This window comes from Aptenodytes patagonicus, chromosome 26, assembly GCF_965638725.1.
Source record: "Aptenodytes patagonicus chromosome 26, bAptPat1.pri.cur, whole genome shotgun sequence".
Lineage (NCBI taxonomy): Eukaryota > Metazoa > Chordata > Aves > Sphenisciformes > Spheniscidae > Aptenodytes > Aptenodytes patagonicus.
This window is the reverse complement of record NC_134974.1, coordinates 112618-238204: the sequence shown is the minus strand read 5'-3', so window position 1 is coordinate 238204 and position 125587 is coordinate 112618. Positions and strand designations below refer to the sequence as shown.

Below are 125587 nucleotides of genomic sequence, written 5' to 3'. Positions count from 1 at the left end.
ACATAGAATTTAGAATTTCTGTTCAAGATCTGAACTAATCCACACTATGACTGTGCTTCCCCCCCCTCTTTTTTTAAAAGAAGGGCATAATATTTTGTGTCAGTATCTAAGTGCTAAGAAAGAAAAAGCCATGGATTCACAAACAGATTCAGAAGATATGGCAGAAGAGTTACAACAAAGACCTTACAGCTTTTTCTACGTATAGAGAGTTAGATAGTACATCCTTCTAAAAATTCTGAAATGCTTTTGGGGACATAAACATAAAACAAGACTCTATAAAAAGAGAACCTTCCAGTAACATCCAAAGGTATCCATCCGCTCTCATAAATATCACATGAGGCACGGCACTTGCATGAGAGCCAGAAGGCAGCTATGGAGGGACATAAGTCTAATGCATTGTACATGCATTCTATTTTTCCATTCCTTCCACACTTTAAAAAAAAAAAAAAGTACATTCGTTAACCTGCAGGGTCCTTAATTTCCATTCGCTCACAATCTGAAGTGCCATCATAGTTAACTACTCTGAAAACGTCATCACTGAACATTTCCTAACAAAAGCAACATATGCAATAAAAAAAAAATCCCAGTAGCAAATTAATTGGTTAAGTAGTTCCCACAGCAATACAATTTGTCACAGGATGCCGGAATGCCACCAGAGCTTATGGAGAAAACATAGATGGAAGAATGAGGCGTCGCAGTATCTTCCAATTTTTAGGTGTCTCAAACTGCCAGTCAGCAAATAGACTTTACTTCCATCTGGTGTGACTGCGGAGGCTACCTGAAGCCACGCGTTCTTCAATGCTGAAAATCTCACATCCTCAGGTGGATGTTAAGTATTTAGAAGCAGACATCGCTGTGCAGCAAACAATGTGTAAAACCACTTGGATTGCTAATAGCAATGATCAAAGAAACACTCACTACTAAACCTCACATATTAAAAGGCTGTAACGATCATTTCAGATACAGAACTTACAGAGAACAACTACAGTGAATACGTGGCAGGGCAGATTTGCCACTCTTTCTTATACTGTCTGTGAACAAATCCAATGACAAAATGAATACTCATTTTGATGTTGCCTCACAAGGCAAATCCTTAGAACATAACTGGCAGTCCCACCAACACTACGCATGTGAAAAAGAAGATACAATACACTGTGAAAACATACTCTTCCTGTTAACTTTATATTTGAACAAGTTTGGAAGGAAACTTGAAACAGCCTTCTAAACTTGGCTCTAGCATAGGCTTGTACCACGCAGAACACCAAGACTGTTCCTGTTACTGAAATTGGAAAACAGGTTCAGGCTTTAAGTTACACTTGCTTTAGAATAGAAGAGTTTAGTTGGAAGGAACCTGCAACGATCATCTAGTCCAACTGCCTGACCACTTCAGGGTTACCGAGGCTCAGGTCAGGGCTGACCAGGCGCTGACCCAAGTTTTTTAGAACTTGGACATATAGCTCCTACTGATAACTTGCTTAAGCGTGAAAAAAATTTGGCCTTATGTTTTTAAAAGGCTGTTTTATACAGCAGTTTTTACATCAGCTGTACTGCTTAGAAAATACTCCAGAAAAAAAGTTTATCACCTTCCTACAGATCACTTTGGTTAAGCCTTACAGAAGAGCGGCAGGACTGACTTTACAGCTATACCACTGTTTTCTGTTATTCTGAAAAAATTTTTAAAAAGGTTTTCCGATTGTTTTTTTGTTACATCCTATTTTACGAAGCAAACCTCCATCATTTCCCGTCTCACCGAGAGCCGTTCCGAAAAATAACGGCCGCAGGTCTCCAGAAAACAGACGTGACACCCACCCTCGCCCACCACCCCCGGGCCTGGCCGTCCCACCGGCACGGCACGGCTCCTGCCGCCCCTCCGGGCACCCACCTTGTCCGCCGTGCTGGGCGCCGGCTTCAGCTTCCCTTTGGCCATTAACATCGCGTTGATTTTCGCGGCCACGGCCGCGGCCGCATCCAGCGCTCCCGAGGGGGCTGCGGAGCTCTCGGAGCCCGCCACAGCGGAGCCGCCATCGCCGCCGCCGGGAAAGGGGCGCCCGGGCAGCGGCGCCGTGCCGGGGAGAAGGAAGGCGGGGGACGGGCCGGGCTGGTCCCACTTACTGCGGCGCCTGGAAAAGAGAGGCCTCAGTCCCGGCCGCCTCCCAGCCCGCTGCCTCGCGGGAGCTCCAGGACCTGCCGCGCCTCGGAACCGCCGCGCCTCGGCCCTTCTCCAGGGGCGCCCGAGGACCCGCCGCGCCCGCGGCCCAGCCTCACCCGCCAGCGGTCCCAGCGTCGCGCTGCCCTCCGCCACCCGCTGACATGGCTCCGGCCCGGCTCCACCGCCTCCGCGCCAGCCGCAGCGTCATTTCCGGCCTCGAGGCCGCCCCGAAACGCCCCTTCCGGGCGTTGCCACGGAGACGGCGCGGCCCGCGGGCGGCGTCCCCTCGGGCGGGGAGCCGGGAACCGACACCGGACAGGCGAGGAGGCGCGGGACGGGGCGCGGTACCTGCCCCCGCTCTCCTAGCGGAGGGCCCGCTCAGCGGCCAACCGCGGGAAACCGCCCACCGACCGCGCAGCACCGTGGCAAAAGCGGGGCGGGGCGGGACGGGCCGGGGAGCGCCCGCACCGCGGGGCTGCCGGCGATGACGTCACGGGAGACGGCGGCGGCAGTGGAGCACGCGCGCTCCGGGCGCTGCAGGCAGGGACCTCACGCGTGCGCACTGTTGCCCCTAGCGGGCTGCCCGCCGGTACGGCCGCCGGGCCGCTGACGCATGCGCACCGCTGCCTGTCCCATACTGCCGCCGTCGGCGCTTTACACGCCGGTGCTGCCGCCGGGCGGCTGACGCATGCGCAGTGCCGCCCGGGCGCGGGCACACGCCGCGCGGCCCCCTCCCTGGCGCATGCGCGTTGCCCCCCGCCGTGCTGGCGCCCCCTAAGCCGCGGCCGGGGGAGGGGAAGCTGCCGCCATGTTGAGCCCGAGGGCGGCTGAACTCCCGCCTAAACTCTGTGCCAGGTTCCCCAAGACGCCCCGGGCCTGCCCCTGGCCGGGTGTCCAGGTGGCGTGGAGAAGAGGGGGTGCTGGAGGGGCTGCGTGGGTGCCTGCTCTCTCCCTCTCTCTCTTCAGCTTCACCTCCATAGAAAGAGTCCCCAGGAGTCATGAGGAGCAGATCTGTTTTGGACCTTCTGGGCTGTACTGAGAGGCTTTTGGAGGGTATTGGGGGGCACTTGGAGGGTCTCTGGGCTCGCTCTTTCCGAGTAAAACTCATTTCCTGCCCTAAAGGGCGCCCCATTTTCCTCCCTCCAGTTCAGTACCGAGTATTGCAACCATGAAACGGATACCACTTTATCTCTCTACAACATGGATGGAATTGCACTTTCTTTGAAAGATCAGATTCAGATCAGCCTGAAAATCCTGTATGTGGCGTCTGATGTTCAAATTTTCCTGCTTGCTGTCCCTGGCAGCTACGCCATCGTTTGCTTGCCCTTGGCACGGTGAATCCTTCTTGTTCAAAAAGCAGGACGGAAACGTTTTCTTGGGAAGAGGATGGCATTTCAAGGGCTCCCCCAGGAGGGAAACCTCTCACAAGGCATGTTCCCCTCCAAATTATTATCCTATTTCCTGAAGGAAAAAGCGGGGAAGAAGTCAGTTGGGGGCTTGCCATGTCAAGAGCGGCAGCAGGAGCTGGCCCTACCCCATGATGAGACTGATGAATGCTGGCCCAGTAATGACTCCTCAGGTGTCACAAGGGAAGGGGACCGTTGTGGCACTGAGTGCTGTGGCAGGCTCCTGCCGAGGGGTCATTCATCTGCATTAACTAATTAACGATTGCTTTGTTCTTTGCACTTGCAACTGGGGTTCCTGCAATCTTTCTCCAGGATCCACCAGTCTGATCTTCTCTCCTGGGACTGAACTAGAGGCTCAGCAACTTGGTGACCATCTGAGCCCTGCCACACATGTTTTGCAGATGGCTGCTCCACGGAGCCCCCAGCGTCCCCCTGTCACCAGACAGGGTCAGACTTCTGGAACTGGCAGCGCCAGGTGCCACCCGGGAAAGGGTCGGATCCTGGTGGCTGGATGTCGAGCAGGGTGTCCCTCCACCACACGCTGCCCACACACATACTTCAGCTATAGCTCTTGGGCTTGGGAAGCGTGGTGTTCGCTACCCATCACAAAATGCCGAGGCCTTTTGTTACCAGGCAAGCAGAGAAGCTCCCAGTTGAGAAGTGTATTTTGTGGTCAGTCCAGCTCCCACACCTTCAGCTTGAGTATACGCTCTTTATTTAATACATTTACTTTATCCAGAAGCGGGGCCCAGATCTCCTGAGCTGACTGTGGGGTCACAGAGCCGTGCACACATCTCCTGCTGCTTGGAGAAGAGCTTCAGGTGGAACGGGTCTTCCTGAAGGCAGTGTCTCCGGAGGCCACGTGTCCTGGCTCGCTGAGGAGCTAGCTGCAGTCAGGGCTTTAGAAGCCACGGTAGACGGGCTTGGTTGGATGAACATAGCTGAACAAGGCGTGTGCCCTGTCATGCTGCTTTTCGGGAAAGTAGAGGCATAGCTTGTCCAGGAGATGACCTGGCCAGAAGTTATTGTCGTTTGACTTTTGCATCTTATTCCTCTGAAGACGCCTGTGAAAAAAAGGGGGGGGAAAAAGGGAAGGAAGAAAAAAATATAAGAGAGAACAGCATGCTTTACAGAAATAAAATCCTGGGCAGTTCACTGCTTCTCTTAGTAAGGGCAAAAGTGAGCCGGACAGGAACCAGCTATCTGGGCTTCCAGGCCCCGGGAAGCTCTGCCAGACCTGTGCAGACCGTGTCGGTTCTTATTAGACGTGACTGACACTGGAAATGCCAGCTTGTGAAGCTATCTTAAGAGCTGGTATGTTGCCCATCACTGTACTATCTAAACACTTTAACTGAGGTAAACAAAGAAGATTGTGCTCTGCTTTGCAACGTTTTTTTCTCTCCAAAAGCTTCTCCAGCCATCCAAAGCTTGGCTCTTCAGGATTGTCTTTCCTCCACAAGAATAAACATTCTCTGAGGGGATTTCAGACAAGCATTGGGTCGGTCTGAGAAGTTTTGTCACCTCTGTAGTTCAGAGCACAGAGCTAGTCCCAACTAGTCTGCAAGGCTCCTGCCAGGTGCTACAAACTGTTCACCGCCACCACTGCAACCCAATGACTTGGCTAAAACACAAGAGTTGCCGTGTAGCTGAGAAGAGGATCTGCCTCTTTCCTGTCACTCGCTGCTCCCTTGCAGCATCCTAATGGTTCACTCCAGTACCTCGATACTGCCTCTGACGCCATGGGGACTGAGCACAGCGGGGTGATACACAGCGGGGCAGCAGGAGGGGGCTGATCTTAAGCCCTCTTTGAACAAACCTATTTTCCGCCTCCTCGTCCTGGCTCCCAGGTGATGCAGCATCAGCACGTCCTGTGCTGTAGTATCCTCCGGGCTGCCTGATCTTCCTTATGTCTTCTCCCTCCTTGATGATCTTGTCTCCTGGATGCAGCAGGGCTGTTGGCAAAGTGCACAGAGAAAAGAGTCATGCCTTGCCCTGGGATCAGGAGCCCCATTTCAGCTGTGATTTGCTGTAGGCGTAGCAGTCTTCAGCTGAGCCACAGCCATGTCTGTTCCTGGCTATGGACCTGCTGATCCTGACTATGGTCTGACTTCCCGGCTTGACTTTGGACCTGCCCCATCACCACGAACTTGCTTCGTGAGCTGTGCTCTTGGTTGAACCAGACTACCATCCCTGGGGCAATGGGACAGGGCCCTGGCTGATCTGCAGCACCCTTTGATATCTCAGCTCTGCTCTGGCCCTGCCGCTGATATTGCTGATCCTAACCGGCAACGTCTGCCATGGCTCTCTGAGGGCTGCAAACATGCTCCATCAGCACCGCCCCCTGACATGAGTAATGCTTCTGGGCTTGGGAAGAGACATGAACTTTCAGATTTAGTGCATTCACATCAGGCCCTTGGTCTTTGCTTTACCTCTCTGCAGTGTTGGCTCGGTGATGTGAACATTGCGGTCTTTGCACAGCTGGGAGCTCTTCAGATAGCTCATGACGGCATTCTGGCGATACCGGTCAACCAGTTCTCCCAAGTCAGCCTCTACAGTTGACGGCAGGCAGTGCTCATCAACGGGGCCATCCCCAGATCTCACCATCCGGCACTTTTCTTTCCATTCTATTGGGCTGTCTTTATTCTGCAAGTAAAGGTCAGGTCCCGATTAGCATTCGGTTGAGGCCCTGGAGTTGCTGCATTCCCTTCAGAGAAGCTACAGGCAGGGATTCACCTCAGGCATGTGCAAACAGGAGTCAGCACCCTGCAATGGGATCGCAGGGACAGGCACTCCTCTGGGAGTGCAATTCCCATCCAGAGCTGGGTCCTCAGACAGGTACTCCCTGGAGGGCTTAGCAGAAGAGCAGCACACCGGGCACAGGTGCCTCAGGTGAAAAAAGTCTTGCAGTCACCTTCTTGTTTCTGATTGTGCCAGGGAGCCAGAGGCTCTCCCCGTAGCCGGTGACTGTGGGGCAGCATGCTGGCAAGAGGAGGTAGCCCTGGATTCTGCCAGAGTTCATCCAGCCCAAGATGAGTGAGTCACTGTTTTATATTTCCATTGGACCGTCTTGCACTGAGCCCCACAACTGAACAGGACAAAGTGCTTATCAGCACCTTAAGGGACAAATCACAGTCTGGTGGATAGGCTGACAAAACGATCAGAAGACGACTCCGTCCCCAGACACAGAAACTGGTTCAACTTCTCCTCCTTCTTCTTCTTGCCAGTTACCCAGAAAAAGCGTTTATCTCACCAGAGTGTCCAGAAGCCAAACAAATTGCTTGAGACAGCTTGTAGCACCTCAGCTGCAAGGCACCATGTGGTCAAGGGACTACTGAGAAGCTAATACGCACAATAACCCCTTGCCCTTTCCTTTACTGCTGCACTGTCCTCCAAACCACCCCACATTCGCCAAGGCACGCAGGTGCGCTTGTTATCGTGCCACATACGCCGTACCTTCTCCCACCGTCTCCTCTCTCTTACGAGTTTTCCAATCTCTTCCATTTCATCGTAGCTCAGATGTCGTCGTTCTGGCTCGGTGTTGACTGGTGGAACTTCCAAGTGTATTAACTTTCTTTCAGGCTTGGTAGGAGCATGAGGCTTCATCTGTCTGGCTGCGTCCCCAGCAGAAGGTGGGCAAGTGGCAGTTTTCCAGGTGTCTTTCTGGAACTGAGCTTCTACACCTAGGATAGATTGAAAAACAAACAAACAAAAAGCCCAGAGAAGCCACGTTAGAGCATAGCAGAGAGGAACATCTGATCCGTGCTTAAGACACAGGGGTTTGGCATGTTGTGCTGATTAGAACTCCCAACAGAGCTTACTAAAGAGTAAGGTCTTCTGAATCGGTCTTTTCCAGCTGCCACCAACAGCTGGAGAAAGGGTCTGCTTTGGATGGGCTGGATGATGAATGCTAACAAACAAAATCCAGTCCAGGATGTTAAACCACAGGGTTTGGACTTTGCTCCCAACCTGAAAGATTGGATAACCTGTCTCCTGCAATTGGGCTGACTATGGTATTGCACATCCCACAGATCCTTCAGCTTTTCCCTAGAAGTCTCCTTCTGGCCACTTTGCTCTAGGACAGTGGTCTCAAGAAGCCATCTTCTGGACCCACATTGGCATTTCCTGTCTGTCTAGAGATGCTTTCCCAACCCAGCGCTCTCCTCTCACCTGTTTTGGTCTCCTGGGATTGTCCTTTCCTCATTTCCAGCCACTGCTTTTGACAGCCAATCAGATCTTCAGGGCTTATAAAATTCCCCGGTTTTGAGGAAGTCAGGAAGATGACCACGTCTTCCAGGTCCTTGTCGCTGATGGGAACTTTGGTCTGGCAACCAAAACAGAAAATGACAGTGGGATCACCAAAAGATCAAGGTTTGCCCCAGAGTGGGAGGGGCGAGCTTTGCTGTTGTTCCAGATGCTTTTGCAGGGAAGCATGACACAAAGGCAACCTGCTGAGGTTTCCTTGGGTTTATCCAGCATTCACAACTTGACTCCTGCTGCCCCCTGCAGAGCTCTCGGCTTTTACTGTGCCAAACTTCCCAGCCCTCTGGGTTTCAGGAAGATATTTTGGCTTGGACTAGAATATCAGTGAACATCTGAACTCCTAAACTGTAATAAACCTGAATGTGCTCTTCACAGCTCTGTAATGCTGTGGCCTGTGGAAAGTGAGGCCCAGTGTGAGCTGTGCTGTGCAAACGTACTGAAAGGCAGTGTGCAGTGGGGAGAGGTAGGAGCCTGGCTGGGGAAGGACCAAGTATCAACACTGGGAAACTCGATGCCAGTTCAGGGTCTACAGCAGGATCCTGACAGCCCCGTTACTGAGCAGTGACTGTCTTCCAAGTCTGTGAGGCAACGGGCTTCTTCAGTCCCTCCTAGGACTCGCTCTAGGTGCATCTCTGCAGCTTTCCCTTCCCTTTGCCCTTCAGCTTTTCACAGGCTGTGGGAGCCATTCTCTGAGAGTAAGGCAAGCGAAAAAGCCCCTTGCTGAAGCTCTTCCATTTGCTCTGGGTTGGCACGCAGGAAAATAGGGCAGAGTTGCAGCTGCTCATTATTTTTCTGTTCCCTACGTACCTCCTTGATGACTCTGATGAAGTCTGCTCTCGTGATCTTCCTCCTGTCCATACCAGCCTTCTTGAATACGTCCACCATCCTCAGCTTTTGTTTTTGCAGGAGGTTATGTAGCGTGACAAGAGCCTGGGGGTATGGTGCACAAACAAGGGGAACGATACCCTTCTTCCTGGGCTGCCTGCTCTTTGGTGGTGAGTGCTGAAAAGGATTAGAAAATACCCTGAGATCACTATTATTCAGGATCACCATGCCCGTCAATGTGGCATCAGCTGGGGTAAAGCAGTGTTGCTCTACTGATTTCACAGCAAACGCTATTTCCCATGCACTTCCCTACTTACGTCCGGGCTGTCGGTCACGGCTGATTTGACAGCAGCCTTCCTGTCTGCTCTCTGTGCCTTTATTCTTTGCCAGCATCTTTTTTCTTGATAGCTGAGGGAAGGTTTTTGAGTCAGCCATTTTTCAATGTCCCCTAAGCTTTCCAGCTCAGTTCGAAACTGCCTCCTCGCCTGAATCCAAGCCTCCATTGTTTGTAGACCCTCTTCTGTATCAGAGGTGGTCTCTGGGGAGCTGAGGCTATCTTCTTCCTCCTGGGGCAGCTGCAAGACAGACAAATGACAGAAATCTGTGGCCCAAGTTGGTTTCAAAAAGGGAGAAGCTGGTCTTGCCACAGGTGGAGCAAAAATAATGTGACGCCTGGATTTGGATGGCCCACACCTACTTGCTTTCGGTTTAAAGGCAAAAGTTGATACATATTTCTCCAACGGTGTCATTGGAAACCATGCTCCAAGGCCACTTCTGGCCTGGCATTAGTCAAACCCTTGACCACATCCTCGCTGCTCACGCTGGTACTTTACGCCACAACAGATGCGCTTCTTGCAGAATCGAGAGTTGGGGTCAGGTGGGTATGGTGGTTTCCAAAACCAGCAGCAAGCCCATCACAGGACAGTATGGAAACAAGCATAGTAGGACGTGGTCAAAAGTGGCGGCCTCCGTGCACGTAGTGGGCAGGGGCCTCTGCTTCTGACGTGCTTCTGTCTGAACCGGGAGGGGTGGAGACAGGGCCATCAGCAAACCATAGAGCGGCACGAAAACAGGTAGGTCCTGCCATTGCAGAAAATGCTGGCTCCCTGCCACCAAGGAGCAGCTGAAATAACATGTCGGCCATTTTGTTTATGAAGAACGGCCAGAGTGCTCTCCATGCTACTCGGAGAGACGGCTCTCCCCCTCCCTGCTACCAGCTGGAGCTGGCTCAAGCCACGTGACTGGGAGAGCTCCTGCTCGAGCTCCAGAGCCGGCGCCTGGGCTGAGGTGGCCTCCTTTCCAGGGACGGAGCAGGCCCACCGATGACCTCACCCTGGCCGGCTGCTCGTTTTGCCCCTTGGCCTCTACCAGCAGTTCCTCCCTCACAGCAGTGAGCAGGCGAGAATCAAAACCACAGCCACCCACCCTGCTCTTTGGAGGGAACGATGCTGCTGGGACTTGGAGACCTTCCAAACTCAGTGCCACCCAAACCAGAAAAAGGCTGCTCTGTTGATACTCCCATACCTGGGCCCTCCACACCTTGTCGCTTTCTCTCCCCGCTTGCTGTTGAGGCAATTTTGGCAAGGTGACCCTTCCTGCTTTTCTGTTCTCTTCTTTCTCCTGCCTTTTGGCCATGGATGCCTCCAGTTTTCTTCTACTGTTCAGCCCAAATACAGGCTGTCCTTTCTACAGGAACCCAGAAATGCAATAGCAGTGGTTAGTCTCATCTGTCTTTTTTTTTTTTTTTAAATAATGCTCTTCTCTCTCTCATCTTCCCTTTTTTCCAGTTTCTGTCGATAGACAGTTCTTAAGATGCAACCAGAAGGCCCTTCTGTTATGACCAATGAACTAAGTCATCCAAGAGCTACTTTTTGAAAAGGGCTACAGTTCCTTTTCTGAGATGAACAATACCCAAAATAGGTAATTGAATGGGAAAATGAGCCACAGTAAGAGACCTACTCAGAATCGGTATCTGCGTATTTTTTTATGTACCTATTTCTCCTAAGATATCCCCACTTGATTTTCTACAATCAGGTGACACAACAATTGCCTCAATCCATGTTACGTACCTGTCCCGTCTGCCCGTGTTCTTCAGAAGTAGGCAATGGCAATTCAGGGCTCTCAGAAGGAGTTTCTTCGTGCTGCCTTCCTTCTGTGCCTGCACTTTGTGGCAACAGTCTGAAAAGACACACCAGGGGGTGAGTTGGTATGAGTGCAGGAAGAGTTTCTTCTCCATCCTGTGCTCACGCTGCTCACCCGCTTCGGCAGCAGAGCAAGCTCTCTTCACCCAGTTGTCTTCCCCTCCACAGAGACAGGGATAACCCTGAGCTGAACGCTCAGATGTGCCACCAAGGAAATCAAGGAGATGAGCTTTTTCCATAAGGAGGGCTCCGGGACACGCAGCCTGATGCGGCCCTCTTGATGGAACGACGAGAATATTTGCATTCTGTGCAATGACAGGCACCTGGAGATACTGGTATCCCCCTCCTGGCCATTACACTGACCACTGCAAAGCAGTCCCAAATACTGTGGGACTGTGTGGTGACGTGTGTTAACAGCCCTTCTGAGTTAAATACAAACACTGGGTCCAAAGGAAACGGGGGAACAGGTTTCTCAGAGAGCTCGGGCAGTCTCCGTTCCTGAAGGCTTTGAAGACAAGACTGGATAAAGTCCTGAGCAATCTGGTCTGACCTCAGCTGACTCTGCTTGGAGCAGCTGGTTGGACTAGGACCTCCCGAGAGCCCTTCCAACCTCCATTATTGTATGAGCCTATAAAACATGCCGCACAAGCGCTAGAGCACAAGGCCACTCTAATCGAGTCCTTTCAGAGTCTCACCTGCCATGAGGCCCTTTTCCCTCCATTTTCTCCTCTGCTTCTTCCTCCATCTCAGCTCTGGCTAAGTGGTCTCGAGGAAGGCCCCTTCGCAGAAGGCATAACGTGCGACGAACAGCCGCTGCAAGCATGAAAGGAGAAAACCTCTCACAACAGGCAGGAGGAGGCACAGATCTGCTCTGCAATGTTAGAAGCTGTTTGAGGCCTCAGTGGGATTCCTTCTGAGACCTGTTTTCTCGGAGGGAAACCTTAAGCCCTTCCTGGCACCAGCCCTCGATCCTGTTCAGCCCTTGATAGCCACATTATTCTCTTCGGTGTGAGTTTTCTCCTGCTGTGGCTAGTCCTTCCTCTGCACAGCAGCTTTCAGGGGGAGACAGATCTTGGCGCTTAACAGTCTCTTTTGGGGGAACAATTTCTTGGCGTTGCATATGTGTTCAGTATACAAAAATTTGCTATAATGGCGCATTCAACTCAAACACATTGTAGCTCTGATGTTCCTGAGGAATTAAGGTCGAGGAGCTAGACTTCCCAGCTTCAAAAGAGAAGTGAGGTCTCGGCACAGCTTAGCAACCTTTGCACAGTTGTTGTCTACGTGATTTTTCTCATCGAGTCACGCCGCGGTGATTCCGAGAGATAGGCCAACCCTCCCGTCTCCCACAACTCAAGGCAGAGTTTGTGATTCACAGTGCTGACGGACTTCCCCAAACATTTACTCCCTCCTGCACAAACTCCTAAAATGGAAGAGGTATACTCCAGGGCATGGAGTGCAGGGGCAAAAAGTACTTCAGCACCATCAACTGCAGTTGGTGGTGCTGAGCCTTCCTGGGATCCCGCTCCAAAACGAGTCACTTGAGATTACCAGGAGGGGTAAACAGAGGCACACAGGGTGTCTCTACCATCCCAGGCATCTGTTGTAGCCTGGTCCCTAAACACCCACCAGTAATGAAGACAGGCAAAGGCACAGACCTCTGCCAGGAATCACTCACTAACGTTACCTCTTATTCCCATGCTGCTCAAACCGCTCTCGAATTCTGCAAGTATCTCTTTGTCTGTGAGAGAAGCTCTTCGAGGCACTGCCCTAATCTCAAACCTGGAAATAGGAAGAAGGCACCATTCTGAGAAAAGGGCTTCTTTGCCAGATGACTGTCAAGGTATCTCTACAGAGTCAACCCCACATCCTAGGTCATTAAGGGAACCACAGAGCAGTGCTGGCCTCAGGAACGGCTCAGTAGCCCCTCGCTAGACAGAGGTTTTGGTTTTTTGCCTCAGTCCTCCTGTGCCATCTTGACCCAAGAAGGTGTTTTGGAGATACTTCCATTCACGTGAGTTTCACAGAAGGCACGGAAACATCACCGAGGACTTGCATGCATCTGGTCTTTGATCCACCCTCTAAGAGAACCTTTCCATGTTACATTCAAAACAATGGAAATACTAGGATCTTATTTCTGTTAAATGTTTGGGCAGTCCCTACCAATGGAAAGAGAATGAGCAGATGAAACGTTAGTAGGGTTGCCTAAATTCCTCTGCCTAGCAAACCAGTTCCCTCCGATGGGAGAAATGGTAAAATGCAAACCACAGTCAGTAACAGAGGGTGCATAACTCCAGATTAAGTGAAAACAAGGATGAAATTAACTGCAAACCAGTAATTTGACAGAGTGCTACCAAACATGAGCTGAGCACGTTTGCGTTTGGTCAGACAAGGGCTGCAGAAACAAATATACTCACTGTGGAAGCTGGTAGACACGGCCAAAACGGCTCGGAAAGAGAGCAACTTCTTTGTCCGATATGACCCATTTCTTCTGCAACAAGAACAGAAACACCTGACGTGACTCCAGGGAAATGCTCACAACAGCCTTTCCATAGCTCCAAGAATTAGCGGCCTCTCAGCAAGCTTCTGGCCAAGTGCTTCAGCCCCCTTGCCTAAAACAAGCTGCACAGCATACCATCTGCTAGGGCGAGGAACGCCGCCAGCCTTTTTGCAAGGACAAGAGTTGACGGCGTCAGGCAGGAGACTCCTTGTTTACCACGGAAGAAGCCAATGGAGGCAAACACAAGGGAAGGCCCATTACGAGCCTGGGTTCCTGGCTGCTGGTTGCAGTGAGATGGCTTGCTTTAACTATTGCTGAACCAAGAGCAAATGGTTCCGAGCTGGTTTTATCCCCCGAATCCTTCCAAAGACTTCCAAAGAGTCTGCATGCCTCTGCAGCGTGGAGGAACCCAGCCACTGGCTCCTTCTCTTCCCTCAGGCCAGGAGAACTACACCAGTAGCGTGCCAGTAGCCACGAGGGGCTGGTCTCAGGGAGGCCTTGGTGTCTCTGCACCTCAGCCTCGTGTCCAGAGCGTGGAGTGAACATCATCACCCCTGCCATTGCTTTGGCCTTTTTCCTATTTATGGCAAGGCCCTTCTAGGGCTTTCCCTTGCCCAGCAAAAGTAGTACTGCATACCTTCCCAGCACCCTTGAGCCACAGCAAATAAAAGAAAGAAAGTACAGAAAGCTTCCACTGCTACAGACCATGCCTAGCCCAAGTGACCCAGCAGGTTACAGCTGGCCAGCAGGGCTCAGTCCCCCAGTCCTTTGATGGGATGTCAAACCCAGTCTAAGTAGCACTGGAAAAACAATGAACTTACAGTGAGCAGCTTCTCTACCACGTATGTGGACTTGTTGAGGCTTAGTAAAAAGTCTTCGCAAAATGCCATTGTCACTTCCGTTCCCCGGATAGCAAGAGTGCCAACATCCTTTAAAATTAAGTCCGTGTCTTGTCTGTTTTTTAGGATGAAGTAGAAAAAGTTCAGGGTCTCCTGCATACAGTTCTGCACGACTTCCTCAGAATAGGGGACGTCCGAGTGGATGTTCTTGTAGCTCACTGGCACTTTCTTTATCTTGTCTGGAAAAGAGTAGGAAGACTGTAACTCAGGCAGCAGTAGAGCAAATAAAGTGCCAGTAACTCTCAGGTGAAATACATTGCTATAGCACTGTCTGGTCTAACCACCTGGTACAGCTCCTTAAAGGGACTGATGTAGGCCCCTCCTCAAGTTAAGGTCAAATCACTCCATTAACAGATGTGCGAAGCCGCAGCCATGATTCCCTAAACGGAAACAGGAACCAAGGACCTCGGCCGTCTGTGTCCAAGGACCTCGGCCATCTGTGTCTACACTGTGCAGGAAGGCAGGACAAAGGTGGGAAGAATGGGGCTGGTTCCCGTGGGAAGAGCGGAGGGTGCCGGGCCATGGAGCTGAGCCCACACGTAGCGCAGTCCTGGTCTGGGGAGACTTGGATATAAACACAAATAAACCACCAAGCTCTTAGTGCTGCCCAAGGCCCCATCGATGGCACACTGCAGATACAGCCACGGCAGCAATGGTCAGAAATGGCAGCGAATCTGGCCATCGGCAGGTTTCTGTGCTAGCTATCATTTCCATCTCTCATTCAAAGCTCTCTACAGCTGACTTTGGCCCACTTTTCTGCATAAAAGTAGCTCTAAGGGCCTGTGGGCATTTGCCTCAACAAGGTCCGGTGCGGTGCAAGAACAAAATATCGGCATCATCTCAACAGCTTTATGGTAAACAGTTCCAATAAACGACCATCAGCCAGCAGGCATCCTGCAAATCAAGAAATGTGGCTGGCACGAAGCCAGTTGCTAAAGCAGATCATGGAGAGATGGTCTAACTTTGTACAGCCTTAATAAAAACTAGTCCAAAAGAAATGGCCCCTTTCTAGGCGTTGCTACTTGGTGGGCTGTTTGCGTCATCCCACAAAGGTTGTTCTCGGGGCCTTCTGAAGGCCTCTGACGTGTCCATCATTGCTTCTGAACAGCAACCAGCATAAACCCCAAATATATGGACGCAGGGGAAAACAAAGACTTGAATTGCTTTTCTTACCAGGAACAGGTACAAAAGCACGTCGCAGCTCACGGATCTGTGCAACAGTCCTGGACAGTGAAAACAGAGGTCTCCGAAACGTGACCACCTCGTCATTTTCAAAAGAGAGCCATTTTTGAATATGAAATGTCCCCAGTCCTTGTACACTGACAGCCTGAGGCTGGAAAAATAAAAGAAGGGCAAGCATTTGTAGGTTGAAAAACAGAGTGAGGACTTGTGAGAGCTTGCAAGGGGGGTGCCTTGTGCCCTGCCAACTCCTGGCGCAGAACACTTTTGCACACCTCAACCAGATTTTTATTTCTGCATTTATATATTGCATATCTACAAAATATATTTTTTATGTTACTTTTTTTTAAAAAAATATTTTATGTCTCTCAATTTACGGAGAAGCTGGTCTTTGGCACATTTGTGGCAAATCTGTAAATCGCCACGCAGTTCTGGGAAGAACAGCACTTGCTGGCACAGGGCTGCTGGGACCCCTGAAGCCATCTGGGCGAGGGGAGAGGTAGGGTAGGATCCCACCTTTATCTGCAGGAGCTGTTGCCGAACATGCTTAGACACACTGCTCCAAATAGTAGCGACATCTGGAAAGCAAGGGAAAGACACGTCAAGCTCTACGTCAGCCAGCTCACAGCCCGTCAGCACATCTGTAGACAAGGAGATGGCAGATGCGAGTGCGCTCCAACACGCTTCACAGGATAAATCCACCTGTGACACGGGGCGAATCTGTCTGGCCGCAGCCTTCTTCCAGCAGGACATCTTTCCCTTCAGAGCCAGATCCCTGAGTGTGACCCGCTGCTGAGGGAAACCCATCCATGGGACTTCCATCATGGCAAGGGGAGGGATGCTGCGTGCACCGGACTCTGCGGAGCTCAGGGTGTCCGTAGGGGCCTCCCCCGCAGGGACGAACCCCACTTCCCACAACGATTCATGCCGTTCATCTTGTCGGCAGTGATGCTCGTCAGAGAGCTCCCAAAGGCCTTACCATTGACGGAAAGCTGCTTGAGGGTGGGAAATGTGACAGTGCTGTAGCCGTCAGCCTTGCTGCAGAGCTCAATGTTGGTGATCAGCGCTTCCAGGTTTGTCATGTTCTTGCTTTGGATCAGCACGTGAGGGTGCCGGGAGAAGGATTTTGATGTCTCCTACTGGGAAACACCCCCTCTCCGATGTCCTCGCCTGTGCTTCACCAGCCGGCTGTCCCACCGCCTCCCTGTGTCCTCTGTGTCTCTGAGGTACAGGAGAGACTTCTCGCGTCCCCTGGACCCGAGAGCTCGCCGAGGCCTCGCAGGGAAGTGAAGGGAGGGCCTGGGGCGTGGGGTTATGATGAGGAGGGGCTTTGTGACATGGGCTGGGGCCACAAAGGGACACTCCCACATCACCCCCACGCCCGCTGACCCGGCCAGGTTTGGTCCTGCAGTGAAAGCGGAGCTGCTCCCTAAAACACACCCCCAATCCTCAGTCCCCGAGGAGCACGTGGGGCAGAGAGAGCTTCCAAGATGTGACCAAATGACGGAAACGGGGACACAGAATCACACCATCACACGCTGGTTGGGGTCGGAAGGGACCTCTGGAGGTCATCTGGTCCAACTCCCCTGCTCAAGGAGTGCCACCTCTTTTTTTCCGAGTAAAACCGTGGTGCCTACAGTCATAAAGGACATGCCATTGTCCTCCCTCCAGTTCAGTACCAAGTATTGCAACCATGACACAGATACCACTTTATCTCTGTGCATTGCTGATACAATTGTAGACTTTCTTGGAAGAATTAAAGGTCAGTTTCACTGTCTGAAAATCCTGTATGTGGTATCTGGAGGCAGGAATAGGTGGCAGAGGGAATTCCAGCTCTAGCTGGTAGTTTTGTCATCTGGCGGTGCTCCCCCAAGAAGGTACCTCTCACAAAATGCTTCAGCTCCCTTCTCCTACAGCAGAGCTGTTTGATGCTCAAATTTGCCCGTTTGCTGTCCCTGGCAGCTACGCCATCGTTTGCTTGCCCATGGTGTGGTGAATCCTTCTTGTTCAAAAAGCAGGACAAAAACATTTCCTTGGGAAAGGGATGGTGTTTCAAGGGCTCTCCCAGGTGGGAAACCTCTCACAAGGCATGTTCCCCTCCCACACCTTCAGCGTGAGTATACGCTCTGTATTTAATACATGTATTTTACCCAGAAGCGGGGCCCAGACCCCCTGAGCTGGCTGAGGGATCACAGAGCCGTGCACGCATCTCCTGCTGCTTGGAGAAGAGCTTCAGGTGGAGCTGGTCTCCTGGAAGGCAGTGTCTCCGGAGGCCACGTGTCCTGGCCTCCCATCCTCCCACTGAGGCCCATGCCCTGGCCAGCTGCTCTTTATTTTTCTTGATTTGGGAATGGAGGAGATGGACCATCCCACTGCTGCCAAAAGCGTGGGGAGGGAAAGTAGCCGCTGTCAGCGGTTTCACGTTGACCGAAGTTTTCGTGATAATGACGCCGAAATACAGACACTGCCACTGGCACTTTCAGCCGCTATCGCACCCACACAACACAACCTGGGATCAAGCACAGCGCTTGCGTCGAACAGGGAGGTAAAAACAATTCTGAAGGAAAAAGGTCTTTGTGTATAAAGTGTTGGTTGAGACTGCGATCTCACTAGAACCTTTTCTTTACAGTTAAGCATAAATTACATTGACATAAGGCCTACACGCTGGCTTAAAAAACGTTTTAGTGGACATCAGCTGCTGTGACTCGCTTCTGCATTGTCAGCAGTCCTGGTTAACGGGGGAGGTCCCGGGCGACTGGAGGCTTGCCAATGTGACGCCCATCTACAAGAAGGGCCGGAAGGAGGATCCGGGGAACTACAGGCCTGTCAGCCTGACCTCGGTGCCGGGGAAGATGATGGAGCGGTTCATCTTGAGGGCGCTCACAAGGCGTGAGCGGGACAACCAGGGGATCCGGCCCAGCCAGCACGGGTTCATGAGAGGCAGGTCCTGCTTGACCAACCTGATCTCCTTCTATGACCAGGTGACCCGCCTAGTGGACGAGGGAAAGGCTGTGGATGTGGTCTGCCTGGACTTCAGCAAGGCCTTTGACACCGTCTCCCACAGCATTCTCCTAGAGAAGCTGGCGGCTCACGGCTTAGACAGGTGGACTCTGCGCTGGGTCAAAAACCGGCTGGACGGCCGGGCCCAGAGAGTTGTGGTGAATGGAGTTACATCCAGTTGGCGGCCGGTCACAAGCGGTGTTCCCCAGGGCTCAGTTTTGGGGCTGGTCTTGTTTAATATCTTTATCGATGATCTGGATGAGGGGATCGAGTGCACCCTCAGTAAGTTTGCAGACGACACCAAGTTGGGCGGGAGTGTTGATCTGCTGGAGGGTAGGAAGGCTCTGCAGAGGGACCTGGACAGGCTGGATCGATGGGCCGAGGCCAACTGTATGAGGTTCAACAAGGCCAAGTGCCGGGTCCTGCACTTCGGCCACAACAACCCCATGCAGCGCTACAGGCTTGGGGAAGAGTGGCTGGAAAGCTGCCTGGCGGAAAAGGACCTGGGGGTGTTGGTCGACAGCCGGCTGAACATGAGCCGGCAGTGTGCCCAGGCGGCCAAGAAGGCCAATGGCATCCTGGCCTGTATCAGAAATGGTGTGGCCAGCAGGAGTAGGGAAGTGATCGTGCCCCTGTACTCGGCCCTGGTGAGGCCGCACCTCGAACACTGTGTTCAGTTTTGGGCCCCTCACTACAAGAAGGACGTCGAGGTGCTGGAGCGTGTCCAGAGAAGGGCAACGAGGCTGGTGAGGGGTCTGGAGAACAAGTCTGATGAGGAGCGGCTGAGGGAACTGGGGTTGTTTAGTCTGGAGAAAAGGAGGCTGAGGGGAGACCTCATCGCTCTCTACAACTACCTGACAGGAGGTTGTAGCGAGGTGGGGGTCGGTCTCTTCTCCCAGGGAACAAGCGATAGGACAAGAGGAAACGGCCTCAAGTTGTGCCAGGGGAGGTTTAGATTGGACGTGAGGAAAAATGTCTTTACTGAAAGAGTGGTGAAACCTTGGAAGAGGCTGCCCAGGGAAGCGGTGGAGTCCCCATCCCTGGAGGTATTTAAAAGACGAGTAGATGAGGCGCTGAGGGACATGGTTTAGTGGGTGTGGGGGTGTTGGGTCGATGGTTGGACTCGATGATCTTGGAGGTCTTTTCCAACCTCAGTGATTCTATGATTCTGTGATTCTATGCATTGCTGGGCCGAAGCGCCAAGAGCGCGGCCCCGGCCCCGGCCCCGGCCCCGGCCCCCACCCGCCGGTCACCCCCCGCGCCGCCCGGGCGCGGAATCCGCCGCCCTTCCGCTGGGGTGGGGGCGGGGCGCTTGGCGCGGCGGCGCTGCGCACGGCCCGCAGCGGCGCGTGCCGGGAGGGCGAGCCCCGCCCCTCCGCTTGCACACGGCCCCTTGCCTTATAAAAGCGTCGGGTGGCGGGAGCGTCGGGTGGCGCGTGTGGGTGTGGGGGGGCCGCCCCGCCCCGCCCCGCCCCGCCGGCATCCCCGGGCCCGGGGGCTGTGTGCGGTTCCTCCCCTCCTGCGGGGCTCTGACGCGCCTCCCCCCGCTCGGCCCGTGCTGTTCTTGCCTTCCAGCTCGGCTTGTGGGTGGCGTGTGTTCCTTGGCGAGGCAGGTTGTCCTTTCTCGGGGTGACAGTGCTGGGAAGGGGCTCCTCTGTTTCTGCATCTCTCACAGAAGTGCGGAGTTTAGCCAGGTCCCAAGATCAGATGGGTTTGTGGGGGCTCAGCTAAGGGGGAGCTCAGTTCCCTGCATTGTCCAGGGGCAGCCTCCTCCTTGGGAAAGGCATTTTCCATGTCCTTGGCTGTGGGTGCCTCTCGCTTTTGGAGATGGTGGGGAAGGCTTGTCTTGAGGAGTCGGGCTCGGTGCTGAGGGTTAAAGGCTTAAATCAAAATGTGGGTGAACAAAACGAACAGCTGGAGAGGGGTCTCTTTTCTACAATACTTGTTTAAATTACGGAGGGAAACAACCCAAGCTTGGAGGTGTTTTCCGAAGGTGCTGGCTCAACTTGGCTGGAGGTGACATAGATGTGAAGAGCCTCAGGGTCCTTTGAAAATCCGTTAGGCTGGCTGCCAGTTAGCACTTCAGAGCATCACTTTCAAGGGCTCATGTTCCCTATAAATAGGCACGCAATGTTTAAACTACTGCATGCTGCAGCCTTGGGGGAGGTCTGTGCTGGTGTAAAGTCAGAAATCTAATATTGGTGATTATTAGATGAACCGTTCTGTTTCCTTGAAGTTACGGGGTTTGTTTAAACTGATGCAGATTAATTGTGTAGGAAGTGTTTGGAGGTTCAGGTACTGACTAGTTAAAGCTGAATAGCTGAGGTCTGGGCTTGCATGCGCTTGTGAATGGTGGTCATACATGTGTTAATGCGGATGTTTTATTAACAGACGGAAGAATATCTGTAAAATGGCAATGGCTCAGAAGCAAAGAAATTGTGTGGTATGATTTTCTTGTGTATTTTAGCACAGTATATTATTTGAATTGGAAAAATTAGTGGATATTAGCTGAAATAGTGCGCCCAGGTGCTCTTTAACGTTTCTTCACTTGCAAAGTACAGGCTAATTCAATCTTTTAGCTATGTATAAAGATGCTTAGTAGTGAGTCTGAGCTTTGTGGTCATACACTTGGTAGAAACCAGCCATGTCCTAAAAACATAGTAAAGCCAAGTGTTAAGAATATGCTTAACTTCATAAATAATGCTGAAAGTCATACTTTTCAATTAAATTGAAAAGTTAAGCAGGCATTGGACCAGACTGTAGACTGTACAGGTTTGTTGTCGTGGACAGAGATTAATTCTTTTCTTTCTCTAACTTTCAGAGTGCAGTTGTATTTCCTAACAAAATATCTACTGAACAGCAATCCCTGATGCTAGTGAAGAGGCTCCTGGCGGTAGCAGTATCCTGCATTACCTATCTGAGAGGAATCTTTCCTGAAAGTGCCTATGGAACAAGATATATGGATGGTAACAGGCCGTTTCCATGATTCTTTGCAAAATCTATTGTCGTAGGATTGTTGTGAAGTTAATGAGTGGTTTTAAAGCCACTTGGTCTTCTCGATTAAAGCTAATAGCCATTTTCAATGACTGTAATGGAAACTTCACTAATACAGTGGTCGCTGAATTTTGTTACAGTGGTGATGCGTGATGCTAACTCAGCAATTAAATCCATGCTGACACCTGTCAATAACGTTAATTTTAGTCTGCTTTTGATAGTACTTTTAGGGAATGAACTTCACTTTCTTAGCAGTGTAGTTGCATTTTGTCCTAAGTAAATATGCGTGTATATATTCTTTTTTTGAGATGTCTGTGTCAAAATTCTGAGGGAAGACAAAAACTGTCCTGGCTCTACTCAGCTGGTGAAATGGTATGTTAATTACATATAACACTTCCATAGATAACACTTCCATAGCGTGTCAATTCTGAAAGATAGCTTTCTGGTTGTTTGCAAATACGAGGAAAAAATCTCCCTTGCTGTGAGTGAACAACTGCCCAGGCAGTGCTTTTAGTGTGTGGTATTTACTATGTTGACAAATTTTTTAATGGAAAATCAAACTCTGTGTTTTGGTAAAGGTGTAATTGACTTGTACACTTGTGTTTCTAGAAAGGCTTACAACTTGGTGCTTAATAGAGCACAAATCTTTGTTTACAGAGTGATTATACTTTACATTTAGTTTCCATGGGTGTATGTGAGTGCTCGAGGTGCACATAAACACAAAAATCTAAGCAGTAGTTCCTCTCTAGTTGAATAGGAGACGCGGTGTTACCATTTTGCATCTTGTATTTAAAGGTCTTGCTCTCAGACTTGTATAAGAAAGTGGTACTGTTGGCCTTTACATTCAAAGGCAGAATTGTATCTGTGAACGAAAGTCCGTCCACTTGTACATTCACACAGGTGAGCCTGAGTATGTCACTGGGGACTGAGGTATTTATTTTGATTTTCTTTCTGCTCACAATAACTGTGAGATTTGTTCATGACTGCTCTCCTTGCTTTTTGTTACCTCTGTAAAGGCCATTTTTGTTCTCTTCACGTTTTTACCAGTTGTAGTACAAGGTAAGGCATCGGAAATGATGCTGCTTTCAGCAGCGGGGGTTTGCAGCTGCCATCAGTGTTGAGGTGTTCAGAAATGTAGGTCTGAGTTCTGATGTTAAGGGTGTAATTAGTCATCTGCTCTTTGTCCGTGTGCCGTCACAGAGAGGGAGAGAAAAGGCTTCCTCGCTGTAACCTGGGATTTCTTAATTGATCTTCTGTGGTAGAGCAAACTCAAGTGGCGCCGAGTGCATTTCACCTTACCCTCACGCATGAAACACTAGTGAGGGCAGTGGTGTGGCAGCCTGTGGATGCTGACGAGGAAAAGCTCCCTGTTTTTTGTGTGAAGGGTGTATGCTGCCTGTCTGGAGTTTACAGTAGCCTTTCTTAACTCGGTGTCATGTACACACCAAAAACAATTTTTGCTTGTTGACTATATTCAAAAGAAATGTTAGAAAAAAAAAATTAGAGTAAGTTTTGGTTCACTGTTTGACTGTTGTTTGCCTGTTACATAAAAAGCAGATTGCAACATCTAAATAAAGGCAATAACATAACTCCTCTGTGCTTCAGAGATGTCGGTGTTCAGCTGAGTGCTTATTTATAAGCTGATTAATGAATACATGTGTTAGAAGGTGTTTGAAAATGGTAGCCGTACAATTGCATTACGTTTTTACTTACAAATTACTTACAGATTATATTTTTTACTTCTTCTGCAAAGAGGTTAGGATGATTTGGGGTGTTACAAAGATAGGCATTGCTTGTCTCACTACTAGTAAAAAGAATAACCCAATAAGTATTCTTTATTGCTCTAATCCAACATTAAGAAAGCTAAACACAAGAATTCCATTTTTTGGGACTATTTTATTTATTTAGTCAGAAGCAAAGCAAATGGAAATTAGCAGTAGATGGACAATATTTTATTTTTGCAGGATGTTAGGATGCTATGATGCCTTGCAGAAGAAATATGTAAGTCTTCCAGTATCATTCAGCTATTTTAAATGTATTTAAACACTCCTTTATAGAAGTCCATTAGCTGCCAGCACAGTTCTATTATAACCATCTATATTCTGGTTAGGGAATAGCGGTGCCTTAATATGTTAAAACAGTTAGCTACAAAGTGGGATGCACAGACATTTGAGGATAATATTCTTTGTAAACAGAAACGCTTAAAGGCAGGGATAGTTAGGAATTTTCTTCTGCCAGTTGAGTAAGTCCTTAAACAGATAAGGAGTTAAGCGTATGAAGAGGTTTCTCTTCAAACAGGCCCATAGTTGTCTATATTGGTTTCCAGAGCTAGAGAATCAAAACAGCTTGTTAAGCAGAAATGGGCCATGGAATACATTTAATGTTCTTTTTTTCTTTAATTACACTTGACAGCTAAGAATGATTGTCCTAGCAGTAAGTATCTTTGAAAGGTAAGGTACACATTTTTTAAAGTAGGTGCTTAGAGTTATGTACAGTTCTTACTGTTTCCTCTCTTTACTTTAAAAATACAGGTCTATACCCATCCAGAAGATCCTCAGGTAAATCTGCTAGAATATTTTACTGGCTGATTAATGATAGTATGGATATAGTGAAATGTGTATACAAGCAACAGCACTTAACGTTCACGTTAATGCACGTTAAAAAAAAAGGCAAAACACCAAACAAGAATCACTAGAGCTAATCAGAATTTCCACATAGTGAATTGCCTTTCAATATCTAGTGTCTGGTTATTCTCAGGCCAGTACAAGAAACCCAAAGTGTCGTTGCAGAGTTAAATGCCCGTAAAGATGCAGCGTCCTAAATCTGCATAACACATTTATGGGACTTCTTTGGGGAAAACACAGTATGTTTTAACTAACCACTGGGTGTCACCATGTCTCTGTTACGTGTGTGAAACATTTTCATAGTGATTAGAAGTTGAATGAATATTTCATTCTAAAAACTTAGGCTGATGTTTCAAAATACTTTGTCACGGTGATTCCTGGAAAATAATGTAGATCTTCATTTTTATTTGATGACAATTCTATACATTAATACCATTAATTGTTACAGCATTAGAAAGCTGTATTCAATGTGTATGAGTGCATCAGACAGGAGTTGGACTACCATTATTTTCTTTAAATGCAAGGTTAATGGATTACTAGACGAAGCAGCAGCAGTAGTAGTTTGCTTGACAGCTGATAGTAGTTTAAAAATTACTGGATTTGTTTGCAGACAATTACAGAATGTTACCACTTCAAATTCAAGTACACTCACAATGGGCCACTTCTGGATTTCAGCAGGTACTGTCACTGTGACTTTATTCTGCTCTGTGGTTTTACAGTCTATTGCATACACCTGAATGTAAAAACTTTGGATTTTATCTGTGTGGTGTTTCCTTTTTTAATTCTGGATCTTAAGAGTAATTTTATCAATGTATACTATTAGCTTAGACTTATTCTTAAAATACATTGAATAATTTTGTCAGATTATGGTCATATTTTTAAATAGCCACTCAAAAGGTGATTCTTAGTGTTGGAGTCCAATACTCTCTGACCAGGTTCTGGAAGATATTCCACGCCTGGAGGGTGATGTGTAATATCAGATTTACTTACCTGAAGATACTTGATGGTGCGTGGGATTCCTCATTTAGCAGAGATGATACAAAATACACTGAAAATGCAATACAAATGTAAGCTACGCTTAGCAAAGCATAGCTATTGCAGTACACAGTTCAATCACAATACCAGCGTGATTCCCATTCGCCTTCATGACGCTGGGCATCCCCAGCCACGGGGAAGGAATATGTGGGCTGAAGCCAGCTCCAGCCCGTTGCTCTCTTTGGAATTCTTTTGTTAGTTGTTTAGTTTTTACACTCTTTGGGCTGAGCCATGTATAGTGAATACGGTCTTGCTAACTCAAGGAGACATTCAGACACTTTTAATGAACTGGGGGAAACATTTACACCACCAGTTGATCCCCTCAACTGTGATAATAGTTGATCCACTCAACTGACACAGCTATTTATCTAAAATGAAAGCCAGACTCAGGTCCCCTGTGTGTTGAGATGAAGTCAGCTTTCTTTGCAACAGCTGTGGTCAGTGACACCCTGCATCTTTCCCTGAGCTTCATGGGCACATCACCCTTGCCCATCTCCACTGAGCCTTCTTCCATTGTAGGGCTTTATTGGTTACTCACAGCTGCAGGGAAATGGCTTATTTTAAGACAGGTAATTGAAATGTAGCAAGTTCATACCCAACAAATTTCTCCTAGGTTTCCTCCTGTGCAAAATGCTTTTTAAATTTAAAAAAAAGGCAAAAAAAAAAAAAAAGGCTGCAGTGCTGCAGACCTGGGTCCTTTGGGCTGAGTTTAGTTACTTACCTCTGAAAGAGGTTGCAAGTCATGTAAAAAACACTGGTGGAAGGGGTGTGACTCTGTCTCAGCCATGCCAAGTTGCCTTAGTGTATTAGCATAAATTAACGCCGGACTAATTTGAAAATATAAGACGTGGACCTGCTTCTCTGTCACCTTGCGGGGAACAAGATAACCATCTGCAGAGGGGTGAGCCATTTGAAACCATTGCAGATAAGGGTGTGCTTCCAAAAGACAGGGTTACCCAATCAAATAACTCGCGGCTGCTTGCCTTGTGTTGGCTGTTCAGGTCCTCAGGTGCCTCTCTAAGCTGTGTGGCTGTGAGGAGAAGGGGAGCGGAGGGGAAGCATTTTTAGTGGCAGTAAGGTAGGCTTTGGGTCAGCTGCTGTTAGAACAGGAGCATGGAAGTGTCGGGCTGGATGCCAAGAGTCACTTAGGCATGCATTTTCTAATCAGTAACCGTTCTTGTCGAAGTCAATAGTGTTACTTTTTTTATTTAAGGGAAAGCAAGTATGTAAGACTTTGCAGAATTGGGGCTTTCAAAAGTACCTACTTCTTTTTTTCAGATTGGGTATTTTTTTAAGCACTGTGTAATGCAAAACACAGTAGTTGGTCCCAGCTGCTGAACCATAATGATTTCATGATGTCCCTGGCTCAGGATTTGATCTTCCAAGGGGCAGAGAACATGCAGGTCACTTAGTATTAGGAATTGTAGTGCTTGTAATCTCGGAGCTTGGGCAATAAATGTGATGTCTGCTTCTGACATTCATAGAGTCTGTTAAACAGTCGTGTATCCTAATACTAGAAACAGCTTACTCTGTATTAAAAAACTCTGAATACTTTGTCCATTTTTAGTAAGAATAAAAGGAATGATTCCACAATCACCTGTGCAGACACCAAGAAAGCAAGTATCCTCCTCATTCGCAAGATTTATGTTCTGATGCAAAACCTGAGTCCTTTACCAAATGATGTTTGCCTGACTATGAAGCTGTTTTATTATGATGAAGGTAGTATTTCCAGATTACCTTGACTTATCAACTGTGTTTCAGACATTGGAAAACAATTCAACGAAATATTTTAATATGTAATCTTTATGGTTGCTGGGACTTGTTAAATGGTGCTATTTTGCATGTGTCTGTTTCTCATGACAATTTGTAAAATCCAAGGAGGACGGATTTGATCTCGCTGTAGGAACATAGTCTTGTCACTGACTTCATTGGAGCAAGGATTTCAGTGTGTCTTAAAAACAAATTGAGTTTTCCTGAGTATGTTAGGATGTAACATTTTTGCCAGACTAGTTCTAGTTTGGATGACTATTTAAATGTCTGACACTAGCTCTGCTTTCAGAATGTATTACTGCTTTGTAAGGAAAAATCAGAGCATCTAGCTCATCTCTCTGCATATATAAACTGTTTCAAATAGCTTTAATTGGGTTTTGCCTGTTGTGAAGGGGAAAAGGAACTTCATTTAGTACAACTTGAATATTGATTGTTCCCTTCCCCCCCACACACAATTTTTTTGGAGTAGCTCTTTGTATTAAAGGGGAAAAGAGTCTTTTAGCCACACAAGTTAAAATCAATTTTACAAGAACGTGTTTCATTCTGACTCATGTAATGAATTCTTTTCTGCAGTTACACCATCTGATTACCAACCTCCTGGTTTTAAGGAGGGTGAATGTGAGGGGATGATATTTGAGGGGGAGCCTATGTATCTTAATGTGGGTGAAGTGCCAACGCCTTTTCATATGCTGAAAGTTAAAGTTACAACTGAAAAACAACGAATGGAAAATGTTGATAAAAGCATCCTAAAGCATGGAGAGACTAATGTGCCTCTCCGGGTGCTCAGAGTGGACAGAGATAATCCAGAAGAGGAGAATCAGGACATGAATGTAAGAGCGCAAATGTTTTGTGTGGCTTCTTGAATTTTTTTGTGACTTGTAGTCTAGAAAATGGCCATTAATTGATTTACTGTGTGTCTTACCATAAGATTAATCGAGACCATCGAGGCTTGTGTACACCGAAGAGTTTTTACGTTGACTGAATGATACCTATGTAAAAATACCTGTCCGTATGATGCGTGTTCTTCTGTACAAAGGAAGTTGTTTATTACTGTGGTTTGCTATTCCTGATACAATCAGTAACTTCACCTCAAAATATGTTTTGTTTTATGAATGATTGTATGATTATGTCTGTGCCGCTGGCTATTTTAGTGCCTTTTCTAGCTGCTTGCTTTCACAGCTTACTCTGGACCTGTGTGCCCTCTTCTCTTACTGCGTACGTGGAGCATTTTGATAATTGCAAGTGAACTTTTTTAAGAGGTACAAGTTCTAGCAGAGCACTCTTGTTAGTATGAATCTTAGCAAACTGAGTTTCCTCAAGTAAAATCCTAACACTGTAAAATCTGTCAATGTAAAACTATGCAAACGATGTGAGCGGCAGCAGCAAAAAGCAAATTCCAGCTGGAAGCCTGTAAGGCAGCACTTCTCAAGGAGGTACCAAAACCATTTACTTCTGTTTTGGTTTTTTTAAAAGTTTCATATAACAACTTCAATAAGCAATTGAACTGAGAATTCTGCAGAGAATATAAATGAAATCTTCCGTTTTGGAAGCACTCTGAGGACTCTTAACGCTGCATGGCAAAGCTGCCTTCTCCCGTGTTATCAAATAAACGATTATGTCCTTCCTGCTGTGCAGGACATCAGGAAGTACCTGTTCATCCTTTCTGATGAAAAACAGCAGCACCTGTCTTGTTGGATTTTTTCTTAACCTTAATAAATAGATAGTTTCTGTGCTGTTTGCTTACAGTCATATAAATGTCCTCCACTGTAAGCTCTGAATGCAGAAGTGCCAATAAAACAACTGTCCTGGCTACACCAGCCTGACAGCAGCTGCTGCCAGAAACAGGCCCTGGAAGCATTCCACTGTCTTGGGTTTTTTTTTTTTACTTTAAATGAGTGCTCCAAGATGTGGCCCCAGATGGTCTCCAAGTCAAAACATGAGACAGCAAACTCTGTCCTCAGGGATCTCTGTGAGCAGAAGCTTCCCTTTAAGATTTGAGAGAAACTAGGAGGAAAAGTAGAAGATGATTTATCTTCAGATTCCCCAAGATAGCCCAGGGGCTCAAAGACTGGACTTTGCTACCAAACTGAAGCAGGAATTGCTGCTCACCGAGAGCCGTTCCGAAAAATAACGGCCGCAGGTCTCCAGAAAACAGACGTGACACCCACCCTCGCCCACCACCCCCGGGCCTGGCCGTCCCACCGGCACGGCACGGCTCCTGCCGCCCCTCCGGGCACCCACCTTGTCCGCCGTGCTGGGCGCCGGCTTCAGCTTCCCTTTGGCCATTAACATCGCGTTGATTTTCGCGGCCACGGCCGCGGCCGCATCCAGCGCTCCCGAGGGGGCTGCGGAGCTCTCGGAGCCCGCCACAGCGGAGCCGCCATCGCCGCCGCCGGGAAAGGGGCGCCCGGGCAGCGGCGCCGTGCCGGGGAGAAGGAAGGCGGGGGACGGGCCGGGCTGGTCCCACTTACTGCGGCGCCTGGAAAAGAGAGGCCTCAGTCCCGGCCGCCTCCCAGCCCGCTGCCTCGCGGGAGCTCCAGGACCTGCCGCGCCTCGGAACCGCCGCGCCTCGGCCCTTCTCCAGGGGCGCCCGAGGACCCGCCGCGCCCGCGGCCCAGCCTCACCCGCCAGCGGTCCCAGCGTCGCGCTGCCCTCCGCCACCCGCTGACATGGCTCCGGCCCGGCTCCACCGCCTCCGCGCCAGCCGCAGCGTCATTTCCGGCCTCGAGGCCGCCCCGAAACGCCCCTTCCGGGCGTTGCCACGGAGACGGCGCGGCCCGCGGGCGGCGTCCCCTCGGGCGGGGAGCCGGGAACCGACACCGGACAGGCGAGGAGGCGCGGGACGGGGCGCGGTACCTGCCCCCGCTCTCCTAGCGGAGGGCCCGCTCAGCGGCCAACCGCGGGAAACCGCCCACCGACCGCGCAGCACCGTGGCAAAAGCGGGGCGGGGCGGGACGGGCCGGGGAGCGCCCGCACCGCGGGGCTGCCGGCGATGACGTCACGGGAGACGGCGGCGGCAGTGGAGCACGCGCGCTCCGGGCGCTGCAGGCAGGGACCTCACGCGTGCGCACTGTTGCCCCTAGCGGGCTGCCCGCCGGTACGGCCGCCGGGCCGCTGACGCATGCGCACCGCTGCCTGTCCCATACTGCCGCCGTCGGCGCTTTACACGCCGGTGCTGCCGCCGGGCGGCTGACGCATGCGCAGTGCCGCCCGGGCGCGGGCACACGCCGCGCGGCCCCCTCCCTGGCGCATGCGCGTTGCCCCCCGCCGTGCTGGCGCCCCCTAAGCCGCGGCCGGGGGAGGGGAAGCTGCCGCCATGTTGAGCCCGAGGGCGGCTGAACTCCCGCCTAAACTCTGTGCCAGGTTCCCCAAGACGCCCCGGGCCTGCCCCTGGCCGGGTGTCCAGGTGGCGTGGAGAAGAGGGGGTGCTGGAGGGGCTGCGTGGGTGCCTGCTCTCTCCCTCTCTCTCTTCAGCTTCACCTCCATAGAAAGAGTCCCCAGGAGTCATGAGGAGCAGATCTGTTTTGGACCTTCTGGGCTGTACTGAGAGGCTTTTGGAGGGTATTGGGGGGCACTTGGAGGGTCTTTGGGCTCGCTCTTTCCGAGTAAAACTCATTTCCTGCCCTAAAGGGCGCCCCATTTTCCTCCCTCCAGTTCAGTACCGAGTATTGCGACCATGAAACGGATACCACTTTATCTCTCTACAACATGGATGGAATTGTACTTTCTTTGAAAGATCAGATTCAGATCAGCCTGAAAATCCTGTATGTGGCGTCTGATGTTCAAATTTTCCTGCTTGCTGTCCCTGGCAGCTACGCCATCGTTTGCTTGCCCTTGGCACGGTGAATCCTTCTTGTTCAAAAAGCAGGACGGAAACGTTTTCTTGGGAAGAGGATGGCATTTCAAGGGCTCCCCCAGGAGGGAAACCTCTCACAAGGCATGTTCCCCTCCAAATTATTATCCTATTTCCTGAAGGAAAAAGCGGGGAAGAAGTCAGTTGGGGGCTTGCCATGTCAAGAGCGGCAGCAGGAGCTGGCCCTACCCCATGATGAGACTGATGAATGCTGGCCCAGTAATGACTCTTCAGGTGTCACAAGGGAAGGGGACCATTGTGGCACTGAGTGCTGTGGCAGGCTCCTGCCGAGGGGTCATTCATCTGCATTAACTAATTAACGATTGCTTTGTTCTTTGCACTTGCAACTGGGGTTCCTGCAATCTTTCTCCAGGATCCACCAGTCTGATCTTCTCTCCTGGGACTGAACTAGAGGCTCAGCAACTTGGTGACCATCTGAGCCCTGCCACACATGTTTTGCAGATGGCTGCTCCACGGAGCCCCCAGCGTCCCCCTGTCACCAGACAGGGTCAGACTTCTGGAACTGGCAGCGCCAGGTGCCACCCGGGAAAGGGTCGGATCCTGGTGGCTGGATGTCGAGCAGGGTGTCCCTCCACCACACGCTGCCCACACACATACTTCAGCTATAGCTCTTGGGCTTGGGAAGCGTGGTGTTCGCTACCCATCACAAAATGCCGAGGCCTTTTGTTACCAGGCAAGCAGAGAAGCTCCCAGTTGAGAAGTGTATTTTGTGGTCAGTCCAGCTCCCACACCTTCAGCTTGAGTAGACGCTCTTTATTTAATACATTTACTTTATCCAGAAGCGGGGCCCAGATCTCCTGAGCTGACTGTGGGGTCACAAAGCTGTGCACACATCTCCTGCTGCTTGGAGAAGAGCTTCAGGTGGAACGGGTCTTCCTGAAGGCAGTGTCTCCGGAGGCCACGTGTCCTGGCTCGCTGAGGAGCTAGCTGCAGTCAGGGCTTTAGAAGCCACGGTAGACGGGCTTGGTTGGATGAACGTAGCTGAACAAGGCGTGTGCCCTGTCATGCTGCTTTTCGGGAAAGTAGAGGCATAGCTTGTCCAGGAGATGACCTGGCCAGAAGTTATTGTCGTTTGACTTTTGCATCTTATTCCTCTGAAGACGCCTGTGAGAAAAAGGGGGGGGGGAAAGGGAAGGAAGAAAAAAATATAAGAGAGAACAGCATGCTTTACAGAAATAAAATCCTGGGCAGTTCACTGCTTCTCTTAGTAAGGGCAAAAGTGAGCCGGACAGGAACCAGCTATCTGGGCTTCCAGGCCCCGGGAAGCTCTGCCAGACCTGTGCAGACCGTGTCGGTTCTTATTAGACGTGACTGACACTGGAAATGCCAGCTTGTGAAGCTAACTTAAGAGCTGGTATGTTGCCCATCACTGTACTATCTAAACACTTCAACTGAGGTAAACAAAGAAGATTGTGCTCTGCTTTGCAACGTTTTTTTCTCTCCAAAAGCTTCTCCAGCCATCCAAAGCTTGGCTCTTCAGGATTGTCTTTCCTCCACAAGAATAAACATTCTCTGAGGGGATTTCAGACAAGCATTGGGTCGGTCTGAGAAGTTTTGTCACCTCTGTAGTTCAGAGCACAGAGCTAGTCCCAACTAGTCTGCAAGGCTCCTGCCAGGTGCTACAAACTGTTCACCGCCACCACTGCAACCCAATGACTTGGCTAAAACACAAGAGTTGCCGTGTAGCTGAGAAGAGGATCTGCCTCTTTCCTGTCACTCGCTGCTCCCTTGCAGCATCCTAATGGTTCACTCCAGTACCTCGATACTGCCTCTGACGCCATGGGGACTGAGCACAGCGGGGTGATACACAGCGGGGCAGCAGGAGGGGGCTGATCTTAAGCCCTCTTTGAACAAACCTATTTTCCGCCTCCTCGTCCTGGCTCCCAGGTGATGCAGCATCAGCACGTCCTGTGCTGTAGTATCCTCCGGGCTGCCTGATCTTCCTTATGTCTTCTCCCTCCTTGATGATCTTGTCTCCTGGATGCAGCAGGGCTGTTGGCAAAGTGCACAGAGAAAAGAGTCATGCCTTGCCCTGGGATCAGGAGCCCCATTTCAGCTGTGATTTGCTGTAGGCGTAGCAGTCTTCAGCTGAGCCACAGCCATGTCTGTTCCTGGCTATGGACCTGCTGATCCTGACTATGGTCTGACTTCCCGGCTTGACTTTGGACCTGCCCCATCACCACGAACTTGCTTCGTGAGCTGCGCTCTTGGTTGAACCAGACTACCATCCCTGGGGCAATGGGACAGGGCCCTGGCTGATCTGCAGCACCCTTTGATATCTCAGCTCTGCTCTGGCCCTGCCGCTGATATTGCTGATCCTAACCGGCAACGTCTGCCATGGCTCTCTGAGGGCTGCAAACATGCTCCATCAGCACCGCCCCCTGACATGAGTAATGCTTCTGGGCTTGGGAAGAGACATGAACTTTCAGATTTAGTGCATTCACATCAGGCCCTTGGTCTTTGCTTTACCTCTCTGCAGTGTTGGCTCGGTGATGTGAACATTGCGGTCTTTGCACAGCTGGGAGCTCTTCAGATAGCTCATGACGGCATTCTGGCGATACCGGTCAACCAGTTCTCCCAAGTCAGCCTCTACAGTTGACGGCAGGCAGTGCTCATCAACGGGGCCATCCCCAGATCTCACCATCCGGCACTTTTCTTTCCGTTCTATTGGGCTGTCTTTATTCTGCAAGTAAAGGTCAGGTCCCGATTAGCATTCGGTTGAGGCCCTGGAGTTGCTGCATTCCCTTCAGAGAAGCTACAGGCAGGGATTCACCTCAGGCATGTGCAAACAGGAGTCAGCACCCTGCAATGGGATCGCAGGGACAGGCACTCCTCTGGGAGTGCAATTCCCATCCAGAGCTGGGTCCTCAGACAGGTACTCCCTGGAGGGCTTAGCAGAAGAGCAGCACACCGGGCACAGGTGCCTCAGGTGAAAAAAGTCTTGCAGTCACCTTCTTGTTTCTGATTGTGCCAGGGAGCCAGAGGCTCTCCCCGTAGCCGGTGACTGTGGGGCAGCATGCTGGCAAGAGGAGGTAGCCCTGGATTCTGCCAGAGTTCATCCAGCCCAAGATGAGTGAGTCACTGTTTTATATTTCCATTGGACCGTCTTGCACTGAGCCCCACAACTGAACAGGACAAAGTGCTTATCAGCACCTTAAGGGACAAATCACAGTCTGGTGGATAGGCTGACAAAATGATCAGAAGACGACTCCGTCCCCAGACACAGAGACTGGTTCAACTTCTCCTCCTTCTTCTTCTTGCCAGTTACCCAGAAAAAGCGTTTATCTCACCAGAGTGTCCAGAAGCCAAACAAATTGCTTGAGACAGCTTGTAGCACCTCAGCTGCAAGGCACCATGTGGTCAAGGGACTACTGAGAAGCTAATACGCACAATAACCCCTTGCCCTTTCCTTTACTGCTGCACTGTCCTCTAAACCACCCCACATTCGCCAAGGCACGCAGGTGCGCTTGTTATCGTGCCACATACGCCGTACCTTCTCCCACCGTCTCCTCTCTCTTACGAGTTTTCCAATCTCTTCCATTTCATCGTAGCTCAGATGTCGTCGTTCTGGCTCGGTGTTGACTGGTGGAACTTCCAAGTGTATTAACTTTCTTTCAGGCTTGGTAGGAGCATGAGGCTTCATCTGTCTGGCTGCGTCCCCAGCAGAAGGTGGGCAAGTGGCAGTTTTCCAGGTGTCTTTCTGGAACTGAGCTTCTACACCTAGGATAGATTGAAAAACAAACAAACAAAAAGCCCAGAGAAGCCACGTTAGAGCATAGCAGAGAGGAACATCTGATCCGTGCTTAAGACACAGGGGTTTGGCATGTTGTGCTGATTAGAACTCCCAACAGAGCTTACTAAAGAGTAAGGTCTTCTGAATCGGTCTTTTCCAGCTGCCACCAACAGCTGGAGAAAGGGTCTGCTTTGGATGGGCTGGATGATGAATGCTAACAAACAAAATCCAGTCCAGGATGTTAAACCACAGGGTTTGGACTTTGCTCCCAACCTGAAAGATTGGATAACCTGTCTCCTGCAATTGGGCTGACTATGGTATTGCACATCCCACAGATCCTTCAGCTTTTCCCTAGAAGTCTCCTTCTGGCCACTTTGCTCTAGGACAGTGGTCTCAAGAAGCCATCTTCTGGACCCACATTGGCATTTCCTGTCTGTCTAGAGATGCTTTCCCAACCCAGCGCTCTCCTCTCACCTGTTTTGGTCTCCTGGGATTGTCCTTTCCTCATTTCCAGCCACTGCTTTTGACAGCCAATCAGATCTTCAGGGCTTATAAAATTCCCCGGTTTTGAGGAAGTCAGGAAGATGACCACGTCTTCCAGGTCCTTGTCGCTGATGGGAACTTTGGTCTGGCAACCAAAACAGAAAATGACAGTGGGATCACCAAAAGATCAAGGTTTGCCCCAGAGTGGGAGGGGCGAGCTTTGCTGTTGTTCCAGATGCTTTTGCAGGGAAGCATGACACAAAGGCAACCTGCTGAGGTTTCCTTGGGTTTATCCAGCATTCACAACTTGACTCCTGCTGCCCCCTGCAGAGCTCTCGGCTTTTACTGTGCCAAACTTCCCAGCCCTCTGGGTTTCAGGAAGATATTTTGGCTTGGACTAGAATATCAGTGAACATCTGAACTCCTAAACTGTAATAAACCTGAATGTGCTCTTCACAGCTCTGTAATGCTGTGGCCTGTGGAAAGTGAGGCCCAGTGTGAGCTGTGCTGTGCAAACGTACTGAAAGGCAGTGTGCAGTGGGGAGAGGTAGGAGCCTGGCTGGGGAAGGACCAAGTATCAACACTGGGAAACTCGATGCCAGTTCAGGGTCTACAGCAGGATCCTGACAGCCCCGTTACTGAGCAGTGACTGTCTTCCAAGTCTGTGAGGCAACGGGCTTCTTCAGTCCCTCCTAGGACTCGCTCTAGGTGCATCTCTGCAGCTTTCCCTTCCCTTTGCCCTTCAGCTTTTCACAGGCTGTGGGAGCCATTCTCTGAGAGTAAGGCAAGCGAAAAAGCCCCTTGCTGAAGCTCTTCCATTTGCTCTGGGTTGGCACGCAGGAAAATAGGGCAGAGTTGCAGCTGCTCATTATTTTTCTGTTCCCTACGTACCTCCTTGATGACTCTGATGAAGTCTGCTCTCGTGATCTTCCTCCTGTCCATACCAGCCTTCTTGAATACGTCCACCATCCTCAGCTTTTGTTTTTGCAGGAGGTTATGTAGCGTGACAAGAGCCTGGGGGTATGGTGCACAAACAAGGGGAACGATACCCTTCTTCCTGGGCTGCCTGCTCTTTGGTGGTGAGTGCTGAAAAGGATTAGAAAATACCCTGAGATCACTATTATTCAGGATCACCATGCCCGTCAATGTGGCATCAGCTGGGGTAAAGCAGTGTTGCTCTACTGATTTCACAGCAAACGCTATTTCCCATGCACTTCCCTACTTACGTCCGGGCTGTCGGTCACGGCTGATTTGACAGCAGCCTTCCTGTCTGCTCTCTGTGCCTTTATTCTTTGCCAGCATCTTTTTTCTTGATAGCTGAGGGAAGGTTTTTGAGTCAGCCATTTTTCAATGTCCCCTAAGCTTTCCAGCTCAGTTCGAAACTGCCTCCTCGCCTGAATCCAAGCCTCCATTGTTTGTAGACCCTCTTCTGTATCAGAGGTGGTCTCTGGGGAGCTGAGGCTATCTTCTTCCTCCTGGGGCAGCTGCAAGACAGACAAATGACAGAAATCTGTGGCCCAAGTTGGTTTCAAAAAGGGAGAAGCTGGTCTTGCCACAGGTGGAGCAAAAATAATGTGACGCCTGGATTTGGATGGCCCACACCTACTTGCTTTCGGTTTAAAGGCAAAAGTTGATACATATTTCTCCAACGGTGTCATTGGAAACCATGCTCCAAGGCCACTTCTGGCCTGGCATTAGTCAAACCCTTGACCACATCCTCGCTGCTCACGCTGGTACTTTACGCCACAACAGATGCGCTTCTTGCAGAATCGAGAGTTGGGGTCAGGTGGGTATGGTGGTTTCCAAAACCAGCAGCAAGCCCATCACAGGACAGTATGGAAACAAGCATAGTAGGACGTGGTCAAAAGTGGCGGCCTCCGTGCACGTAGTGGGCAGGGGCCTCTGCTTCTGACGTGCTTCTGTCTGAACCGGGAGGGGTGGAGACAGGGCCATCAGCAAACCATAGAGCGGCACGAAAACAGGTAGGTCCTGCCATTGCAGAAAATGCTGGCTCCCTGCCACCAAGGAGCAGCTGAAATAACATGTCGGCCATTTTGTTTATGAAGAACGGCCAGAGTGCTCTCCATGCTACTCGGAGAGACAGCTCTCCCCCTCCCTGCTACCAGCTGGAGCTGGCTCAAGCCACGTGACTGGGAGAGCTCCTGCTCGAGCTCCAGAGCCGGCGCCTGGGCTGAGGTGGCCTCCTTTCCAGGGACGGAGCAGGCCCACCGATGACCTCACCCTGGCCGGCTGCTCGTTTTGCCCCTTGGCCTCTACCAGCAGTTCCTCCCTCACAGCAGTGAGCAGGCGAGAATCAAAACCACAGCCACCCACCCTGCTCTTTGGAGGGAACGATGCTGCTGGGACTTGGAGACCTTCCAAACTCAGTGCCACCCAAACCAGAAAAAGGCTGCTCTGTTGATACTCCCATACCTGGGCCCTCCACACCTTGTCGCTTTCTCTCCCCGCTTGCTGTTGAGGCAATTTTGGCAAGGTGACCCTTCCTGCTTTTCTGTTCTCTTCTTTCTCCTGCCTTTTGGCCATGGATGCCTCCAGTTTTCTTCTACTGTTCAGCCCAAATACAGGCTGTCCTTTCTACAGGAACCCAGAAATGCAATAGCAGTGGTTAGTCTCATCTGTCTTTTTTTTTTTTTTTTAAATAATGCTCGTCTCTCTCTCATCTTCCCTTTTTTCCAGTTTCTGTCGATAGACAGTTCTTAAGATGCAACCAGAAGGCCCTTCTGTTATGACCAATGAACTAAGTCATCCAAGAGCTACTTTTTGAAAAGGGCTACAGTTCCTTTTCTGAGATGAACAATACCCAAAATAGGTAATTGAATGGGAAAATGAGCCACAGTAAGAGACCTACTCAGAATCGGTATCTGCGTATTTTTTTATGTACCTATTTCTCCTAAGATATCCCCACTTGATTTTCTACAATCAGGTGACACAACAATTGCCTCAATCCATGTTACGTACCTGTCCCGTCTGCCCGTGTTCTTCAGAAGTAGGCAATGGCAATTCAGGGCTCTCAGAAGGAGTTTCTTCGTGCTGCCTTCCTTCTGTGCCTGCACTTTGTGGCAACAGTCTGAAAAGACACACCAGGGGGTGAGTTGGTATGAGTGCAGGAAGAGTTTCTTCTCCATCCTGTGCTCACGCTGCTCACCCGCTTCGGCAGCAGAGCAAGCTCTCTTCACCCAGTTGTCTTCCCCTCCACAGAGACAGGGATAACCCTGAGCTGAACGCTCAGATGTGCCGCCAAGGAAATCAAGGAGATGAGCTTTTTCCATAAGGAGGGCTCCGGGACACGCAGCCTGATGCGGCCCTCTTGATGGAACGACGAGAATATTTGCATTCTGTGCAATGACAGGCACCTGGAGATACTGGTATCCCCCTCCTGGCCATTACACTGACCACTGCAAAGCAGTCCCAAATACTGTGGGACTGTGTGGTGACGTGTGTTAACAGCCCTTCTGAGTTAAATACAAACACTGGGTCCAAAGGAAACGGGGGAACAGGTTTCTCAGAGAGCTCGGGCAGTCTCCGTTCCTGAAGGCTTTGAAGACAAGACTGGATAAAGTCCTGAGCAATCTGGTCTGACCTCAGCTGACTCTGCTTGGAGCAGCTGGTTGGACTAGGACCTCCCGAGAGCCCTTCCAACCTCCATTATTGTATGAGCCTATAAAACATGCCGCACAAGCGCTAGAGCACAAGGCCACTCTAATCGAGTCCTTTCAGAGTCTCACCTGCCATGAGGCCCTTTTCCCTCCATTTTCTCCTCTGCTTCTTCCTCCATCTCAGCTCTGGCTAAGTGGTCTCGAGGAAGGCCCCTTCGCAGAAGGCATAACGTGTGACGAACAGCCGCTGCAAGCATGAAAGGAGAAAACCTCTCACAACAGGCAGGAGGAGGCACAGATCTGCTCTGCAATGTTAGAAGCTGTTTGAGGCCTCAGTGGGATTCCTTCTGAGACCTGTTTTCTCGGAGGGAAACCTTAAGCCCTTCCTGGCACCAGCCCTCGATCCTGTTCAGCCCTTGATAGCCACATTATTCTCTTCGGTGTGAGTTTTCTCCTGCTGTGGCTAGTCCTTCCTCTGCACAGCAGCTTTCAGGGGGAGACAGATCTTGGCGCTTAACAGTCTCTTTTGGGGGAACAATTTCTTGGCGTTGCATATGTGTTCAGTATACAAAAATTTGCTATAATGGCGCATTCAACTCAAACACATTGTAGCTCTGATGTTCCTGAGGAATTAAGGTCGAGGAGCTAGACTTCCCAGCTTCAAAAGAGAAGTGAGGTCTCGGCACAGCTTAGCAACCTTTGCACAGTTGTTGTCTACGTGATTTTTCTCATCGAGTCACGCCGCGGTGATTCCGAGAGATAGGCCAACCCTCCCGTCTCCCACAACTCAAGGCAGAGTTTGTGATTCACAGTGCTGACGGACTTCCCCAAACATTTACTCCCTCCTGCACAAACTCCTAAAATGGAAGAGGTATACTCCAGGGCATGGAGTGCAGGGGCAAAAAGTACTTCAGCACCATCAACTGCAGTTGGTGGTGCTGAGCCTTCCTGGGATCCCGCTCCAAAACGAGGCACTTGAGATTACCAGGAGGGGTAAACAGAGGCACACAGGGTGTCTCTACCATCCCAGGCATCTGTTGTAGCCTGGTCCCTAAACACCCACCAGTAATGAAGACAGGCAAAGGCACAGACCTCTGCCAGGAATCACTCACTAACGTTACCTCTTATTCCCATGCTGCTCAAACCGCTCTCGAATTCTGCAAGTATCTCTTTGTCTGTGAGAGAAGCTCTTCGAGGCACTGCCCTAATCTCAAACCTGGAAATAGGAAGAAGGCACCATTCTGAGAAAAGGGCTTCTTTGCCAGATGACTGTCAAGGTATCTCTAGAGAGTCAACCCCACATCCTAGGTCATTAAGGGAACCACAGAGCAGTGCTGGCCTCAGGAACGGCTCAGTAGCCCCTCGCTAGACAGAGGTTTTGTTTTTTTGCCTCAGTCCTCCTGTGCCATCTTGACCCAAGAAGGTGTTTTGGAGATACTTCCATTCACGTGAGTTTCACAGAAGGCACGGAAACATCACCGAGGACTTGCATGCATCTGGTCTTTGATCCACCCTCTAAGAGAACCTTTCCATGTTACATTCAAAACAATGGAAATACTAGGATCTTATTTCTGTTAAATGTTTGGGCAGTCCCTACCAATGGAAAGAGAATGAGCAGATGAAACGTTAGTAGGGTTGCCTAAATTCCTCTGCCTAGCAAACCAGTTCCCTCCGATGGGAGAAATGGTAAAATGCAAACCACAATCAGTAACAGAGGGTGCATAACTCCAGATTAAGTGAAAACAAGGATGAAATTAACTGCAAACCAGTAATTTGACAGAGTGCTACCAAACATGAGCTGAGCACGTTTGCGTTTGGTCAGACAAGGGCTGCAGAAAGAAATATACTCACTGTGGAAGCTGGTAGACACGGCCAAAACGGCTCGGAAAGAGAGCAACTTCTTTGTCCGATATGACCCATTTCTTCTGCAACAAGAACAGAAACACCTGACGTGACTCCAGGGAAATGCTCACAACAGCCTTTCCATAGCTCCAAGAATTAGCGGCCTCTCAGCAAGCTTCTGGCCAAGTGCTTCAGCCCCCTTGCCTAAAACAAGCTGCACAGCATACCATCTGCTAGGGCGAGGAACGCCGCCAGCCTTTTTGCAAGGACAAGAGTTGACGGCGTCAGGCAGGAGACTCCTTGTTTACCACGGAAGAAGCCAATGGAGGCAAACACAAGGGAAGGCCCATTACGAGCCTGGGTTCCTGGCTGCTGGTTGCAGTGAGATGGCTTGCTTTAACTATTGCTGAACCAAGAGCAAATGGTTCCGAGCTGGTTTTATCCCCCGAATCCTTCCAAAGACTTCCAAAGAGTCTGCATGCCTCTGCAGCGTGGAGGAACCCAGCCACTGGCTCCTTCTCTTCCCTCAGGCCAGGAGAACTACACCAGTAGCGTGCCAGTAGCCGCGAGGGGCTGGTCTCAGGGAGGCCTTGGTGTCTCTGCACCTCAGCCTCGTGTCCAGAGCGTGGAGTGAACATCATCACCCCTGCCATTGCTTTGGCCTTTTTCCTATTTATGGCAAGGCCCTTCTAGGGCTTTCCCTTGCCCAGCAAAAGTAGTACTGCATACCTTCCCAGCACCCTTGAGCCACAGCAAATAAAAGAAAGAAAGTACAGAAAGCTTCCACTGCTACAGACCATGCCTAGCCCAAGTGACCCAGCAGGTTACAGCTGGCCAGCAGGGCTCAGTCCCCCAGTCCTTTGATGGGATGTCAAACCCAGTCTAAGTAGCACTGGAAAAACAATGAACTTACAGTGAGCAGCTTCTCTACCACGTATGTGGACTTGTTGAGGCTTAGTAAAAAGTCTTCGCAAAATGCCATTGTCACTTCCGTTCCCCGGATAGCAAGAGTGCCAACATCCTTTAAAATTAAGTCCGTGTCTTGTCTGTTTTTTAGGATGAAGTAGAAAAAGTTCAGGGTCTCCTGCATACAGTTCTGCACGACTTCCTCAGAATAGGGGACGTCCGAGTGGATGTTCTTGTAGCTCACTGGCACTTTCTTTATCTTGTCTGGAAAAGAGTAGGAAGACTGTAACTCAGGCAGCAGTAGAGCAAATAAAGTGCCAGTAACTCTCAGGTAAAATACATTGCTATAGCACTGTCTGGTCTAACCACCTGGTACAGCTCCTTAAAGGGACTGATGTAGGCCCCTCCTCAAGTTAAGGTCAAATCACTCCATTAACAGATGTGCGAAGCCGCAGCCATGATTCCCTAAACGGAAACAGGAACCAAGGACCTCGGCCATCTGTGTCCAAGGACCTCGGCCATCTGTGTCTACACTGTGCAGGAAGGCAGGACAAAGGTGGGAAGAATGGGGCTGGTTCCCGTGGGAAGAGCGGAGGGTGCCGGGCCATGGAGCTGAGCCCACACGTAGCGCAGTCCTGGTCTGGGGAGACTTGGATATAAACACAAATAAACCACCAAGCTCTTAGTGCTGCCCAAGGCCCCATCGATGGCACACTGCAGATACAGCCACGGCAGCAATGGTCAGAAATGGCAGCGAATCTGGCCATCGGCAGGTTTCTGTGCTTAGCTATCATTTCCATCTCTCATTCAAAGCTCTCTACAGCTGACTTTGGCCCACTTTTCTGCATAAAAGTAGCTCTAAGGGCCTGTGGGCATTTGCCTCAACAAGGTCCGGTGCGGTGCAAGAACAAAATATCGGCATCATCTCAACAGCTTTATGGTAAACAGTTCCAATAAACGACCATCAGCCAGCAGGCATCCTGCAAATCAAGAAATGTGGCTGGCACGAAGCCAGTTGCTAAAGCAGATCATGGAGAGATGGTCTAACTTTGTACAGCCTTAATAAAAACTAGTCCAAAAGAAATGGCCCCTTTCTAGGCGTTGCTACTTGGTGGGCTGTTTGCGTCATCCCACAAAGGTTGTTCTTGGGGCCTTCTGAAGGCCTCTGACGTGTCCATCATTGCTTCTGAACAGCAACCAGCATAAGCCCCAAATATATGGACGCAGGGGAAAACAAAGACTTTAATTGCTTTTCTTACCAGGAACAGGTACAAAAGCACGTCGCAGCTCACGGATCTGTGCAACAGTCCTGGACAGTGAAAACAGAGGTCTCCGAAACGTGACCACCTCGTCATTTTCAAAAGAGAGCCATTTTTGAATATGAAATGTCCCCAGTCCTTGTACACTGACAGCCTGAGGCTGGAAAAATAAAAGAAGGGCAAGCATTTGTAGGTTGAAAAACAGAGTGAGGACTTGTGAGAGCTTGCAAGGGGGGTGCCTTGTGCCCTGCCAACTCCTGGCGCAGAACACTTTTGCACACCTCAACCAGATTTTTATTTCTGCATTTATATATTGCATATCTACAAAATATATTTTTTATGTTACTTTTTTTTAAAAAAATATTTTATGTCTCTCAATTTACGGAGAAGCTGGTCTTTGGCACATTTGTGGCAAATCTGTAAATCGCCACGCAGTTCTGGGAAGAACAGCACTTGCTGGCACAGGGCTGCTGGGACCCCTGAAGCCATCTGGGCGAGGGGAGAGGTAGGGTAGGATCCCACCTTTATCTGCAGGAGCTGTTGCCGAACATGCTTAGACACACTGCTCCAAATAGTAGCGACATCTGGAAAGCAAGGGAAAGACACGTCAAGCTCTACGTCAGCCAGCTCACAGCCCGTCAGCACATCTGTAGACAAGGAGATGGCAGATGCGAGTGCGCTCCAACACGCTTCACAGGATAAATCCACCTGTGACACGGGGCGAATCTGTCTGGCCGCAGCCTTCTTCCAGCAGGACATCTTTCCCTTCAGAGCCAGATCCCTGAGTGTGACCCGCTGCTGAGGGAAACCCATCCATGGGACTTCCATCATGGCAAGGGGAGGGATGCTGCGTGCACCGGACTCTGCGGAGCTCAGGGTGTCCGTAGGGGCCTCCCCCGCAGGGACGAACCCCACTTCCCACAACGATTCATGCCGTTCATCTTGTCTGCAGTGATGCTCGTCAGAGAGCTCCCAAAGGCCTTACCATTGACGGAAAGCTTCTTGAGGGTGGGAAACGTGACAGTGCTGTAGCCGTCAGCCTTGCTGCAGAGCTCAATGTTGGTGATCAGCGCTTCCAGGTTTGTCATGTTCTTGCTTTGGATCAGCACGTGAGGGTGCCGGGAGAAGGATTTTGATGTCTCCTACTGGGAAACACCCCCTCTCCGATGTCCTCGCCTGTGCTTCACCAGCCGGCTGTCCCACCGCCTCCCTGTGTCCTCTGTGTCTCTGAGGTACAGGAGAGACTTCTCGCGTCCCCTGGACCCGAGAGCTCGCCGAGGCCTCGCAGGGAAGTGAAGGGAGGGCCTGGGGCGTGGGGTTATGATGAGGAGGGGCTTTGTGACATGGGCTGGGGCCACAAAGGGACACTCCCACATCACCCCCACGCCCGCTGACCCGGCCAGGTTTGGTCCTGCAGTGAAAGCGGAGCTGCTCCCTAAAACACACCCCCAATCCTCAGTCCCCGAGGAGCACGTGGGGCAGAGAGAGCTTCCAAGATGTGACCAAATGACGGAAACGGGGACACAGAATCACACCATCACACGCTGGTTGGGGTCGGAAGGGACTTCTGGAGGTCATCTGGTCCAACTCCCCTGCTCAAGGAGTGCCACCTCTTTTTTTCCGAGTAAAACCGTGGTGCCTACAGTCATAAAGGACATGCCATTGTCCTCCCTCCAGTTCAGTACCAAGTATTGCAACCATGACACAGATACCACTTTATCTCTGTGCATTGCTGATACAATTGTAGACTTTCTTGGAAGAATTAAAGGTCAGTTTCACTGTCTGAAAATCCTGTATGTGGTATCTGGAGGCAGGAATAGGTGGCAGAGGGAATTCCAGCTCTAGCTGGTAGTTTTGTCATCTGGCGGTGCTCCCCCAAGAAGGTACCTCTCACAAAATGCTTCAGCTCCCTTCTCCTACAGCACAGCTGTTTGATGCTCAAATTTGCCCGTTTGCTGTCCCTGGCAGCTACGCCATCGTTTGCTTGCCCATGGTGTGGTGAATCCTTCTTGTTCAAAAAGCAGGACAAAAACATTTCCTTGGGAAAGGGATGGTGTTTCAAGGGCTCTCCCAGGTGGGAAACCTCTCACAAGGCATGTTCCCCTCCCACACCTTCAGCGTGAGTATACGCTCTGTATTTAATACATGTATTTTACCCAGAAGCGGGGCCCAGACCCCCTGAGCTGGCTGAGGGATCACAGAGCCGTGCACGCATCTCCTGCTGCTTGGAGAAGAGCTTCAGGTGGAGCTGGTCTCCTGGAAGGCAGTGTCTCCGGAGGCCACGTGTCCTGGCCTCCCATCCTCCCACTGAGGCCCATGCCCTGGCCAGCTGCTCTTTATTTTTCTTGATTTGGGAATGGAGGAGATGGACCATCCCACTGCTGCCAAAAGCGTGGGGAGGGAAAGTAGCCGCTGTCAGCGGTTTCACGTTGACCGAAGTTTTCGTGATAATGACGCCGAAATACAGACACTGCCACTGGCACTTTCAGCCGCTATCGCACCCACACAACACAACCTGGGATCAAGCACAGCGCTTGCGTCGAACAGGGAGGTAAAAACAATTCTGAAGGAAAAAGGTCTTCGTGTATAAAGTGTTGGTTGAGACTGCGATCTCACTAGAACCTTTTCTTTACAGTTAAGCATAAATTACATTGACATAAGGCCTACACGCTGGCTTAAAAAACGTTTTAGTGGACATCAGCTGCTGTGACTCGCTTCTGCATTGTCAGCAGTCCTGGTTAACGGGGGAGGTCCCGGGCGACTGGAGGCTTGCCAATGTGACGCCCATCTACAAGAAGGGCCGGAAGGAGGATCCGGGGAACTACAGGCCTGTCAGCCTGACCTCGGTGCCAGGGAAGATTATGGAGCGGTTCATCTTGAGGGCGCTCACAAGGCATGAGCGGGACAACCAGGGGATCCGGCCCAGCCAGCACGGGTTCATGAGAGGCAGGTCCTGCTTGACCAACCTGATCTCCTTCTATGACCAGGTGACCCGCCTAGTGGACGAGGGAAAGGCTGTGGATGTGGTCTACCTGGACTTCAGCAAGGCCTTTGACACCGTCTCCCACAGCATTCTCCTCGAGAAGCTGGCGGCTCACGGCTTAGACAGGTGGACTCTGCGCTGGGTCAAAAACTGGCTGGACAGCCGGGCCCAGAGAGTTGTGGTGAATGGAGTTCAATCCAGTTGGCGGCCGGTCACGAGCGGTGTTCCCCAGGGCTCAGTTTTGGGGCTGGTCTTGTTTAATATCTTTATCGATGATCTGGATGAGGGGATCGAGTGCACCCTCAGTAAGTTTGCAGACGACACCAAGTTGGGCGGGAGTGTTGATCTGCTGGAGGGTAGGAAGGCTCTGCAGAGGGACCTGGGCAGGCTGGATCGATGGGCCGAGGCCAACTGTATGAGGTTCAACAAGGCCAAGTGCCGGGTCCTGCACTTGGGTCACAACAACCCCATGCAGTGCTACAGGCTTGGGGAAGAGTGGCTGGAAAGCTGCCTGTCGGAAAAGGACCTGGGGGTGTTGGTCGACAGCCGGCTGAACATGAGCCGGCAGTGTGCCCAGGCGGCCAAGAAGCCCAATGGCATCCTGGCCTGTATCAGAAAGAGTGTGGCCAGCAGGAGCAGGGAAGTGATCGTGCCCCTGTACTCGGCACTGGTGAGGCCGCACCTTGAACACTGTGTTCAGTTTTGGGCCCCTCACTACAAGAAGGACGTCGAGGTGTTAGAGCGTGTCCAGAGAAGGGCAACGAGGCTGGTGAGGGGTCTGGAGAACAAGTCTTATGAGGAGCGGCTGAGGGAACTGGGACTGTTCAGCCTGGAGAAGAGGAGGCTGAGGGGAGACCTCATCGCTCTCTACAACTCCCTGACAGGAGGTTGTAGCGAGGTGGGGTCGGTCTCTTCTCCCAAGTAACAAGCGATAGGACGAGAGGAAACGGCCTCAAGTTGCGCCAGGGGAGGTTTAGATTGGACATGAGGGAAAATGTCTTTACTGAAAGAGTGGTGAAACCTTGGAACAGGCTGCCCAGGGAAGCGGTGGAGTCCCCATCCCTGGAGGTATTTAAAAGACGAGTAGATGAGGCGCTGAGGGACATGGTTTAGTGGGTGGTGGTGTTGGGTCGATGATCTTGGAGGTCTTTTCCAACCTCAGTGATTCTATGATTCTGTGATTCTATGCATTGCTGGGCCGAAGCGCCAAGAGCGCGGCCCCGGCCCCGGCCCCGGCCCCGGCCCCGGCCCCGGCCCCCACCCGCCGGTCACCCCCCGCGCCGCCCGGGCGCGGAATCCGCCGCCCTTCCGCTGGGGTGGGGGCGGGGCGCTTGGCGCGGCGGCGCTGCGCACGGCCCGCAGCGGCGCGTGCCGGGAGGGCGAGCCCCGCCCCTCCGCTTGCACACGGCCCCTTGCCTTATAAAAGCGTCGGGTGGCGGGAGCGTCGGGTGGCGCGTGTGGGTGTGGGGGGGCCGCCCCGCCCCGCCCCGCCCCGCCGGCATCCCCGGGCCCGGGGGCTGTGTGCGGTTCCTCCCCTCCTGCGGGGCTCTGACGCGCCTCCCCCCGCTCGGCCCGTGCTGTTCTTGCCTTCCAGCTCGGCTTGTGGGTGGCGTGTGTTCCTTGGCGAGGCAGGTTGTCCTTTCTCGGGGTGACAGTGCTGGGAAGGGGCTCCTCTGTTTCTGCATCTCTCACAGAAGTGCGGAGTTTAGCCAGGTCCCAAGATCAGATGGGTTTGTGGGGGCTCAGCTAAGGGGGAGCTCAGTTCCCTGCATTGTCCAGGGGCAGCCTCCTCCTTGGGAAAGGCATTTTCCATGTCCTTGGCTGTGGGTGCCTCTCGCTTTTGGAGATGGTGGGGAAGGCTTGTCTTGAGGAGTCGGGCTCGGTGCTGAGGGTTAAAGGCTTAAATCAAAACGTGGGTGAACAAAAAGAACAGCTGGAGAGGGGTCTCTTTTCTACAATACTTGTTTAAATTACGGAGGGAAACAACCCAAGCTTGGAGGTGTTTTCTGAAGGTGCTGGCTCAACTTTGGCTGGAGGTGACATAGATGTGAAGAGCCTCAGGATCCTTTGAAAATCCGTTAGGCTGGCTGCCAGTTAGCACTTCAGAGCATCACTTTCAAGGGCTCATGTTCTGTATAAATAGGCACACAATGTTTAAACTACTGCATGCTGCAGCCTTGGGGGAGGTCTGTGCTGGTGTAAAGTCAGAAATCTAATGGTGATTATTAGATGAACCATTCTGTTTCCTTGAAGTTACGGGGTTTGTTTAAACTGATGCAGATTAATTGTGTAGGAAGTGTTTGGAGGTTCAGGTACTGACTAGTTAAAGCTGAATAGCTGAGGTCTGGGCTTGCATGCGCTTGTGAATGGTGGTCATACATGTGTTAATGCGGATGTTTTATTAACAGACGGAAGAATATCTGTAAAATGGCAATGGCTCAGAAGCAAAGAAATTGTGTGGTATGATTTTCTTGTGTATTTTAGCACAGTATATTATTTGAATTGGAAAAATTAGTGGATATTAGCTGAAATAGTGCGCCCAGGTGCTCTTTAACATTTCTTCACTTGCAAAGTACAGGCTAATTCAATCTTTTAGCTATGTATAAAGATGCTTAGTAGTGAGTCTGAGCTTTGTGGTCATACACTTGGTAGAAACCAGCCATGTCCTAAAAACATAGTAAAGCCAAGTGTTAAGAATATGCTTAACTTCATAAATAATGCTGAAAGTCATACTTTTCAATTAAATTGAAAAGTTAAGCAGGCATTGGACCAGACTGTAGACTGTACAGGTTTGTTGTCGTGGACAGAGATTAATTCTTTTCTTTCTCTAACTTTCAGAGTGCAGTTGTATTTCCTAACAAAATATCTACTGAACAGCAATCCCTGATGCTAGTGAAGAGGCTCCTGGCGGTAGCAGTATCCTGCATTACCTATCTGAGAGGAATCTTTCCTGAAAGTGCCTATGGAACAAGATATATGGATGGTAACAGGCCGTTTCCATGATTCTTTGCAAAATCTATTGTCGTAGGATTGTCGTGAAGTTAATGAGTGGTTTTAAAGCCACTTGGTCTTCTCGATTAAAGCTAATAGCCATTTTCAATGACTGTAATGGAAACTTCACTAATACAGTGGTCGCTGAATTTTGTTACAGTGGTGATGCGTGATGCTAACTCAGCAATTAAAACCATGCTGACACCTGTCAATAACGTTAATTTTAGTCTGCTTTTGATAGTACTTTTAGGGAATGAACTTCACTTTCTTAGCAGTGTAGTTGCATTTTGTCCTAAGTAAATATGCGTGTATATATTCTTTTTTTGAGATGTCTGTGTCAAAATTCTGAGGGAAGACAAAAACTGTCCTGGCTCTACTCAGCTGGTGAAATGGTATGTTAATTACATATAACACTTCCATAGATAACACTTCCATAGCGTGTCAATTCTGAAAGATAGCTTTCTGGTTGTTTGCAAATACGAGGAAAAAATCTCCCTTGCTGTGAGTGAACAACTGCCCAGGCAGTGCTTTTAGTGTGTGGTATTTACTATGTTGACAAATTTTTTAATGGAAAATCAAACTCTGTGTTTTGGTAAAGGTGTAATTGACTTGTACACTTGTGTTTCTAGAAAGGCTTACAACTTGGTGCTTAATAGAGCACAAATCTTTGTTTACAGAGTGATTATACTTTACATTTAGTTTCCATGGGTGTATATGAGTGCTCGAGGTGCACATAAACACAAAAATCTAAGCAGTAGTTCCTCTCTAGTTGAATAGGAGACGTGGTGTTACCATTTTGCATCTTGTATTTAAAGGTCTTGCTCTCAGACTTGTATAAGAAAGTGGTACTGTTGGCCTTTACATTCAAAGGCAGAATTGTATCTGTGAACGAAAGTCCGTCCACTTGTACATTCACACAGTTGAGCCTGAGTATGTCACTGGGGACTGAGGTATTTATTTTGATTTTCTTTCTGCTCACAATAACTGTGAGATGTGTTCATGACTGCTCTCCTTGCTTTTTGTTACCTCTGTAAAGGCCATTTTTGTTCTCTTCACGTTTTTACCAGTTGTAGTACAAGGTAAGGCATCGGAAACGATGCTGCTTTCAGCAGCGGGGGTTTGCAGCTGCCATCAGTGTTGAGGTGTTCAGAAATGTAGGTCTGAGTTCTGATGTTAAGGGTGTAATTAGTCATCTGCTCTTTGTCCGTGTGCCGTCACAGAGAGGGAGAGAAAAGGCTTCCTCGCTGTAACCTGGGATTTCTTAATTGATCTTCTGTGGTAGAGCAAACTCAAGTGGCGCCGAGTGCATTTCACCTTACCCTCGCGCATGAAACACTAGTGAGGGCAGTGGTGTGGCAGCCTGTGGATGCTGACGAGGAAAAGCTCCCTGTTTTTTGTGTGAAGGGTGTATGCTGCCTGTCTGGAGTTTACAGTAGCCTTTCTTAACTTGGCGTCATGTACACACCAAAAACAATTTTTGCTTGTTGACTATATTCAAAAGAAATGTTAGAAAAAAAAAATTAGAGTAAGTTTTGGTTCACTGTTTGACTGTTGTTTGCCTGTTACATAAAAAGCAGATTGCAACATCTAAATAAAGGCAATAACATAACTCCTCTGTGCTTCAGAGATGTCGGTGTTCAGCTGAGTGCTTATTTATAAGCTGATTAATGAATACATGTGTTAGAAGGTGTTTGAAAATGGTAGCCGTACAATTGCATTACGTTTTTACTTACAAATTACTTACAGATTATATTTTTTACTTCTTCTGCAAAGAGGTTAGGATGATTTGGGGTGTTACAAAGATAGGCATTGCTTGTCTCACTACTAATAAAAAGAATAACCAAATAAGTATTCTTTATTGCTCTAATCCAACATTAAGAAAGCTAAACACAAGAATTCCATTTTTTGGGACTATTTTATTTATTTAGTCAGAAGCAAAGCAAATGGAAATTAGCAGTAGATGGACAATATTTTATTTTTGCAGGATGTTAGGATGCTATGATGCCTTGCAGAAGAAATATGTAAGTCTTCCAGTATCATTCAGCTATTTTAAATGTATTTAAACACTCCTTTATAGAAGTCCATTAGCTGCCAGCATAGTTCTATTATAACCATCTATATTCTGGTTAGGGAATAGCGGTGCTTTAATATGTTAAAACAGTTAGCTACAAAGTGGGATGCACAGACATTTGAGGATAATATTCTTTGTAAACAGAAACGCTTAAAGGCAGGGATAGTTAGGAATTTTCTTCTGCCAGTTGAGTAAGTCCTTAAACAGATAAGGAGTTAAGCGTATGAAGAGGTTTCTCTTCAAACAGGCCCATAGTTGTCTATATTGGTTTCCAGAGCTAGAGAATCAAAACAGCTTGTTAAGCAGAAATGGGCCATGGAATACATTTAATGTTCTTTTTTTCTTTAATTACACTTGACAGCTAAGAATGATTGTCCTAGCAGTAAGTATCTTTGAAAGGTAAGGTACGCATTTTTTAAAGTAGGTGCTTAGAGTTATGTACAGTTCTTACTGTTTCCTCTCTTTACTTTAAAAATACAGGTCTATACCCATCCAGAAGATCCTCAGGTAAATCTGCTAGAATATTTTACTGGCTGATTAATGATAGTATGGATATAGTGAAATGTGTATACAAGCAACAGCACTTAACGTTCACGTTAATGCATGTTAAAAAAAAAGGCAAAACACCAAACAAGAATCACTAGAGCTAATCAGAATTTCCACATAGTGAATTGCCTTTCAATATCTAGTGTCTGGTTATTCTCAGGCCAGTACAAGAAACCCAAAGTGTCGTTGCAGAGTTAAATGCCCGTAAAGATGCAGCGTCCTAAATCTGCATAACACATTTATGGGACTTCTTTGGGGAAAACACAGTATGTTTTAACTAACCACTGGGTGTCACCATGTCTCTGTTACATGTGTGAAACATTTTCATAGTGATTAGAAGTTGAATGAGTATTTCATTCTAAAAACTTAAAATATTTTGAAACATCAGCTTATCACAGTGATTCCTGGAAAATAATGTAGATCTTCATTTTTATTTGATGACAATTCTATACATTAATACCATTAATTGTTACAGCATTAGAAAGCTGTATTCAATGTGTATGAGTGCATCAGACAGGAGTTGGACTACCATTATTTTCTTTAAATGCAAGGTTAATGGATTACTAGACGAAGCAGCAGCAGTAGTAGTTTGCTTGGCAGCTGATAGTAGTTTAAAAATTACTGGATTTGTTTGCAGACAATTACAGAATGTTACCACTTCAAATTCAAGTACACTCACAATGGGCCACTTCTGGATTTCAGCAGGTACTGTCACTGTGACTTTATTCTGCTCTGTGGTTTTACAGTCTATTGCATACACCTGAATGTAAAAACTTTGGATTTTATCTGTTTGGTGTTTCCTTTTTTAATTCTGGATCTTAAGAGTAATTTTATCAACGTATACTATTAGCTTAGACTTATTCTTAAAATACATTGAATAATTTTGTCAGATTATGGTCATATTTTTAAATAGCCACTCAAAAGGTGATTCTTAGTGAGAATCTTACTCTCTTAGACTCAGAATCTGAGACTCTCTTAGACTTAGAATCTGACTCTCTTAGTCAGAGAGTCCAATACTCTCTGACCAGGTTCTTGAAGATATTCCACGCGTGGAGGGTGATGTGTAATATCAGATTTACTTACCTGAAGATACTTGATGGTGCGTGGGATTCCTCATTTAGCAGAGATGATACAAAATACACTGAAAATGCAATACAAATGTAAGCTACGCTTAGCAAAGCATAGCTATTGCAGTACACAGTTCAATCACAAGACCAGCGTGATTCCCATTCGCCTTCATGACGCTGGGCATCCCCAGCCACGGGGAAGGAATATGTGGGTTGAAGCCAGCTCCAGCCCGTTGCTCTCTTTGGAATTCTTTTGTTAGTTGTTTAGTTTTTACACTCTTTGGGCTGAGCCACGTATAGTGAATACGGTCTTGCTAACTCAAGGAGACGTTCAGACACTTTTAATGAACTGGGGGAAACATTTACACCACCAGTTGATCCCCTCAACTGTGATAATAGTTGATCCACTCAACTGACACAGCTATTTATCTAAAATGAAAGCCAGACTCAGGTCCCCTGTGTGTTGAGATGAAGTCAGCTTTCTTTGCAACAGCTGTGGTCAGTGACACCCTGCATCTTTCCCTGAGCTTCATGGGCACATCACCCTTGCCCATCTCCACTGAGCCTTCTTCCATTGTAGGGCTTTATTGGTTACTCACAGCTGCAGGGAAATGGCTTATTTTAAGACAGGTAATTGAAATCATAGAATCATAGAATCATTGAGGTTGGAAAAGACCTCTAAGATCATCGAGTCCAACCGTCAACCCAACACCACCATGCCCACTAAACCATGTCCCTAAGCGCCTCATCTACATGTCTTTTAAATACCCCCAGGGATGGGGACTCCACCACTTCCCTGGGCAATGTAGCAAGTTCATACCTAACAAATTTCTCCTAGGTTTCCTCCTGTGTAAAATGCTTTTTAAATTTAAAAAAAAGGCAAAAAAAAAAAAAAGGCTGCAGTGCTGCAGACCTGGGTCCTTTGGGCTGAGTTTAGTTACTTACCTCTGAAAGAGGTTGTAAGTCATGTAAAAAACACTGGTGGAAGGGGATGTGACTCTCTCAGCCACGCCAAGTTGCCTTAGCATAAATTAACGCCGGACTAATTTGAAAATATAAGACGTGGACCTGCTTCTCTGTCACCTCACTGGGAACAAGATAACCATCTGCAGAGGGGTGAGCCATTTGAAACCATTGCAGATAAGGGTGTGCTTCCAAAAGACAGGGTTACCCAATCAAATAACTCGCGGCTGCTTGCCTTGTGTTGGCTGTTCAGGTCCTCAGGTGCCTCTCTAAGCTGTGTGGCTGTGAGGAGAAGGGGAGCGGAGGGGAAGCATTTTTAGTGGCAGTAAGGTAGGCTTTGGGTCAGCTGCTGTTAGAACAGGAGCATGGAAGTGTTGGGCTGGATGCCAAGAGTCACTTAGGCATGCATTTTCTAATCAGTAACCGTTCTTGTCGAAGTCAATAGTGTTACTCCTTTTATTTAAGGGAAAGCAAGTATGTAAGACTTTGCAGAATTGGGGCTTTCAAAAGTACCTACTTCTTTTTTTTCAGATTGGGTATTTTTTTAAGCACTGTGTAATGTAAAACACAGTAGTTGGTCCCAGCTGCTGAACCATAATGATTTCATGATGTCCCTGGCTCAGGATTTGATCTTCCAAGGGGCAGAGAACATGCAGGTCACTTAGTATTAGGAACTGTAGTGCTTGTAATCTCGGAGCTTGGGCAATAAATGTGATGTCTGCTTCTGACATTCATAGAGTCTGTTAAACAGTCGTGTATCCTAATACTAGAAACAGCTTACTCTGTATTAAAAAACTCTGGATACTTTGTCCATTTTTAGTAAGAATAAAAGGAATGACTCCACAATCACCTGTGCAGACACCAAGAAAGCAAGTATCCTCCTCATTCGCAAGATTTATGTTCTGATGCAAAACCTGAGTCCTTTACCAAATGATGTTTGCCTGACTATGAAGCTGTTTTATTATGATGAAGGTAGTATTTCCAGATTACCTTGACTTATCAACTGTGTTTCAGACATTGGAAAACAATTCAACGAAATATTTTAATATGTAATCTTTATGGTTGCTGGGACTTGTTAAATGATGCTATTTTGCATGTGTCTTTCTCATGACAATTTGTAAAATCCAAGGAGGACGGATTTGATCTCGCTGTAGGAACACAGTCTTGTCACTGACTTCATTGGAGCAAGGATTTCAGTGTGTCTTAAAAACAAATTGAGTTTTCCTGAGTATGTTAGGATGTAACATTTTTGCCAGACTAGTTCTAGTTTGGATGACTATTTAAATGTCTGACACTAGCTCTGCTTTCAGAATGTATTACTGCTTTGTAAGGAAAAATCAGAGCATCTAGCTCATCTCTCTGCATATATAAACTGTTTCAAATAGCTTTAATTGGGTTTTGCCTGTTGTGTAGGGGAAAAGGAACTTCATTTAGTACAACTTGAATATTGATTGTTCCCTTCCCCCCCACACACAATTTTTTTTGGAGTAGCTCTTTGTATTTAAAGGGGAAAAGAGTCTTTTAGCCACACAAGTTAAAATCAATTTTACAAGAACGTGTTTCATTCTGACTCATGTAATGAATTCTTTTCTGCAGTTACACCATCTGATTACCAACCTCCTGGTTTTAAGGAGGGTGAATGTGAGGGGATGATATTTGAGGGGGAGCCTATGTATCTTAATGTGGGTGAAGTGCCAACGCCTTTTCATATGCTGAAAGTTAAAGTTACAACTGAAAAACAACGAATGGAAAATGTTGATAAAAGCATCCTAAAGCATGGAGAGACTAATGTGCCTCTCCGGGTGCTCAGAGTGGACAGAGATGATCCAGAAGAGGAGAATCAGGACATGAATGTAAGAGCGCAAATGTTTTGTGTAGCTCCTTGAATTTTTTTGTGACTTGTAGTCTAGAAAATGGCCATTAATTGTTTTACTGTGTGTCTTACCATAAGATTAATCGAGACCATCGAGGCTTGTGTACACCGAAGAGTTTTTACGTTGACTGAATGATACCTATGTAAAAATACCTGTCCGTATGATGCGTGTTCTTCTGTACAAAGGAAGTTGTTTATTACTGTGGTTTGCTATTCCTGATACAATCAGTAACTTCACCTCAAAATATGTTTTGTTTTATGAATGATTGTATGATTATGTCTGTGCCGCTGGCTATTTTAGTGCCTTTTCTAGCTGCTTGCTTTCACAGCTTACTCTGGACCTGTGTGCCCTCTTCTCTTACTGCGTACGTGGAGCATTTTGATAATTGCAAGTGAACTTTTTTAATAGGTACAAGTTCTAGCAGAGCACTCTTGTTAGTATGAATCTTAGCAAACTGAGTTTCCTCAAGTAAAATCCTAACACTGTAAAATCTGTCCATGTAAAACTATGCAAACGATGTGAGCGGCAGCAGCAAAAAGCAAATTCCAGCTGGAAGCCTGTAAGGCAGCACTTCTCAAGGAGGTACCAAAACCATTTACTTCTGTTTTGGTTTTTTTAAAAAGTTTCATATAACAACTTCAATAAGCAATTGAACTGAGAATTCTGCAGAGAATATAAATGAAATCTTCCGTTTTGGAAGCACTCTGAGGACTCTTAATGCTGCATGGCAAAGCTGCCTTCTCCCGTGTTATCAAATAAACGATTATGTCCTTCCTGCTGTGCAGGACATCAGGAAGTACCTGTTCATCCTTTCTGATGAAAAACAGCAGCACCTGTCTTGCTGGATTTTTTCTTAACCTTAATAAATAGATAGTTTCTGCGCTGTTTGCTTACAGTCATATAAATGTCCTCCACTGTAAGCTCTGAATGCAGAAGTGCCAATAAAACAACTGTCCTGGCTACACCAGCCTGACCGCAGCTGCTGCCAGAAACAGGCCCTGGAAGCATTCCACTGTCTTGGGTTTTTTTTTTTTACTTTAAATGAGTGCTCCAAGATGTGGCCCCAGATGGTCTCCAAGTCAAAACATGAGACAGCAAACTCTGTCCTCAGGGATCTCTGTGAGCAGAAGCTTCCCTTTAAGATTTGAGAGAAACTAGGAGGAAAAGTAGAAGATGATTTATCTTCAGATTCCCCAAGATAGCCCAGGGGCTCAAAGACTGGACTTTGCTACCAAACTGAAGCAGGAATTGCTGCTCACCGAGAGCCGTTCCGAAAAATAACGGCCGCAGGTCTCCAGAAAACAGACGTGACACCCACCCTCGCCCACCACCCCCGGGCCTGGCCGTCCCACCGGCACGGCACGGCTCCTGCCGCCCCTCCGGGCACCCACCTTGTCCGCCGTGCTGGGCGCCGGCTTCAGCTTCCCTTTGGCCATTAACATCGCGTTGATTTTCGCGGCCACGGCCGCGGCCGCATCCAGCGCTCCCGAGGGGGCTGCGGAGCTCTCGGAGCCCGCCACAGCGGAGCCGCCATCGCCGCCGCCGGGAAAGGGGCGCCCGGGCAGCGGCGCCGTGCCGGGGAGAAGGAAGGCGGGGGACGGGCCGGGCTGGTCCCACTTACTGCGGCGCCTGGAAAAGAGAGGCCTCAGTCCCGGCCGCCTCCCAGCCCGCTGCCTCGCGGGAGCTCCAGGACCTGCCGCGCCTCGGAACCGCCGCGCCTCGGCCCTTCTCCAGGGGCGCCCGAGGACCCGCCGCGCCCGCGGCCCAGCCTCACCCGCCAGCGGTCCCAGCGTCGCGCTGCCCTCCGCCACCCGCTGACATGGCTCCGGCCCGGCTCCACCGCCTCCGCGCCAGCCGCAGCGTCATTTCCGGCCTCGAGGCCGCCCCGAAACGCCCCTTCCGGGCGTTGCCACGGAGACGGCGCGGCCCGCGGGCGGCGTCCCCTCGGGCGGGGAGCCGGGAACCGACACCGGACAGGCGAGGAGGCGCGGGACGGGGCGCGGTACCTGCCCCCGCTCTCCTAGCGGAGGGCCCGCTCAGCGGCCAACCGCGGGAAACCGCCCACCGACCGCGCAGCACCGTGGCAAAAGCGGGGCGGGGCGGGACGGGCCGGGGAGCGCCCGCACCGCGGGGCTGCCGGCGATGACGTCACGGGAGACGGCGGCGGCAGTGGAGCACGCGCGCTCCGGGCGCTGCAGGCAGGGACCTCACGCGTGCGCACTGTTGCCCCTAGCGGGCTGCCCGCCGGTACGGCCGCCGGGCCGCTGACGCATGCGCACCGCTGCCTGTCCCATACTGCCGCCGTCGGCGCTTTACACGCCGGTGCTGCCGCCGGGCGGCTGACGCATGCGCAGTGCCGCCCGGGCGCGGGCACACGCCGCGCGGCCCCCTCCCTGGCGCATGCGCGTTGCCCCCCGCCGTGCTGGCGCCCCCTAAGCCGCGGCCGGGGGAGGGGAAGCTGCCGCCATGTTGAGCCCGAGGGCGGCTGAACTCCCGCCTAAACTCTGTGCCAGGTTCCCCAAGACGCCCCGGGCCTGCCCCTGGCCGGGTGTCCAGGTGGCGTGGAGAAGAGGGGGTGCTGGAGGGGCTGCGTGGGTGCCTGCTCTCTCCCTCTCTCTCTTCAGCTTCACCTCCATAGAAAGAGTCCCCAGGAGTCATGAGGAGCAGATCTGTTTTGGACCTTCTGGGCTGTACTGAGAGGCTTTTGGAGGGTATTGGGGGGCACTTGGAGGGTCTTTGGGCTCGCTCTTTCCGAGTAAAACTCATTTCCTGCCCTAAAGGGCGCCCCATTTTCCTCCCTCCAGTTCAGTACCGAGTATTGCGACCATGAAACGGATACCACTTTATCTCTCTACAACATGGATGGAATTGTACTTTCTTTGAAAGATCAGATTCAGATCAGCCTGAAAATCCTGTATGTGGCGTCTGATGTTCAAATTTTCCTGCTTGCTGTCCCTGGCAGCTACGCCATCGTTTGCTTGCCCTTGGCACGGTGAATCCTTCTTGTTCAAAAAGCAGGACGGAAACGTTTTCTTGGGAAGAGGATGGCATTTCAAGGGCTCCCCCAGGAGGGAAACCTCTCACAAGGCATGTTCCCCTCCAAATTATTATCCTATTTCCTGAAGGAAAAAGCGGGGAAGAAGTCAGTTGGGGGCTTGCCATGTCAAGAGCGGCAGCAGGAGCTGGCCCTACCCCATGATGAGACTGATGAATGCTGGCCCAGTAATGACTCCTCAGGTGTCACAAGGGAAGGGGACCGTTGTGGCACTGAGTGCTGTGGCAGGCTCCTGCCGAGGGGTCATTCATCTGCATTAACTAATTAACGATTGCTTTGTTCTTTGCACTTGCAACTGGGGTTCCTGCAATCTTTCTCCAGGATCCACCAGTCTGATCTTCTCTCCTGGGACTGAACTAGAGGCTCAGCAACTTGGTGACCATCTGAGCCCTGCCACACATGTTTTGCAGATGGCTGCTCCACGGAGCCCCCAGCACCCCCCTGTCACCAGACAGGGTCAGACTTCTGGAACTGGCAGCGCCAGGTGCCACCCGGGAAAGGGTCGGATCCTGGTGGCTGGATGTCGAGCAGGGTGTCCCTCCACCACACGCTGCCCACACACATACTTCAGCTATAGCTCTTGGGCTTGGGAAGCGTGGTGTTCACTACCCATCACAAAATGCCGAGGCCTTTTGTTACCAGGCAAGCAGAGAAGCTCCCAGTTGAGAAGTGTATTTTGTGGTCAGTCCAGCTCCCACACCTTCAGCTTGAGTAGACGCTCTTTATTTAATACATTTACTTTATCCAGAAGCGGGGCCCAGATCTCCTGAGCTGACTGTGGGGTCACAGAGCCGTGCACACATCTCCTGCTGCTTGGAGAAGAGCTTCAGGTGGAACGGGTCTTCCTGAAGGCAGTGTCTCCAGAGGCCACGTGTCCTGGCTCGCTGAGGAGCTAGCTGCAGTCAGGGCTTTAGAAGCCACGGTAGACGGGCTTGGTTGGATGAACATAGCTGAACAAGGCGTGTGCCCTGTCATGCTGCTTTTCAGGAAAGTAGAGGCATAGCTTGTCCAGGAGATGACCTGGCCAGAAGTTATTGTCGTTTGACTTTTGCATCTTATTCCTCTGAAGACGCCTGTGAAAAAAAGGGGGGGAAAAAGGGAAGGAAGAAAAAAATATAAGAGAGAACAGCATGCTTTACAGAAATAAAATCCTGGGCAGTTCACTGCTTCTCTTAGTAAGGGCAAAAGTGAGCCGGACAGGAACCAGCTATCTGGGCTTCCAGGCCCCGGGAAGCTCTGCCAGACCTGTGCAGACCGTGTCGGTTCTTATTAGACGTGACTGACACTGGAAATGCCAGCTTGTGAAGCTGTCTTAAGAGCTGGTATGTTGCCCATCACTGTACTATCTAAACACTTTAACTGAGGTAAACAAAGAAGATTGTGCTCTGCTTTGCAACGTTTTTTTCTCTCCAAAAGCTTCTCCAGCCATCCAAAGCTTGGCTCTTCAGGATTGTCTTTCCTCCACAAGAATAAACATTCTCTGAGGGGATTTCAGACAAGCATTGGGTCGGTCTGAGAAGTTTTGTCACCTCTGTAGTTCAGAGCACAGAGCTAGTCCCAACTAGTCTGCAAGGCTCCTGCCAGGTGCTACAAACTGTTCACCGCCACCACTGCAACCCAATGACTTGGCTAAAACACAAGAGTTGCCGTGTAGCTGAGAAGAGGATCTGCCTCTTTCCTGTCACTCGCTGCTCCCTTGCAGCATCCTAATGGTTCACTCCAGTACCTCGATACTGCCTCTGACGCCATGGGGACTGAGCACAGCGGGGTGATACACAGCGGGGCAGCAGGAGGGGGCTGATCTTAAGCCCTCTTTGAACAAACCTATTTTCCGCCTCCTCGTCCTGGCTCCCAGGTGATGCAGCATCAGCACGTCCTGTGCTGTAGTATCCTCCGGGCTGCCTGATCTTCCTTACGTCTTCTCCCTCCTTGATGATCTTGTCTCCTGGATGCAGCAGGGCTGTTGGCAAAGTGCACAGAGAAAAGAGTCATGCCTTGCCCTGGGATCAGGAGCCCCATTTCAGCTGTGATTTGCTGTAGGCGTAGCAGTCTTCAGCTGAGCCACAGCCATGTCTGTTCCTGGCTATGGACCTGCTGATCCTGACTATGGTCTGACTTCCCGGCTTGACTTTGGACCTGCCCCATCACCACGAACTTGCTTCGTGAGCTGCGCTCTTGGTTGAACCAGACTACCATCCCTGGGCCAATGGGACAGGGCCCTGGCTGATCTGCAGCACCCTTTGATATCTCAGCTCTGCTCTGGCCCTGCCGCTGATATTGCTGATCCTAACCGGCAACGTCTGCCATGGCTCTCTGAGGGCTGCAAACATGCTCCATCAGCACCGCCCCCTGACATGAGTAATGCTTCTGGGCTTGGGAAGAGACATGAACTTTCAGATTTAGTGCATTCACATCAGGCCCTTGGTCTTTGCTTTACCTCTCTGCAGTGTTGGCTCGGTGATGTGAACATTGCGGTCTTTGCACAGCTGGGAGCTCTTCAGATAGCTCATGACGGCATTCTGGCGATACCGGTCAACCAGTTCTCCCAAGTCAGCCTCTACAGTTGACGGCAGGCAGTGCTCATCAACGGGGCCATCCCCAGATCTCACCATCCGGCACTTTTCTTTCCGTTCTATTGGGCTGTCTTTATTCTGCAAGTAAAGGTCAGGTCCCGATTAGCATTCGGTTGAGGCCCTGGAGTTGCTGCATTCCCTTCAGAGAAGCTACAGGCAGGGATTCACCTCAGGCATGTGCAAACAGGAGTCAGCACCCTGCAATGGGATCGCAGGGACAGGCACTCCTCTGGGAGTGCAATTCCCATCCAGAGCTGGGTCCTCAGACAGGTACTCCCTGGAGGGCTTAGCAGAAGAGCAGCACACCGGGCACAGGTGCCTCAGGTGAAAAAAGTCTTGCAGTCACCTTCTTGTTTCTGATTGTGCCAGGGAGCCAGAGGCTCTCCCCGTAGCCGGTGACTGTGGGGCAGCATGCTGGCAAGAGGAGGTAGCCCTGGATTCTGCCAGAGTTCATCCAGCCCAAGATGAGTGAGTCACTGTTTTATATTTCCATTGGACCGTCTTGCACTGAGCCCCACAACTGAACAGGACAAAGTGCTTATCAGCACCTTAAGGGACAAATCACAGTCTGGTGGATAGGCTGACAAAACGATCAGAAGACGACTCCGTCCCCAGACACAGAAACTGGTTCAACTTCTCCTCCTTCTTCTTCTTGCCAGTTACCCAGAAAAAGCGTTTATCTCACCAGAGTGTCCAGAAGCCAAACAAATTGCTTGAGACAGCTTGTAGCACCTCAGCTGCAAGGCACCATGTGGTCAAGGGACTACTGAGAAGCTAATACGCACAATAACCCCTTGCCCTTTCCTTTACTGCTGCACTGTCCTCCAAACCACCCCACATTCGCCAAGGCACGCAGGTGCGCTTGTTATCGTGCCACATACGCCATACCTTCTCCCACCGTCTCCTCTCTCTTACGAGTTTTCCAATCTCTTCCATTTCATCGTAGCTCAGATGTCGTCGTTCTGGCTCGGTGTTGACTGGTGGAACTTCCAAGTGTATTAACTTTCTTTCAGGCTTGGTAGGAGCATGAGGCTTCATCTGTCTGGCTGCGTCCCCAGCAGAAGGTGGGCAAGTGGCAGTTTTCCAGGTGTCTTTCTGGAACTGAGCTTCTACACCTAGGATAGATTGAAAAACAAACAAACAAAAAGCCCAGAGAAGCCACGTTAGAGCATAGCAGAGAGGAACATCTGATCCGTGCTTAAGACACAGGGGTTTGGCATGTTGTGCTGATTAGAACTCCCAACAGAGCTTACTAAAGAGTAAGGTCTTCTGAATCGGTCTTTTCCAGCTGCCACCAACAGCTGGAGAAAGGGTCTGCTTTGGATGGGCTGGATGATGAATGCTAACAAACAAAATCCAGTCCAGGATGTTAAACCACAGGGTTTGGACTTTGCTCCCAACCTGAAAGATTGGATAACCTGTCTCCTGCAATTGGGCTGACTATGGTATTGCACATCCCACAGATCCTTCAGCTTTTCCCTAGAAGTCTCCTTCTGGCCACTTTGCTCTAGGACAGTGGTCTCAAGAAGCCATCTTCTGGACCCACATTGGCATTTCCTGTCTGTCTAGAGATGCTTTCCCAACCCAGCGCTCTCCTCTCACCTGTTTTGGTCTCCTGGGATTGTCCTTTCCTCATTTCCAGCCACTGCTTTTGACAGCCAATCAGATCTTCAGGGCTTATAAAATTCCCCGGTTTTGAGGAAGTCAGGAAGATGACCACGTCTTCCAGGTCCTTGTCGCTGATGGGAACTTTGGTCTGGCAACCAAAACAGAAAATGACAGTGGGATCACCAAAAGATCAAGGTTTGCCCCAGAGTGGGAGGGGCGAGCTTTGCTGTTGTTCCAGATGCTTTTGCAGGGAAGCATGACACAAAGGCAACCTGCTGAGGTTTCCTTGGGTTTATCCAGCATTCACAACTTGACTCCTGCTGCCCCCTGCAGAGCTCTCGGCTTTTACTGTGCCAAACTTCCCAGCCCTCTGGGTTTCAGGAAGATATTTTGGCTTGGACTAGAATATCAGTGAACATCTGAACTCCTAAACTGTAATAAACCTGAATGTGCTCTTCACAGCTCTGTAATGCTGTGGCCTGTGGAAAGTGAGGCCCAGTGTGAGCTGTGCTGTGCAAACGTACTGAAAGGCAGTGTGCAGTGGGGAGAGGTAGGAGCCTGGCTGGGGAAGGACCAAGTATCAACACTGGGAAACTCGATGCCAGTTCAGGGTCTACAGCAGGATCCTGACAGCCCCGTTACTGAGCAGTGACTGTCTTCCAAGTCTGTGAGGCAATGGGCTTCTTCAGTCCCTCCTAGGACTCACTCTAGGTGCATCTCTGCAGCTTTCCCTTCCCTTTGCCCTTCAGCTTTTCACAGGCTGTGGGAGCCATTCTCTGAGAGTAAGGCAAGCGAAAAAGCCCCTTGCTGAAGCTCTTCCATTTGCTCTGGGTTGGCACGCAGGAAAATAGGGCAGAGTTGCAGCTGCTCATTATTTTTCTGTTCCCTACGTACCTCCTTGATGACTCTGATGAAGTCTGCTCTCGTGATCTTCCTCCTGTCCATACCAGCCTTCTTGAATACGTCCACCATCCTCAGCTTTTGTTTTTGCAGGAGGTTATGTAGCGTGACAAGAGCCTGGGGGTATGGTGCACAAACAAGGGGAACGATACCCTTCTTCCTGGGCTGCCTGCTCTTTGGTGGTGAGTGCTGAAAAGGATTAGAAAATACCCTGAGATCACTATTATTCAGGATCACCATGCCCGTCAATGTGGCATCAGCTGGGGTAAAGCAGTGTTGCTCTACTGATTTCACAGCAAACGCTATTTCCCATGCACTTCCCTACTTACGTCCGGGCTGTCGGTCACGGCTGATTTGACAGCAGCCTTCCTGTCTGCTCTCTGTGCCTTTATTCTTTGCCAGCATCTTTTTTCTTGATAGCTGAGGGAAGGTTTTTGAGTCAGCCATTTTTCAATGTCCCCTAAGCTTTCCAGCTCAGTTCGAAACTGCCTCCTCGCCTGAATCCAAGCCTCCATTGTTTGTAGACCCTCTTCTGTATCAGAGGTGGTCTCTGGGGAGCTGAGGCTATCTTCTTCCTCCTGGGGCAGCTGCAAGACAGACAAATGACAGAAATCTGTGGCCCAAGTTGGTTTCAAAAAGGGAGAAGCTGGTCTTGCCACAGGTGGAGCAAAAATAATGTGACGCCTGGATTTGGATGGCCCACACCTACTTGCTTTCGGTTTAAAGGCAAAAGTTGATACATATTTCTCCAACGGTGTCATTGGAAACCATGCTCCAAGGCCACTTCTGGCCTGGCATTAGTCAAACCCTTGACCACATCCTCGCTGCTCACGCTGGTACTTTACGCCACAACAGATGCGCTTCTTGCAGAATCGAGAGTTGGGGTCAGGTGGGTATGGTGGTTTCCAAAACCAGCAGCAAGCCCATCACAGGACAGTATGGAAACAAGCATAGCAGGACGTGGTCAAAAGTGGCGGCCTCCGTGCACGTAGTGGGCAGGGGCCTCTGCTTCTGACGTGCTTCTGTCTGAACCGGGAGGGGTGGAGACAGGGCCATCAGCAAACCATAGAGCGGCACGAAAACAGGTAGGTCCTGCCATTGCACAAAATGCTGGCTCCCTGCCACCAAGGAGCAGCTGAAATAACATGTCGGCCATTTTGTTTATGAAGAACGGCCAGAGTGCTCTCCATGCTACTCGGAGAGACAGCTCTCCCCCTCCCTGCTACCAGCTGGAGCTGGCTCAAGCCACGTGACTGGGAGAGCTCCTGCTCGAGCTCCAGAGCCGGCGCCTGGGCTGAGGTGGCCTCCTTTCCAGGGACGGAGCAGGCCCACCGATGACCTCACCCTGGCCGGCTGCTCGTTTTGCCCCTTGGCCTCTACCAGCAGTTCCTCCCTCACAGCAGTGAGCAGGCGAGAATCAAAACCACAGCCACCCACCCTGCTCTTTGGAGGGAACGATGCTGCTGGGACTTGGAGACCTTCCAAACTCAGTGCCACCCAAACCAGAAAAAGGCTGCTCTGTTGATACTCCCATACCTGGGCCCTCCACACCTTGTCGCTTTCTCTCCCCGCTTGCTGTTGAGGCAATTTTGGCAAGGTGACCCTTCCTGCTTTTCTGTTCTCTTCTTTCTCCTGCCTTTTGGCCATGGATGCCTCCAGTTTTCTTCTACTGTTCAGCCCAAATACAGGCTGTCCTTTCTACAGGAACCCAGAAATGCAATAGCAGTGGTTAGTCTCATCTGTCTTTTTTTTTTTTTTTAAATAATGCTCTTCTCTCTCTCATCTTCCCTTTTTTCCAGTTTCTGTCGATAGACAGTTCTTAAGATGCAACCAGAAGGCCCTTCTGTTATGACCAATGAACTAAGTCATCCAAGAGCTACTTTTTGAAAAGGGCTACAGTTCCTTTTCTGAGATGAACAATACCCAAAATAGGTAATTGAATGGGAAAATGAGCCACAGTAAGAGACCTACTCAGAATCGGTATCTGCGTATTTTTTTATGTACCTATTTCTCCTAAGATATCCCCACTTGATTTTCTACAATCAGGTGACACAACAATTGCCTCAATCCATGTTACGTACCTGTCCCGTCTGCCCGTGTTCTTCAGAAGTAGGCAATGGCAATTCAGGGCTCTCAGAAGGAGTTTCTTCGTGCTGCCTTCCTTCTGTGCCTGCACTTTGTGGCAACAGTCTGAAAAGACACACCAGGGGGTGAGTTGGTATGAGTGCAGGAAGAGTTTCTTCTCCATCCTGTGCTCACGCTGCTCACCCGCTTCGGCAGCAGAGCAAGCTCTCTTCACCCAGTTGTCTTCCCCTCCACAGAGACAGGGATAACCCTGAGCTGAACGCTCAGATGTGCCGCCAAGGAAATCAAGGAGATGAGCTTTTTCCATAAGGAGGGCTCCGGGACACGCAGCCTGATGCGGCCCTCTTGATGGAACGACGAGAATATTTGCATTCTGTGCAATGACAGGCACCTGGAGATACTGGTATCCCCCTCCTGGCCATTACACTGACCACTGCAAAGCAGTCCCAAATACTGTGGGACTGTGTGGTGACGTGTGTTAACAGCCCTTCTGAGTTAAATACAAACACTGGGTCCAAAGGAAACGGGGGAACAGGTTTCTCAGAGAGCTCGGGCAGTCTCCGTTCCTGAAGGCTTTGAAGACAAGACTGGATAAAGTCCTGAGCAATCTGGTCTGACCTCAGCTGACTCTGCTTGGAGCAGCTGGTTGGACTAGGACCTCCCGAGAGCCCTTCCAACCTCCATTATTGTATGAGCCTATAAAACATGCCGCACAAGCGCTAGAGCACAAGGCCACTCTAATCGAGTCCTTTCAGAGTCTCACCTGCCATGAGGCCCTTTTCCCTCCATTTTCTCCTCTGCTTCTTCCTCCATCTCAGCTCTGGCTAAGTGGTCTCGAGGAAGGCCCCTTCGCAGAAGGCATAACGTGCGATGAACAGCCGCTGCAAGCATGAAAGGAGAAAACCTCTCACAACAGGCAGGAGGAGGCACAGATCTGCTCTGCAATGTTAGAAGCTGTTTGAGGCCTCAGTGGGATTCCTTCTGAGACCTGTTTTCTCGGAGGGAAACCTTAAGCCCTTCCTGGCACCAGCCCTCGATCCTGTTCAACCCTCGATAGCCACATTATTCTCTTCGGTGTGAGTTTTCTCCTGCTGTGGCTAGTCCTTCCTCTGCACAGCAGCTTTCAGGGCGAGACAGATCTTGGCGCTTAACAGTCTCTTTTGGGGGAACAATTTCTTGGCGTTGCATATGTGTTCAGTATACAAAAATTTGCTATAATGGCGCATTCAACTCAAACACATTGTAGCTCTGATGTTCCTGAGGAATTAAGGTCGAGGAGCTAGACTTCCCAGCTTTAAAAGAGAAGTGAGGTCTCGGCACAGCTTAGCAACCTTTGCACAGTTGTTGTCTACGTGATTTTTCTCATCGAGTCACGCCGCGGTGATTCCGAGAGATAGGCCAACCCTCCCGTCTCCCACAACTCAAGGCAGAGTTTGTGATTCACAGTGCTGACGGACTTCCCCAAACATTTACTCCCTCCTGCACAAACTCCTAAAATGGAAGAGGTATACTCCAGGGCATGGAGTGCAGGGGCAAAAAGTACTTCAGCACCATCAACTGCAGTTGGTGGTGCTGAGCCTTCCTGGGATCCCGCTCCAAAACGAGGCACTTGAGATTACCAGGAGGGGTAAACAGAGGCACACAGGGTGTCTCTACCATCCCAGGCATCTGTTGTAGCCTGGTCCCTAAACACCCACCAGTAATGAAGACAGGCAAAGGCACAGACCTCTGCCAGGAATCACTCACTAACGTTACCTCTTATTCCCATGCTGCTCAAACCGCTCTCGAATTCTGCAAGTATCTCTTTGTCTGTGAGAGAAGCTCTTCGAGGCACTGCCCTAATCTCAAACCTGGAAATAGGAAGAAGGCACCATTCTGAGAAAAGGGCTTCTTTGCCAGATGACTGTCAAGGTATCTCTACAGAGTCAACCCCACATCCTAGGTCATTAAGGGAACCACAGAGCAGTGCTGGCCTCAGGAACGGCTCAGTAGCCCCTCGCTAGACAGAGGTTTTGTTTTTTTGCCTCAGTCCTCCTGTGCCATCTTGACCCAAGAAGGTGTTTTGGAGATACTTCCATTCACGTGAGTTTCACAGAAGGCACGGAAACATCACCGAGGACTTGCATGCATCTGGTCTTTGATCCACCCTCTAAGAGAACCTTTCCATGTTACATTCAAAACAATGGAAATACTAGGATCTTATTTCTGTTAAATGTTTGGGCAGTCCCTACCAATGGAAAGAGAATGAGCAGATGAAACGTTAGTAGGGTTGCCTAAATTCCTCTGCCTAGCAAACCAGTTCCCTCCGATGGGAGAAATGGTAAAATGCAAACCACAGTCAGTAACAGAGGGTGCATAACTCCAGATTAAGTGAAAACAAGGATGAAATTAACTGCAAACCAGTAATTTGACAGAGTGCTACCAAACATGAGCTGAGCACGTTTGCGTTTGGTCAGACAAGGGCTGCAGAAACAAATATACTCACTGTGGAAGCTGGTAGACACGGCCAAAACGGCTCGGAAAGAGAGCAACTTCTTTGTCCGATATGACCCATTTCTTCTGCAACAAGAACAGAAACACCTGACGTGACTCCAGGGAAATGCTCACAACAGCCTTTCCATAGCTCCAAGAATTAGCGGCCTCTCAGCAAGCTTCTGGCCAAGTGCTTCAGCCCCCTTGCCTAAAACAAGCTGCACAGCATACCATCTGCTAGGGCGAGGAACGCCGCCAGCCTTTTTGCAAGGACAAGAGTTGACGGCGTCAGGCAGGAGACTCCTTGTTTACCACGGAAGAAGCCAATGGAGGCAAACACAAGGGAAGGCCCATTACGAGCCTGGGTTCCTGGCTGCTGGTTGCAGTGAGATGGCTTGCTTTAACTATTGCTGAACCAAGAGCAAATGGTTCCGAGCTGGTTTTATCCCCCGAATCCTTCCAAAGACTTCCAAAGAGTCTGCATGCCTCTGCAGCGTGGAGGAACCCAGCCACTGGCTCCTTCTCTTCCCTCAGGCCAGGAGAACTACACCAGTAGCGTGCCAGTAGCCACGAGGGGCTGGTCTCAGGGAGGCCTTGGTGTCTCTGCACCTCAGCCTCGTGTCCAGAGCGTGGAGTGAACATCATCACCCCTGCCATTGCTTTGGCCTTTTTCCTATTTATGGCAAGGCCCTTCTAGGGCTTTCCCTTGCCCAGCAAAAGTAGTACTGCATACCTTCCCAGCACCCTTGAGCCACAGCAAATAAAAGAAAGAAAGTACAGAAAGCTTCCACTGCTACAGACCATGCCTAGCCCAAGTGACCCAGCAGGTTACAGCTGGCCAGCAGGGCTCAGTCCCCCAGTCCTTTGATGGGATGTCAAACCCAGTCTAAGTAGCACTGGAAAAACAATGAACTTACAGTGAGCAGCTTCTCTACCACGTATGTGGACTTGTTGAGGCTTAGTAAAAAGTCTTCGCAAAATGCCATTGTCACTTCCGTTCCCCGGATAGCAAGAGTGCCAACATCCTTTAAAATTAAGTCCGTGTCTTGTCTGTTTTTTAGGATGAAGTAGAAAAAGTTCAGGGTCTCCTGCATACAGTTCTGCACGACTTCCTCAGAATAGGGGACGTCCGAGTGGATGTTCTTGTAGCTCACTGGCACTTTCTTTATCTTGTCTGGAAAAGAGTAGGAAGACTGTAACTCAGGCAGCAGTAGAGCAAATAAAGTGCCAGTAACTCTCAGGTGAAATACATTGCTATAGCACTGTCTGGTCTAACCACCTGGTACAGCTCCTTAAAGGGACTGATGTAGGCCCCTCCTCAAGTTAAGGTCAAATCACTCCATTAACAGATGTGCGAAGCCGCAGCCATGATTCCCTAAACGGAAACAGGAACCAAGGACCTCGGCCATCTGTGTCCAAGGACCTCGGCCATCTGTGTCTACACTGTGCAGGAAGGCAGGACAAAGGTGGGAAGAATGGGGCTGGTTCCCGTGGGAAGAGCGGAGGGTGCCGGGCCATGGAGCTGAGCCCACACGTAGCGCAGTCCTGGTCTGGGGAGACTTGGATATAAACACAAATAAACCACCAAGCTCTTAGTGCTGCCCAAGGCCCCATCGATGGCACACTGCAGATACAGCCACGGCAGCAATGGTCAGAAATGGCAGCGAATCTGGCCATCGGCAGGTTTCTGTGCTAGCTATCATTTCCATCTCTCATTCAAAGCTCTCTACAGCTGACTTTGGCCCACTTTTCTGCATAAAAGTAGCTCTAAGGGCCTGTGGGCATTTGCCTCAACAAGGTCCGGTGCGGTGCAAGAACAAAATATCGGCATCATCTCAACAGCTTTATGGTAAACAGTTCCAATAAACGACCATCAGCCAGCAGGCATCCTGCAAATCAAGAAATGTGGCTGGCACGAAGCCAGTTGCTAAAGCAGATCATGGAGAGATGGTCTAACTTTGTACAGCCTTAATAAAAACTAGTCCAAAAGAAATGGCCCCTTTCTAGGCGTTGCTACTTGGTGGGCTGTTTGCGTCATCCCACAAAGGTTGTTCTCGGGGCCTTCTGAAGGCCTCTGACGTGTCCATCATTGCTTCTGAACAGCAACCAGCATAAGCCCCAAATATATGGACGCAGGGGAAAACAAAGACTTGAATTGCTTTTCTTACCAGGAACAGGTACAAAAGCACGTCGCAGCTCACGGATCTGTGCAACAGTCCTGGACAGTGAAAACAGAGGTCTCCGAAACGTGACCACCTCGTCATTTTCAAAAGAGAGCCATTTTTGAATATGAAATGTCCCCAGTCCTTGTACACTGACAGCCTGAGGCTGGAAAAATAAAAGAAGGGCAAGCATTTGTAGGTTGAAAAACAGAGTGAGGACTTGTGAGAGCTTGCAAGGGGGGTGCCTTGTGCCCTGCCAACTCCTGGCGCAGAACACTTTTGCACACCTCAACCAGATTTTTATTTCTGCATTTATATATTGCATATCTACAAAATATATTTTTTATGTTACTTTTTTTTTAAAAAATATTTTATGTCTCTCAATTTACGGAGAAGCTGGTCTTTGGCACATTTGTGGCAAATCTGTAAATCGCCACGCAGTTCTGGGAAGAACAGCACTTGCTGGCACAGGGCTGCTGGGACCCCTGAAGCCATCTGGGCGAGGGGAGAGGTAGGGTAGGATCCCACCTTTATCTGCAGGAGCTGTTGCCGAACATGCTTCGACACACTGCTCCAAATAGTAGCGACATCTGGAAAGCAAGGGAAAGACACGTCAAGCTCTACGTCAGCCAGCTCACAGCCCGTCAGCACATCTGTAGACAAGGAGATGGCAGATGCGAGTGCGCTCCAACACGCTTCACAGGATAAATCCACCTGTGACACGGGGCGAATCTGTCTGGCCGCAGCCTTCTTCCAGCAGGACATCTTTCCCTTCAGAGCCAGATCCCTGAGTGTGACCCGCTGCTGAGGGAAACCCATCCATGGGACTTCCATCATGGCAAGGGGAGGGATGCTGCGTGCACCGGACTCTGCGGAGCTCAGGGTGTCCGTAGGGGCCTCCCCCGCAGGGACGAACCCCACTTCCCACAACGATTCATGCCGTTCATCTTGTCTGCAGTGATGCTCGTCAGAGAGCTCCCAAAGGCCTTACCATTGACGGAAAGCTTCTTGAGGGTGGGAAACGTGACAGTGCTGTAGCCGTCAGCCTTGCTGCAGAGCTCAATGTTGGTGATCAGCGCTTCCAGGTTTGTCATGTTCTTGCTTTGGATCAGCACGTGAGGGTGCCGGGAGAAGGATTTTGATGTCTCCTACTGGGAAACACCCCCTCTCCGATGTCCTCGCCTGTGCTTCACCAGCCGGCTGTCCCACCGCCTCCCTGTGTCCTCTGTGTCTCTGAGGTACAGGAGAGACTTCTCGCGTCCCCTGGACCCGAGAGCTCGCCGAGGCCTCGCAGGGAAGTGAAGGGAGGGCCTGGGGCGTGGGGTTATGATGAGGAGGGGCTTTGTGACATGGGCTGGGGCCACAAAGGGACACTCCCACATCACCCCCACGCCCGCTGACCCGGCCAGGTTTGGTCCTGCAGTGAAAGCGGAGCTGCTCCCTAAAACACCCCCCCAATCCTCAGTCCCCGAGGAGCACGTGGGGCAGAGAGAGCTTCCAAGATGTGACCAAATGACGGAAACGGGGACACAGAATCACACCATCACACGCTGGTTGGGGTCGGAAGGGACCTCTGGAGGTCATCTGGTCCAACTCCCCTGCTCAAGGAGTGCCACCTCTTTTTTTCCGAGTAAAACCGTGGTGCCTACAGTCATAAAGGACATGCCATTGTCCTCCCTCCAGTTCAGTACCAAGTATTGCAACCATGACACAGATACCACTTTATCTCTGTGCATTGCTGATACAATTGTAGACTTTCTTGGAAGAATTAAAGGTCAGTTTCACTGTCTGAAAATCCTGTATGTGGTATCTGGAGGCAGGAATAGGTGGCAGAGGGAATTCCAGCTCTAGCTGGTAGTTTTGTCATCTGGCGGTGCTCCCCCAAGAAGGTACCTCTTACAAAATGCTTCAGCTCCCTTCTCCTACAGCAGAGCTGTTTGATGCTCAGATTTGCCCGTTTGCTGTCCCTGGCAGCTACGCCATCGTTTGCTTGCCCATGGTGTGGTGAATCCTTCTTGTTCAAAAAGCAGGACAAAAACATTTCCTTGGGAAAGGGATGGTGTTTCAAGGGCTCTCCCAGGTGGGAAACCTCTCACAAGGCATGTTCCCCTCCCACACCTTCAGTGTGAGTATACGCCCTGTATTTAATGCATGTATTTTACCCAGAAGCGGGGCCCAGACCCCCTGAGCTGGCTGAGGGATCACAGAGCCGTGCACGCATCTCCTGCTGCTTGGAGAAGAGCTTCAGGTGGAGCTGGTCTCCTGGAAGGCAGTGTCTCCGGAGGCCACGTGTCCTGGCCTCCCATCCTCCCACTGAGGCCCATGCCCTGGCCAGCTGCTCTTTATTTTTCTTGATTTGGGAATGGAGGAGATGGACCATCCCACTGCTGCCAAAAGCGTGGGGAGGGAAAGTAGCCGCTGTCAGCGGTTTCACGTTGACCGAAGTTTTCGTGATAATGACGCCGAAATACAGACACTGCCACTGGCACTTTCAGCCGCTATCGCACCCACACAACACAACCTGGGATCAAGCACAGCGCTTGCGTCGAACAGGGAGGTAAAAACAATTCTGAAGGAAAAAGGTCTTTGTGTATAAAGTGTTGGTTGAGACTGCGATCTCACTAGAACCTTTTCTTTACAGTTAAGCATAAATTACATTGACATAAGGCCTACACGCTGGCTTAAAAAACGTTTTAGTGGACATCAGCTGCTGTGACTCGCTTCTGCGACTGTGGTCTACCTGGACTTCAGCAAGGCCTTTGACACCGTCTCCCACAGCATTCTCCTCGAGAAGCTGGCGGCTCACGGCTTAGACAGGTGGACTCTGCGCTGGGTCAAAAACCGGCTGGACGGCCGGGCCCAGGGTTGTGGTGAATGGAGTTCAATCCAGTTGGCGGCCGGTCACGAGCGGTGTTCCCCAGGGCTCAGTTTTGGGACTGGTCTTGTTTAATATCTTTATCGATGATCTGGACGAGGGGATCGAGTGCACCCTCAGTCAGTTTGCAGACGACACCAAGTTGGGCGGGAGTGTTGATCTGCTGGAGGGTAGGAAGGCTCTGCAGAGGGACCTGGACAGGCTGGATCGATGGGCCCAGGCCAACTGTATGAGGTTCAACAAGGCCAAGTGCCGGGTCCTGCACTTTGGCCACAACAACCCCATGCAGCGCTACAGGCTTGGGGAAGAGTGGCTGGAAAGCTGCCTGTCGGAAAAGGACCTGGGGGTGCTGGTCGACAGCCGGCTGAACATGAGCCGGCAGTGTGCCCAGGCGGCCAAGAAGGCCAAGGGCATCCTGGTCTGTATCAGAAATGGTGTGGCCAGCAGGAGCAGGGGAGCGATGGTGCCCCTGTACTCGGCCCTGGTGAGGCCGCACCTCGAACACTGTGTTCAGTTTTGGGCCCCTCACTCCAAGAAGGACGTTGAGGTGCTGGAGCGTGTCCAGAGAAGGGCAACGAGGCTGGTGAGGGGTCTGGAGAACAAGTCTGATGAGGAGCGGCTGAGGGAACTGGGGTTGTTTAGCCTGGAGAAGAGGAGGCTGAGGGGAGACCTCATCGCTCTCTACAACCACCTGAAAGGAGGTTGTAGCGAGGTGGGGGTCGGTCTCTTCTCCCAAGTAACAAGCGATAGGACGAGAGGAAACAGCCTCAAGTTGCGCCAGGGGAGGTTTAGATTGGACATGAGGGAAAATGTCTTTACTGAAAGAGTGGTTAAACCTTGGAAGAGGCTGCCCAGGGAAGCGGTGGAGTCCCCGTCCCTGGAGGTATTTAAAAGACGAGTAGATGAGGCGCTGAGGGACATGGTTTAGTGGGTGGTGGTGTTGGGTCGATGATCTTGGAGGTCTTTTCCAACCTCAGTGATTCTATGATTCTGTGATTCTATGCATTGCTGGGCCAAAGCGCCAAGAGCGCGGCCCCGGCCCCGGCCCCGGCCCCGGCCCCCACCCGCCGGTCACCCCCCGCGCCGCCCGGGCGCGGAATCCGCCGCCCTTCCGCTGGGGTGGGGGCGGGGCGCTTGGCGCGGCGGCGCTGCGCACGGCCCGCAGCGGCGCGTGCCGGGAGGGCGAGCCCCGCCCCTCCGCTTGCACACGGCCCCTTGCCTTATAAAAGCGTCGGGTGGCGGGAGCGTCGGGTGGCGCGTGTGGGTGTGGGGGGGCCGCCCCGCCCCGCCCCGCCGGCATCCCCGGGCCCGGGGGCTGTGTGCGGTTCCTCCCCTCCTGCGGGGCTCTGACGCGCCTCCCCCCGCTCGGCCCGTGCTGTTCTTGCCTTCCAGCTCGGCTTGTGGGTGGCGTGTGTTCCTTGGCGAGGCAGGTTGTCCTTTCTCGGGGTGACAGTGCTGGGAAGGGGCTCCTCTGTTTCTGCATCTCTCACAGAAGTGCGGAGTTTAGCCAGGTCCCAAGATCGGATGGGTTTGTGGGGGCTCAGCTAAGGGGGAGCTCAGTTCCCTGCATTGTCCAGGGGCAGCCTCCTCCTTGGGAAAGGCATTTTCCATGTCCTTGGCTGTGGGTGCCTCTCGCTTTTGGAGATGGTGGGGAAGGCTTGTCTTGAGGAGTCGGGCTCGGTGCTGAGGGTTAAAGGCTTAAATCAAAATGTGGGTGAACAAAAAGAACAGCTGGAGAGGGGTCTCTTTTCTACAATACTTGTTTAAATTACGGAGGGAAACAACCCAAGCTTGGAGGTGTTTTCCGAAGGTGCTGGCTCAACTTGGCTGGAGGTGACATAGATGTGAAGAGCCTCAGGGTCCTTTGAAAATCCGTTAGGCTGGCTGCCAGTTAGCACTTCAGAGCATCACTTTCAAGGGCTCATGTTCCCTATAAATAGGCACGCAATGTTTAAACTACTGCATGCTGCAGCCTTGGGGGAGGTCTGTGCTGGTGTAAAGTCAGAAATCTAATATTGGTGATTATTAGATGAACCGTTCTGTTTCCTTGAAGTTACGGGGTTTGTTTAAACTGATGCAGATTAATTGTGTAGGAAGTGTTTGGAGGTTCAGGTACTGACTAGTTAAAGCTGAATAGCTGAGGTCTGGGCTTGCATGCGCTTGTGAATGGTGGTCATACATGTGTTAATGCGGATGTTTTATTAACAGACGGAAGAATATCTGTAAAATGGCAATGGCTCAGAAGCAAAGAAATTGTGTGGTATGATTTTCTTGTGTATTTTAGCACAGTATATTATTTGAATTGGAAAAATTAGTGGATATTAGCTGAAATAGTGCGCCCAGGTGCTCTTTAACATTTCTTCACTTGCAAAGTACAGGCTAATTCAATCTTTTAGCTATGTATAAAGATGCTTAGTAGTGAGTCTGAGCTTTGTGGTCATACACTTGGTAGAAACCAGCCATGTCCTAAAAACATAGTAAAGCCAAGTGTTAAGAATATGCTTAACTTCATAAATAATGCTGAAAGTCATACTTTTCAATTAAATTAAAACGTTAAGCAGGCATTGGACCAGACTGTAGACTGTACAGGTTTGTTGTCGTGGACAGAGATTAATTCTTTTCTTTCTCTAACTTTCAGAGTGCAGTTGTATTTCCTAACAAAATATCTACTGAACAGCAATCCCTGATGCTAGTGAAGAGGCTCCTGGCGGTAGCAGTATCCTGCATTACCTATCTGAGAGGAATCTTTCCTGAAAGTGCCTATGGAACAAGATATATGGATGGTAACAGGCCGTTTCCATGATTCTTTGCAAAATCTATTGTCGTAGGATTGTCGTGAAGTTAATGAGTGGTTTTAAAGCCACTTGGTCTTCTCGATTAAAGCTAATAGCCATTTTCAATGACTGTAATGGAAACTTCACTAATACAGTGGTCGCTGAATTTTGTTACAGTGGTGATGCGTGATGCTAACTCAGCAATTAAATCCATGCTGACACCTGTCAATAACGTTAATTTTAGTCTGCTTTTGATAGTACTTTTAGGGAATGAACTTCACTTTCTTAGCAGTGTAGTTGCATTTTGTCCTAAGTAAATATGCGTGTATATATTCTTTTTTTGAGATGTCTGTGTCAAAATTCTGAGGGAAGACAAAAACTGTCCTGGCTCTACTCAGCTGGTGAAATGGTATGTTAATTACATATAACACTTCCATAGATAACACTTCCATAGCGTGTCAATTCTGAAAGATAGCTTTCTGGTTGTTTGCAAATACGAGGAAAAAATCTCCCTTGCTGTGAGTGAACAACTGCCCAGGCAGTGCTTTTAGTGTGTGGTATTTACTATGTTGACAAATTTTTTAATGGAAAATCAAACTCTGTGTTTTGGTAAAGGTGTAATTGACTTGTACACTTGTGTTTCTAGAAAGGCTTACAACTTGGTGCTTAATAGAGCACAAATCTTTGTTTACAGAGTGATTATACTTTACACTTAGTTTCCATGGGTGTATGTGAGTGCTCGAGGTGCACATAAACACAAAAATCTAAGCAGTAGTTCCTCTCTAGTTGAATAGGAGACGCGGTGTTACCATTTTGCATCTTGTATTTAAAGGTCTTGCTCTCAGACTTGTATAAGAAAGTGGTACTGTTGGCCTTTACATTCAAAGGCAGAATTGTATCTGTGAACGAAAGTCCGTCCACTTGTACATTCACACAGTTGAGCCTGAGTATGTCACTGGGGACTGAGGTATTTATTTTGATTTTCTTTCTGCTCACAATAACTGTGAGATGTGTTCATGACTGCTCTCCTTGCTTTTTGTTACCTCTGTAAAGGCCATTTTTGTTCTCTTCACGTTTTTACCAGTTGTAGTACAAGGTAAGGCATCGGAAACGATGCTGCTTTCAGCAGCGGGGGTTTGCAGCTGCCATCAGTGTTGAGGTGTTCAGAAATGTAGGTCTGAGTTCTGATGTTAAGGGTGTAATTAGTCATCTGCTCTTTGTCCGTGTGCCGTCACAGAGAGGGAGAGAAAAGGCTTCCTCGCTGTAACCTGGGATTTCTTAATTGATCTTCTGTGGTAGAGCAAACTCAAGTGGCGCCGAGTGCATTTCACCTTACCCTCACGCATGAAACACTAGTGAGGGCAGTGGTGTGGCAGCCTGTGGATGCTGACGAGGAAAAGCTCCCTGTTTTTTGTGTGAAGGGTGTATGCTGCCTGTCTGGAGTTTACAGTAGCCTTTCTTAACTCGGTGTCATGTACACACCAAAAACAATTTTTGCTTGTTGACTATATTCAAAAGAAATGTTAGAAAAAAAAAATTAGAGTAAGTTTTGGTTCACTGTTTGACTGTTGTTTGCCTGTTACATAAAAAGCAGATTGCAACATCTAAATAAAGGCAATAACATAACTCCTCTGTGCTTCAGAGATGTCGGTGTTCAGCTGAGTGCTTATTTATAAGCTGATTAATGAATACATGTGTTAGAAGGTGTTTGAAAACGGTAGCCGTACAATTGCATTATGTTTTTACTTACAAATTACTTACAGATTATATTTTTTACTTCTTCTGCAAAGAGGTTAGGATGATTTGGGGTGTTACAAAGATAGGCATTGCTTGTCTCACTACTAGTAAAAAGAATAACCCAATAAGTATTCTTTATTGCTCTAATCCAACATTAAGAAAGCTAAACACAAGAATTCCATTTTTTGGGACTATTTTATTTATTTAGTCAGAAGCAAAGCAAATGGAAATTAGCAGTAGATGGACAATATTTTATTTTTGCAGGATGTTAGGATGCTATGATGCCTTGCAGAAGAAATATGTAAGTCTTCCAGTATCATTCAGCTATTTTAAATGTATTTAAACACTCCTTTATAGAAGTCCATTAGCTGCCAGCATAGTTCTATTATAACCATCTATATTCTGGTTAGGGAATAGCGGTGCTTTAATATGTTAAAACAGTTAGCTGCAAAGTGGGATGCACAGACATTTGAGGATAATATTCTTTGTAAACAGAAACGCTTAAAGGCAGGGATAGTTAGGAATTTTCTTCTGCCAGTTGAGTAAGTCCTTAAACAGATAAGGAGTTAAGCGTATGAAGAGGTTTCTCTTCAAACAGGCCCATAGTTGTCTATATTGGTTTCCAGAGCTAGAGAATCAAAACAGCTTGTTAAGCAGAAATGGGCCATGGAATACATTAATGTTCTTTTTTTCTTTAATTACACTTGACAGCTAAGAATGATTGTCCTAGCAGTAAGTATCTTTGAAAGGTAAGGTACACATTTTTTAAAGTAGGTGCTTAGAGTTATGTACAGTTCTTACTGTTTCCTCTCTTTACTTTAAAAATACAGGTCTATACCCATCCAGAAGATCCTCAGGTAAATCTGCTAGAATATTTTACTGGCTGATTAATGATAGTATGGATATAGTGAAATGTGTATACAAGCAACAGCACTTAACGTTCACGTTAATGCACGTTAAAAAAAAAGGCAAAACACCAAACAAGAATCACTAGAGCTAATCAGAATTTCCACATAGTGAATTGCCTTTCAGTATCTAGTGTCCGGTTATTCTCAGGCCAGTACAAGAAACCCAAAGTGTCGTTGCAGAGTTAAATGCCCGTAAAGATGCAGCGTCCTAAATCTGCATAACACATTTATGGGACTTCTTTGGGGAAAACACAGTATGTTTTAGCTAACCACTGGGTGTCACCATGTCTCTGTTATGTGTGTGAAACATTTTCATAGTGATTAGAAGTTGAATGAGTATTTCATTCTAAAAACTTAAGCTGATGTTTCAAAATGTTTTGTCACGGTGATTCCTGGAAAATAATGTAGATCTTCATTTTTATTTGATGACAATTCTATACATTAATACCATTAATTGTTACAGCATTAGAAAGCTGTATTCAATGTGTATGAGTGCATCAGACAGGAGTTGGACTACCATTATTTTCTTTAAATGCAAGGTTAATAGATTACTAGACGAAGCAGCAGTAGTAGTTTGCTTGGCAGCTGATAGTAGTTTAAAAATTACTGGATTTGTTTGCAGACAATTACAGAATGTTACCACTTCAAATTCAAGTACACTCACAATGGGCCACTTCTGGATTTCAGCAGGTACTGTCACTGTGACTTTATTCTGCTCTGTGGTTTTACAGTCTATTGCATACACCTGAATGTAAAAACTTTGGATTTTATCTGTGTGGTGTTTCCTTTTTTAATTCTGGATCTTAAGAGTAATTTTATCAATGTATACTATTAGCTTAGACTTATTCTTAAAATACATTGAATAATTTTGTCAGATTATGGTCATATTTTTAAATAGCCACTCAAAAGGTGATTCTTAGTGTTGGAGTCCAATACTCTCTGACCAGGTTCTGGAAGATATTCCATGCATGGAGGGTGATGTGTAATATCAGATTTACTTACCTGAAGATACTTGATGGTGCGTGGGATTCCTCATTTAGCAGAGATGATACAAAATACACTGAAAATGCAATACAAATGTAAGCTACGCTTAGCAAAGCATAGCTATTGCAGTACACAGTTCAATCACAAGACCAGCGTGATTCCCATTCGCCTTCATGACGCTGGGCATCCCCAGCCACGGGGAAGGAATATGTGGGTTGAAGCCAGCTCCAGCCCGTTGCTCTCTTTGGAATTCTTTTGTTAGTTGTTTAGTTTTTACACTCTTTGGGCTGAGCCACGTATAGTGAATACGGTCTTGCTAACTCAAGGAGACATTCAGACACTTTTAATGAACTGGGGGAAACATTTACACCACCAGTTGATCCCCTCAACTGTGATAATAGTTGATCCACTCAACTGACACAGCTATTTATCTAAAATGAAAGCCAGACTCAGGTCCCCTGTGTGTTGAGATGAAGTCAGCTTTCTTTGCAACAGCTGTGGTCAGTGACACCCTGCATCTTTCCCTGAGCTTCATGGGCACATCACCCTTGCCCATCTCCACTGAGCCTTCTTCCATTGTAGGGCTTTATTGGTTACTCACAGCTGCAGGGAAATGGCTTATTTTAAGACAGGTAATTGAAATCATAGAATCATAGAATCATTGAGGTTGGAAAAGACCTCTAAGATCATCGAGTCCAACCGTCAACCCAACACCACCATGCCCACTAAACCATGTCCCTAAGCGCCTCATCTACACGTCTTTTAAATACCCCCAGGGATGGGGACTCCACCACTTCCCTGGGCAATGTAGCAAGTTCATACCTAACAAATTTCTCCTAGGTTTCCTCCTGTGTAAAATGCTTTTTAAATTTAAAAAAAAGGCAAAAAAAAAAAAAGGCTGCAGTGCTGCAGACCTGGGTCCTTTGGGCTGAGTTTAGTTACTTACCTCTGAAAGAGGTTGTAAGTCATGTAAAAAACACTGGTGGAAGGGGATGTGACTCTCTCAGCCACGCCAAGTTGCCTTAGCATAAATTAACGCCGGACTAATTTGAAAATACAAGACGTGGACCTGCTTCTCTGTCACCTCACGGGGAACAAGATAACCATCTGCAGAGGGGTGAGCCATTTGAAACCATTGCAGATAAGGGTGTGCTTCCAAAAGACAGGGTTACCCAATCAAATAACTCGCGGCTGCTTGCCTTGTGTTGGCTGTTCAGGTCCTCAGGTGCCTCTCTAAGCTGTGTGGCTGTGAGGAGAAGGGGAGCGGAGGGGAAGCATTTTTAGTGGCAGTAAGGTAGGCTTTGGGTCAGCTGCTGTTAGAACAGGAGCATGGAAGTGTTGGGCTGGATGCCAAGAGTCACTTAGGCATGCATTTTCTAATCAGTAACTGTTCTTGTCGAAGTCAATAGTGTTACTCCTTTTATTTAAGGGAAAGCAAGTATGTAAGACTTTGCAGAATTGGGGCTTTCAAAAGTACCTACTTCTTTTTTTCAGATTGGGTATTTTTTTTAAGCACTGTGTAATGTAAAACACAGTAGTTGGTCCCAGCTGCTGAACCATAATGATTTCATGATGTCCCTGGCTCAGGATTTGATCTTCCAAGGGGCAGAGAACATGCAGGTCACTTAGTATTAGGAACTGTAGTGCTTGTAATCTCGGAGCTTGGGCAATAAATGTGATGTCTGCTTCTGACATTCATAGAGTCTGTTAAACAGTCGTGTATCCTAATACTAGAAACAGCTTACTCTGTATTAAAAAACTCTGAATACTTTGTCCATTTTTAGTAAGAATAAAAGGAATGATTCCACAATCACCTGTGCAGACACCAAGAAAGCAAGTATCCTCCTCATTCGCAAGATTTATGTTCTGATGCAAAACCTGAGTCCTTTACCAAATGATGTTTGCCTGACTATGAAGCTGTTTTATTATGATGAAGGTAGTATTTCCAGATTACCTTGACTTATCAACTGTGTTTCAGACATTGGAAAACAATTCAACGAAATATTTTAATATGTAATCTTTATGGTTGCTGGGACTTGTTAAATGATGCTATTTTGCATGTGTCTTTCTCATGACAATTTGTAAAATCCAAGGAGGACGGATTTGATCTCGCTGTAGGAACACAGTCTTGTCACTGACTTCATTGGAGCAAGGATTTCAGTGTGTCTTAAAAACAAATTGAGTTTTCCTGAGTATGTTAGGATGTAACATTTTTGCCAGACTAGTTCTAGTTTGGATGACTATTTAAATGTCTGACACTAGCTCTGCTTTCAGAATGTATTACTGCTTTGTAAGGAAAAATCAGAGCATCTAGCTCATCTCTCTGCATATATAAACTGTTTCAAATAGCTTTAATTGGGTTTTGCCTGTTGTGAAGGGGAAAAGGAACTTCATTTAGTACAACTTGAATATTGATTGTTCCCTTCCCCCCCACACACAATTTTTTTTGGAGTAGCTCTTTGTATTTAAAGGGGAAAAGAGTCTTTTAGCCACACAAGTTAAAATCAATTTTACAAGAACGTGTTTCATTCTGACTCATGTAATGAATTCTTTTCTGCAGTTACACCATCTGATTACCAACCTCCTGGTTTTAAGGAGGGTGAATGTGAGGGGATGATATTTGAGGGGGAGCCTATGTATCTTAATGTGGGTGAAGTGCCAACGCCTTTTCATATGCTGAAAGTTAAAGTTACAACTGAAAAACAACGAATGGAAAATGTTGATAAAAGCATCCTAAAGCATGGAGAGACTAATGTGCCTCTCCGGGTGCTCAGAGTGGACAGAGATGATCCAGAAGAGGAGAATCAGGACATGAATGTAAGAGCGCAAATGTTTTGTGTGGCTTCTTGAATTTTTTTGTGACTTGTAGTCTAGAAAATGGCCATTAATTGTTTTACTGTGTGTCTTACCATAAGATTAATGAAACCTCTGTGTTTCCAGATACATTTAAGGAAGACAATATGTCTTCAATACACTTTTGCTTTAATTTTACTGCTCCAGTTAACAGTCTGTCATTGTTAAAGCTGTGTTGAGCAAGTGCATCAGCATAATGCCTGTCAGCAGCAGCACTGTTGATAGTGATCTCTCTGTGAGACTGGAGAGGAGCAGCAGGGTGGGAAGTGGAGGGGCAGCTTTGTGCTGTGGGTACAGGTGCCACTTGTTCAGCTCCAATCACAAGGTGCAGGTGAAACCTCCCTGGAGCTGCCCCATAGCAGTCCCAAGTGAGCTGCTGCAGCCAGACAGTATTGGCTGGCAATAAATTTGCTCTGGGATCCTCTTGTACAGCAATATACATACAGCTAGTGATGCCACAGCTGAAGTTAAAACAAACTTGATTCTGTATTGGGATTCTTCCCTGGGGAAATCTCCCTAGAAAAAAGCAAAACTTGCTGAAGGCACGAGTGCGTGACAGACTTGTGGATCCCGCTGCTGATGCTAGAGCGCCCGAGATGGCTCTTGGGGTTGCGCTTGTGCAGGCTGCAGCAATTGGAGCACATGGAGGAGTAAGTTGAGGCAGGCAGCAGATGCCTTTAGTTGTGTTAGAATGTGCAAATATGTGTGCTGAGCTATACTGGCCATAGGTGAGAAGGAGGCGGAGCTTCAAGGCTTCTGGCCCCTCCCCCTCAATTAGCATTGCTCAGGAGGCCTGTAGGTGAGGTGATGGAAATAAACTGCTTGGCCCTCTAAATCTGCATAGGCCTCTCCATTGCTGTTTCACAGGCAATGGGAAGGTGGTAATGCACGGATAGTATTCTTTCAATATCTATTGTAACAATTTTGGTATCTTGTACAGATGTTTTTCTTGGTAGTTGAATTAAATGTGTGCTTGCATTAATAATTAAGTAACGCTGAGCTAGCCTGTACGTTCCATGTCAGATTCAATTATTTCAATAGTTTGTTCCACTGAGAATCCATCTAATAAGCTCTGGCCCTAAGCAACTGAGTACAAACTCTTGTCCTTATTTGTCTTCAGTAAGTGATAGAAGTTTTTCTTAATCTAGGAAGATCCTGTCTTGGATAATAAAGAGGAAGATAGGAATAATGTAAACATTTCAGAAGCTCAAGGTAACATTTATGTATATTTTTCAAGTCTCTTCAGCTCGTGCCTCTCTTTCCTGATGTTACTAAAACGAAAACTCGATTTTTCTGATGTAAACCACTATATTCAAATTTACATTCTATTTTCTTCACATACATCACTATGCCTCTATTTTCTGTTGTGGCTTTGTTCCGTAAAGCACTTGGTTAGCACATGCACGTTTTCATGTTTCTATTCTGAAATTCTGATCTTCCGTTCCATTTTGTCAGATAAGCTAGATTTAATGGGTTATATATTTAGAAGTAAATTTTGTTGTGGTGGTGGTGTTATGTTTTTACTACTATATTTAATTTCCACATAAAGCTTGCAGAGGTATTGTGTTCTTGAGTTCATTATTGCAGACTTGTGCAGCAGAATTCTCTGTGCAAAAAATGGCCCAGGTCTATTTTTGTTTAAGTCACAGCTGTTTGGACTGTATCTTCACTGCTTCAGCCACTACCTAAGTTTAGCAGAAATACCACTTTTGGCCACCTTTTCTCCTTAAGTTCTGATTACAGTGGGACCGTGGTCTGATTCTGCAATCCATACATGCTTCAGTCTGTGGTTGCGGAGGAATCGAGGCCATCGAGGCTTGTGTACACCGAAGAGTTTTTACGTTGACTGAATGATACCTATGTAAAAATACCTGTCCGTATGATGCATGTTCTTCTGTACAAAGGAAGTTGTTTATTACTGTGGTTTGCTATTCCTGATACAATCAGTAACTTCACCTCAAAATATGTTTTGTTTTATGAATGATTGTATGATTATGTCTGTGCCGCTGGCTATTTTAGTGCCTTTTCTAGCTGCTTGCTTTCACAGCTTACTCTGGACCTGTGTGCCCTCTTCTCTTACTGCGTACGTGGAGCATTTTGATAATTGCAAGTGAACTTTTTTAATAGGTACAAGTTCTAGCAGAGCACTCTTGTTAGTATGAATCTTAGCAAACTGAGTTTCCTCAAGTAAAATCCTAACACTGTAAAATCTGTCAATGTAAAACTATGCAAACGATGTGAGCGGCAGCAGCAAAAAGCAAATTCCAGCTGGAAGCCTGTAAGGCAGCACTTCTCAAGGAGGTACCAAAACCATTTACTTCTGTTTTGGTTTTTTTTAAAAGTTTCATATAACAACTTCAATAAGCAATTGAACTGAGAATTCTGCAGAGAATATAAATGAAATCTTCCGTTTTGGAAGCACTCTGAGGACTCTTAACGCTGCATGGCAAAGCTGCCTTCTCCTGTGTTATCAAATAAACGATTATGTCCTTCCTGCTGTGCAGGACATCAGGAAGTACCTGTTCATCCTTTCTGATGAAAAACAGCAGCACCTGTCTTGTTGGATTTTTTCTTAACCTTAATAAATAGATAGTTTCTGCGCTGTTTGCTTACAGTCATATAAATGTCCTCCACTGTAAGCTCTGAATGCAGAAGTGCCAATAAAACAACTGTCCTGGCTACACTAGCCTGACCGCAGCTGCTGCCAGAAACAGCCCCTGGAAGCATTCCACTGTCTTGGGGTTTTTTTTTTTACTTTAAATGAGTGCTCCAAGATGTGGCCCCAGATGGTCTCCAAGTCAAAACATGAGACAGCAAACTCTGTCCTCAGGGATCTCTGTGAGCAGAAGCTTCCCTTTAAGATTTGAGAGAAACTAGGAGGAAAAGTAGAAGATGATTTATCTTCAGATTCCCCAAGATAGCCCAGGGGCTCAAAGACTGGACTTTGCTACCAAACTGAAGAAGGAATTGCTGCTTGTTGGTCTGCTCATTTTGGAGAGGCTATGTAGGAAGCATCCAGACAATACTGGTACCCATTTGGTGGGTGTACATAAAGCATTTCAAACATAGCAAAGAAAGATCAAAAGAGGAAATAAGTGCCCTTTTTTGAAGAAGATTAAGTAGAGATGATGTAGATGAGTATGCTCAGAAATGCTCTGATATGCTCATGTAAAATAGGATAGCTAAAGGAACACAGTTCTCAAGACTGTGAAGTAAAAAACCAAGCTTTATGACTGAAATCAGGGTAGGAGGAGGGGAGAACTTTATTTGGATGAGATGCCTGTGTAAAATGCTCTTTTTCTGTAGCAGAGGTAGAGGCTTCTGTGGAGATAATGAATATATGGCACTCTTGGAAGAAATGCCCATTAGTGCTGCTTGCTCTGTTCACTCTTAATGCATTTCCCTAAAGTTGCATCTGCTTTGAAATATAACTCTGGTTCTGCAGACTTCAGAAACACCGATTTTCCATAAAAACTTCGAGACGTGTTGCTTTCCACATAACTACAAAAGCGGCAACTGTGTTAGTGCTGAGGCTTTTGGTCCTCTCAACCCAAACAAGACTAGGAGCTTGTTGGGGCTACCATGGTGTCTGAGTGCTTGTGGAAGCAGTTGGAGAAAGCAAGTTGAGCCTGGATTTTAATTTTTTAAAATGGGTTAGAGTGCCCTGTCATTCAAGCCCAACACTGAACAGGCTGTGCTGTGTATTTAAATAGTGGCATTAATTTTTTTTTCAGAAATAAAACGTGCAACTTTGCAAAAACAGCTAACATTTCCATGCTGTTCAAAAATAATCATGGAAATGTGTAGGAAGCAGCATGTGTAGATTAGCATTTTTATCTTGATGATGCTAGTAGGCTGCAGAACTGGAATAACCACATAAAGCTGTCTCTGTTGCTTTTAGAAATTCATAGAAGTTCCAGAAGCATGCAAAAATGCAGCGAATTGCTTGTCTTATGGAGTTGGTACAATGTTTTATTTACTGGAACTGCAAGACACAGGAAAATGCATTTGTGGCCCTGAAATTCTTCAGTCACTTCAACAGCTGAAGCACATAATCTTTAACCAGTTCATGCTTACATTTTGTATCCTAGAAAAAAACCCAGCAGGAATTAGAAACACCACCACAAAAAAAACCTCCAGAACTGGCTGCTCATTCTTCGTGGCCTTTAGCAGTACAGTGTATAAACGAGTTTGGGGATCAAGCCCACTCTTCCAAAGATCCTGCGTGTAAATCTGTACTACCTAGCATAAGCATCTCTTAAGTGCCTGCGATAGGAAGTTGTGATAGGAAATCGCTGAATTAAAGATGTAAGAGAATGTAATGCTTGGTAGAGTTAATGACTTGCTTGCACATAGAGAATTGGAGCCCTTTGAAGCACCTGTTTGCTGCATTTATAATGTGCGGGTGTTCTTTGTGGCAAAGCATCAGTGTTAGGCTGCTAGTGTGTTGTCAATGGTGGGCTTTATTATTTAACAACTCTTTTATAGAACCAAATGTAACTTGTGAAGAGGATGAAGTTGCGAAGGCTGGAGGGAACCAGAATCTGTATGTTTCTAATCCTCAGGTATGAAAACTGCACTCTGTTGTCTTAAACTTCTACTAGAGCTTTTGTGAAGCTTCTTTCCTACTTTGAGTGATTAACAGGTAATCTGCTAAAGGTTTATTTAACACAGTATTTTCAGCAATAAAATGCATTTACGTTTTACTTTCCACTGTTTCACAAAAATGATTAATATTCTAAAGCAATCAAAAGCAGTAACAAAAGGCTGTTTTTCTGTGATACAGATTTCAAACCAAACAGATGGTCTGACTGATATTAAGATAAATGGGAATGTCATTTCCATGTTTATAAACTGCCATAACCAAACACTCTGCCTAATAGAAATTTCTCTGCTAATTCTGACAGACCAAAACTTGATTAAAGTTGATTAAAACTTAAAATGCAGGTTTATTACTCAGACTTAAAACTCAGGCTATATTCCCTGCATATAGCAAAATGGTATAATTTAAAAGTGGAGGACTACTTCAAACACAGGTCCTTAAGATTTCTTAAAACAGAATAGCCCTAGGTAACCGTGAGTGACTTACTGTATAAAAATAACTGATGCTTTGATCTGTCAGGGCTCTTTGACACATTCAGCAGTAAATAGTGGTGTTGACTTCAGTGGGTATACTCCTGTATTTAAATTTCAGCTCAGGCGCTGTGGTGAGCAGAGCCAGAGCTCTTTGCACGCTACAGCACTGAACCTTGCTGTAGCCTCTAATATATTTTTTTTTTTACTGCTGTCACAAGGCAACATCTATTTTTTGATTTTAGGTCGATCATTTGGCAAGTAAGACGTCTGAACTTAATGTGTCAGAGAGCAGGACAAGAAGTGGAAAGATATTTCAAACCAGCACTGTTAGTATAGTTTTTTCTCTAGTTCTGTTCTTCTTTAAGCCTTTTTCTGTTCCACACAGTGAATAAAACTCTAAGCTTTAATACATTCCATGTTGACAGAATGAAACTCTCATCATTTCTAAAATTCCCATTCAACACATTTGGATTCTTAGTGTCAAAAAAAAGTCTGTTCCAAAGAGTTAAAAGCTGAGTGTTGATGTAGTTAACACAGGTTGAGAAAGATTCATTAGGATTGATTTACATCTTCTTGAGAATGTGTTTAGCCAAATTCCCCGCTGGTTTAGTCCATAGTTGGTAGGAGTGTGTGCAGGAGGGATCCCCAGCCCAGTGTACCATATGCTTGCTAGTGATTTCACTTGGAAAACACAAGGCCAAAATTCTAACCTCAGATCTATGACTCACACCAAGAAAAATCTGTTATTTCTTTGCTTAATCACATTGCAGCAGATGAGTCTTGTAGTCAGTGCTACCTGTGGGGAGCCAAATTCTTCCAGCCTTGCACCAGTGGAGCAGAAGTTGTCTTCAGGGTGGAATTTGGCCTTTGGGGATGGCACTGGGGGCCCCCATCTGTCTGTTGCTGCTGCCTTTACCAACTGAGCTTGGTAGCTTCAGCTTTGTGAGGCGCTGGAAGGCCTTCACAAGACCTCAACATCTCTCCTACTTGTGAATGTTCAGGGTTACTGGTAGGTTCTTCTCAGAAAAAGCTGTGGGGCGAATACTACTGTTCTAGTAAATAAGTAAGCGCTCTTCACTTACAGTCAGGAGGGGAAATTACATGTCAGGGCCAAGGAAAATTGTACCCTTCCTGTCCCCGCTCAGGAAAGCTCTTCATTAATTTTTTGTGCAGGTTAGGGAACAGTAGTTGTGTAAGGATTCATAATGTGCAGCTCAATTGTTGCCAGTAGTTTTCTCCGAAACGAATGGTTGCCTTATTTCTATGAAGGCTGATGGAAATCAAGCTTGGGAGCATGCAAATTTCATTCCTCAGCAGAATGTTCTAAAGAAATCCAGAGAGAAATTGGTCTGTGTCTTAAAAATATCTGTGTATGAAAGCTGCATGCGAAAAGGGCTGACAGAGTTTGCAACAAATTCATGAAGTGGAGATGTTGAATTCAGAATATAGAACTAGTAGATTCAGTCTTTTGTAAAGTACTGCTTACCGCAGAACAGAATTTTTTTACTTCCATACACAGTATTTTTTTGTTATTCACTGATGTGAAGGAAAAAAAAGAACATTGTTCTGTGTGCTCACTATCACTGTATCTTTCTTATAAAAAAAGGTTTTGTTAGTGAACTCAATACTAGAATTTAAACAAAGCACAGTTGCTTTAAATGATCAAAAGCACAGCAGAGCTAAAGGCTAAATTCTCATCTTTTCACACGTGTGCAAGTGAGAAATAATTGGATTAAACTCAGTAACGTGAGCCTGTGTGGTGCTGAGCCCCCTCTCCCGTTGGTACGGGGCACTCTGCTGTTGTGCAAAGCCCTCCTGGTGCCGCCTGGCTCTGCAGTGTCTGCAGTTGGGGCCACTGCCTTGGCTCCCAGCTGCTCATGGAATTGGACTTCAGGAGTGTTGCCTCTGTGGAGGGAACAGCCTTCAGTATGTTCCCTTGAAGCTGTGACACACAGGAGGTCCTGCTGTTACAGCATAAATACATCCCAGCCCTCCTTCCCTTTGGAGGGAGGGTCAATTCTGCCAGAAAATAGTATCCAGATGTTACTCCAGGCTTCGCACCTCTGGGCAGGGACCAGGTGATAGCAAGGTCAAGCGGCATGCTCCACATGCAACTCTCAATGCATCACACAGCTGTCTTGTTCAGGGTGGGCTTTTCCCATGTAGGACTTGTAATGCCATGGAGCAGGCCACAGCCTGTGCAGTGTGGCAACCTGTAATGCAATGTTTATTTTCCCTTGGCAGGTTCATCACTTTGAACTCTCATCTAGTCAAGATGTGCTGCCAAAAAGGAGAAAGATCAGTGAACCAAAGGAGCAGTTTTAGATACTCATCTCCCTGCTGTTTGTTCAGAGTTCTTCTCCGCACCACATCCATTTTGTTGTTAATGTGAATGTTCATATTTAAATATCTTTTAGGGATCTTTTCTGTTCCATTTTTAGTCATAAATGGAGCATGTTTTAAGGGAAGAAAATCTGTCAAGAAGCCCAGCTGAAGAAATCAGAACTTACCTTTTATGGGAGGTCGTACCCCATCAGGAAAGACAGAAGGTACCTGACTGCTGATGTGACGGAGAAAATCTCTGTAACGAAGGTGATTTGGGGGGATTTGACTCCCTGCTCATAACGCGTTTAAATCCTGATGGTGACTGTGTAAGGTTCATTACCCACGACACAAGGTTTCACCAGTAACTTTGGCCTGTACTTCAAAGCTGAGGAACTCCCTGTCCAGAACCTGCCACACAGGGCACACAAGTCTTGGGTTAATTCCAGAGCTTTATGGAGCAGGTCCGGGAGGGCTGCGTTGTCAGTTACAGCAATATTACATTTTTTGCTTTTGCTGCTGGGACAGTTAGGGGCTTGAATCTTTGCATTTCTTCCAGATTGAAGGCACCAGACTCAAGTATAAAAAACAGGCATTCTTCACACCTTCAGCTTACGTATTTCATGCCAAAACACAGGAATTTCTGTACTGCTGTGGCGAGACACGTATGTAATTACAAATGAAGTATTAGTCTGTGGCAGGCATCTGTTATAATGGTGTGAGATTATTTGAAGAAACTTGTGTGTAGGTAAAATGATTAATTGCAGAAGTTGGATGTGGCGCCGTTTCTTTTTCTAACAACAAATGGTTCATTGTTCCTGTGCTGTAAATGAATTGGAGCGAAGCTGTTTCTGCCTGGCGGGGAGCTGCTGCTGTCTTTAGGTGGGGTTAGCTGAACGTTTTTTGATGCTTTTGACTTTTAAATTAGGAATGTCGTTTTATCATTCCGCAATTAAAACAACGTTAACGTTTGGTGGCTGGGCGTTTCTTTACGGCGTGGGGTGGAGGACACCTGGGGGGGCCTTGGTGAAATGCGAGGGGTGCTGGGGCGCTCCAGCTCCGAGGCTGCGGCTCCTCGCTCTTGTTCCAGCTCTGGGGTGGGGGCTGACCCTGTGCGGGATGAGCGGAGCGGAGGGCTGCGGCAGCGGGCGAGAGCAAATCTGGCACAAAAGAGAAGGGGGGGGGGGGGGAAGGTCGAAGCGGGGTTTGGCGGCCGCGGCCGCGCAGGGCAGGCGCTCGCCGAGGGCTGGGCGTTTCGCTCCGGCTCACGGCGCTGAAGCGGGTCCCCGGGGTTTGGCTGCGAGCGCACCCGGCCCCGGGCCGCTTCGGCCGGGCCGGCTGCGCGACTGGTGCCGAACGCGCGTTTGCTGCTGCAGCCGGGCGCGGCCCCGTCCTGCCCCGGGCTCCCGCCGCCGCCTCGCCCGGCTCCGCGTGGATAAGCGGGACGCGCAGGGCACCGGCACCGGGACCAGCCCCCGCTCCGCACGCACCGCCTTCCTCCCCGGGAGGAGGAGGAGGAGGAGGAGGAGAAATCCCGGCCCGGCCGCTGGCCGCGCTCATTGGAGGCTCCCGGCCGCGCGGGCTCCCATTTGCCGGCGCCGGGCCGCTCCCGCCCTCCCCCGGCCCCACCGGGAAGCCTTTCCTCTCCCCGGCCCCGAAGTTTGGTGGCGGGGGAGGTTGGGGAAGGACCCGCCGAGCAGGGGTAAGACCGGCCGAACCGGGGGAAACGCGTATTCCGGGTTTTGCTCCTCAGCCCTGAAACTCCGTGCGGGGGGGGGGGGGGCACGGCCGTGCTCCCCCTCGTTTGCTGTTTTTGCGCGTTTCGCAGGGGAAAAGTTGTCGGATCTCGTTACTGCTGCGTGGGGTCTGGGGTGCTGGCGGGAGGTTTGGGGTTGGCAGCCTAGGAGTGCGAACCTGAAGGCGCAGCTCGTTAACCTCCCCGAAGAGGTGCGTGTCGGTTGCAGGCAGGTAGGTTGCACGGGGGGAGTGTGAGAAAGAGAACCGTGCAAATGAAGGTGCTCTTTCTGCATCGCCCCGGGACGCTGCCGGGTGTCCCACGTCCTGTCTGGCTGTGGGACCTCGTCTCTGTTGTGAGTGCACGGTGGGAGGTCCCCTGGGTGGAAGGACTCGGCTGTGGCTCAGATCTCCCGTCCTCTCCCTGCGCGTGCAATCATTTCCTCAGGCACGTCCCTAGGTGACAGACGGCCGCTCCCTATCAGTGACTCTTGTACAGCCGTTCTGGGAAGGGTGAGCCGAAAATTCCTGGGTAGAAAGGGCATGCATCCCTTGTCCTTGATTATGCCTCCCTGGAGCCTGGGTTTTGGGTCTTGGGGCTTAGCACTGTTGTCTGTCGTGTTTAGAAACAGGGCAGACCTTGGTTCTCTGTGTGCCCAGCCAGAGGGGGAGATGACGACGCTAACGCACCGAGGACGGCGTGCTGAGGCGGGAAGGAACTCGGACAAGAAGCCCGACAGCGAGGAAGATGCAGCTGTGGACAGAGACCTGAATGACGATGATCCTGATGACTCCAAAGATATCCGCCTCACGCTCATGGAGGAGGTGCTGCTCCTGGGGCTGAAGGACAAGGAGGTAAGGCAGGCGTCTCCAATGGCTGCGTGTGCAGCGGTGGCAGCACTGCCTTGGTGTACCTGGGGGTGAGGTTCTCAGTGAGCAGCAGAAGGGGTCGTATGAGTTCCTCTGAGTCCTCTTCAACAAAGCCAGCCTGCTTAGCTCAAACCACCTTCATCTGTAGCTGAAACCGAGCTGTGGAGATTGCTTGCGAGTGCTGTCCCACCAGCTCTGCCAGGGACTGTAAGAAGCGGCTGGAGGCAAGGGTTATGTTATTGTGCTACTGCCATTTGCAGAGCAAAGGTGGGTTTGTTCTTTGCCAGGGTCAAAGACGTGGGGTAAAAGGAGCCTCACCTCGTGCATCAGATGGTAAATGTTCTCTTCCCTAGCCCAAGTGCACTTTCCTATCCAAAACCACCAGCTGAAACAGAGACACTCTGAGCACTGTTTCCATTTCGCTAAAAATTGATGTGAAAAATGGCAGGGGCAGGTTTTGAGAGAAGAGGGCAAGGCGAGAGAAGGCAGCTGGACCAGGAGTTGAAAGCAGGTGCAGGATGGGTCTGAACACAGCAATGGCAAAGGAGGTAGGAGCCACATCCCTGTGGCTGCTTTCAGGCTGGTCATTTCCTTAGCCGGGCAGGAATGGCATCGTGCAGCTCCAGGCTTGGAGGGAGTGGGGCTGGATGGGAATCTCTTTGCTGGGCGCTCGTCTTGCCCATGTGTGCCGGTTTAATGGCTTTCCTTGGCAGCAGTGGACAAACTTCACAGCCAGTTATTTTCAGGGGGTTGTTCCCTGCTAGAAAGGGACCCTGGTCAAACTGAATTGTTTTGTGCTTATCAGCTGGTTGGAACTCGTTTCTCAGCTCTGCCTAGAACGAGCCGTGGGGAAAGGACAAGACAGCTTGCATTGAATTCTCTGAGCTGCTTGGCTCTTATCTGCTGTGTCGGCACGCCTTGTCTTTAGTGCATGCATCATCTTGATCTCTTTGGGGGAGTCTGATGCTGCTATTGCTGTCAAGCAGATGGGGAAGTCGAGACCAGGGGAAGCTAACCAGTTGCCCAAGGTGCTTCTTGGGATGATAATGGCAGAGGAAGGCCTTAAACACAGGTTTTTCAGCTCCAGGAGCACTCTTCCTATGTGTCTGTCTCCCACCCTGAGGAAAGGAGACGCTGTGTTTGTCAAAGCTGTGGTAGATGGGCCACCTTCTCTTCATCTGTTTCTCTGGGTTGAAATTAAGCCCCTGTGAGGTGCCTGAACTTTTTTTCCATAGGGCCCTGCTGCTGCTGAGTTAGTCTGAGCTGGTGCATTGCTCTCACATAGACCTGCTCAGGCCACGGCTTCTGACGTGGACCATGTTCGCAGATCCGGCAGGGGAGAGCTGCGGGTTGTGTGACAGAGACTTGTAGCTGTCCTGTTTAACGAAGCCAGATAAAATCTAGGACTTGCTGAGCCCAATAGGAAGTAACAGGAGAGCAGGGCTATAAAGAGAACATCATGCAAATAATTTTGGAGCAGATATTTGAGAGCAGCCTAGGAGCGTGGCATGGTCTGCTTTCTTCTGGGCTACGTTTAGCATTCTTGGCTTGGTTAATGTATTCCTGGGAATGGTCCTTCAGCCACCAGGAAGTTAGGAGAGCACAATAGCTACGAAAAAAAACTTGTCATGCTTTTTTTTTTTTTTCTTTCCCCCCCATCCTGTCCTTCCACATTCCTCCATTTCAGAAGGAAGACCAGAGGCAGCAGTAGCCTGGCCGTGAGCTGGGCTCCCAGGCATTGGGTTTTCCCAGCTCTGTTGTTCACTCATGATTTGATGACTGGAAAAAAATAAGACAATTTTAGCCAAATCCAATGAGCTCACAGTGTAATTTCATTATTTTAAGTACGAGTCTGTCCATCTAGGAGAAACTGGCTGCACGCCAGCCTGGCATTTGTAACCAGTCTGATTCCAGAAGCTGAAAGTAACCCAGGAGCTTTTGACTTGTTTGATTTCAGGCCCCTTAAAATTTTCTAGGGGTAACGTGCCTTCCAGCCCAGGCAGTTGAAACTTTCTGTCACCACCACACCCTTTTCTGGAAAACTTGTTCCTAGAGGGTGCGTGCAAACAACAGTGCATCTCCCATGGACGTAAATCAGCAGGGCAGGGATAACAGGTTGCTTTGTTTTTCCTCATAAGGAAATGAAGAAAGCAAATAAAGATTTTAATTTCTTTTATGGTTCTCTATGCTACGTAAGCTGAGCAACCCAGTGTCCAGATGCACTGTATAAACAGACACGCTGGGGACAAGAGTTTACCCATATGGACTGTAAAAACTTCCATGTTGGCGGGCTGCATGTTCTCAGCCTTTTTTCCTTTGGAAAGGGGCTTGTTAGGTTGCTTTGTCTGCAGTCTCCTGGTAGCTTTTAGACCTACCCTTTCTCTCCTCCCCCCCCCCATTCCCTCCAGAGAAAAAGAGCAACAAAAAGGGAGTTACGAGCGGGCCATAGCATTCCTGGTGTTTCGGCATCCCCCTGCAAATAAGCGTGTCGTGACTTTGCATCCAGCTTGGCTCACCCTTCCCTTGGGCCCATCTCAAACACCAGCGCCTGCCCGGTTCCCAGCCCCGCTGCCTGCCTGGATGAGCCTCTCCCTGCAGCCCTGCCTGCTGTCCGCTTGCCCTGAAATCCAAGGACTGCTGCCCTGCATCTGTGCCATGAGGCAGCAGACATCAGGCTGGAACAGCCGGGCTTTGTTCCCAGTCCTGAGTGGAAGAAGGGAACGGAGAGGTCGCCTAGGCTGTCCTGTTGCTTCAAAGCAGGGTCAGCTCTCTCCTGAAAAGCATCAGTTGAATGTTCTTAAACCTCAAGGGACAGAGACTTCCCTTCCCTGCCCCCTCCCTCCGGGGGTGAACTGTTCCTCAGCTTTCTTGTCCGGATGGTTATTTCTTCCTGGTGCCAGCTCCAATCTCTCTGGCTACGATTTTAGCCCAGGACTCTGTCCCATGCACAGTGGAAGTGGGAACTGGCCATTCCCTTCCTTTTTGCTGCTGCCTTTTATGTGTCTGACACCCCCCCCCCCCCCCTTATCCTATTCTCCCTCTGTCTTCCTTTCCCCGCACTGAAAACCCCGATTCAATTGCTGGTTCCTTGTGGGTTGTATTTTCCAGACCTCTGCACCTTCTTGTTGCTTTGCCAAATGCCTTAACAATTTTGGAGCTTCCACTTCTCAGGATGGGGACCCCGTCCCGTGGCGGGCTCAGAGAACAGGGCTTGGGGCCAGGTGTGGAACGTGCCGAGTCCGAGCAGATCTGGTCAGCAGCAGCCCCAGCGCTGCCCCACTGCTGGGACCCAAACTGCTGCACCCCAGCCCCAAGGTGCCCGCTCTGGGGGGAGAGGTGGGATCTATTTTCCCATCCTTCATCCCTGGCTGGAAATCTTCTCTTCCCTCACAGAAGTTTGCGGGTGGATTTGAGCAAGGGGGGCGTGATGAGGGTGGGATGGGCGAGGGGCTGGGGAAGCTCTTGTGCCCTGTGGTGGGAGCTGGGGCTTGCTGTAGCCTGCGCCCTGTGGGACAGTGCTGTGGGTAGTGGGGAAACTCTTCTTCGCGGGCCTGACAAGGGATTTCTTTGTACAGCTAATTACTCTCAGGGCATACCTGGAGCTGGTGGGGGCTTCCTTCAAGGAGAAGGGCAGATTTCGCCTCCCATTTCCCCCAGGCATGTCCGCAGCAGGCGCTGAGGCAGGACAGAGCAGAGCTCGTGTCACTGGTTGCAGCCCCACAGCAGCAGCAATGTCCTTCTGTGGCCAGGGGCTTGCCAGGGGAAAGGGCCCCGCTTTTCTCATTCTTGCTCGGATTTTTTACAATCTGGGGTTGGGCGCAGCTGCCTGGCCAGCGCTGGGGTGTGCCAGGTGGTTGTGGGTGCAGTGGGAAGGGCACGGCCTGAATTACTCAATGTTTGCAGGGAGGGGGTTAGTTGGAGCTGGCGAGCACTTTTCATGTGGTGGGGAAAGTGCCTTTTTCCCTTTGGCCCGGGAGGCAGAGCTGTCAATGGGAGTTGGGAGAGTTGCCTGGGCAGGGGCCGAGCAGGCCAGGAGGGGTGGGGGGCTCGGCAGAGCTCCCCTTCCTGTCTCTCTTCTCCCCTTTCCGTCCATCCTCCCTCTCCCAGGGGTACACCTCCTTCTGGAACGAGTGCATCTCTTCAGGCCTGCGGGGCGGCATCCTCATCGAGCTGGCTCTGCGCGGCCGGATCCGCCTGGAGCCGCGCTGCATCAGGAAGAGGAGGCTACTGGACAGGAAGGTGAAGGTGCCACAGGAGCTGGGCTGGGGGCCCGACAGGCTTCGGGGCTCTGTCCACCCCAGCTGAGCCTGCTGACCGCGAGCTTTGCCGAAGCAGTGCTGCACGCCAGGGCTGGCGCCATTCCTTCAGGAAAGGAGCGGCAGGTCTGCATCCAGCCTTACACTGTGTTTCCGCTTTGTCCTTCCAGGTGCTCTTGAAGTCAGACGCGCCGACTGGTGACGTCTTGCTGGATGAGACCCTCCGACACATCAAGGCCACAGAGTCTGCGGAAACAGTGCAGACCTGGATAGACCTGCTCACTGGTAGGGCCAGTTAGAGACACCACCTCCCCAGCTCCCTCGGGGCCTGTCCCTGCTGCCTGTCCCCTCTCCACGGCTTGGCCATCCCCTCACTTCACTGGAGATGGGCAGAATACTGACAGCAGAACAGGGGAAGGCTGAATGTGGGGGCAGGGAATGGTTTTCCGGGTCTTTTTTGTTGGGAGCTCGGTGGAAGACTTGGACCTCGCTCCCCATTGCCTCTTTTTTCATTATGAGTCTTTACCAGGTCTGGGGTCCAAGGTCCTGGGTAGAAGGGGCTTTCCAAAGGGATCTGCCCCAGGCTGCTGCACCCTATGGCCGCTGGGAGCTTTGCCAGCTTGGACTGATGGGTGAAGGGGGTCAGAGTCGGGCCAAGGGGAAGGAAGAGGTTCCTGTGGTGGGGACTGGTGTCCGTGCAAGCACGGATGGTCCTGGGCTAGAAGCGGCCTGGGCGCTGGGGTTGGGCGGCAAAGTCATCGCTGCCCCAGCGTTGAACAGGGTCTCCTCTCTTGCAGGGGAGACCTGGAACCCCTTCAAGCTGCAGTACCAGCTGAGGAACGTGCGCGAGCGCATTGCCAAGGCACTGGTGGAGAAGGGCATCCTCACCACAGAGAAGCAGAACTTCCTGCTCTTCGACATGACCACCCACCCCGTCAGCAACGCCACTGAGAAGCAGCGCTTGGTGAAGAAGCTCCAGGAGAGCATGCTGGAGCGGTGGGTGAACGACCCCCACCGCATGGACCGCAGGACTCTGGCTCTCCTGGTGCTGGCCCACTCCTCAGATGTGCTGGAGAACGTTTTCGCCAGCCTGGCAGACGACAAATACAATGTGGCAATGAACAGGACCAAGGACCTCCTCGATATGGACCCTGAAGTGGAAGCAGCCAAAGCCGGGGGCGCAGAGATGATCTGGGCTGTCCTGGCAGCCTTCAATAAGTCCTAAAAAGCCCCCGAAATCCCCAAACCAGGCGGTGGGAGGGCCTCACCCCCTCGACGCGAGGCCAGGAGCATTTGGGCACGGAGTTCCTGCAGCAGCGGGTGGGCTCAGCTTGGGGACACTGGGGGGGGGGGGGTTTTCGCTCTCCCCCCCGGGCACGGGTGGGAGGGCAAGAGCCCACCTGTGTGGGCAGGTCGCACACTCCTCCAAAGGCCGGTGCCTCTGGGGAGAGGTGGCAGCGGCTCTTTGCTTCCCTTGCAGTGCTGCTTGCCCATGGGCTTCCTTCTTGGGCCGGTGCAGAGCTGGGAGGTGGCAGAGCCCAGCCCTGCCTCTGCATGTAGGAACCGAGCTGCTCAGATGGGCCAAACACCGGCAGAAACGGGGCTGCAGAGCAGCCTGCGCTCCCTGTGCACCGGCTTGTCCGGCCGCCTCCGTGGCTCCCTCTTCCATGGACAGGTCTTGCCTTTGAGCTGCCTGGGCAGCACAGATTCCCGTAGGGAGCGTGCAGAAGTCCTCCTGGGGCAGGGTACGGGCAGGGAGGCGGGCAGGGGGCCGGTTCAGGGGTGTCCGGCGGCTGGGACCACCCAACGTGCTGGCTGGCACGGGGCAGCCCAAAGCCCTTGGCACGTGTCACCATCGAGGAGCAGCTCTGCAAAGACGGTGGAGCCCTGCACTGGGCTGGGCCCCCGTCGCACACCCGCTCCTTCTGGTAAGAGGAAAAGTTACACTGTGATTTTTTTTTTCTTTTTTCTTTTTTAAACACACCTCCCGCCCTTCCTCCACCACTTTAATCTCCTGTAGTTCATTTAAATGTATTTCTCTGCAGCCCGAGGGAGTCCTGGGTATTTAAATCCGTTGTCCGTAGCTGCCCTTTGCAGTAACGGGTTGCGTTTGAAGGGCGCCGGCAGCGCTCCGGCGGGGCGGAGGGAGCCCTCCGGGTCCCCGGAGATGCTGCTGGCACCCGTGTCGTGAACTTGCTGGGTCTCGGCTGCTGCTCCCTGCCTGCACCCAGTGATGTGTCTGCGGGCGGCGGGCCTGGGGGGCACCCTGCCCCCCTTCCTGCGTGGCCCGGGCCTGGGGGGCACCTTGGGCTGCGGGTGGCCGCAGCCAGGTGGCATCACCCCGGGATTCATTTGCCTCCCCGCTGGCCCGTCCCCTCCCGGCCCTCCATCTGCCTCGGGTTCCCGAGGGCTCTCCCATCCCACTCGCACGTAGGTGCTGCCGGGGGGGGGTGGTGGGGTGGGGGGGTGGTGTGTGTGTCCCCAAAACCCGCGGGTGGGGGCGGCCCCCTCCTCGCACAGGCGCCTCTCCCCCGCCGTGCCTCGGTCGGGGCCGGTGCTGCGGTGCGGCGTAGCTCCCGGGCCCCGGCGGTCGCCAGCACAGGCGCACCCGGCCGGGGCAGGGGTCCGCAGCGGGCAGCGCGTCCTCCGCCCCGGGGTCCCTGCTGCCAGCGGGGGCTGGGGGCGGGCAGGAGCCGCGCCAATCCGCCCCCCCACCCCCATCCCGGGCCCTGCGCTGGTGTCTTCGCGCCGCTGTGCGTGCCGGACCCCCGGCAGCTCCTCCAGCCCCGGCAGCGCTGGGGGCGGCCGTGGTGGCCCCGCTGCTGGCCCCGGCCCCCGGGGGGGGGGGGGGGGAGGGGGACGTGAGGGTGTCGCCGGCCCCGCCTCCCGCTCCGCGGGGGGGAGGTGCCGCGCTCGGCGGGGCCGGGGGTGCTGCGGCCCGGGCCCCCCTTGCCCCGCCCACGTGGTGCTGCCTCACTTCCCATTGGCCAGTGGCGGCTCCAGCCGGGGCAGCCCCGCCCCGCCCCTCTCCCCGCCCCCCCGCGGGCGTTAATTGGCCAGGTATGATGTCACCGCAACCGCCTCCCTATGCCCATTGGGCAGCGCTCCTGTCCGTCAGGCAGCTGAGGCGGTGGCGGCCATTTTGGAGCAGAGCGCGGGTCCGGACGGAGCGGAGGGAGCGCGGGGCGCGGAGGGAGCGCGGAGGGCCCCTCCGCCATGGCAGCCCCGCTCGGTACCGGCGCCCGCGCGGAGGAGACTGGGCAGGAGAAACAGGTGGGGAACCCCGGGGCGGGCCCGGCCGGCTCCCACTGGCTCGGCCGCACGTCGCTCTTCACAGCCCTGTGCGCGGATTGGGTGCTTCTGTTGTCCTGCTGATGAACGCTCGTCTCTCATTGGCTGTGGGGCTGGTGGGGGTTGGACTTCCGTCAGGGCTGGTGGGACAGCTCGGTCTCGATGGCGGCGTGGGGGGTGTGTGGGGTACTGGGGGTGGGGGGGGCTGTGGGGTGCTGGGGAGCGCGGGGAGGGGAGGGGGGGCTTGTGGGTGCCGGGGGGTATCGGGATGGGGGTTACCGGGACGGGAGCGGGGCTGGGGGGTCCCGGGGAGCGCCAGGGCGGGAGGGGGAGCTGGGGGGTGCGGCCCGCGGGGGTGTCCGGGCCGGGGGCTGCCCTGGGGCGCGCCCCGCTGCCGAGGGGACGGGCCCGGCTGCGGGGTGGGGAGGAGGCTGCGCGGTTCGGGGGGACCCGGCTGCCCCATCAGCAGCTGGGTGAGGCCCTTTCGGGGCAGGGACATGCCGGGGTGCCTCAGCCCCCCCGAAAACCGGCGTTGGCTTCAGCCCCCCCCAGCCCCCCCCCTTAGACCACCGCGGGGGCTCAGTGGACAAGCGACGAGCCCTGGCTGTGGCTTGTTGGCTGCCCCGGTGGGGTAGAGCTGCCTGCAGGCATCAGGGGAGCCGGACTGGTGCCAAACAGCGGGGCTGGGCAATGGTTCCAGGCGGCTCGAGCGGCTGCTGCGTCCCCGGGTGGGAGCCTGAGCCCCCGCGGGGCAGTCGGACCCGCTCCAGGGCGCAGGCAGAGCTGCTGCCTTCCCCCGCTGCCGGCCACCTCCAGCCATCCCCCTGCAGCCAGCGTGGCCTCGCTTGGACGTCGCAGCAGGAGAAGCTTTTCCCACTTCCCTGGTGTTAATTTAGCTCTGGGGGTGGGCGTAGGAAGGAGGCTGGTGTGCTGCCTTTCGGGCACGGAGGGAAGGTGGTGGGCGCCCTCCCGTGACGGAGGGACACGATGGGAGGCACTGCCGTGGGCGGCCCCGGGATCCGCTGGCAGGTGTCGAAGACGCTGGCGCAGCGTTGGCTCTGCCGGGTGCTGCAGAAGAGGTGGTGCCCACGAGGTGGGCGAGCAGCAGGGTGCAGCAGTGCACCCCGGACAGTGCGGGAGAGACGGGGTGATGGGAGCTAGTAGCGTTTGCAGCCGGGCAGCATGGAAGGAGACTTGGAGATGAAGAACTGAGGAGAGCAGGCTGGGATGATGGAAGGGCCATAGGGGGCAAAGCTTTGGTTCCTGCTGCCGAAACCTCCCTTGACCTGTCTGATGTTGGGCCTTGCGGGGTGCCTGGCTCTGTGGCAGGGCCAAGTGGCGTGCGCTGGCCGCGGCTTATTCCTGGAGCTGTCATGGAGACGGGTAAGAAGAGCCGGGCTCCTTCAGGCCGTGTGTGGGCGAAGCCCTGCAGCATGCAGGAGCTGAAGATCGTGACGAGACTCTCGCCACCTTCCCCCGCCTTTGCTCCCCCTTTCGATCCCCTGGGGATCCCCATGGATGGGGGCATGAGGAGGAGCCTGCGCGGCTGGGGCTCCGAGTGGGATGCGCCGAGCCTGTGCGTCACGCTGCTGCTCCCAGCTCCAGTTGTCCCAGTTGTGACTGTCGGGAGCTGCCATTAACTCAGGTTTGCTTTGTCTTTTTGAGATGCAGCCGAGGCGCCTTTGCGCATGCGCTCTTGCAGCCTCTGCAGGGAGCTGGCCCCCGGGGCCGCAGCCACGCCGCGAAGAGCTGCTCCCCCAGGTCAGCACCAGTGGAAGATCACATTGGAAACCTCTTGCAGTGCCAGCAATGCTTTCCAACTCTGGGGGCTTGCGGGCTCCAGCTCCGTTCTTGGCCACCTGGGAAGGGAAGTCCCGGCATTCGAACGCACAGGAGCACGTCCCCTTAACGCCACCAGGCCGAGCTTCAGTGCCTCGTCCTTGGGGAGCCTGGGACTCCCATCCCACCCGCCTCCACCTTGCGTGATTGTCAGCTGCATCCTGCCGGCTTGCTGGTCCTGTCCGATGCCGAGGGCTTTTCTGTTTCACAGATGGGGTGGAGGCTTGCGGTGGCAGTGTTCTGCCATGCTTATTGCGTGGAGCGTGCCACCTCTGGTGGGCTGCGAGCGGTTCAGGGCCTCAGCGCTGGGGAGAAGGTGCACGTGGCATCCATTGGTGCAGCCAGGCTGGCAGGAGCAGAGCTGCCGCTGCCAAGTCTGCCAGCATCGTCCCTGCTGGAAAGGGAACAGCGATGAAAAATGCCCCTTGCCAACATCCCATGAAACAGCAACTCGCGCAGTGGCTTGGCCCCAGGTGGCTGCTGGCGGAGGTGGCCAGCGGTGATGTGTTCCCATTGGAGCTGGGCCAGTGGCCAGCTGGAACTCGGCCTTGCCGCAGGTGAGGCTTTCCAGGCCCTGCTGGGGCCCTGACTTCTTCCCACCCCAGACTGAAGCTCCTGTCCCCAGGCCTGCAGCCCTCCCCTGGAGGGGGGAATGCGCCTCCCTGAAGAGAGAGGCTGGTGGTTGGGGAGCAGATCCCAAGCCCTGCACTGGGAACCTCCCTTTGGGTGTCATTGCTCAGCTGATGCTTCTTCAATAGCTGGGTTGGGGGGGCTGTCTCAAAGCCCCTGCAGAGGAGCCAGGTGACAACCAGGACCTGGCATCTCCTGTCGCAACCAGTCCCAGGGGTCCCAGGCTTCAGGCAGGCTGGGTGGCTTCCCGGAACGTCCTGACACTCCTGTGGCTGTGAAACACGCTAAAACGCTGCTTTGCTGCCTGTGCCGGTTGTCATTCCCGATAAATTGGTTTTGGAGCAGAAAGGCTTCTTCCATCTCAGCTGTAGTGCAATGGGGCGCAGCAAGGCTGAACCCTCCCAGCACCGCAGTGTGCTGCTGCAGGCTGTCATGCTGGGCAGCTCTGGACTGATGGTTGTCGATGCTGGTCTGACCTGTCGCTGGTCGGGGAAGATGCTTGCCCAGCAGCGATTTGCAGTGACGTTTTAAGCCCAGTTTGCAAAGCCAAATGTCAGTGCAAGAGCCTGCAGGGGCTCCCATCTGGGAAGAAGGCAGGGAGAGGGTCTGTCTCAGCCTGTTTCCACAGGTACTGGAGGTAAAAGCTGTTTCTGGCTGGGAAGGTGTTTATAATATTCTCCGAGTGCGTCTGGGTTTTCCAGGGGACCACACCTTGCTCGGCAAGCCAGGTGCTGGGGTTTGGACGTGCTGCTGAATATTGTGTTACGGCATCACAGGTGTGTGTTTTTTCTGTGGGGCTGAAGGGCTTTCCACCCCCCTCTTTGTTTTTCAGGACACGCAAGAGAAGGAAACCGTCACCCCTGAGAGAGCAGAAGAGGCAAAACTGAAGGCCAAATACCCCAACCTAGGCCAGAAGCCTGGAGGCTCCGACTTCCTCATGAAGAGACTGCAGAAAGGGGTATTTATTTCTCAGCCACGGCTCATCCGTGTCCTCTTCTCCCTCAATGGCACAGGCAGCCAAGCTCTGACCAGGCCAGAGGAATCACACCAAAATTCCCCAGGTCAAAAAGTCTGCTGAACCCAGGGGCAGGCTCCTTTCAGTGCCTGCGCTGGACGTGGCACCCAGTGGGCACAAACCTGAAGCAGTGAGGGCTTCTGTGGTCAAGCAAGAAGGGTTTGTGCCTGCTCAGAACCCAAAAGCTGCCGCCTCTCAGGTGGTTTTGCTCTGCATATCTCCATCCAGTGGTGGATCCCACCCTGTCCTCCACACCCTGGCCCGAAACCTGGGGTCTAGAGGTGAAACAAGCGCATAAATCCCCCCCTGCCTGCTGCTGTGCACCCTGGGGTTCAGTGGGCCACTGAGATGCTGCAGACCCGAGTTTTTCTCTCTGGTCTGCACTTTGCCTGGGTTCTGGGCTGGTGCAAAGGGCACTGAGAATGCCAGTGAGTCAGCTGGCTGCGTCTCCATTGCTGGCACCAGTGTAAAAAGCCAACCCTCTGACTGTGCTCCCTGGAAATGTAATTAAATCCCTCTCCGCGAGCCATCTGTAGCCTGCTTGGGTTGTCACTGCTGGCTCTCCTCCTTGCGGAGGCTGGTGCAGAAAACATAAATCCCTCCTGAACTGCTGGCAACCAGTGGCCGCGTGCCTTCCCCAGCTCTGAACACACGGTGTCTCCGTGTCACGCTGCACAGGGTTTGGCTCTGTCCTGCTGCTTCCCTTTCGGCTTGCACTGACAGCAGTCCCCTCTGCCTGAGCAGCTGCCGTGTGCGCGTGCTCGCACTGTTGATGTGATCACCGGGACTGTTTTAGGTACCAGCTCCTAAAGCAAGCACAGAAAGGAGGGTTGTTTAATGGCTTGGTGCTGAAGTGGGGAAGGGCTCTTGGTTAGGACTGGGCTCATTGGGGCATGACGGCGCATCAGGGCAGAACCGGGCTCTTCAGAGCTCCGTCTGCCCAGCAAAGCCCTGTCTGTAGCACCAGCGCAAGCTCTGCTTTGGTGTTCAGCCTTTCCTACGCCGCTGCGGGGGGTGAAGCAGCACCGTGAAGGAGCACAGAGTCCCATGATAAGGGGATAAGGGAGTGAAATGCCCTTTGAACCCCGGGTCGGTGGTGCTGTGCAGCAGGGAGGTGTCCTCCAGCCACGTCTTTGCAGGCATTTCCCTGCGTCATTTTGGCTGTTGGGAGCCTGGATGGTCCAGCGAAGGCCTTGGCACCGGCCAGGCTGTGCTCCTTGGGGAGAAAATCCTGCCCCTGTCACACCGGCTCATCTGTTCACCAAACCAGAATAAACTGTATCAGCAAACATCCCCTGGCTTTGCCACTGTAGCTGGGCCTCCCCTTGGAGACGTCTGCTGACGTGGCTGTGCCTGCGTTTGGCTGTCTGGGGGTCTCTGGACCGGGATTGAATCCCTGTCACGCTGAGTGGGATGCAAGGACAGACCAGGACAAACCTGGTCTTTGCCCAGCAAGCGCCACGCCAAGCAGTGAAAGTTCACAGGCTACCCACGCCCAAAGGTGGGTCAAAGGGAGAAAATGCACCCTGGTGTCTCGAGTCAGGCAGGCAGCTGCTGTGGGGCAAAGCTTCTTCCAGCTGGGGCAGGTCTGAGTCACTCTGGGGTTTGTGGGTGGGTGCTAAAGGCCTTTTAAATTGGGCCAGTCTCCCTTGGATTTTCCCCTTGCGTGATGTTTTGGTGACCTGGTTTCGAGCAACTCCAGCAGCTCCTTAAAGGACCATATTTGTGGCCAGATGTCTTTATCTCTGCTATGTCCCCACACTCCTGCAAATCAAAGTAACCCAAATTCCTCTCCCTCTTCCAGCAAAAATACTTTGATTCTGGTGACTACAACATGGCCAAGGCAAAGATGAAGAACAAGCAGTTGCCGAGTGCGGGGCCAGACAAGAACCTGGTGACAGGAGACCACATCCCCACACCGCAGGACCTCCCGCAGAGAAAATCCTCGCTTGTAACCAGCAAGCTGGCAGGGTAGCCTGCGCTCACAGGCTGGGTTTTTTCCTATTTTCTTTTTTTTCTTTTGGCTAAATGGATTGAACTTCACTGTACCATAGGGACGGGAGCACCAGAATCCACATAGTTATTTGAGTATTTACAGTGAACACACACCAAAACCGAGAAGGCGAGCAAGAGGTATCAGTAGCCCGGGATGCACAGGCAGATTTGATTGGGCCGTTCCTTTTAGCGAGTCGGTTTGCTGCCTTAATTTTCATGCTGTTTGAGACCATCCTCGCTTGCAGAGCCACTGAAGCGCTGCCTCCTCACTGGGAGAGTCGAGCAGCCCCGGGAGAAGCAGGAAAGTGCTCAGAGGAGTTGCTGTTTGCTTGGCACCAGGTAGGAGGGGAGAGCTTGGAGCTGTGGTGTGTGAATGCTTTTCAGGCGTCGGGTGTCTGCAGAGGAAGAATCAGCTGGGCAAAAGGTGCGGTACATGATCTGGAAGTTTAGTTAGGTGTGTGTGTTAGAGCTTCTAAGTGAAGAAATTAGCTGATACGCAAAAAATTACGTGGCTGCGTTGCTGGGCTGAACTGCCTGGGGTCTGTCCCCTGCTTGCACAAAGCAGCTGAGCTCACAGGAAGGAATGATGCATCCAACGGCTGCAGGAGAGTGGCAGGGAAGTGTTTGAAACAGTCCTCGTGGCTTGGAGCTGTGATGAGGCGTTTGCTGTTTCAGGGGTAGAGCCCCACCACACCTGCATCCGAGTGTGGCTGTGACGGTGGGGCACGGCGTGAGGCTCGCAGCTGCCCCAGAGGGTTTGGGGGCAGTTTCCCTGGTCAGTTCTGGCCAGCGAGGCTGTCTGCCTTGGCAGGGGTGAGAGACAGCTCCTCTCCCGGCTGCCGGGTAGGCAGCGAAAGGTGGTGAGCTGAATCCCACCAGCAGCAGGGCGCTTGGGACACAGGAGAGAGTGGCCAAGCAGGCAGGCAGAGCCCTCTCTGGTCGCATACAGCCCCTGCCTGATGCCCAGACTTTGGTGCTTGCAAAGCGGGGGTCGGCAGCAGCCGGTGAGACAGATGTGAGCTGTTGGAGCCGATCTCTGGAGGGAGAGAGGCAGGACTGGGAATAACCACCCTGGAAGGGAAGAAAGCACCGGAGGCAGAGAGCACGGAGATTAGGAAGAGAGGAGCGTAGAGGCAAATCTGTTTTGACAGTGTCAGGCACCCCAAGCTTGGATTTCTTTCTTTTTTCTCCCTTTTTTTTCTTCTTGCCTTTTCTTGTTTCCAGGCCTGGGTAGGGGGGGAACCCCAAAAAACAAAACAAAAGGCTGGTGTGATGGCTGCAGCCTGCAGATTGACGTATATGCATCGATATATTGCGTGATTGGTGCATATACTGTCCACTCCTCATGCAGCGGAGATGAAGCGGCCTCCTGTCCTGTGCAGCGGAAGGTCTCGGCATGCCTGTGCCAGGGCAGCACTAAACCTGCCCGGTTAAGGCCCAGTTTTGAAGGCATGTGGGCAAAAGGAAGCCGAGTGGACTTCTTTGGGGGGGTTTTGTTTGGTTTTTTTAGGGGTTCCCGTTGGGTCAGGGGAAACCAAGGCAGGGCACGGCTTTCCTTACGTGCGTTCTTGGCTGGCTGACGCAGGCTTTCCTGAGAACCTGGTTTACTCATTGTGCTTTCCTGCTGCTGGCTGGAGCGAGGAACACGGTGTTGCTTCCCGGGAGAGTGCCAAGGGTGTGCTCAAATGCTTGTGTCTGCCTTCAGGTGGTTTGGAGTAAGCCAGCCGCAGCTCCACTCATCAGGGCACTCCAAGCAAGGGGCTCCGTTGCCAGCCCCGTGGCTGCAGAGAACAGTTTTCGGTTTGTGGAGCGGGCAAGGAGCGTAGCGGGATTGGGGGCTGCCCACTTGTCACCATGGGTCCGTGCTTCGGTCTCTGTCACCTTTCCAGACCCTGTTTGACCTGGCCAGGGCGGCGCTGGCAGTGGCTGTGCAACCTCCTTGGATGTTCTGCTGTCCCAGCCATGTTGTAAATAGATATGAATCATATATATAAAAATATATATAATTTTTTACATGTTCATCTCTCCTCTCTTCTAGAGTGCTACGCTTGCTTTTTTTTAATATATAGTGAAGAATATATAGGAAGTATAGTGAAGAATGCAAAGGGGCATTCCAGCTTGGGGGCTGCCCCTGTGCTGAGGGGGGGCAGAGGGAGGGGACGGCTCTCAAACAACGTCTTTCCCCGGTTTTCCGGAAATGCCAGGCCTGCTTGCAGAGGGAGGGGGAAGCGATTGTGACAACACAGGATGAGAACCAGCAAGAGCAATTCCGTACAAGGGAAGTAGCCGTAGAGCAGGGATATTTCCATTCCGCCCCCAGAGCCTGGCAGGCAGTGAGGGGGTGATGATGCTGTCTGCCCCGCTGCCCACCTCTCACGGGAAGGGGTGCAGTGGGAACTGCCCTGGATCTCGGAGGCATTCGCATTCTCATCCTCTGCACCCCGTAAAATACTGCCACAAGGATGAGGCTGGTAACGGTGGGAGGCTTGATGCCCCCAGGGCTGTTGGGGTGAGCCAGCAGGAGGAAAGACACATTTAGCACCAACTATTGGAGTGTCTGAGGGACTTGTGCGGCTTGAGCAAGGCCGTCAAAGTGCAGCTGTGGGGTGGAATGGGGCGCAGAGGGAGGGCTTGGGCTCGCCGAGCCCACGTGGGGTTTCACTGAGGCGGGGAAGGCAGGTGTGGCCATGCTCCTGCACCCCAGGGATGGGCACCAGGTGGGAGAGGGTATGTGGAGACACCCCAACGGGTTTCAGCGAAATTGCTCGAAGTCCCTGCCCTTTCTTTCTCCTCCTCCTTCAGGGCTCCTTTCAGCTAATGCTGTGCAACACCTCCCCCACCCCCCGGATATGTGAGCGGTGTGGGACCCTTCCCTGTGGGCTGTGCGAGTGCTGTGGAGTATGTGTGGGGCTGTCCCCCAGCAATGGAGCCATGGGGTGTACATGGGATTCATCCCCAGCTATAGGGTGTAGGGAGAGCTGACCCCCAGCAATGGGGTTGTTGGGTGTCAGGGGGCTGTCCCCCAGCAATGGGGCTATGGGCTGTGCAGGGGGCCAACCCCTGGCAGTGGGGCTGTGGGGTGTTCGTAGGGCTGTCACCTGGTGATGGGGCCTGTGGTGGGGGGGGGTGTGGGGCTGAATCCGAGCTATGGGGCCATGGGTGCGTGTGCTGGGCCATGGGTTCTCTGTGGGGCTGTCCCCCAGCGATGTGGTCATGGGGTACACCTAGGGCTCTGGGGTGTGCATGGGACAAGGTGGGTGTTTGGGTGGGTGTGGGGTGTATGGGCACCATCGCCCAGCGATGGGGCCATGGGGTGTATCGGATGTGTGTGGGCTGGGGGGGGGGGGGGGGGGGCAATGGGGTCCATCCCATTGTGCAGCCACAGGGGCCAGGGGCCAAGCGGGGCCAGCAGCCACCTTGGCTCACAGCTGAGAGACTTTGCGGGGAGCACAGGGGGAGATGGTTTTTACCCTCCTGCCTTCAAAACAAATCCCTGCCCCTGCTCCATGCTGTGGGGCAGGGGCTCCTGGTGCCCTCCCCAGGGGTCAGGGCTGCCCCACAGTGACATCCTCCCACACTGCCCCACTGGCAGCCATCCCGGAGGCTTTAACTCCGGGGGTTTTCAGCCTTGACGTCACCCCGTTCCTTTCCAGAGTGTAACAGCCCAGCCGATGGTGTCGCGGGGTTGGGCCGCTGTTCAAATGAACCCACTGCCCCTCCCTGGGGCTGCCTGAATGAAGCCTCTGCGCTGCGTCTTCCACCCCCAACCAGCCATTTCGCAGCCCCTCAAGCCCACCCCACGGTGGAGGCCAGGGCCGGGTGTTTGCACAGGGACGCACTGTTCCAGCCTGGTGCCAAGTATGTGCCGGTGTTTGTTTGTGCTTTAAAGCTTGGAACTGCCGGGGAAATATGTGCTGGGCGCTGCCCCAAGCTGCCAGAGCAAGCCGAGCTCGCCTCTTGTTATTGCTCCCAGTGCCAAGAATTCGCTTCCTGACAAGGACGCGTTCCTTGGGGCCACGGGAAGGATTTCGAGAGGGCTGGGTTTCGTCTTGCCGGACCCCAGTGCGACCCGGTTGCGCTCTCGCCCTGTTTTTTTGGGGGTGGCAGCTGGGAAAGGAGCTGGCAAGGGGGTGAAGGGGCACCCGGGGTGGGTGCACGTCCCTGTTTCTTGCAAGATCCGGGACAAGAGCACTTTGGGGCACTTGGGATGGGGCTGTGCCCTGTGCTCACCGCAGCTTCCTCCTTTGCTGTTCCCGCCAGTGCATGGTGATGCTCAGGACGGTGACAGGGGCTTGGGTTTGCTGCAGTTTCTGTCCCCAAAAATGCTAACCAGAGAGGGGCTTCTTCACGGTGGCAGCTCCCCGTGTCCTCGCTGCCTCCCTGGAGCGGAAAGACCCATTTGAGGAGCTGTGCTGGCGTTGTCTCCCCACATCTGGCATTTTACCCCCACATCTTAGGGTTCCCCGGACCCCCCAAATCCCAAGGATCGCCTGCCCCCGAGGCCCTGCTGTCGGGGTGGGCGGGAGTTTCCCGGGTCCCTTTTGCAGGGCCGTTTGGGGTTCACCTGCCTGCCCCAGGAGGGGAAACCAGAAACCCCGCCGTGCTGTGGCCCATGGCCCAGCGTCTCGCCCTTCATCACGTCTCAGTTTGGTGATGCTGTGGCGCCTCGGCTGGGTGACTTGGGGCTGATGTCACCTTCCCAGGTGGGGGCCGGGGCTCCACTGCCGCGGGGTATTTCGGTGGCCTTTGGACAGAGTGGCGGCGCAGGGAGGCCCCCCACGCACATCCGTAGCATTGCCGGCCTGGCCACCTGTCTGCCATCAGGGCCTGCAGGGAAACCCTTTCCTGCCGTCAGAGGGGGTAACTGGGGGTGTGATTTTTGGGGGCCCCAAACCCCAATTTCCAGCATCTTGGGTCTGGTCAGGCACAAAAAGGCCCCGAGGCTGGAGGGGGTTGAGCTGTGCTGGTGCTTGGCTCCGTAGGCAGAAACGCCCTGCAGGTGAGCTCCGCAGGGCGGCAGCCACCTTTGCCCCCGCGCCTCTCCCTCCGTCCCAGCCTTTCCGAGAGGCGGGGATGGAGCAGAGCGCAGTCCCCAGGACACGGTCCTGGCAAAGGGGCGCTTGGGAGACCTCCTTTCCTTCCTCGCCACCCCGGAGCAAAGCCGTGGCGTTTGCCTCGCCGGGGAGCGTCTGATCCACCTGCATTGGCACAGATCCCCATGTCTTCTTCCCCAGCCAAATTTTGCCCAAACGGGGGCAGATTTTGAGGGCATCTGGTTCAGTCCCAGGGGGTGAAGGAGGGGCCTGTGGCCAGGGAAGACCAGAATTGAAAGCCAGTGCCCCGACAATGCCGAGACTGGCCAAAGTGCCCCCGGGGTGTCTCAGGTGATGGCGGAGCAGGTCTGGCCCCCCAGTCCAGAGCCGGACCTGGTGCCCCGGGGGGGTCTCACCAGAGCACATCGCACTCCCCGCTTCCAAGCAGCCCTTTCGGTGTACGCCAGCCAAGGGCATCCTGGCTCTCCGCGTGTGCCAGGGCTTCAGTCCCGCTGGCCGCACGCTCACAGCCTTGCCGGAGGGATGCTTTGTATTGCAAAAAACAAAGAAAATGGGGGCTGAGGCAGGGGAGGGACACGCGGAAAATGGTGCAGGCTGCCGGGACCGCGTGCCCCGCGCTGGGGGGGGGGGGGGGGGGGGGCGGCTTTGCCAGGGGTACTCGGGGCACTGCAGCACCCCGTAGTGCTGTACGCGAGGGGGGCACGGCAGGGCCGGGCGGTGCTGGGGAGGGGGCAGGTACCCGCACGGAGGTACCCCGCGCTGCTGAGGGGCTGTTGCACGGCACCAAGGAAGTTCGGGGACCCACAGCAGGGCCCGGCGGTACCCGGTGCGGGGCCTAGCAGGGCCTGGGGCGCGGGGGAGGGCGCCGCTGCCGTGGGGCCGCAGCAGGGCCCGGCGGAGGGGGCGATTGTTTCGCCCTTTTTTACCCCAAAAAGCCGCGGCCGGGCGGGGCGTGGCCCCCGCCCCCACGGCGCCGTTCCCTCGGCGGGGCGAGGCCGGAAGCGGGGCCGGAAGCGGAACCGGCGCGGCCTCGCCCGCGCTCGCGTCACCCCCGCCATATAAGAGGCAGCGGCCGGCGCAGCTCGCCACGGGCGGGGAGCGGGCGCCATGTTCGCTGTGAAGAGGAATGCTGTCATCGGCTTCAACCTGTACTGCGGCGGCGGCCCGGCCCTGGCGCCCGCCTCGCCGGGGGGGGGCGTCCCGCCGCCGCCGCCCGCCGCGGTACCCCGGGCCCTGATCGGCTCCGCGGGGGCCTGGGCCGCCGCCGGTCGCTCCGCGGTACCCCGCGCGCTGATGGGCTGCGGCGCGGCCCCCCGCGCGGCGCTGCCCCCTGCGGCGCGGCCCCCCGCGGCGCGGCCGGGCGCGCTGTGGAGCCCCGAGGAGGAGCTGGACGGCTGCGAGCCCGAGGCCGAGCGCGGCCCGGCGGGGGACTCGCTGCCCGGCACGCCGCCCGGGCCGCCGGAGCCTGCCGATGGGCTGCGGCAGGACTCGCTGGAGCTCATCAGCCGCTACCTGCGGGAGGCGGCGGGCGAGGCCGAGCCCGGCGCGAAGCAGCTCTTCCCAGGGCTGCTGGGCGGGCCCGGCCGGCCCGGCGGATCGGGCGACGCCGTGATGGAGAAGGCGCTGGAGACGCTGCGGAGGGTCGGCGACGGCGTCATAGAGAAACACGAGCTCGCCTTCCAGGGTGAGCGCCGGCGGGCGGCTCCTCCCCGGCGGGCGGGGTGCGGGGTGGGGGCGCCTGGGCGGGAGGGCCTGGGGCCAGGGGGGTGCGCGGGACCCACTTCCCCTCCTTTGGAGGCGAGTTACGGGCCCCGGTCCCGTCCCTTCCCGGTGTGGGGGGGGGGGTCTTGGGGCTTTTGGGGGGCTTGCCCCTCGAAGAGAGGGGCGCAGGGTTGTGGGTCCCCGGGAGGGTGGCGAGGCGCTGGAACTGGTCGTCCAGAGAAGCTGTGGGTGCCCCATCCCTGTTCAAGGCCAGGGTGGACGGGGCTTTGAGCAACCCGGTCTAGTGGAAGGCGTCCCTGCCCGCGGCAGGGGGGTGGAAATAGATGGTCTTTAAAGGTCCGCCCCGACCCAAACCATGCTATATTCTGTGAGATCCCGCTCCTTCTGCCCCGTGTGTGTGGGCCCTCAAGGTGGGTGGGCTGCAGGCTGCCGCGTAGCAGGGGCTGGGGGAGGCCTAGGTGGGAGCTGGCCCTCGGGGCTGGAGCAAGGCCGCTGTGCCGTCCGTCCCCCCCCCCCCCCCGGCTGGCGGGGGTGGGGGGCGCCTGGGCGCTCGGCCGCGTCATTTACCGGATGGGATGTGGCCCTGGTTTCGAGGGAGTTAAAGCACTGAGAAGTGATTAAAAATGAAACTGAACTTTGTTCGACTGGGAGGTGGAAAAACGGCTGGTAACGTGTGCAGACGAGATAATCTAGTTACAGATTAGCCCCAGTTCCTTCTTGCATCCTGCTTTGCTCAGCACGACTGTATGGAAATAATCCCGAGCATCCAAAGATTAGTTAGCTCAGGAGTTTAAACTCCTCACACCCCTGGCTTGGGTGGAAGGGGGTTTCTGGGGGAGAAATTCTCCCGGACAATGTGCTTGGCTTACAGCTATTTTAATGTATTTTGCCCATGTCTGATGAGTGCTAGAATAGCTATAGAAACTTGAACCCCAGTGCCTGGGCTTGGATGAGCAGGTGCCCTTGCTGCAGAGTGTCCTGGCAATGGACTGGAAGCGAGAACCAACCATTTTGACCTGGTTTTGTGTAACTCAGAAATTAGCTGTTTTGGGGCTAGCCTGAGCCGTTGGGGTGGTGGGGCTGAGCTCCTGGCCTTGGGGCTCGTGCTGGGACTGCTTTTGGCGCACCGCACCGCGTCTGATCCCAGATCAGGATGGTGCTGGGCACAGAAGGGTGGTGTCTGCATTTCTTCCTGAGACAGTGTGTGGTGAAACACCTTCCTTCTTGTGGGAGGATGTTCCAGTTTTTTGTGGTGTGCTTTTTTTTTTTTAATGCAAAGGGCTTCAGTTTCTTCCTTGTGCTGATGTGAAAGCCTGTGGGTTTGGTTACCTTGGTGAAATTCATGGATGTGCTCGTTGAACGAGCCATGCTTGGGAGGAATGTACAGACCAACACGAGCTGGCGTTGGTATCTGAGGCTTCTGTAGGGACGGTTACCTTCGTGTGTGCAGAAAAGGAACTGGCTTCAGGAAGGCTTCCTGTTAGTTTGAGCAACAACAAGTAAAGCCTTTCAGTTTCGTAAAGGCTTGTCTTGTTTGCTTATTCATGAGGGGGCACTGCAGGCCGAACTGGGGAGTTCTGTTGTTCCAGTCACTAAAACCACATTAATAAAATGGCGACACATCTGCCTGGCCATAGGTGACCGTCCTTTGTTTCGGCTTGAGGAGCAGGGCTCGTGCCAGGCTGCAAACTGACTTCTGTGCTGTGGTTTTGACGTGGTGGGGCTTTAAAGCCCTTGTGAGATAGGGGAGCGTGACGTGCACAGAGACGGCAGCTGTGCCCAAGGTGGGGAGGAAGGAACTAGAAATAGGTTATGGGCTGTTTTTTGTCTGGCTCAGGCAAGCGTGAGCAGCAGAACCCTCTGCAGAAGCAGGCAGGTACTTGCTCTCCATCACTGATGCTTGGCAGTGACTCTTACAGCTTTTGGACCTAGCATGTGGGGGCTGCATCTTCTCACTGGTGGCCTTGCAGGGTATTCAGTGTCATGTGCTTGCCTGCCTCTAAACCAGCATCTCTTGCAGGAATGCTTCGGAAGCTGGAAATCCAGAAGGAGGAAGATCTGCAGTCAGTATGTGAAGTGGCTGCCCACGTGTTCAGTGATGGAGTAACAAACTGGGGTCGAGTGGTGACGCTCATCTCATTTGGTGCCTTTGTTGCAAAACACCTGAAAAGCATAAACCAGGAGAAGTGCATCAGCTCGCTGGCAGGGATCATCACGGACGCGCTCGTCTCATCTAAGCGCGAGTGGCTAATGAGCCAGGGAGGCTGGGTGAGTCACTGCCTGTCCCGAACACTGCGAGCTTTTCAGAACAATCCAATATTTTCCTATTTCTGTGACCTGCTCACTGACAACCACGTGTGTCAGCAAAGCACAGAGATGACTCACTGTTCCAGTTAAAACCACAGTCTGAAACATCTAGCCAGAGTTCTGGTGTTTCAGGAGCTCCTTACAATGAGCTAAAAATGTGCCTCTGCCCAGCGCAGAGGGGGCGTCATTCCCAAAGCCGAGTCAATCCTGGGTGTGCTGAGCTTGCTTGAAGCTGGTCCACAGCTGCTTTGGTGCTGTCTCCTGATTGCCGCTTCTGTGGCGCGGGCTGTGGCTGTAGTGAGTCTGGGGGAGCGCACTCGGTGGATGTGCTGGGCAGGCTGTACCCCAGCCCACTCTGCCAGGGAAAAAGGCTTTCCATGCCTTCCTGCCAAAGAAGGGTGGCTGGCGCGGAAATGACTTTCCCTTCTTTCTCCTAGGAGGGCTTTGTTGAATTCTTTCGAGTCGAGGACCTAGAAGGCAGCATCAGAAATGTACTGATGGCGTTTGCAGGTGTGGCTGGACTGGGAGCAAGCTTGGCCTACATGATCCGGTGAGCCAGGGTATGCTGCAGAGGGACAAAACTCTGGGTGGACCGGCTCTGTTTGGGGCTGGTGAGCTGATCACTTCCTCCTGTGAGTACTTATGAAGCTGGACTTGAGTGACCCAGGGAGAATATCTAGGCATCTTCTTGAGCAATCCTTTCCTAAGAAGGAAGGTGTGATCCGGTCAGATTGTGGGTACCAATGAGGATTGATTGCTTTGGGAACAGAAAGTGGAAGAATTTATATTCTGCTTCCTTCAAGAGGATGATGACAGAAAGCTCAAGTGGACTGCTTCAGTTTTATCCCGGAGGGAACCGATCTGCTTAGCAGCAAGCCAGTGAGCACCAGCAGCTCTTGTCTGGACTGAAGCCTCCTGGGCTTGGCACAGCAGCTGTGTGTGGAGCAGATGTTTTAGGGTTGTGGTTGTGGGTTTCTGGAAATAGCATCTTCTGCTGCTGGTGTCCTGCCTAAACTTGTGGCTTTTCTGTTGGAGCAGAAGCATTGAATGCCGGGTGTTGTGCGAGCCTGCGCCTGCCCCCAGGTGTGCTGGTGAGCAGGCCTTCAGCTGCTGCCGGCTCTGCACGCATCCGCCCTCCAGAAGTGGTAGAGCTGCGCCAGCAGCCAAGACGTGCCACCTGCTGCCAGAACATGGGGTGCTGGAGCCCTGCATGGCCTCTTCCCTCCCAGCAGGGCTTCAGCCAGGTCACTGAGCAGGCAGGGGAGCATCGGGGGGCAGGAGGGGTGCGGCGGGGCTCAGGGCAGTAACCACAGCCAGCTGCGGTGCGGCTGCATTGGCCTGTCTGGCTGATCTCGGCTACACTGATGCGACTCACCACACACAAGCAGTTTAAAAATAAGGAGTGCATTTGTAAGTATGTAAAACCCCACATGGGTTGGGGAGGCTGTAGAGAACCTGTAAATATCTATAAATCTGTAGAATATGTACATTTTTACAGAGTTAATGATACAAAATGGAGGAATTTTCAGTGTGGTAGAACTGCTTATGGGTGCACTGTACTTCATTCCTCATGTGAAGTAGCATTTTTGTGGCGAAGCCTTCTCCTGCCTTGACTCCAAGTGAGCCTTTCTCTGATGCACTTGAGCAACATTGCCAGGGAGTGTAGCAAGGATCAGTGGCCTGGTGGACTCTCATTGTGCCCACGGCTTGCTGGCAACAGTTGATGTTTCTGTTCATTATAATCTTTTTGGTTATTCTAGCCCTTCTAGCGGGTGGGGAGCTGTGGAAGTCGGTATCAGTTGCTTCCTTGTCTTCCTTTCATTTTGATGCTCTAAGCCATGAGTCGAACGAAAATGATGTTTGAATGTAAATGTCCTGGAGCAGAATAAAACTCGTCGGCTTGGATCTGCAGCTTGTGCGAGTCCGTTGGTGCCGGCCCTGGCCTTGGTCCCTGGTCCCCAGCTGGTAGTGTTGCTTCTCAGTGGGCTTGCAGTGCTCGTCCGCCTCGTGCCCTCCGACCGTGGATTGGTTGGTTCTTGGGGAGCTCTACTCTCTGGGACCCGGTCCTGCACAGCGAGGAACATCCTCGTCCACGGTGCTCGACCTGCAGCCCGAGTGATGCCCAATGGAAACCCAAGTGGAGAGCTGAAAGATGGTGCTATTGTCAGACCTGCTTGTTTGCTGAACAAGCACTTAGTTTTGTCAATAAATGTCTTTTCTCAATCTTCTAGTGTAAAACTTGCCACTTCCTGTAATGAAACGCTGACATGCTAAATGCTCCTGCTCTGTTTTGCTGATGTGGGCCTGTTTGCACGGATGCTGCCCGTGGGGCGCCCCACAGCCTCTTGGTTATTAGAAAGCCTCTGCGGGCTGTGGAAAACTGCTCTGGGTGTCTTGTGTCACCTGTCGGGGCTCCCCGGAGCTGCTCCGTGCTGAGACGCTCTTCTCCTTCACCGTGTACGTGGGTGGGGGCAGTCCGCAAGGCGCCTTGTGCTCAGTGCCTGCACGCTTCGAAACAGCTTTTCTTGTGGCGTCCCGAAGCGTGCTGTGGCTCTCTGGGTGCCTGTGCTTGGCGGCTGGGGCTTGTCACCCTCTGCTGTCAGTGAGGCGGGGGCCCGCAGCCTTGGGGAGAGGGGACTCTTCCCAGAGCCCCGGGGTGAGCTGTGCTCCTCGCCCCTTCCAAGGCGGGGGGGACACCGTGTAGCTTTGGTTGTCTCGCATTAGTCTTGCCTCTCTGCCTGGGCAGAGCAAGCTGGTGTTGCAGTTGCCAAGGAGGCCTCTGTAGGTGGACTCTGTTGCCCCAGACCTCACCCTGCCCTGTGGCCCCCGAGTTTCGATTCCTGCAGGTCGGGGATGGAGGAAGCGTGTGGCCCGCCTGGGGCGGGAGGGCGCAGCCCAGTTATGAGCAGACCTTGCTCGGGCAGTGGTTTGATGAACAGCTTCCTCCTGCCAGGGCCAGCTCTGCTGTGGGAGCCTTGGCTGGAAAATCCCCCTCCTGAGGGGCAAAGCACTTCCCTACCCCAAAAACTCTGCTGGCGGCTCCAGACCCGTTGGCTGTCAAGCCTTACTGCAGATGGGGCGAGGCAGGGGAGAGGTGACAGCTTCCTGCAGTGCTGGCGAGGCCCTCGCTACTGAAAACAAGCTGGTGGCTCAGCCCTGCTATGCAGATATTGCAAAATGTTTTTTTGGTGGGGTGGTTTTTTTTTTTGAATGCTGTGTCTTTGTGGGCTATTTTGGGCCTGCTCGGTCCCCCGGGGTGTGGTGGGGCCCTCATGCAAAGCTGGGCCTTTGCCATGGAAATATGCAAAGGTGCTGGCCGGCGCGGAGGGGGTCGGGGCTGCTGGCGCTTCCTGGAAGCCGCAGAGCTCCGATAATGCCCGGCTCGGTGCCGATAAACCAGGGGCTTCCTCTTCCTCTCCAGCGAGGGCTTTTCACAGAAGCCGGCTTCAACTTCTCTGAACCTTTTTGTGTAAATAAGAGGGTGTGGGCGGGGAATTAAAGCAGCCGCTACGTCTGATGGTGTGTGGGGGTGGCTGCAGGTTAGGGGCCTCTTCAGCAGCCGGCCTGGCTGATTTGGGGTCCCCTGGGACTCCTAGGAAAGAGGGCGGGTGGGCATTTCTTGCCGTCGGCCAGGCTTTTGGGTGCTGCCCCGTGGTGTGAGGGGAAGTGTTGGAAAAGCAGCACCCTCCCCTCCTGCTGCCTCCTCTGCACCAAACAGGGCTGAACCAGGATCTGGCCCTGCTGCCTCTGGCAGGGAGGGCGTTCGAAAGCTCACGTTGACATTGCTCGTGGGTGGAGGGGGGCACATGCAAATGCAGAAAATCCCCTGGCTGGGCAAAAAAACCCCTAATTCCTGCCCATTTCTGGCTCGGTGGCCCCAGTCCTGTGTTGGGGGCTTGGATAATATTTTGTGTTATTTCTCGTGACAGGAGCCTGGGCTGCTTTTGCCCCAAATGTGTCCCTTTACTCTCCGGGGGGGTTCCAGGAGGTTGGGGGGCTGTTCCGGGGCTGCCCCCCTATCTTGCTGGCACAGCGCTTCCCCTTGCAACCTGCCCTGGGGGGGGACACTGCCCCCCTCCCGCATCTGTGGAGCAGGGTGGTGAAGCCCCTTCCCAGAGGTGGTGTCTTGGGGGGGGGCAGTGTGGGGCTGGGTCCATGAGGAGCCCCTGGGAGTTGAGTCAGGGGGTCTGAGCAGGGACAGGACACCCCCCCCCCCCCCCCCGGGACAGGTCCTTGAAATGGGGAGGCTTTGGGGGGAGAGGGGCTTTCTGGAGCAGCACTGCCCCCCCCCCCCCCAAGGAACAGCCCCGGGGTTATCAGGGTGGCCACGGGTGGGTGCTGGGGACCACCCCAGCCCCCCACCCCCCGCCAGGCTCCTTGGGATTGTCCCTGCAGGGGAGGCCGCTGGGTGTGGGGGTGGGTGACTCATTTGGGCTGAAATGACAAATATTTGGTTGTTGGTTTTGGCAGGCAGGGGGTGGGGGGGTGTCACTGCATTCCTGTAATGAGCCTGTCAGGCCTCAGTCTGCCCCCCCCCCCCCCCCCCCCGCCACTGGCTTCCAGTGGAAGGGTGTGCGGCCCGGGCGGCTGCCTGGGGTCCCACCCCGTCCCCCCAGGGAAGGGACGCTGGCCTCCGGTGGGCTCCCGTCCCCTCCCCGGGCTAAGCCCAGGGGTTGGGCCCTGCTGCCCCCACCCACTCTGGCCCCTCTCGGGGTGCCGGGTGTTGGGGTGCACCCTTGGGTTCTGGCCCACTCGGCAAAGCTCTGCCCAGCAACAAGGGCTGCTAATAGCATATGGGGAAGTCACGTGGGCCTCTTCCAGGAACCCAGGCGTCCGGTGCGGCCCATCCCCCGCCCAGGCCCTGGGGTGACACCGGGGTGGCTGCAGTCACCCCCCCCCCCGCCTCCTCCGGCTCACAAGCCTGGCCCTGGGCAGGAGGCTGCCCTGACGAAGGCCTCCCTCCTCCTCCTTGCCTGGGCGCCTCAGTCCCCCCCCCCCCCGGCATGGGAGTTATGACGGGTGTAGGGCGTGTGTATTGAGGTGTGGGGGTGTAAACAGTGCGAGTGTGGGACACAGGCGTGTTTGTGTGGCTTTAGGGAGTACAGGATGTGGGGGTTATAAGGCGTATAGGGCGTGTGTATAGGGCAGAGGGAGTGTACAGGTTGTGGGTAGGGCTCTGCAGTTATAGGGTTTATAAGGTGGGGGGGGCATAGGAGTGAGTGGGGGTACGGGCACTTATACATGTGTATATGCACTGATTGGGGCAGGGTTTGAGTGCGTGTGTGTGGGGCTGGCCTAGCTGCAGGGCGTGGGGTGGAGTGGGGCTGGTGTGGGCCTTGCGTGGCGCCAGCGTGGGGCTGCTGTGGGGCTGTGGCCGTGGACCTGCCCAGGCAGGAACCGGCAGTGACTCAGGCAGGAATGTGCTGGCAGGACATGGTGTTCCAGCAGCACCCGTGCCCGTGGCCAGCACCCAGCCCCATGGCCAGCACCCAGTCCCCAGCCCCGCGTCTGGCATGCTGCTAACAGCCCCATGGCCAGTGCTCCTGAATAGCCCTGTCCCACTTGGCTCAGCCCCAGTCCCACACCCCACCGGGGCTGGGGGTGCCCCGTGCACCCCAGCACTGATGTACATGTCCCATGGGGTGCCCGGGAGCGGTGCAGGGAATAGGCAGGACACCGGGGTGTCCCCAAGCAGGACAGTGCCTGCGGGGACGCTGGGGACAGGCTGTGGAGCACCACAGCCCCTGATGGGGGCATGCGTGATGCATGGCCTGTCCCCCCACTCCCCGTGGGAAGCAGGTGGCACGCCAAATTAATTTGCCCCATGTGGCTGCTGTCCCTCCAGAGGTGTCCTGTGGGCCGGGGGTGGCTGTGGGGTCCTGGGGGGCTATGGGCCAGGGGTGGCAGTGGGGGTTGTGGGTGCAGGTGGTGCAGCAGACGCAGAGCTGGGCCTGGACCACCATTGCACAGTTGGGATATGTGTCCCTGCAACTCTTGTCTGCTGGTGGGGGGAAACTGAGGGATGGGGCACTGGGGACCCCAGTGTCCTGGCCCCCCAGCCCCCCTCCTGCCCCAGCCCCTTACCGAGCTCCAGGGTGCAGGGGTGGGTGTTGCAGGAGTGCTTGGTGCTGGGTTTGAGGTGGGGGGCACAGAGGGTGCCGAGAGTCTTCTTGGGGGTCAGGCACTGTGTCCCCCATGCCTGGGTGCCCTCTGGCACGCTTGGGAGCGCTGTGGGGACATGGGGACTGTGCTGAGGACAGGGCAGGGTGAGAAAGCGTGGGGCACCCCATGGCCAGGGAACAGTGGGGCTGGGGACATGGGGGGGATCCGAGGGCTTGGGACATATGGGGATGGGGGACACAGGGAGGACCCCATGGCCCAGGATCCATGGTGAGGGGGGACACAGGGCACCTCACAGCCAGGCACCTGTGGGACAGGGGACAAAGGGCACCTCATGGCCAGGCGCGGGGACTCGGGGTCTCCAGGCGGTGATGAACCAGCAAGAGGGGGAGGGGGGTGGTGCAGGGCCAGGGGCCACTCCAGGGGGCTGCATTCATCCACTCTTGTGTCCCCGCCAGTGTCCCCTTGGCATCCCTGGCCAGGCACACCACTGCCCTGTGCTGCACCCCTGGCCTGCACTCGGCCAAGCACTGCAGGGCACTCTGACGGCTAAGCCCCTGTTCCCACCTGCAATCCCCACAGCCACCCTACACCCACCTGGTACTCCCCCTGTGCCCACCCTGCACCCACCCTGCACCCCCTCTGCCCCCCTTTGCACCCACCTACACCCAGCACCGTACTCAGCTCAGCATCAACTCACACCCAGCCCCAAATCCGGCCTCCAGCCCCCTGCACCCAGCCACACAACCCCCCTGAGCACCCCACACCCAACCCAGGTGTCGCAAAGCCCGGCAAAAGCCCTGGGGCACTCTGGAAGACAGCAGGGCCCTTTGAGGGCCACAGCAAAGCCCGGCAACAGCCTTGTCGACCTCTCGAAGACAGCAGGGCCCCTTGCGGGCTTCAGCAAAGCCTGGCTAAAGCTGTCACACACTCTGGAATGAAGCAGAGCCCTGTTTGGATGTCGGCAAAGCGTGGTAAAGGCCCTGGGGCAGTCTGGAGAGAAGCAGGGCCCCTTGCGGGCTTCGGCAAAGCCCAGGAAAAGACATCAGACACTGGAGAGGAGTAGGGCCCTACATGGGACTTGGCATAGCCAGCAAAAACCCTGGGGCATTCTTGAAGGCAGCAGAGCCCTCCCCAGGCATTGGCAAAGCCCAGCAAAAGCCCTGGGGCACTCTGGAGAGAAGCAGGGCCCTTGTGGGCCTCGGCAAACTGGGCAAAAGCTGTCAGACGCTCTGGAAGGCAGAAGAGCCCCACATGGGCATTGGCAAAGCCCGGCAGGAGCTGTCGGAGACTCTGGAAGGCAGCAGGGCCTCTTGCGGGCTTCGGCAAAGCTCAGCAAAAGCTGTAGGGAACACCCTTCACGATGCCTCCTGAGACCTTCCTTGGGAACCACAGCCCACTTTCATCTCTGTAGTGCGCTTTGGACCCCTCTTGCTCCCTCAGAACCATTCCTGATGCCTTCTTTGAGGCCCAGAACATGCATTGTGTCCTCTACGCTATCTAGGATTCCTCTGTTCAGTCCCCTCTTTGCCATTTAGGGTACTTCCATTCAGCCCCTGCCCCTCTGACGACATCTGTACTTTGTTGAAATCCCCTTCAGAGTTCCTCGTTGTCTCTGAGGCTTCTTTGGTCTCTCTGCCCCCCTGCCTCAACACCCCTCTGCTCCCTTTGCTGACCTCTCCTGAGACATCCCCAGAGCCCTGTTTTAGCTCGGGAGAGCACTTTCACCCCTTTTTTCCTCAGAACCCTTCCTGAGTCCGTATCTTGTTAACCAGGTTGGTCTTTTTGTCCTCTCATCCATTTGGCATGCCTCCATTCGGTCCCTGGCCCCCTGAGGGCATCTGTACTTTGTTAAATTCCCTTTTGAGTTCCTCATTGTGTCCCCAGGACTTCTTTGGTCTCTCCGGCCTCTTCAGGACCTCTCTAATCCCTGTTATGATGTCTCCTCTTCTGTCCCAACCTTTTCCGAAGCCATCTTTGTGCTCCAGAGCAGTCTTTTCGTTTCTATGGCGTATAGTATGTTTCTGTTCAGTCCCTGGTACCCCAAAGATACCTCGTCAGCTCAGATCTCCTCTTGGGTGTTTCAGAGAAGCCCTCCTATGAGATGCGTTTCTTGTATTTCCATGCTTTTTGGGGTGTTTTCCTATCCTTTGGGCCCCATCTATTTCTGTTAAGGGAGTTAGAGAGACCACTGAGGAGTCTCGGTGACTCAGAGTCATTGGTGATTTACAGTAAATAATTCACTTTGCAACCGGAGATATGTTTGAGAAGGGATTCGTGTGGGATCTAGTTCTGCTTTGTCATTCAGTCCTATCCAGAACATAGCTCTGGTAGAAGGTAGGAAATACACCTGGTCTTGCTAGAAATTAATTGTAACCGCATAGTGTTTGGTTTCTTCAATAGGAAGCTAAAGCACATCATTTCTGCCGATAATGTTGCTGTTGCGTTTGATGAACTACTTTCCCACATGTGTTAGTACAATCTTAAGCTATTTTTATCTATTTAAATACAAGTTTGTGTTTGTCCCAGTAAAATTAAGTTTAATTACCGACCCAGTCACATGGCTGGTGTGACAGACAAAGTTGTAGCGAAAGAGCAGGCATCCCAATCTCCAGTAACGCTCCGGTTCTTCATCCGGCGCTTTGCAGGGAGCAGAACGCCCGCCACCCCCCCGGCCGCCCCGCTGCCATGGCCACCCACCCTCCTGCCCCTTTCCCAGGGGTTTGTGGGGAGCAGGGCCTGCCCCGGGGCTGCTTTGGGCTGGGTGCTCTACTCCTTCTGGCAGCGGCGGCTCCGAGCTGGCCGAGCTGCTTGGGCAGCTGCGTTCGGACGTGCAGAGAGGACGGGGTGCCTGCCTGAGGTAGGAGCTTCGGGGTGAGTCGAGGCTGAGCAGCATCTGTAGTAGAAGGTACATTTGTTGTGCACAGCTTGTTCTTGGATCGGTGATTGTACATAGGGTGTCCAGGAGTTGCAAGGTGGTTTAATATTCTGCATTCTTGTCTTTTTTTATTTTAGGTGCGTTGCGTTTTTTTGGCATTTCTGAGTTTACTGTAGAAGGAACCTTGGTTTTTTCACTGGTTCTGCTGGATATTGTTAAAGTTGTTGACATCATCTTTTTCTATAGGACTGATGGTAAGATCGTCTGGCAGGGGTTAGGGTGAGCATCTTGTATGCCTCTGTATCTGGAGTGTCAGCATTCCTCAAGAAAGCAGCAGGCATATTGGGCATAGTGTTTTTCAGGGCATGGGACAGCTTGTCGCCTTTCCTGATCACCCATGAAGTACCATGTTGTCCCTAGAGCATTTGCAGCCTGCGGCAGGCCCCTTCCAGGCTGTAAGTGTCTGAAATTCACTTACTGTGTGGGCCTGTAGCAGAGCCCAGAGCCTGTGGGATGTCGGAGGATAGGAGGTACCTGCGGGAGCAGGGCAGGGCTTGGAAGAGCAGCTCCTGAGGAGCAGCCGACGCAGGGGGTTCAGGGGTGCAAACACAGGGCAGGAGCTGTCGGGAAGGAGTGGGGTTTCTTTCCTGACAGTTCAGGAGAAGAGAAGGGGTTTCTAAAGTTTTGGGACCGAGGGATGGTTGGGAAAGGGAGGCGGGTTCATCAGTCGTCCTCAGGTTGGTTTTGCAGTCGGATTCAGCTGTGGATGAGGTCTGTTCTGTTCGAGTCGCTCTGCAGCCAATACGAGTTATGACGAAGTTACAAGAAATGCAGCGTCAACCGTCTGGGCCTCTACGTCACCGTGCACGGGGCTGACTGTCAGATGGGTCTCATCCCCGCAGGAGACCCTGAGGTATGAGCTCTGGTGATGACAGAGCCAAAGTGGATGATGGGCTGTTTGGAGTTAAGTGGTAATGGAGGGGATAGGGTGGTTTAAGGCTATTTTAATAGGGACATATCACGGCTTAGGTGTAAGCGTAGGAAACTTTGCCAGAACTATGGCTCAGAGACGCCAAGGGCCAGAGGGGTAGGAGGATCGGCCGTACAAAGCAGGCCACAGACAGAACAGTACCCATTGCTCATTTGGTATGTGAGATGTACATTAAAATATACTGTCCAGAACTCTGAGGTCTCTGCTCCCTTGTGCCTTTTAGTCACCACATTCCCTGACTTAATTTTCACGTCCATCCCTTTACCGCCCATCCGGATGTCACGGTCGCTGCCTCTAAGTATAGAGTCATCAACGAGGTGCTTATGTCCATCGCAGATTTCTGGCACAGTCTTCCCTGGAATTTCTCGGACAAGAGTATGTACATTATCCCTGCTCGTACGGTCTCTGTCCAAGGGTCTTTTCTTTATCGCAGTCCCTGGGCACGCAAGCCTTCTCTATTATCCCAGTTTTGCTTTTTTCCCTTAACTGTCCAATGAGGCTTGCTTTAGTATCAGTCATGGCAGTTATGCTCTCTTGTCCTTGTTTATCTATGGTATTTTTAGCACCAGTTTCTGTAGCCATAAGATGTCCATTTTAGATCTTTGAGTCACCACGTCACGCCGTCGTGGTTTTTCCCATCAGCCAACCACCTCTGTAATTGCATAAGGGGCTTCGTAGGTAATTGGGATTGGGTGTCTTGAGCCGCTTTCACGGAAGGCCTCTCGTCCTTGGGGCTTCAACCGGCAGTCTTGGTTGCTACATTCAGAGGTCTTGCAACAGAAGGTAAGAATTGAACCTCAGGCTGAAAGCAGAATAAGAATCCAAAAAGCAGAAGGAAAATCAATGTCCCAAGAATCAAATTCAGAAAAGGAGGGAGAAGACAGTAATAAAACTTCCCCTCAGTACAGTACCTGAACACATACAGGATCTTTTCCTTCCTTCCAAGCTTACAAATTCCTCATAGGAAGTCAGCCTGTGTCAAAAATTAGAATAAGCTTTTCTTTTTTTTTTTTTTTCCTTTTGTGATGGCACTGTGTGTCCTACTGCAAGGCTCTTGGAGGTGTGGAGGAGCTCCCTGCAGCACGCCTTGGTTCTTGGAAAGTTGATAAATTCAAGGACTTGGCTTCTTTAGTGAAGATGAGCTTCAAGTTCAGGGGTTACATTGGTGCTTTTGGTTGTGTTTCAAGTCTGTCTGTCCCAAAGCCAATGGGACATGCTCAACTGATAAATCAGATGCAGGCAAAGACCGTGGGGCAGACTTGGTCTGTGCTTCACTCTCACATGTTTCAGGGCAGCTCTGCTGAAATGTGGTTTCTACAAGAACTTGCATGGTGCACAGGATCCCATAACTAGTCCTGTGCCTGTCGCAACCCATCCAACCTGATCCACGTCAGGGGCAAGCAGCGGAAACAAGCCTGTTTCTTTCCCATTGGTGCCTGATCTCTGGCATAGGGAAAGTTTTTCCAGGAAGGCAGGGAGAAAGCTCCAAAGAAGTCACAAATATGACCCC

The 125587-nt window shown here is 51.6% G+C and overlaps 11 protein-coding genes and 1 long non-coding RNA gene across 28 annotated transcripts in view; 8 read left to right on the top strand and 4 right to left on the bottom strand.

Moving 5' to 3' along the window:
* KHDC4 (KH domain containing 4, pre-mRNA splicing factor) overlaps positions 1 to 2364 on the bottom strand; it is a 14467-nt gene extending 12103 nt beyond the window's left edge. For all 3 annotated transcript variants that reach the window (XM_076359887.1, XM_076359888.1, XM_076359889.1), the window contains exons 1-2: positions 2266 to 2364; positions 1883 to 2120 (exon numbers count right to left, since the gene is read on the bottom strand). In XM_076359887.1, coding sequence (XP_076216002.1) covers positions 1883 to 2120; positions 2266 to 2357 — 330 coding nt within the window. In that variant the 5' untranslated portion in view covers positions 2358 to 2364. The remainder of the gene's footprint in view (positions 1 to 1882; positions 2121 to 2265) is intronic.
* A 1889-nt stretch (positions 2365 to 4253) lies between these two features.
* On the bottom strand, positions 4254 to 29505 carry LOC143171277 (EF-hand calcium-binding domain-containing protein 12-like). Of its 3 annotated transcripts, XM_076360146.1 has the most exons (16): positions 29407 to 29505; positions 29024 to 29261; positions 15354 to 15513; positions 14103 to 14359; positions 13199 to 13272; positions 12469 to 12563; positions 11477 to 11594; positions 10710 to 10818; positions 10165 to 10326; positions 8958 to 9215; positions 8623 to 8817; positions 7723 to 7876; positions 7009 to 7235; positions 5985 to 6198; positions 5372 to 5507; positions 4254 to 4619 (listed from the first exon to the last, which is right to left on the bottom strand). In XM_076360146.1, the coding sequence occupies exons 1-16, from the start codon at positions 29496 to 29498 to the stop codon at positions 4457 to 4459; spliced, it is 2652 nt and encodes an 883-aa protein (XP_076216261.1). In that variant the 5' UTR covers positions 29499 to 29505; the 3' UTR covers positions 4254 to 4456. The 3 variants fall into 3 exon arrangements, with proteins under 3 accessions (XP_076216261.1, XP_076216262.1, XP_076216263.1); XM_076360147.1 differs by lacking the exon at positions 10165 to 10326; XM_076360148.1 differs by lacking the exons at positions 5372 to 5507; positions 5985 to 6198 and having other exon boundaries at positions 4506 to 4619.
* LOC143171280 (uncharacterized) lies at positions 19868 to 22427 on the top strand. Of its 2 annotated transcripts, XR_012997168.1 has the most exons (4): positions 19868 to 19968; positions 20751 to 20802; positions 21181 to 21325; positions 21662 to 22427. It is a non-coding gene; the product is annotated as an uncharacterized LOC143171280 (long non-coding RNA). The 2 variants fall into 2 exon arrangements; XR_012997167.1 differs by having other exon boundaries at positions 21181 to 22427.
* LOC143171279 (HORMA domain-containing protein 1-like) lies at positions 23677 to 28338 on the top strand. Its single transcript, XM_076360149.1, has 5 exons — positions 23677 to 23786; positions 23885 to 23911; positions 24588 to 24655; positions 26580 to 26731; positions 27356 to 28338. The coding sequence occupies exons 1-5, from the start codon at positions 23772 to 23774 to the stop codon at positions 27643 to 27645; spliced, it is 552 nt and encodes a 183-aa protein (XP_076216264.1). The 5' UTR covers positions 23677 to 23771; the 3' UTR covers positions 27646 to 28338.
* Positions 29506 to 31394: 1889 nt separating the features above from the next.
* LOC143171295 (EF-hand calcium-binding domain-containing protein 12-like) lies at positions 31395 to 56864 on the bottom strand. 3 transcript variants are annotated; one of them, XM_076360188.1, is made up of 16 exons: positions 56766 to 56864; positions 56383 to 56620; positions 42497 to 42656; positions 41245 to 41501; positions 40341 to 40414; positions 39611 to 39705; positions 38619 to 38736; positions 37852 to 37960; positions 37306 to 37467; positions 36099 to 36356; positions 35764 to 35958; positions 34864 to 35017; positions 34150 to 34376; positions 33126 to 33339; positions 32513 to 32648; positions 31395 to 31760 (listed from the first exon to the last, which is right to left on the bottom strand). In XM_076360188.1, the coding sequence occupies exons 1-16, from the start codon at positions 56855 to 56857 to the stop codon at positions 31598 to 31600; spliced, it is 2652 nt and encodes an 883-aa protein (XP_076216303.1). In that variant the 5' UTR covers positions 56858 to 56864; the 3' UTR covers positions 31395 to 31597. The 3 variants fall into 3 exon arrangements, with proteins under 3 accessions (XP_076216303.1, XP_076216305.1, XP_076216306.1); XM_076360190.1 differs by lacking the exon at positions 37306 to 37467; XM_076360191.1 differs by lacking the exons at positions 32513 to 32648; positions 33126 to 33339 and having other exon boundaries at positions 31647 to 31760.
* LOC143171267 (HORMA domain-containing protein 1-like) lies at positions 47007 to 55848 on the top strand. Its single transcript, XM_076360132.1, has 11 exons — positions 47007 to 47107; positions 47888 to 47939; positions 48318 to 48462; positions 48799 to 48862; positions 50455 to 50491; positions 50903 to 50923; positions 51022 to 51048; positions 51725 to 51792; positions 53938 to 54089; positions 54714 to 54970; positions 55777 to 55848. Exons 2-11 carry the CDS (start codon positions 47907 to 47909, stop codon positions 55846 to 55848), a joined length of 876 nt encoding a protein of 291 aa, XP_076216247.1. The 5' UTR covers positions 47007 to 47107; positions 47888 to 47906.
* Positions 56865 to 58753: 1889 nt separating the features above from the next.
* Positions 58754 to 66073, bottom strand: LOC143171268 (EF-hand calcium-binding domain-containing protein 12-like). Of its 2 annotated transcripts, XM_076360133.1 has the most exons (10): positions 65976 to 66073; positions 65209 to 65317; positions 64664 to 64825; positions 63457 to 63714; positions 63122 to 63316; positions 62222 to 62375; positions 61508 to 61734; positions 60484 to 60697; positions 59871 to 60006; positions 58754 to 59119 (listed from the first exon to the last, which is right to left on the bottom strand). In XM_076360133.1, exons 1-10 carry the CDS (start codon positions 66023 to 66025, stop codon positions 58957 to 58959), a joined length of 1668 nt encoding a protein of 555 aa, XP_076216248.1. In that variant the 5' UTR covers positions 66026 to 66073; the 3' UTR covers positions 58754 to 58956. The 2 variants fall into 2 exon arrangements, with proteins under 2 accessions (XP_076216248.1, XP_076216249.1); XM_076360134.1 differs by lacking the exon at positions 64664 to 64825.
* Positions 66074 to 74020: 7947 nt separating this feature from the next.
* On the top strand, positions 74021 to 90347 carry HORMAD1 (HORMA domain containing 1). The gene is made up of 14 exons (XM_076360135.1): positions 74021 to 74147; positions 74930 to 74981; positions 75360 to 75504; positions 75841 to 75904; positions 77497 to 77533; positions 77944 to 77964; positions 78063 to 78089; positions 78763 to 78830; positions 80909 to 81060; positions 81685 to 81941; positions 83126 to 83189; positions 86466 to 86542; positions 87296 to 87379; positions 89298 to 90347. Exons 2-14 carry the CDS (start codon positions 74949 to 74951, stop codon positions 89376 to 89378), a joined length of 1110 nt encoding a protein of 369 aa, XP_076216250.1. The 5' UTR covers positions 74021 to 74147; positions 74930 to 74948; the 3' UTR covers positions 89379 to 90347.
* Positions 90348 to 90948: 601 nt separating this feature from the next.
* On the top strand, positions 90949 to 98282 carry GOLPH3L (golgi phosphoprotein 3 like). Of its 5 annotated transcripts, none has more exons than XM_076359979.1 (5): positions 90949 to 91077; positions 91770 to 91964; positions 96087 to 96218; positions 96406 to 96520; positions 97033 to 98282. In XM_076359979.1, exons 2-5 carry the CDS (start codon positions 91782 to 91784, stop codon positions 97458 to 97460), a joined length of 858 nt encoding a protein of 285 aa, XP_076216094.1. In that variant the 5' UTR covers positions 90949 to 91077; positions 91770 to 91781; the 3' UTR covers positions 97461 to 98282. The 5 variants fall into 5 exon arrangements, with proteins under 5 accessions (XP_076216094.1, XP_076216091.1, XP_076216093.1 ...); XM_076359976.1 differs by having other exon boundaries at positions 91026 to 91077; positions 91736 to 91964; XM_076359977.1 differs by having other exon boundaries at positions 91053 to 91077; positions 91774 to 91964.
* Positions 98283 to 99378: 1096 nt separating this feature from the next.
* ENSA (endosulfine alpha) lies at positions 99379 to 107020 on the top strand. Of its 2 annotated transcripts, none has more exons than XM_076359921.1 (3): positions 99379 to 99508; positions 102828 to 102953; positions 104815 to 107020. In XM_076359921.1, exons 1-3 carry the CDS (start codon positions 99452 to 99454, stop codon positions 104983 to 104985), a joined length of 354 nt encoding a protein of 117 aa, XP_076216036.1. In that variant the 5' UTR covers positions 99379 to 99451; the 3' UTR covers positions 104986 to 107020. The 2 variants fall into 2 exon arrangements, with proteins under 2 accessions (XP_076216036.1, XP_076216037.1); XM_076359922.1 differs by lacking the exon at positions 99379 to 99508 and adding an exon at positions 99655 to 99703.
* Positions 107021 to 111161: 4141 nt separating this feature from the next.
* MCL1 (MCL1 apoptosis regulator, BCL2 family member) lies at positions 111162 to 116311 on the top strand. The gene is made up of 3 exons (XM_076360177.1): positions 111162 to 111743; positions 113802 to 114049; positions 114526 to 116311. The coding sequence occupies exons 1-3, from the start codon at positions 111167 to 111169 to the stop codon at positions 114640 to 114642; spliced, it is 942 nt and encodes a 313-aa protein (XP_076216292.1). The 5' UTR covers positions 111162 to 111166; the 3' UTR covers positions 114643 to 116311.
* A 7420-nt stretch (positions 116312 to 123731) lies between these two features.
* Positions 123732 to 125587, top strand: part of LOC143171290 (uncharacterized) — a 10083-nt gene continuing 8227 nt past the window's right edge. For all 4 annotated transcript variants that reach the window (XR_012997174.1, XR_012997173.1, XR_012997172.1 and 1 more), the window contains exon 1: positions 123732 to 125587. This exon is cut by the window's right edge and continues 522 nt beyond it. The gene's annotated coding sequence lies outside the window, so the exon portion shown is untranslated.

What these genes read in the sequence shown, in the direction of transcription:
- MCL1 (XM_076360177.1), top strand. Translation starts at nt 111,167, where the DNA reads ATGTTCGCTGTGAAGAGGAATGCTGTCATCGGCTTCAACCTGTACTGC. An exon ending in ACACGAGCTCGCCTTCCAGG is followed by an intron (nt 111,744 to 113,801) that starts GTGAGCGCCGGC and finishes CATCTCTTGCAG; the next exon opens with GAATGCTTCGGAAGCTGGAA. An exon ending in TAATGAGCCAGGGAGGCTGG is followed by an intron (nt 114,050 to 114,525) that starts GTGAGTCACTGC and finishes TCTTTCTCCTAG; the next exon opens with GAGGGCTTTGTTGAATTCTT.
- LOC143171268 (XM_076360133.1), bottom strand. Translation starts at nt 66,025, where the DNA reads ATGGAGGAAGAAGCAGAGGAGAAAATGGAGGGAAAAGGGCCTCATGGC. An exon ending in CCGTGACCGACAGCCCGGAC is followed by an intron (nt 63,317 to 63,456) that starts GTAAGTAGGGAA and finishes AATCCTTTTCAG; the next exon opens with CACTCACCACCAAAGAGCAG. An exon ending in AGAGGAGACGGTGGGAGAAG is followed by an intron (nt 60,698 to 61,507) that starts GTATGGCGTATG and finishes CTTTACTTGCAG; the next exon opens with AATAAAGACAGCCCAATAGA.
- LOC143171267 (XM_076360132.1), top strand. Translation starts at nt 47,907, where the DNA reads ATGGCAATGGCTCAGAAGCAAAGAAATTGTGTG. An exon ending in TAAGAATGATTGTCCTAGCA is followed by an intron (nt 50,924 to 51,021) that starts GTAAGTATCTTT and finishes TTAAAAATACAG; the next exon opens with GTCTATACCCATCCAGAAGA. An exon ending in CCCATCCAGAAGATCCTCAG is followed by an intron (nt 51,049 to 51,724) that starts GTAAATCTGCTA and finishes ATTTGTTTGCAG; the next exon opens with ACAATTACAGAATGTTACCA.
- ENSA (XM_076359921.1), top strand. Translation starts at nt 99,452, where the DNA reads ATGGCAGCCCCGCTCGGTACCGGCGCCCGCGCGGAGGAGACTGGGCAG. An exon ending in AGACTGGGCAGGAGAAACAG is followed by an intron (nt 99,509 to 102,827) that starts GTGGGGAACCCC and finishes TTTGTTTTTCAG; the next exon opens with GACACGCAAGAGAAGGAAAC. An exon ending in TGAAGAGACTGCAGAAAGGG is followed by an intron (nt 102,954 to 104,814) that starts GTATTTATTTCT and finishes TCCCTCTTCCAG; the next exon opens with CAAAAATACTTTGATTCTGG.
- HORMAD1 (XM_076360135.1), top strand. Translation starts at nt 74,949, where the DNA reads ATGGCAATGGCTCAGAAGCAAAGAAATTGTGTG. An exon ending in TGGAACAAGATATATGGATG is followed by an intron (nt 75,505 to 75,840) that starts GTAACAGGCCGT and finishes TCTTTTTTTGAG; the next exon opens with ATGTCTGTGTCAAAATTCTG. An exon ending in AAACATTTCAGAAGCTCAAG is followed by an intron (nt 83,190 to 86,465) that starts GTAACATTTATG and finishes ACTCTTTTATAG; the next exon opens with AACCAAATGTAACTTGTGAA.
- GOLPH3L (XM_076359979.1), top strand. Translation starts at nt 91,782, where the DNA reads ATGACGACGCTAACGCACCGAGGACGGCGTGCTGAGGCGGGAAGGAAC. An exon ending in TGGGGCTGAAGGACAAGGAG is followed by an intron (nt 91,965 to 96,086) that starts GTAAGGCAGGCG and finishes TCCCTCTCCCAG; the next exon opens with GGGTACACCTCCTTCTGGAA. An exon ending in CTGGATAGACCTGCTCACTG is followed by an intron (nt 96,521 to 97,032) that starts GTAGGGCCAGTT and finishes CCTCTCTTGCAG; the next exon opens with GGGAGACCTGGAACCCCTTC.
- LOC143171279 (XM_076360149.1), top strand. An exon ending in CCACTTCTGGATTTCAGCAG is followed by an intron (nt 24,656 to 26,579) that starts GTACTGTCACTG and finishes GTCCATTTTTAG; the next exon opens with TAAGAATAAAAGGAATGATT. An exon ending in GCTGTTTTATTATGATGAAG is followed by an intron (nt 26,732 to 27,355) that starts GTAGTATTTCCA and finishes TCTTTTCTGCAG; the next exon opens with TTACACCATCTGATTACCAA.
- LOC143171277 (XM_076360146.1), bottom strand. Translation starts at nt 29,498, where the DNA reads ATGACGCTGCGGCTGGCGCGGAGGCGGTGGAGCCGGGCCGGAGCCATG. An exon ending in AGAGGAGACGGTGGGAGAAG is followed by an intron (nt 6,199 to 7,008) that starts GTACGGCGTATG and finishes CTTTACTTGCAG; the next exon opens with AATAAAGACAGCCCAATAGA. An exon ending in GACGAGGAGGCGGAAAATAG is followed by an intron (nt 4,620 to 5,371) that starts GTTTGTTCAAAG and finishes TTTTTTTCACAG; the next exon opens with GCGTCTTCAGAGGAATAAGA.
- LOC143171295 (XM_076360188.1), bottom strand. Translation starts at nt 56,857, where the DNA reads ATGACGCTGCGGCTGGCGCGGAGGCGGTGGAGCCGGGCCGGAGCCATG. An exon ending in TGCTTTTGTACCTGTTCCTG is followed by an intron (nt 41,502 to 42,496) that starts GTAAGAAAAGCA and finishes ACTCTTTTCCAG; the next exon opens with ACAAGATAAAGAAAGTGCCA. An exon ending in CGTGTCTACCAGCTTCCACA is followed by an intron (nt 39,706 to 40,340) that starts GTGAGTATATTT and finishes TCCTATTTCCAG; the next exon opens with GTTTGAGATTAGGGCAGTGC.